Raw genomic sequence first — 144,179 nt, forward strand, 5'->3', positions numbered from 1 at the left:
GGACCAAGGTGCCGTGGAGTCGGGAATGAATTCGCCCGGTACCCGCAGCGGTTGTCTGAAGACCAGCTCCGCCTAGGACGCGCGCAGGTCGTCCTTGGGCGCCGTCCTGAGGCCCAGCAGGTCCCAGGGGAGCCTGTCGGCCCAGCTGCCATCGCGGAGGCTGGCCCGGGGCGCGGCCTTCATCGAGCGATGGAAGCGCTCGCACAGGCCGTTGGCCTGGGGGTGGTAGGCCTTGGTGCGGTGCAGCTTGATGCCGAGCCCTTGCGCCACCGCTCCCCAGAGCTCCGAGGTGAACTGGGGGCCGCGGTCGGACGAGATGTCTGAGGGGGCGCCGAACCGGGCAACCCAAGTGGCGATGAAAGCTTGCGCGACGTCAGCCGCATCCGTCGCCGCCAATGGCACGGCCTCCAGCCACCGGGGGTGCGGTCCACCATGGTGAGGAGGTGGGTGAAACCCCGCGAGGGGGGCAGAGGTCCCACCAAGTCGACGTGTACATGGTCGAACCGACGTTCGGGCACCGTAAACGGGGCCAACGAGGCCTGGTTGTGGCGGTGGACCTTCCCGCGCTGGCACGTGAGGCACGTTCTGGCCCAGTCGCGGACGTTCTTCCGGAGGCCATGCCAGACGAACTTTGCCACGACAAGCTCCTGGGAGGCCTTCGTGCCCGGGTGGGACAGGCCGTGGATGGCGTCAAAAACCGGGTGCTGCCAGCCAGCGGGCATGATGGGGAGAGGCCGGCCGAGGGAGACGTCGCACAAGAGGGCAGTGCCCGTGACGTCGAACGGTACCTCGGTGACACGGAGGCCCGTGACGGCGGTCCGAAAGGCCTGGACGTCGGGGTCGGCGGTCTGGTCCGCCGCCATCCGGGCATAGTCGATCCCGAGGTGGACCGCGTGCGCGACGGACCGGGAAAGGCAATACGCCACCGGGTTGTCCTTACCTGCGACGTGTCGGATGTCCGTCATGTATTCGGACACGGCAGAGAGGTGACGCTGCTGCCGGGCCGACCACGGCTCGGTGACCTTGGCCATCGCGAAAACAAGGGGCTTGTGATCGACGAAGGCCGTGAACGGGCGGCCTTCGAGAAGATGGCGGAAGTGTCGGACCGCCAGGTGGAGCCCGAGAAGCTCGCGGTCGAAGGTGCTGTACCGGCGTTCGTGCGGGCGGAGCTGCCGGCTAAAAAACGCCAGCGGCTGCCAAGCACCATTCACCCACTGTTCGTGCACCGCGCCCACCGCGTAGTCCGACGCGTCGGTGGTGAGGGCGATTGGTGCATCGGGCGCCGGGTGCGCCAGCATGGTGGCGTTGGCCAAGGCCAGCTTCGCGCCCGCAAACGCCATGTCCATCTGCTCCATCCAGGCGATATCACCTTTGCCCGGCTTCCCCCGGAGGGCCTCGTGCAGGGGGCGCAGGAGCTGGGCGACGCGGGGCACGAAGCGGTGATAAAAATTCACCATGCCCAGGAATTCCTGGAGCCCCTTGATCGTGCGGGGGCGCGAGAAACTCCTGACCACCTCCACCTTGGCCGGTAAAGGGATGGCCCCGTGCCTGGTGATGCGGTGCCCCAGGAAGTCGATGGCGGTGACGCCGAACCGGCACTTCGCGGGGTTGATTATCAGGCCATGCTGGCCCAGGCGTTCGAAGAGCGTGCGGAGATGGAGCAGGTGCTCCTCCCGGGACGTGCTCGCGACTAGGATGTCGTCCAGGTAGACGTAGACGAAGGACAAGTCGCGCAAGACGCTGTCCATGAGCCGCTGGAACGCCTGGGCCGCATTTTTCAACCCAAAAGGCATCCGCAAGAACTCGAAGAGGCCGAAAGGTGTTATAACGGCCGTCTTCGGTACATCTTCCGGTTTTACGGGGACCTGGTGGTAGCCCCGGATGAGGTCCACCTTGGAAAAAATGGTCGTTTTCGCCAACCGGGCGGAAAAGTCCTGAATGTGCGGGACCGGGTAGCGGTCGGGGGTGGTGGTGTCGTTGAGCCGGTGGTAGTCACCGCACGGCCGCCATCCGCCACCGGGCTTGGGCACAATGTGAAGCGGTGAGGCCCATGCGCTGTTGGAGCGCCGGACGATGCCCAGCCGCTCCAGCGTGGCGAATGCCGCTTTCGCAACGGCGAGCTTCGTTGGGTCGAGGCGGCGCGCTCGGGCATAGACCGGTGGTCCGACGGTGGGAATATGGTGTTCCACCCCGTGTTTGACGGCCACCGCTGAATAGGTGGGCCGCGTGAGTGCCGGGAAACTGGCGAGGAGGCGGGTAAACTCGTCCGCTGCCGGAAGCGTACAGACCAACCTCGCCGGGATGCAACCGCTCAGCAAGCCACTTGGTAAGCCGCTCGGTGAGCCGCTCAGCGAGCTGCTCAACGAGACGCTCAGCGTACAATCGAGCGAGCTGAAGGTTTCGGCCTGGACGAGGCATCTGCGCTTAACGTCCACCAACAGCCCATGCGCACAAAGGAAATCCGCACCGAGCAGGGCCATTGGCACGCTGGCGGTGACGAAAGACCATTGGAAGCGCTGTCCCCCGAACCGCAGCGAGAGACAACGCTTCCCAAATGTGCGGATGGGAGTTCCGTTGGCGGCGAGCAAGGCGGGGCCCCGGCCCGTGGCTTGCTTGTCGGACGCGGAGGCAGGGAGGACGCTTACCTGCGCTCCAGTGTCGCACAGAAATCGACGACCAGACGAGGTGTCTGTGATGAAAAGGAGGCTGCCGGAATGGCCGACGCTCATGGCCGCAAGTGAGCGCCGGCCCGCTCGTTTCCCGACCCGTCGAAAGAGCACGGCGGGCGGCACGCCCTGGCCTTGCGGCCGAACCTGGCATGATAATAGCCCCCGGTTTGCCCCGGTGGTGGCTGCCGCATCGGTCGTGACGGCGGTGGTGGACGGGGTGTAGTAGCGGCCACGAGGGGATCAGGGGGCGCTGAAGCCTCTGCACCGGGATCCATTACGGCAGCGCTATACGTCGGCCACGTGTCGCAGGCCGCAAAAAATTTGTCTGCCTCTCTGGCCAGGGCGCGGGGTTCCGTTATGGCCGAACCGGCCAGCACGAGCCGCACCTGCGCAGGTAGCTGGCGGAGGAAAAGCGCTCGGAAAAGGAAATCCGGGTGTTTGTCTCCAAGAAGGGACAACATATAGTCCATCCGAATGGACGGTCGTGTGTCGCCGAGGGCGGGAAGGTCAAGGAGGCGGTCGGCGCGGTCGGCCTCCGTGAGCCCGAACGTGGTGATGAGAAGTCGTTTGAGCGACGCGTACTTGTGGGCGCCCGGCGGGTGACGAAGGAAGGACACGACGTGGGCGGCAGTGCCGGGCCCGAGGGCGGCGACCACGTGAAAGTACATGGTGTCGTCCGCTGTGATGCCCCGGAGCTGGAATTGGGCCTTGGCCTGCACAAACCAAACGTCGGCCTGTGCTTCCCAGAACTCCGGGAGTTTGATGGCGACAGCGTTGGTAGCCATGGCGCGTTCAGGGGTCAGCTACGGCTGAACCAGTCGAGGTCACCAGTGTGGTGCTATGCACACACAACTCATTTGTCAAGAAGGTAGGCCACCACGCGTTGAACAAAACCAAACACTTTATTCTATGCTCGCACGTAAGCACTGGGCGGGCTCGACTTTCGAGCCCGCGTATATATCCCGAGGCCACGCCTTCGGGCGTGGCCGGTCGGCCGAAAGGCGAGGCATGTATTACAGTTCAACCCTGAGCCACGCCCTCGGGCGTGGCCGGTCGGCCGAAAGGCGAGGCATGTATTACAGTTCAACCCTGAGCCACATGACTCCTTTGCTCGGGCGTGGCCCGAGCCTTGCTTCCACGTCCGGTCGCTCGCGTCACCCACTGGTGCGTGGAATTTTGACCCGCTGGCATTGTGTCCGCCACAAACTCACAGTTTATTTAAAAACCTGCTCATCTGTGATGGTTTGTCCAGGTTGTTTACTATAGAACTGTTGGGCGGTGGGACGCACAATATGGCAGCCGCATGGCGCCATCAGCATTCGCCATCTCGTTGATCGGTACCGGTAGACGGTAGTTCCTCTAGTTCGCATAAGCTCAGTGGGCACTACTCCTAGTATAGAGTCTAGTGGCCGCAGTTGACAATATATTTTAATGCTGCTTTTTTTGCTCTTATGTACAAAATGTGAATTTTTATCTATATTCCCCACTTGTATGAAAGTGGCTTTCTGATTTTCCTTTTTTTCTGATTATCTTTTTTGTTTACTTAATTTGCATTTATAAATACCTCATTTTTGTTTCCCCAAGTGGGAAAGGTGGAATGGCAGCAAAAATAGTTTGGGGCGCTGTATAAGTGCAACATCGTTGTTTAATAAGCTGGCATTTAGCTTGAGAGAAAACACATTACGCTTATTTGTAAGTTATGATATATGAACTGTATTATATACCTCTTGCGCATATGCAGAATGCTATTTCGTTGTCTGAATTTACTTCATACCTCGTCAAAAATATGAAGAGAATTCGGGTACTTCCTGCTTCGAGAGCGGTAAAATTGAATTTGTTGCTTTGGTTGGCCTGTTCTCCGGTGGGAAACATCTGATACGGCGCGTCGATTTTCCTGACGAGATTTGTTTTAAAAAATCGAGTGAGTTTGACATTCATATGCATCTGTAAATAATAAGTCGTTTACTTTTTAAAAGTTATATTCTCATTGTACGTTTTGAGTTCCTCATCGGACGAGCGATTATGAGATTGTGCACCTCATGGAGGATAATTAATATATTATATTGTCAAATGCAGCACGGATACGTAGTGTTGCGAACTAAGCCTAAGGGGGAACCAATGAGTGCGATGAACCAGGAACCTTTTGCGTAGCAAGAAGCGCAGCTTGGTCATAATGGGCAATTCTTTATGTGTTTATGAAAATTATATGAATAGTGCCTTGTTTGGTGTCATTCTTTAGCAATTATAAGACCAAATAAATAAGATACCAGATGACTGGATTTTTTTTTTTTTTTTTTGTATTAAGGGAAGGGCCCTTTTTATTTATTTATTTTTTTATTTCTTTTTCAGAATGGCTGCCATGTACATGGCATGCCATTCTTTAACCTCTTCCTCCCAACCCTCCCAAAATACGCCACAAATCATGTACCCGACACATCCGTTTTCTTACCTCCCCATTCCCCCCCAAAAATGACACGAGTCACGTACTAGACATGTCAGTTTTCTACCCTCAAACAAATATCATGACGTGGGTCATATACCTGACACGTCACCAACACATTCACTAGGCTTATTCAAAAATACACAGTTCTAATTGTATGGCAATACACAAAAAACTACATTACTCGTGCAATTTGCTGGTTTTAAAACCAATTTTTCGTATTTCGTATTTCGTACAGTCGTATTTTGCATCATTTTAAACGGAAGCGTTCACTGATTTTTTTCTGCTGCGGCTGCGATGTACACAGATCAGTATTGCTCGCTTATGAATGAATTAATATGAATGATCGTTTTTTAAGGCCATTTCCCCCGCTAGAGCGGGGGTTAGCCTTGCGGGCCCCATGACAATCGTGGTTCCCTGTTTTGAGGCAATGTTTTTATGGCCGGATGCCCTTCCTGACGCCAACCCGTGGTCGCCTCTTACGATGCGCAGGGATACCGTGCACCTATTCTAAATCGGGGTACACACCGTGATCATTCATCCCAGCAAGCTGGTACTCAATTTGCCGACTTCGGAAGGATGACAGGCTGAGTCAACCCCCCTGGCGTTACTTCAGCGATCGATCGGGATTCGAACCCAGGATCCTAGGATCCCAAGCCGGCACACTAACAGCTAAGCCAACACCAGGCTTAGCGGTTAGTATCAGGGAAACAGTGCAGGGAAAGTGTGCAGGGAAACAGGGAAACAAAAAGTGGCAGTGAACCAAAAGCGGCATTGCGGCTCTCGGCACTGCGGCTCGGTAGAAGCTATAAAAACTCGGTATCGACATCGGGAAAATGATTGATTCAAAGAATGGTGCAATAGTCGTACACCAATATACGGATTTTTGGGGGATGTTTGACAAATTAATAAACAAGAAATATGTCGTGCATAGCACAATACTTGCGAAATCCCTAAAATAAGTTGTTGGCCGATGATGACCTCAAAAATAATTGGTGATTAAATTCAGTGTCAATTTGCAAATCCTTTTAAAATTTCAAGTCAATCTGATGAATGTTGAGGATTTTAGAAATTTGGCCTATGTTGACCTTTTGGCCTTTGTTGACCTCAAAAATACTTGGTGGATGAATTTAGTGACCAGATGTGCAAATCCTCTTAAAATTTCAAGTCAATCGGTTGAAAATTGAGGATTTTAGAAATTTGACAGTTGGTGACCTTTGGCCTATGTTGACCTATTGACCTTTTGGTCCCAAAAACAATAGGCTTCTTGCTTATGATAAACTCTACTGTTTGAAGATCGGTTGAAAATTGTGACCTGTAGGCGACTGACATACAGACATACAGACAGACAGGCAAACAAATAACGCACAAGACCAACCAATATACTGGAAAAATCTTTAATTTTCACAATTAAAAAAGGAGGCGGCATCAAAAAAAGGAAGTAGGCAGAGACGATCAACTGGTATTCTTTTTCTTCTTCGTCCTAATCTAGTTTATGAATTCATGTGGTTTAATCTTAAAACCTGCACATGAGGAGTGGAAAAGACAAATCCTTCAATTAACCCATTCCACTCAACGAGAAAAACGCTAATTTTGAAGGAAGGACTTCTCTTGCAGTAAAATCTATATTTTATCAAAGCAGATCCATCAAAGTATCAGATGTTGTTGATAATGACCTTATTTAGTGCACATAATAATAATAATAAATTATAATACAAATAAAATCTGATTTGTACTTTTTTGAAATCAAGGTCAACGTTTAAAACTAGGTATGCCATTTATCAGTCCGTTACCAATCAAACGCATTATGTTTTCCCACACGACGAGTTGTGACAAAACAATTTTATGAATGATGCTCTGCGTCTGCAGCAGGCATACTCCTAACATGGCAGTATAATCCAGTTTCTATTCTTCTCAGAGGAGCAAGGGTATGGTAACGGACTAACAAGCTTGGTAACGGACTGACCAACAGATACTTTATGACTAGCAGGCTGATGACTGCATGCTTGGCAAATGCTCTCATTGCCTAAAAGTTGATTCCTTGATTCCAAATGATGAAATTGCTGGTGAAAAAATGTGTCTGGGATAAGTTTGTGATGAGAGGGGTTGCTAAGAAAGTGGAGGTGGAAGGAACTGTTCTTGACTGCTTCAATGAACTGAAATATGTAACCGATTCATTCCTGAACCACTCATTTGTGTAAAGGAAGTAGCAGGGTTTTTTTTTTTTTCAAAAGTTTGATGGAGGGCTCATCGTTGGCTGATGATGAAATACTGATTCAGGTAGACTTTGTTGAAAATGATGCATTGAAGGAACAAGCAAGCATTGGACAAGCAAGCAAAGTGCTGTTTTACAGCGGTGGCTTGGTACAAAAAAGTTTGTTGTTGAGAAAAAGTCATTAAATCTGCTAACAGATTACCTTGGATATGACGAGTATACTTTTTGAAACATAATTCTTGAAAATCTCAAGGAACAAGTGAATTTCAACGAGTTACATTATTTATCCGATGGTGCTGCCAGTCAGTTTAAGCAGAAATACCCATTTTGCAACCTCACCTACCTTAAAAGGGATGGTATCACTGCACACTGGCACTTTTTTGCTACATTACATGGCAAGGTCCATATCCACCTGCACCCCGTCTGGGTGGCGGAGTTGTGCTGTTCATCAAAAACACCATTTCACACTCTCTGTGCACTGGTCTTACACCTCTCAAACCCCAGGAGTACATCTCGCTGCGACTTCCTCTCTGCTCACGCCTCATGTTTATCTGTGTGTTGTGAACTTCACCTTGTGTTTCCATGCTATCTCTCCAGCTTTGGCGTAGTGCTTGGTCGAAAACGCACTCTAGTGTTGAGCTCAAGGGACTGCATGATGCTGAGTGATTGATTCAGCACTTCATTATATATATATATATAAATAACCACCATTAGAGGCCATTTTTCCCCGCAAAGCGGGGGTTGGCCTTTTTCGGGCACCGTGGTTGTTTTTTTTTTTGTTTGTTTGTTTTTTTTTGGTCCCCTTTTTGAAGCAATGTTTTACGGCCGGATGCCCTTCCTGACGCCAACCCTCTTTGCCGCCTTTAACGACAAACAGGGAATTACCAGTGAACTGGTACTCAATTAGCCGACCTCGGAAGGATGACAGGCTGAGTCAACCCCCCTGGTGTTAATTCAGCGATCGACCGGGATTCGAACCCAGGATCCTAAGCCGGCACCCTAGCCGCTAGCCCAACACCAGGGTCTCATTTCATTGATGGTGGACATCTGATCTGTGGTGCAGGAGCGTTGATTGTGGGCATGTAGCCTACACTGTCCTGGACCACTGCAATTTCATTTTGGATGAGGTTGTTGTAGCTAGTCCAGCTATAAATTGCTTGAGCATCTGGGGTCGACATGCGAGAAAGTAGCCAGACAAGGTTCTTCTCCTTTGATTGTTGTATGGCAGCTGTAGTGTCAGCCTCTGCAGTTTGAATTGATGGTGGACCGACACGCTCTCCAGCATTGTAGATGGGCAGCATCACTGGTTCAGTGCTGATACTTCTCTTCTGTGTTTTCTCAACAGGCGGTATGGGTCTCGTTGGCTGGAGATCAGTGGCTTTGGCCTGGATTGCAATTCCGTTGACCCTGTGGGACGTCTCCTCACCACTGACTGTTTCTTCTAGTCAATCAATATTTTCCCCAGGCTAGTGTTGTGAACACTCCTGAATATATGTTCTGTCTTACTGCAACACCACCTTCTGACATTGTCAGCTTCTGCATGCACAGGCCTGTATCAATTTCCTCAACCTGAGAGTATGACACACTATGGCCTAGCCATTTGAGTATCTGTACCAACTCCACATTCCCTGTCAGCAACTTCAGCAAATGTCAACAACAGCAAAGGGCAAAACGATGTGCTTCGCTGGCACTTGTAAAAGACATGTATAATTAAAACATGTATGTATCAAAATTCACTGGTTGCAAAAGTATTCAGCCCCCTAGGTTAGTACTTTGTGGAATCACCTTTTGCAGTAATGACTGCTAAAAGTTTTTTTGGCTCAGACTCTACCAGCTTTGCACAGTGAGATGGTGAAATTTTTTACGTGAAAATTGTTCTCGTTCTGCCAAGTTAGATGGGAATTGTCGATGGACTGCAGACTTCAAGTCTTGTCATAAATGTTCAATTGGGTTCAATTCAGGACCTTGACTGGACCACGCAAGGATATCTTTTTCTTCTTCTTCATCCACTGTAGTGTGGCTTTTGCTTTGTGCTTTGGATCATTGTCCTGCTGAAATGTGAATCTCCTTACCCAGTTTCAGATTCATGGCCGACTCGAGCAGGTTTTCATCAAGGATTCTCCTGTACTTTGCTCCGTCCATTGTCCTTTCTATCCTGACAAGCTTGCCAATCCCTACTGATGAAAAACAGCCCAATAACATGATGCTGCCACCACCACACTTGACAGAAGGGATGTGCAGTGTTAGGCTAGCTCCAGATGTAATGCTTTGAATTTAAACCAAAAAGTTCATTTTTTGTCTCGTCTGACCACAAAACTCTTCACCACATGCCTGCAATATCATTAAGATTCTCTTTCACGAACTCCATATGAGCTTATAGATCCGTCTTTTTCAGTAATGGCTTCTTTCTTGCCACCTGTCCATAGAGGCCAGCTTTGAGAAGGTAACGGGATATTGTTGAGTGATGAGCACTGACCCCCATCTCGGACATAGAGCTTTGCAGATCTTTCAAAGCCATTGTTGGATTTACGGTGATATCCCGATCCAGTTTCCTGCTTGCCCGGCTGCTGAGTTTGTATGGGCGACCTGATTTACGTAGAGTCTGAGTGGTATGGATACGTCTTCCACCTTTTAATGATGGGTTCCACTGTTCCGGTACTCAAAGTTAACCTAACTTATTCTCATTTTATCTGAATGTTTTAGTTTTATAACTTTGGAGTAGTTTATGAAGATGTTAACTTTGATTTGAAAGCATCATGAAATAAGCTCAGGTGACATCAAAACGTGAAAACTTTGGAGGGGGTGAATACTTTTGCAGGCCATTGTATTTTGATTTGGAGTTAGTAGATGTGTGGAATGGTCTTTCAGAATATAATGTGTCTGCAACTTGGTTAATATCTTTAAAAATAGTTGGATAAATATTGGGCGATCAACAAAGATTAATTTTTGAATAAGCACGGCTGAGGAGTGATGTGTGGGAGGGAGAGGAGACGGTGACAAATAAACATTTGAGGTGCACTATAAGTCAATATCAGACTGCTGAAATCAGAGGTACTCAGGGAGCATATGCTGTGGAGTAGCCAGTTTGCTATTTAATATAATTTTCCGACAAATTTCCCCCATTTATTTACTTACTTTTACAAAAACCACTCATCCTCTCTTTTGTCACACCCATGCTACCTCATTTTCCTTTCTTTGTTTCGATCTGTGCTATTTCTGGTATTTTCTGTGCTATTTCTGGTCTTCATCAATGATCTCTCCGACTCTCTGGAAAATCCTCTCTATCTCTTTGCTGATGACTCCACTCTCTGCCGCTCCATTCCTCATCCCTCAGATCGGCAGTCTGCAGCCTTCCCACTCTCTGCAGACCTGGACAAAATCAGTCTGGTCAAACAAGTGGAACATGTCTTTCAATCCTGACAAATCTCACACTCTTACTATGTCTCTCCGAAAAGACCGACTGGAAAACCCTCCCATCCACTTTCTCAACAATCCTCTCCAAGAAGTTCTGTCGCTCAAGCTTTTGGGTCTCACTATCTGCCATGATCTTTCTTGGGAAAACCGCATTTCCAAGCTGGCCTCCAAAGCCAGTCGCCGACTGGGCATCCTCCGTCGTGCGAAGTCCTTCCTTGGCACACCTGAGCTCCTCACCACATACAAGGCTTTCATCCTCAGCTCAATGGAATACTGTTCCCCCCTCTGGGCCGGTGCTCCTGCCTCACACCTAGCTCGGCTTCATGCTGTTGAAACCAAAGCTTTTTTTCTTCTTTTTTTTGTATACTGAATCGAGGCTCGTGAAAGAGCTAACATTTACTTCACAAACAAATCAACCAGACAAACAAAACACACAAAAAGCGGGAGCGGAAAACAAGATGGGGAGAGAAGGTGAAGCACACAAACACAACATTTGAGAGCAGGGAGATGTGTGGAAGGGAGAGGGCTTGGGGGGAGGAGGCATGGGAAGGGGGGGGGGGGGGTGGAGGGAGAAGTATAAAACACAAGGACACCAATGACTTCCAGGTCAGAAGTTGGTATTTCAAAAAAGTGGAATTGGGGTGAAATTAGCGGGGGTAGAAAAGATCAAGGTTTTGGATGGGGGAAGATAAGAGATGGTGGTGAACAGCTGTTTTAAAGACCTGGAGGGTGGAGTGGGATTGAAGAGAGTGAGGGAGTTTGTTCCAGAGGCGGGAGAAAAGAGGAATGAAGGAGTGAAGGTGAGCAGAGAGTCTTGATTTTGGCAGTTTGACCATAAGAGGGTTGCAGGCAGATCTTGTGCGACCTGTAGGAATATTTGCGGGACAGAGCCCAGAGAGAGCTGGGGGGGCAAGGCCAGAGAGGAGTCGGTAGAAGATGGAAAGACCACCAACCTGCCTGCGGTGAGTGAGTGAGAGGCCCTTGGAGTTAGCTTCATCGCGGGAGATTCCAATGATTCTGAATGCTTTGGTTTCAACAGCGTGAAGACAAGCTAGGTGTGAGGCAGGAGCACCAGCCCAGAGGGGAGAGCAGTATTCCATTGAGCTGCGGATGAAAGCCTTGTATGTGGTGAGGAGCTCAGGTGTGCCAAGGAAGGACTTCGCACGACGGAGGATGCCCAGTCGGCGACTGGCTTTGGAGGCCAGATTTGAAATGTGGTTTTCCCAGGAAAGATCATGGCAGATAGAGAGACCCAAAAGCTTGAGTGACAGAACTTCTTGGAGAGGATTATTCAGAAAGTGGATGGGAGGGTTGTCCAGTCGGTCTTTTCGGAGAGACATCGTAAGAGTGAGATTTGTCAGGATTGAAAGACATGTTCCACTTGTTTGCCCAGTCTGTGATTTTGTCCAGGTCTGCAGAGAGTGAGGAGGCAGCAGACTGCCGATCTGAGGGATGAAGAATGGAGCGACAGAGAGTAGAGTCATCAGCAAAGAGATACAGAGGATTTTCAAGAGAGTCAGAGAGATCATTGATGAAGACCAGAAAAAGCACAGGGCCTAGAACACTGCCTTGGGGAACTCCAGCCTGAACAGGAAGAGGAGATGAGAGAAACCCATTCAGGGCCACACGTTGACTACGACTCGAGAGGAAGTCTGCCAGCCATGCGTGGAGATTTCCATGGATACCAAAAGAGGAGAGTTTGGTGAGCAGAGCGGGGTGCCAGACCGTATCGAAGGCACGTGATATGTCAAGGGAGACTGCTCTAATTTCCTGTCTGGCATTGAGGACCTCCATCCATTGTTGACAAAGCAGAAGCAGCATGTCCAGAGTAGAGTGTCCAGGTCTGAAACCAAATTGATGATCAGAGATCAAGCCATTGGAGAGGAGGAAAGATTTCATATCTGAAGCAATGATGGATTCCATGACTTTGCTGATAATTGGGAGAAGGCTGATTGGTCTGTAGTTGCTGGGATCTGTTTTTGCACCTTTTTTGTGCAAAGCGGTGATGTTGGCAGATTTCCAAGCAGATGGAAGATGACCTTGAGCAAAAGAGAGGGTGAAGAGAACAGAGAGAGGGAGTGAAAGAGCGGAAGAACAGGATTTTAGGACCCGTGGGCTGATGCCGTCAGGTCCAGTTGCAGAATCCGAGTCGAGGGTTGACAGAAACTTTTCCACCTTGTCAGGAGGAAAGGACACAGAGTCCAGGAGCAGCTGGGTACGACTGGGTACGGTGGGTACAGAGAGGGATGGGTTTGGGACACAAGATTTAGAGGCAAACACAGAGTTGAGGCATTCAGCTTTTTCACGTGCGGAGTCAGCCGTGTGGCCATTTGAGGTGAGGGAGGGGATGGAGGGGGAACAAACACCAGAAACAGATTTGACCAGATGCCACCAGGATTTGGAAGAGGGAGACAGATAAGAGAGTTCAGTCCTGAGAATGGAGAGATATTGTTTCCTGGCTCTCCTGAGGGTGGACACACACTTGTTTCGGGCTTTGTGAAAGGAAATGAGATTTCCTTCCGTTGGATTTGCTTTCCAGGAGACGAAAGCAAGTTGTTTCTGGGCAATAGCCTCACCACAAGATTCCGTGTACCATGGACGGGAGGAAGGGTATGACAACAGAAGATGAGATGGGATAAATCTGTGCATGAGAGAGAGCAGTTTGCTTTGGAAGAATTCCCAGGAAGAATTTATGTCAGAGGCAGTAGAGATGGGAGACCAGTCCAGATGATTGATGGCTGCTTGAAGACCGTGCCAGTTGGCCTGAGTGAAATGCAAGTGAAAGTTGGCCAGCTTTCAGAATCATTGGAATCTCCTGCGATGAAGCTAACTCCGAGGGCCTTTCACTCACTCACCGCAGGCAGGTTGGTGGTCTTTCTGTCTTCTACCGACTCCTCTCCGGCCTTGCTCCCCCAGCTCTGTCTGTGCTCTGTCCCCCAAATATTCCTGCAGGTCGCACAAGATCTGCCAGCAACCCTCTTATGGTTAAACTGCCAAAATCTAGGCTCTCTGCTCACCTTCACTCTTTCATTCCCCTTTTCTCCCGCCTCTGGAACAAACTCCCTCACTCCCTTCAATCCCACTCCTCCCTCCAGATCTTTAAAACAGCTGTTCACCACCATCTCTTATCTTCCCCCATCCAAAACCTTGATCATTTCTACCCCCGCTAATTTTCACCCCAGATACACTTTTTTGAAATTCCAACTTCTTTCCTGGAAGTCCTTGCAGTGTCCATATGTTTTATCCCTCTACCACCTCCCCCCAAGCCCTATCCCTCACACAGTTCTCTCGATGTCCTTGCTCTCAAATGTTGTGTTTGTGTCCTTCCCCCTCTCTCCCCATCTTGTCTACCGCTCCCCTTATTTTGTGTTTTGTGTGTCGGTTTGACTTTTTGTGTGATTAATGTTCGCTCTTTCACGAGCCTCCATCTTGTATACAAAAAAAACAAAAAATCTCTTCTCAACATCCTTTCCCTTCACTTCTCATCCTCTTTCTCCCATATTCCCTTATTTTCTTTTCTATGTATGCACTGCCCTTTTTTTTCTCAATTTTAATTTCCTTAATTAACACCTCCACCCCACCCAATCCATGCATATTTTATTTTAAAAAATTCGTTCATGTGAATGTTGGACTGGGATTCAGTTATGAATTTGGCTTGCAGGTTCTCCATTCTTTCAGGGCATTTGTTGTGTTGCTGATGCAGTGCCCCTTGTAGATTGCACTTGTAGGTTAGGGCAGGAATGTATTTGTTCCTGGTTCCGACAATAACTAGCCTACTCTGTCGAAAAGCGCCACGAGATATCTTTAACGTCTTCCAACTAAGCAGTGGTTCCCAACCTTTTCTATGCCCCACACCCCTACGAAATAGATTGATTAATGTTCGCATCCCCTACAAAAGTAATATCACATTTGAAGATGAAGAAGTCAAATTTTTGAACCACAAATTGAACCACATACAATACTGTGGGTGAACAAATTGAACTAAAAAATAAGATTTTAACTCGGTGCATGAAATGTAAATATATATTGAGCAATTAGATTCTAATTTATTCAGAAAAAAAAGAAACTAAAATCAATCCCAATGGTGGACATAAAATTCAATGACTTCTATATTTTTGAACCACAAATTGAACCACATACAATACTGTGGGTGAACAAATTGAACTAAAAAATAAGATTTTAACTCAGTGCATGAAATGCAAATATAAATTGAGCAATTAGATTCTAATTTATTCAGAAAAAATTGAAACAGTGAAATCAATCCCAATTGTGAACATAAAATTCAATGACTTCTTTGTTCCTGCTTCTCTTTCATGATTTTGTCAAAACGTGGAACTTTCTTGCTGACTGCGATCCGCAGGTCTGCCTGTGGATTCAGGCGATTCCTATATTTTGTCTTGATTGACAAAAGAGAACTGAATCCAGATTCACACAAGTATGTCGTTGCAAATGGAATGAGGACACGGTGCGCTTTTCCACCAAGTCTTGGGAACATATCCAGTGCTGCACACCAAAACTCCTCCAAAGTCTTGCTTTCAAATTGCATTTCAAGAGCTCGATTTGTCCACAAATCAATAAGATCTTCCTTCAATTCTTCATCATTTGACATTTTCTCCATATTGTAGGAATATGGATTCATGATCCATTCTTCTGAAATCTTCAGGTCTCCAGCAGCAAAATATCCATCAAATGATTCTGACAGCATTTCCAAATGAGCCACAATTTCTTCACGCATAGGAGGAGTTATGGATCCAGCATCATCAACCATCTCTTCAAGTGAAGAAAAATTTGAGAGATTGCCTCTTTCCATCCTTTGACGCCAAAGACGTAACTTTTCTTTGAAGGCATTCAACTTTTCACAAGTCTGCAATATGTTTATCCCTTTTCCTTGAAGTGAAACACTCAGGTCATTCATCCGAGTGAAAATGTCAGCTAAGTAAGCCAGCATTTGGGCGAATTGCTGTGATTCCAATGCCCCAACCAGATCACATTCACGCTCTTCCAGAAAAACTTTGATTTCTTCCCGCAGTTCAAAGAAGCGGGTTAAAGCTTGTCCTCGTGACAACCAACGGACTTCTGTGTGGAAAAGCAAAACTGAATGCTCACTTCCCAGATCTTCACAAAATGATTTGAAGATGCGATGGTTCAAAGATCGCCCCCTGATCCAGTTGATGATCTTCACACAAGTATCAAGGACTTTCTTCAAATTTGGAGGCAATGTTTTTGATGCCAAAGCATGCTGATGAAGAAAACAATGGGTGACTTGCAAGTCTGGAATCTCCTTTTTCATCAATGCAGAAAAGCCAGATTTATTTCCAAGCATTGCAGGTGCCCCGTCAGTGCACACAGAACCAATGACTTTGATATCTAAATCATGTTTGGCAAAGAAGTCTTTCACCAGCTGCATCACATCCTTTGCAGTTGTGCTTGTTTTCAAATCTTCACAAAACGAGGAAATCGTCCTTCACAGCACCACCATTGACATACCTCACTAATGTTATGAGTTGACAACAACTGGAGACATCAGTTGACTCATCCAACTGAATAGAGATTTTAAGAGGACTGGCTCTGATATCTGAGATGACTTGGTCCAAAATATCTTCACTCAAATCACTGATTCGGTTGTGAATGACATTATTTGATAGGGGCACCTGTTCAAATTTTTTTCTTGCTTCTTTGCCCAGGATAGTTGTTGCCATTTCCAGTGCACATGGCTTGATGAGATGTTCTGCAATTGTATGGGGCTTCTTGGATTTGGCTACTGCATATGCCCCTTGGTATGAAGCAAGAAGTAGTGGTTTTTCAACAGAAACGAAACCCAACTTTGGAAGAGTTCCTACAGAATCAAAACGAGCTCTTTTGATTTTCAATGACCCAACATCATGTCCTTCAACATCAGCTCCGCCATGCTTGTTCTTGCAGTGCTCTTGAAGCTTGGATGGTTTCAGATTTGAGTTGGAAAACACAACGCTACAAAGAGTGCACTGGGGTTTTTGCAAGCCATCATTTCCCATTATGCAAGTGAAACCAAAGCGCACATGGTCATCATTCCATTTCCTTCTTTTTGACATGATGAAGGGTTAATCTGCAAAACAGAAAGAGAAAAATATGAGCTAATATGAGAAAAAATATAAAAATATGTAAAAAGTATACAATGGTGTATACAGGTTACAACAAGTTGCTACACGATAAGAGTTTGTGCTGAAAAAAGACCAAAAAATGAATAAAGTATACGGAGTGGAACATGTTGTTTGACTATTGGTTTGAGACGTCGTTTGCAGTGGCGTGCGGTGATTTTTCGTCATGGGGAAGCAATTTAAGCTACACATAAAAAATTATATAAATACACTAGACGACCCGTGAACCCGTTGGGTTCCCGTTGTGACAGTGGTTGATGAAAAAAAAATACACAATTTAAATATTATTGAGTGGTCAAACTTTAATTTGAAGAAAATTTGAGCATTTACCTCATGCGTCACCGTTCAATGAAGCACGTGTTTAATGACAACATTCTTGGTTGATCTCCCATCCTTCTTTTCTTTTTCTTTTTTTCTTGTAGTGTAAAAGATGAGAGAGAGACAGAGACAGAGAGACAGAGACTTACTTAAAAGTTTTATGTCATGTTCAAAAGGCACACTGGCATATGGCTGAGTGATGACTCGTGACACAACACAATTCCTGTGACGCACCAATCTGACAGTTTTATAGTTGGGTCGGGAATGGAACCCAGGCAAGATGGCTCAAATCTAAGTTAGCTGCCTCAGCACCATCCTGTTGTACACATAATGAATCGATTTCCCCTTAATGGTTTTGAACTAAATCTCGTAATCGATCAGGCTTTGTAAAAATCTGTGCATAAAAATTGGCAAGAGTAATAAACAATTGATATGAGTTTTATATTGGTGTACTATTCGCATACTTTTTTATGCAAATGAATGATTAACTTGATCCAATGCTGCACCCGTTTGCTTACTAAAATGATTTCAGGATAGAAGATGGACACAACAGCTCCAGAATCAAAGGAACACTTACCCATGTTATTCGGCAGTGAGTTTGCTGCCACTATTCAAGTGGAGGTCTGTCAGAAAAGAACAAGGTTGGTATCTTGATCCAGGCATTTGAACTGTTTGTTGCTTTGAGATGAAAGTAGTAATGTGTTTGGATCACAAAAAAATTATATTCTGCATGAGAGTGGAATTACTTTGCCTCCTTGTATTTTGCTTTTCTTTCTTGACCATTATTCATTGTTGGGATACTCTGAAATTATGCTTTTTGGAGATCACATTTGACCTTATTCATAAAGATGCAAAAATAAGTGTATTAACCCACTATGACCTGTATTTTGGCAAAGTCATTGGTTTTAAACTTGGTTTGTGGTTTGGATGCAAAAGTCCTGATAAAATGCTAAAATCCCAAACCTGATAAAAGCAGCGAGGGGGACAGAGCAGATTCCCGGAACCAGTGATGTACCAAAGTTTGTTCACGGCATTAGAAAAATCGGCGTCTAAGGGGGTCTATGGAGGGTAGTGGGGAGAGGTTGCCCATAAAATTAGGTATTTTTTTTTGTTTAAAGTATTATGATTATGGTAGTACGATTCTATATGCTCCTTGTCTCCTAGCAACCATTGAAATAATTTTACAATACTTATTTATTTTATATTTAATACTTATTTTATTTATTTACAATACTTATTGTAAATATTTACAATATTTATACAATACTTATTTTACTAATTATTTTACAACGTGATACTGTTTAAAATACCTTTATTTGGTGTAGTGTGCTGCTTTATTCCACCAGGTGAGCGCACAGGGTTATTGCCCCTATTTTTTTTTTTTACTAGCTGAATGCACCCGGCGTTGCCCGGGTTCTTTTTGAATGAATTTAATCTTCTGTATGTAGGTCTTACTACTATAATTCAGCTTTCACTCGCGGCCGTAGAAGATTGACTTCTATAATTCAGCTCGGCTTTTAATTGCGAAATGGGCCCAGCCCGGCCGAGGCGGCCTCGACCGGCTTCGCCACCTAGCCTATAACCTTCCCGGGGCCCATCCCGACATTTTTTGTTTCAGAGGTTTCCTCATATCTTCAACCGTTCAGGAGATTAGCGCGTGCAGACAAACAAACAAACAAACAAAAACTTTCTTTTATATATATAGAAGATATAGATATGGACATATTAAGGACATTTCCATGAAACAGAATTATAAAGAACCACAAAGCTTTTTGTTGTGCTCTAAGGTGATATTCTCACTCTGGCAATTCCTGGAACATCTTGGCTGATTTGGAAAAGGCTTCGTATTGGACAAATTGACCTTCGGGACTCAGCACAATTAAAATTAAATGAGGTGTCAGAGATGGCCGATTGGGAAAGGGGAGGTTATGGATTATTGTCGTCTATATTTTGATGGGGCTTCCAAGTAAATTGTACACTGGACCACTTCTGCATGGTTTAATGTGACCTTGTAAAAAAAATTAAAAAAAAGTTTTTTTTTCTTCTTTTTCATCAAACCACAGTGCAGTAATCTTCATCCTGATGAAGCAGCACTTACACTTTCATGAAGTCTAATATGAAAACTTGCTGGGTAAAAAGCGCAGCCTCCGACACCTAAGTAAGTACATCTATCTATGAAGGGTATGGAATTATTCTGGTCTAATGGATGGACAATGTAGACAGAAAAATCACATGCATTTGGGATTGTGTAGTGTGAGTGACATGTCTGTCTTTCCTCCAATACTATGTGTTACTAGTGCGGCACGTGCTGAGGATGTGAAGATGCACGTGATGAATCTACTACAACGACACCCAGTCATTTATGGAGACTATACATGGTCTAAATTTGACAACGAGTTTTTGCAGAAGCACGTGAACTCTGTTGCTGTCGTGGACACAGAGATGCATTTGGTTGACAGCAAGGTCTGTTTTGCAGACTTTAATTTCATAATGTAGGTGTCAGGGTCGAAGGTGGTGGATGGGTTTTACTTGGGATTGGTGTGAGTGACAGTTGGAAGGGGGTCGATGCCTAGATCAGGTGGGCGACTGGGTCGGGGGGGGGGGGGGGGGGGTTGGGTCGGTATCGAATAGGAGGGTGGTGGTGTGAGGTCGGAAGGGCCTGGGGCCAGAGGGGGTAAGATCCAGCTGGTGTTGGAGTCTGAGGTGGGTGTATCGGGATATGAGGGGTGGATGTCGTCGTCAGAGTGGGGTTGGATTGCAGTTGAGGTTGGAGGCTGTAGGACAAGGGGGGGGGGGGAGGAATGGGTGTTGGGGTTTGAGGAAGGGGTGGGGTGGTAGCAGAGCAAGGTGGGGTGGGTGTCATGGTTGGCCTCTGAGTAGGTGAGGGCGGGAGGGGGGTGGGTGTGATATGTGTCAGGGTCACCTGAGTCAGAAATGGGGGGTATGTTTTGGGGTCACCTGAATCGGTGAGTGGATGGGATGGTGGGTGTTGGAAGTCATCTGAGGATGAGGGGAGGGGGGGGGGGGGTTGGGTGAGGTTTTGGAGTTGTTGGAGTTGCCTGAAAGGGCCGTGGGGTTTTGGAGACCCCAGATTCAGAGGGTATGGGTGGTCTGTCGGCGTCTGGAGTTGGAGCCCTGAGGTGGGACTGGGTCACTGTCGTTGGAGGGGGTCGGTTTGCAGGAAAAGAGGAGAGTGGTGGGAAGGGTGTTGCTGGAGACGGGGTGGCTTGGTCATGGGCAGGGGTGGGGGAGTGTGGCAGCGGTGTGATCAGAAGGGGTTAGGGTGGCGTTTGGTTGCTGTAGTCAGAGGGGTGGGTTGTGGTTGAGGGGTGGTGGGGGTGTGGTCGTGATCACTGGATTTGGAGCTGCGGCGGGGTGGGTCCGTGGTAGGTGGTGTGGTCGAAAGGTGGGGATGTTGGTTAGTGGTTCAGGGAGTGGGTGGGGGGACATGGAGTTTTCTTAGTCTGAGAGAGGGGGTTGGAGAGAAATAATTGTTTTTTATCCTCGTATCTCTGCCCTCCTTGGCCATCCTCAATTTTTTCACCTTATCTCTGCCTTCTTTATCAGATCCTGACCCCAAAACCCACCCATCTCTGACTCGGGTAACCCTGACAATATCACCCCTCTCGCCCCACCCCCCTCCCCACTCTGAGCCTGACCATGACACCCACCCCACCTTGCTCTGCTACGACCCTACCCCATCCTCAAACCCTGACACACACGCCTCCCTCAGAACCCGACACCCATTCCTCCCCCTACAACACTCACCCCCACCCCATTTTGACCCTGACACACTCCCAATGCCTGTCAACAGACTGCACCCCACTTCCCTTCCCCATGCTCAGTATGCTTCACTTAACCACGCTGTTTCCCAATGCTTTGATTTGTGTCATTGATAGTTTATTTTTTTTCAAAAGGGTTGCTCTTTGTACCGTGTCCTTGTGGTCCATCGGATAATCTAGCCATTCCATGAACCTTTATGAAAAGGTGAATTTGCTGGCCTTGCTATGTGTTTGCATGCAGGCAGTGGACTTGTTGAATTCACAGCTTCAGCTGCACGTTTTCCAGCTTTGGGAGGATGGACCTGCCACAGAGGAGCTTGAACAGGACAACGAAGCTCTTTCCGCAGCATCACATTGGCTACTTCCTGCAGGTCTCCGATGCATTTATTTAGCTTGCTAATTGCATTAGGTAGCTCATGCGCAGGTGTTGGTAACGAGTATTGTTGTTTAGACATTCAACGGTTCCAACTATTTTGACAATTCCAGAGCATTTTTGAAACTCCTGATTAAATTTTTTTTCAACAAAATTGAATTTGTTAAAATGCAACTTGTTACCTCCGCCACCGAAGATGTCTGTCTATTTGTGAACAGGATATCTCAAAAAGTTATGAATGGATTGGACCCAATTTAGTGAACAGGTTGGGTGTGTGACAGGGACCAATTGATTCGATTTTCATGAAGATCGGGATGTGGATACGAAAAAAAAAAATTCATTCAAAATTGATGCCTTACCATTGAATTGATATATGAGGCCAAAACGATATATAGCATGATATTTCAAAAATGTATGGACAGATTGTGACAAAATTTGCTGGATATGTTGGATATATGACAAGATTAAGCCGATTACATTTGGATTCAGGTCCGAATTCAGATCGGGCCCATCAGTGGGATACAAAACGTAAACTGTTCCGCCTGGCCAAGGTATGCTCTCTACCGAGTGCCATTCTTGTTTTTTTGTTGAAAGAGATAAGTTTTTCTGATCATGTTATTTGAATTGCATCAAACAATTGTATCTAGATTTTGTTCAACAGGATTTTAACACACCACTGGCTTATACACATCATATTTTGCAGAAAATAATCGAAGTGGTTTTAAAAAATGCACATTGCTGAAATACAATTACAATACAGTAGTTCAAAACGGTCTCCTTTGCTTCCTGACAATTGTTTTCTGTTTCAGCTGAATTCCAGGGCCTGTGGGAAAACTTGGTGTATGATAATGAAATCAAATCTAATGTGAGTTTGGTTTTGGCAGATTGGACCCCAATGTTTGTATAGCCAGCATGAATACAATTCATTTGCTGACTGTTTTCATGAGTTTGCCTATCCCTCTCTTCTTTGAGAAAAGTGAGAATAATGATGTTCTCCCTCTCCCTCTCCCTCTCCCCCTTCACTCGCTCTCCATTATTTGTTTCCCTCGCTCTCATATGCATGAAAGCTTCTGCAGTACATAACCACAACAATCCTCTTCTCGGATATGAATGTGGATTCAAATGTCATTTCATGGAACAGAGTCGTGCTGCTTCATGGTAAGTATAAAATCTGGTCTGTTCCGCTATATGCATGTCCATATAGTTGCAAGGACAGTCATATGATCTAACAAGAGTAAGAAAGGATAGATATTTCATTAATAAACGAAACGTACATTAATAAATGTAAGATAACATAATAAACGTTCTTTCAGTCTTGTCTTCCTCTATCTGTCTCCCATTTGTGAGTGTGTGGGCCTTAAAGGTATCGCGTCAGCTGATGGGATTATTCATGGGCATCAGGGTTATAGTTTGGAAAGGAAGTCTCCCTCATTGTAACATTGCTTATTTGTCCTTCTGACCCTCTTCTTTAATAAACACTATTTTTCACTATTGAAGCGTGGTTTAGTGCGCGGTTATGGAATTGGAACGGTGAACTGTGGCACGAGTAAAGCTGCGGTCATTGGGAATTGGCATGGAAACACCTTGTTAAAACAGGCATTTTTATGATTAAATGGGCATGAATGTTTGTTTCAAGTAAAACTATTATTAGCTTTCCAACCTAGTAAATGGATTATTAGCTTTCCAACAGTACAATTTTTATTATTCTACGACAGCAGGAACCCTTCAGAATAAAGCATGATGGACACACACATGAACATACACACGACTGAACCTCCGGACACGGAGGGGAAACGGAGCACAAACGAGGATAAGGCTTGGTCCATGTGTCGTGTTTCCTTGCTGGGGTGAGGATGAGTACTTCAAGACCAGGGAAGGCTCCATACAGTCTTGGGACCCGCATGTGCAGATGATGATGGGTGGCGGCAGACGACGACGACGGACGGACGGACAAACAGACAGACACTAATACTAATACTAATACTTTGAGACCTGAAAAGGCACCATTTCAACTTCTGAAACCCGCATATGCAGATATCAACCAACAACACACCCACACTGAGACGCTTCTCTTTTTAGTAATACTAGCAAATACCACCTGTGGCTACATTGACGGTGGTATTAAAAGGGGGAGGGGGGTGGTACAGAGAAGGAGGGGGAGGGACAGGGAGATTGGGGGAGAAAGAGGGGTTGGAGAGAGAGATGGAGGAAGTGGGGAGTGGGGGGGGGGGGGGGGGGGGGGGGGAGAGAAAAGAGAAAGAGAAGGGGGTTGTAAGTTGGCGTTTTGCAGTTTTGCCACATGTGTCTATACACAAACCTTATTTGTTATATTTTTTTGCATCACAAACTTTCCTGGGAGTTCCTGAATCTACTGTCGTTGGTGTCATTGAAATGTGTTGCTGTTCTCACGTTATAGCACGACAAAAAAAAATACAGACACAGCTTCTTTTATAATATAGATACCGTACTTTGATATCTGATAATAAATAAAACATTCATTTTCTGTTGTGGTCTTGTTTTTTTGGGGGAATTGGGGGGGTTTTAGGTCCACCTGGCACTGGAAAGACATCCTTATGCAAAGCACTGGCACAGAAACTCAGCATCCGTCTATCGGGAAGGTGAGGGACCATGTAATGTTTGCAAAATGGCCTTTTGCTCTTTAAGAGGGTGGGTGAGTCAGAGATATAGTTAAGGTTTTAGTAGTGTTCCATTTATGGTTAGGATTAAGGATCATTTTCTGCATGCACTCTATTAATGTTTGGAGTGTTGTTGTTTATCGTACTACCACTGGGGGACAGTGCTGTTTAAATTTAATGGTTAGAGAGGGTGAAGCTGTCTCATTCCCCGAGGACATCTTCACGAGGAATATTTTCAAAACCTGCCTCTCACCAAAGCGCTTGGTCCATCAACCTTCCTTCCGTACCTACAGCACCACATTTATCCGTTGCTTCAACAAAATTCCTTTCACCCACCCAATTATCTTTGTCTCCATATGTCCAATTTGGGAATCTTGAGAAGTCCAGTTTGCAGACGTTATGGTGTCGAACCCTTTTACGGAATTTTACGGTGGAAAACTCCTCCTTGTCAGTACCCTCCCCCACATCTACAAGCCCCCGTCCTTCCAATTACACCCGTTCTATGTGTTCCGCACTTCAGCATCCCTCCACTTAATTTCCCTTCTTTCTGCATCCTCCGTTACCCCACCCCTCAAAGTTTCATGGCTCATCTTTCTGTATTTCCCCCTCACTCCAACCCTTAAAACTTCCCATGCACTCCACCAACCTCAACGCTTCCCCCCACATCCCACCTCCTCAAAGCTTCCCTCACACCGCACCACCTCAAAACTTCCTCCTCAACCCAGCCCATCAAAGCTTCCCCCTACTCCATCACATCAAAGCTTCCTCCTCACCCTGCCTCACAAAGCTTCCTCCACACCCTTCCCTTCAAAGCTTTCTCTCAAAGCTACCCTTCACCCTGCCCTCACTCTGCCCCTCACCCTGTCCTCACTCTGCCCCTCACCCTGCTCCTCAAGGCTTCTCCCTGACGCTGCCTCACAAAGGTTCCTCTCACCCTATCCCCATCAAAACTTTCCCTCATCATGCTCCCCCCTTGTCCTGCCTCCTCAAAACTTCCACCTCATCCCACCTCCTCAAAGCTTCCCCTCATCCTGCTTCCTCAAACCTTCCTCCTCTCTCTGACTACGTGAGTCTCCCTGGCGATTATCTCCTCAAATTTGATAGGCCTGAACTCCGTTCTGGTGGCAGAGTTGCACTTTCCATTAATCACTCAATTTATCATAGTCTGTGTACTAATCTTACACCTCCAAACCCCAGGAGTACCTTTGATGTGACTTCCTCTCCGCTTCCACTTCTTGTTTGTCTGTGCCTTGTACCATCCTCCAAACAATAACAACTCGATCTACATCTCTCAGACAACATGGACCAACTTTTAACCACTCATCCCAACTCTCTTTCTCATATGTGGTGGTTTCAATTCCCACCATGGAAATTGGCTGGGTGTTGGTCCATGGTGGTCTCATGGCCCTCTCACCAGCAATGGCACTTCAGCAAAGGACCCCACCTCAAACAGTGTTGGGACTGACTCAATTTGTGAATCTTCTGACCTGGATTTCTCCCAAAGGCAAATCCTCCTTTCTGGACTTTGTGTTTACAAACATCCCTGCAAATGTCTCCTGCTATCCCTCTGCTACAATTGGTTCATCTGATCATAAGCTTGTGATGGTCAACATCTCTCTGGCTATTCTCAGCGAGGCACCTTAGTGCCGGCACATTTGGCAGCTCACTCAATAAGATTAGCAGAAACTGCAAGCTGCAATCTCACTTCAGGACTGGTCTCCTATATTTACTGCCCTTGATATTAACTCAACCCGGTAATTATTCCACGGAAACCTTCTCTCTATGCACAGATCCATCCCATCTTGTCTTCAGTTATCCTGCTCTTCTACCCACCCATGGCACATTGAATCTTGTGGTGAGGCAGTTGCTCTGAAAGAACTTGCATTCTCTTCCTGGAAAAAAACCTGACTGAAAGCAATCTCAGATCATTCCACAAAGCCCTCAACAAGTGTGTGTCCACTCCAAGGAGAGAGCGAGAAAACAACATCTGTTCAACCTCAAGATTGAACTTTCCAATTTGTGTCCCCCCTCTAAAACCTGGTGGCCAGCATACATGGCCTTTTCTGTAGCTTAATTGGATACTGTTCTGTCGTATGAGTGAGAGCTCCAGCCTCACATCTCTGTATTTCTCTCTGTCTCTGTCTCTTTCTCTCTCTCTCTCTCTCTCTCTCTCTCTCTCTCTCTCTCTCTCTCTCTCTCTCTCTCTCTCCTGCATTATGTCAAATCTAAAGGTGTCAACATTATTGGCATCTCTCACAATGAGACCAAAGCACAAAGCATGTTCCTCTCACATTGCAGACAAGTCAATGTCCTCTCTGTTTTTGTTGTTGTTGTTGTTGTTTTAAACACCTCTTCCCCGGTCTCACTCCCTTTGCCGTTTCAGCCCTCTAAACCTACCCCCACCAATACACCAGGTATGCAGCGTTCTTCCAGTAACCTCCTGCTGGTTATACTCCTCAAATCCAGTCATACTGCTCGTCTCCACTCTTTTGTTCCTCTTTTCCCCCATTTGTTGAACTGCCTTACAAAGGCGGTTCATTTGCACTCTTCCCTCCAGGAATTCAAGCAAGCGGTGCACCACCACCCCATGTCATCCCCCATTCGTATCTGTAATCTTGTTCGTATCTGTAATAGTATCCCCTTAATCCCACCCAATCCAACCTTATCTTATCTACCCCCGAACCTAACCCTACTACCTAACCCAACTTCTTCTTGCAAATTTCTGTTTCCTCTCCTCTTCTTTCTCTCTCTCTCTCTCTCACTCTCACACTCTCTCACACTCTCTCTCACTCTCACTCTCACTCTCACTCACTCTCACCTCACTCTCACTCTCTCTTGTCCACCTCTTATTCTTATTCTTCATCCTGTTGTGTGCCTCCTCCCCCATCAGTTTATTGCCATTTTACCGTCTGTCTCCTCACTTCTTCCTTGGGCCTTGACTTTGTTTTCAAAAAAAATTCTTCATGCGGTGACATTTTATTAGCAAAAAAATGTTTTATGAACGTGTTTGCAGTTAATATATCTGCCAATAAAATATATTTACATAGAAGTGTTATTTTTATTTTTCTGGCATTTAATGTTGCTCTTATCTAGAATTTTGTATTGTACACCACTCCTTTCCTATGCCATCTCCAGGCGCTGCATGACGTCAATGCCGGGCACCGAAGGGGGCCCGGCAATGACGCGCACTGAAAGGGAGTACTCGTTTTTCACTCAGTTTTTTTTCTTTCTTGTTTTCTTGTTGTACACCGCACCTTTCCTATGCCATCTCCAGGTATTGCAAATCGTCATTGCTGGGCACCGAAGAGGGCTCGGCAATGACGCACGCTGAAAGGGAGTACTCAGTTTTCACTCTTTGTTTGTTTGTTTGTTTGTTTGTCCGGGCGATATCTCAGCCATCCTTTGAGCTAGGAAGCTGAAATTTCGGCACAGTAGTGAGCAAGTCCTTTGTCAAAAACGGTATTTTTTGTTTTTTGAATAATCATTTAATTAAGGAGTTATTTAATTATTAGCGATTAATTAAGTACTTATTTAATTAATTAAATTTCATTTCTCTTCTGACCATTCTCGGGCACCTTTTGAGTTCGGAAGCTGATATTTGGACATGTCAATGACCAGGTTATTTGGCTGCAAAGGCTATTTTTGATTTATTAATTAATCAATTAATGGATTAATTATTTAATTATTCGATTAATGACTAAAAATTTTTTTTTTTTAAGTTACAGATTCTGATGAAATGGTGGTGGTTTATGTGTTCTCTGACCGAATTGATTAATAATTTAATTTTTTATGATTATTATTTATTTATTTTCATTATTAATCATTTATTTATTTTCTTTCTCATTTGGCCAATATCTCAGGCACCTTTTGAGCTGGGAAGCTAATATTTGGACATGACAGTGACCAAGTGATGTGGCTATCAAGGATATTTTTGATTTATTGATTAATCATTTAATCGATTAATTATTGATTGATTGATTGATTAATTATTTATTGATTAATCAAGTAATTATTTAATTTTTAATTGATGACTTATTTAATTAAATTTCTAAAAGATACATCTTTCGATGAAGCACTTGTCGTTTAGTTATGCTATTAGCCAATTGATTAAGAAAATATTTTCTGATAATCTTTTATTGATTTTAATCATACAATTAATCAATCAATTAGCGTACACCTCTCCCTCCCAATGCAGCCTCTATGAGCTGCACTGCGGTATTGCCGGGCGCCGGAGGCGCACCGACAATGCCGCGCTGTAGGATATTTAATTATTTGGCATGGGGGCGGTGTACTTTGAATGTATGTGCACTTGTTTGTTTTCTTGTTTTCTTATTTGTTTGTTTGTTTGTCCAGGTGATCTCAGCCATTCTTTGAGCTAGGAAGCTGAAATTTAGGCACAATAGTGAGTCAGTGCTTTGGCAAAACGGTATTTTTTGTTCTTTGATTAGTCAATTAATTGATTATTTACTTAATTATTATCGATTAATTAAGTGCTTATTTTTTTTCCTTTATCTTCTGGGCAATATCTGAGGCACCTTTTGAGCAAGGAAGCTTATGTTTGGATACAATGACCAAGCAATTTGGCTGTAAAGGCTATTTTTGATTAATCAATTAATTATTTAATCATTACATTGATGACTTAGTTGATTTTTTTTTTTTCAAGTTACAGATTCAGATGAAACAGTGGTTGTTCAGGTATTCTGTTAGCCAATTGATTAATTATTTAATTATTTTATGGTTATTATTTATTTATTTTCATTACAACAACACAACATGCATTTTAAGGCCATTTTCCCTGCTAGAGCAGGGGTTAGCCTTGCGGTCCCCATGACGATCTTCTCCATCTTGCCCTATTTTCTGCATCTCCTTGTTAACACCTTGCCCGCATTTCTTCTTCCACCATCTTTAGCCAAGTCTTTCTCGGTCTTCCCCGTCCTCTACTTCCTTCTACATTCATTTCCATCACTCTTCTCAACCAGTCACTTTCATCCTCCCTCAACACATGACAAAACCATCTCAACCTGTTCCTCTTCACAGCATCAATCACAGGCTCTATTCCCATCACCTTTCGCAATTCATCATTTGTCTTCCTCTCTCTCAACGATATGCCTCACATCCATCGAACCATTCGCATTTCCACCCTTTCCAACCTTTGTTGCTGCTCTACGTTCATTACCCATGTCTCGCTCCCATAAATCATAACACTTCTCACATGCAGCATACACCTTTCCCTTCAGCTTCAACGACATTCCCCTCCTCATCAGCATGCCACTCAGTTCCCGAAACTTCTTCCATGCACATCTCACTCTAGCAACCGTTGCCGATTCTGATCCACCTTCTCCATTCAGCATGTCTCCGAGGTAGCAAAATGTTTTCACACCTTCCAGCTTCACGCCGTCTCCAAGATCCAACCCAACATTTCCTCCATCTGCAGCTCTCTCTGTGCACACCTTACATTTGAATGTAGCTGCCACACTGGTTAATGACCCTCTCAGACCACTACATTTTTGATGAACCCACTCGGCGCACATTGTACATTGAATGGAGTTCACTCCGACACCCTTCCTTCACACAGCACAGGGCCACTTTCCAGTTCTTTCCACCTCACCACATGCTTTACCACTTGCCATCACCTTCGTCTTTCCGATATTCACCTTCAGACCTTTTGTCTCCATACATTCCTTCCACTTGTTCATCTTTTCCTTCAGTCCATCCATACTTTCCGCAATCAACACCAGATCATCTGCAAACGACAACCCCCACGGTAAACCCTCCTTTACGTTCTGAGCCAGCACCTCCATCACAGCTACAAATAGTAGTGGACTTAGTACCGACCCCTGATGCACTCCCACCTTCATCTCAAACTCACCACTGTTCCCGTCCTTCATCCTTACAGCTGTGCGCGCTCTTTTGTACATTGCCATCACTACTCTGATAAACCATTCCTCCACTCCTAACTTCCTCAATGCCCATGTCAATACTTTGCGTGGAACCCTATTGAATGCTTTCTCCAGATCAACAAACCCAAGAAACAACTTCTTCCTCTTCTCCATGTACTTCTCCTGCAACTGCCTCACAATAAAGAGCGCGTCTGTCGTTCCTCTTCCTGGCATAAATCCAAACTGCATTTCGTCGATCTTCACTTTCATCCTTATCCTCCTCTCCAACACCCTTTCCAATACCTTCATTCCATGTTCCAATAACTTTATCGCTCGGTACGAGCCACACTCCAGAGGGTCACCTTTCCCCTTGTATAGAGGGACGAGGGTACTCAGTTCCCAAGCCACTGGAATGCGGCCTTCTTTCACCACCAGATTACAGATCTCTGTCATTCTCTTCACACCCCAACTTCCTGCTGCCTTCAACATATCTCCCACAACTCCCGTCGGCCCTCCCGCTTTTCTACTCTTCATTGCTTTTATCGCTTCCTCAACTTCCTTCTCAGTTATCTTCTCTGCCGGTCCTAAAACTGGGTTACTCTCTATGTTGCCATCCCATTTATTCTCTGTATTGATTTATTTGAGTTTTATTTATTTTCATTATCATTTAATATTTTCTTTCTCGTCTGGGTAATATCTCGGGCACCTTTTGAGCTAGGAAGCTGATATTTGGACACGACAGTGACCAAGTGATGCGGCTATAAAGGATATTTTTGATTTATTGATTAATCAATGAATCGATAACTATTAAATTATTCGATTAATGACTTAATTTTTTTAAAGCTACAGATTCGGATGAAACGGTGGTGGTTTAGGTATTCTATTAGCCAAGTGATCAATTATTTAATTATGTTTTCACTATTATTTGTTTATTTTCATTATTAATAATTTATTTATTTTCTTTGTTATCTGGGAAAAGACTTCCGGTCCCTCGGGCGACGAGGCTTGCTTCGAGCTCTCCACGGCATCGAAGTTTGAATGTTTTCCCATTCGTGTCTTTGTCGGGTTTCCGCTGGTTGTTTTGTTGTGTGTGTGTTGTGTTTCTGTTTAGTTTTGGTTTTGTGGTTGTTGCAGATTTGTGTGTGATTGGTCGTTTCTTATTCGCGCGTCGTGCGCGGCCGAGTCTTTCCGGGCTCCCTTCCCCCCGTCAGTGTTTTGTGAGTGTAAGTTCTTTCCTTCATAGTATTTGCTTGTTTCTTTGATTTTCGTTTCTCCCCCTGCCTCTCGCAGGCATCTTACCCTTTGTCCGGCGTTTGTAAAAACAGGACAAACGGATAGACAAAGAATTCTATATTGATTCTTTCTCTCCTCCCGGACACGTGCTTGTTCGCTCTCCTCCTCGTCTCGACTTGTGCCCCGCCCCCTGTATCTCGTTTTTCTTCCGCCTCTGCTTCTTCTTTCTCAAATCCACGTTCTTGCTTGGAGACTTTTCCCAGATTGTTTTTCATGGTTTGCATGGTTCTGTTTGGATATTGTTGGAATATGTTTAATCCGCAGCCGTGATGCTGACGCCGCCCCAGAATTTCCATGTTTTAAACGTTTCCCAGTGTGTACCCTGGTCAGAATAGGTACACCGTATCCCTGCGTGTCGTAAGAGACGACTAAGAGGGTTGGCATCAGGAAGGGCATCCGGCCATAAAAACATTGCCTCAAAAAGAGAACCATGACAATTACAACTACATATGGGCAGGGTGCAGCCCGAAGTGGAGATCGGTTTCTGAGGTTTGGGACATGGAATGTAGGGACAATGACAGGGAGATCAGGAGAAGTGGTGGAAGTATTGGTCAGAAGAAGAGTGGAGATATGTTGTGTGCAAGAGACGAGATTGAAGGGAAGTGGTGTGAGAATGGTGAAGGGTCGGCAGGGACAGAAATACAAGTTTGTGTGGCAAGGGTGCCCGGAGGGCGTGAATGGTGTTGGTGTCCTGTTTTCTGAGGAGTTTGTAGACAGTGTGGTGAGTGTGACTAGAGTGAGTGATAGGTTGATGATGGTGAAAATGATGATTGGAAAGCTCTTGGTGAACGTCATCTCAGGATATGCTCCGCAGGTTGGTCGAAGCGATGAAGAGAAGGACAAGTTCTGGTGTGCGATAGAGAAGCTGATGGAAAACGTGAAAGATGAGGAAGTTATTGTGGTGGGAGGAGACCTGAATGGACATGTGGGAAGGAGTATGGATGGTTTTGAGGGACTTCATGGGGGTTACGGATATGGTGTGAGAAATGGAGAAGGTGAAAGGATTTTGGAGTTTGCTGATGGAGCTGATTTGTTGATTTGTAATACTCAGTTCCAGAAAGAGGATAATAAGCTTGTTACATACATGTCAGGTGGGTCGACGACAACCGATGACTACCTGATGGTGCATCGGCGAGATAGGGGGCACCTCCGGGACACAAAGGTGATCCCGGTGGAGGAGGCTGTTTCACAGCACCACTTGGTTGTCTACGACATAAGGGTGAAAGGTGCGAGGAGAGCTCGGCGGGTGAAGTACCAACCGAGAATGAAGGTGTGGAGGGTGAAAGAAGTGACAGTAAGGGAGGCATTAAAAGAGAGGCTGAGTAGGGTAGAGGATGATGTGGTTGAGCTTGAAAGTGGTTGGATGTCAATGAAAGCTAGTCTGTTGGGAGCCGTTGGTGATGTATGTGGATGGACAAAAGGACCACCGAGGCACTCGGAAACATGGTGGTGGGATGATGAAGTTGGAAAGAGGATTGACGAGAAGAGGAAGAAGTTCAAGGAGTGGCAGAAGGCCAAGGGTACGGGATCAGAAACGGCAGAGCATGAAAGTTATAAGGCAGCAGCCAGGAAGGCTGTAAAGAAAGAGGTAGCAAAGGCGCAGGAGGCATGTAGGAAAATGTTCGGAGAACACTTGGATTCAGAAGAGGGTCAGAAAGCAGTATTCAGGATTGCAAAGCACATAGCGAAAGAGAGGTGTGATGTGATGGGGGTGAGTTGCTTGAAGGATGAAGTGGGACAAATCGTTGTCGACCCAGATGGAATTAAAGGAAGATGGAAAAGATATATGGAAATGCTGTTGAATACAGAGAATGAATGGGATGGCAACATAGAGAGTAACCCAGTTTTAGGACCGGCAGAGAAGATAACTGAGAAGGAAGTTGAGGAAGCGATAAAAGCAATGAACAGTGGAAAAGCGGGAGGGCCGACGGGAGTTGTGGGAGATATGTTGAAGGCAGCAGGAAGTTGGGGTGTGAAGAGAATGACAGAGATCTGTAATCTGGTGGTGAAAGAAGGCCGCATTCCAGTGGTTGGGAACTGAGTACCCTCGTCCCTCTATACAAGGGGAAAGGTGACCCTCTGGAGTGTGGCTCATACCGAGCGATAAAGTTATTGGAGCATGGAAAAGGAAAGGGTGTTGGAGAGTAGGACAAGGAAGAAAGTGAAGATCGACGAAATGCAGTTTGGATTTATGCCAGGAAGAGGAATGACAGACGCGCTTTACATTGTGAGGCAGTTGCAGGAGAAGTACATGGAGAAGAGGAAGAAGTTGTTTTTTGGGTTTGTTGATCTGGAGAAAGCATTCGATAGAGTTCCACGCAAAGTATTGACATGGGCATTGAGGAAGTTAGGCGTGGAGGAATGGTTGATCAGAGTAGTGATGGCAATGTACAAAAGAGCGCGCACAGCTGTAAGGACGAAGGACGGGAACAATGGTGAGTTTGAGGTGAAGGTGGGAGTGCATCAGGGGTCGGTACTAAGTCCACTACTATTTGTAGCTGTGATGGAGGTGCTGGCTCAGAACGTAAAGGAGGGTTTACCATGGGAGTTGTTGTATGCAGATGATCTGGTGTTTATTGCGGAAAGTATGGATGGACTGAAGGAAAAGATGAACAAGTGGAAGGAATGTATGGAGACAAAAGGTCTGAAGGTGAATATCGGAAAGACAAAGGTGATGGCAAGTGGTAAAGCATGTGGTGAGGTGGAAAGAACTGGGAAGTGGCCGTGTGCTGTGTGCAGGAACGGTGTCGGAGTGAACTCCATTCAATGTACAATGTGCGTTGAGTGGGTTCATCAAAAATGTAGTGGTCTGAGAGGGTCATTTACCAGTGTGGCAGCTACATTCAAATGTAAGGTGTGCACAGAGGGAGCTGCAGATGGAGGAAATGTTGAGTTGGATCTTGGAGACGGCGTGAAGCTGGAAGGTGTGAAAACATTTTGCTACCTCGGAGACACGCAGAATGGAGAAGGTGGATCAGACTCGGCAACGGTTGATCGAGTGAGATGTGCATGGAAGAAGTTTCGGGAACTGAGTGGCGTGCTGATGAGGAGGAGAGTGTCGCTGAAGCTGAAGGGAAAGGTGTATGCTGCATGTGTGAGAAGTGTTATGATTTATGGGAGCGAGACATGGGTAATGAACGTAGAGCAGCAACGAAGGCTGGAAAGGGTGGAAATGCGAATGGTTCGATCGATGTGCGGAGTATCGTTGAGAGAGAGGAAGACAAATGATGAATTGCGAAAGATGATGGGAATATTGCCTGTGATTGATGCTGTGAAGAGGAACAGGTTGAGATGGTTTGGTCATATGTTGAGGAAGGATGAAAGTGACTGGTTAGGAAGAGTGATGGAAATTAATGTAGAAGGAAGTAGAGGACGGGGAAGACCGAGAAAGACTTGGCTAAAGATGGTGGAAGAAGAAATGCGGGCAAGGGGGTTAACAAGGAGAGATGCAGAAAATAGGGCAAAATGGAGAAGATTGTCATGGGGACCGCAAGGCTAACCCCCGCTCTAGCAGGGAAAATGGCCTTAAAATGCATGTTGTTGTTGTTGTATCTGGGCAATATCTCAGGCATCTTTTGAGCTAGGAAGCTGATATTTGGACACGACAGTGACCAAGTGATGCGGCTATAAAGGATATTTTTAATTTATTTCTTAATCAATTAATCGATTAATGTTATTAGTTGATTAATCAATTACTTTTTTTTCCCCGATTAATGAGTTATTTATTTTTTCAAAAAGTTACAGCTTCGGATGAAGCACTAGTGGTTTAGGTATGCTATGAGCCAATTCATTAAGGAAATGTTTTTTGATTATTTTTTATTGATTTTAATAATGCAAATAATTAATCAATCAATTCTTGTACACCCCTCCCTCCCAATACAGTCTATAAGTGCTAGAGGATGTTCTTAATTTATTTGGCATGGGGGCGGTGTACTTTGAATGTGTCTGTACTTATTAGGGTTTTATGTTTCTCAAATCTAATGAAATCACAAAATTTAACAGGATGCTAATGATGTTTGTTGTTTTTCTCCCTCACTTCCAACACCCCTAGATACAAGTTTGGCCAACTCATTGAGATAAACAGTCACAGTCTTTTTTCAAAGTGGTTTTCAGAGGTAGGTTTTTGGAATGAAATCCTTGGATAATTTCCAAATTTCTTGCTTTTTGATAAGTAAAAATCAACAAAATAAAATGAATGCCAACTCATTTGTGCAGGTCTGTCTAAAAATCTATATTAATAAAAGAGAATGTATTTGTGTGCCATAACTCCAAAACTATGAAACCTAGCGGGCCAAAACTTTGCATGCATGCTTATCGAACTCCTAAGGAGTGCAGGAAACTGGGTGTTTGGGTGTGTTTAAACACCATTTTGAAGATGATTTAGTGGATGCTCATCACTTAAAAAAAAAAAAAAAAAGCCTTACTAAAATGGCGGTGCACCATTTTGGGTAGCCCTCTGTCACATCGCTGGGTTCTCAAGCTGCCTTTTGTTTCAGCCTAGTCAAACGTGCCTTGACTTGCAAACACGATCTTCTCTCATGGACTAATTAAACTATATAATTGAAATCTGGATTGAGATGTGAAGTGTTACGTGCTCCTCCCCAAACCCCGGTCACGGTGTACCTCCGAGCCCCGAGAGGTGTCACGGCAGAAAGATGTTATTCTGTATGTCAAAGATCAATGGTGAAACCACACCAATTGTTACCAACAAACAAGTATTGTATTAAGTTCACACAAGAATAACAGTACATCAACAATAGTAATCAATTGTACAACCAATATATATTTCCTATGATGGTACCATCAGGTTCGTACAATATAGCTCACTGTGCTCCAAGTGAGTGAAAAGAAGAACATTCCCCAATGTCTCTATTCCGGCATCAAGCCAAAGTCGATCCGCTCCAGTGATCGTCAGAACGATGTTCAATCGAGACCAGAATCCCGTTCGGATGACAGTCAGTCACGCTGCCAAAGCTACGCAAAGGCGCCCTCAAGAATATGAATGAATGAATGATCGTTTTTTAAGGCCATTTTCCCCACTAGAGCGGGGGTTAGCCTTGCGGGCCCCATGACAATCATGGTTCCCTGTTTGAGGCAATGTTTTTATGGCCGGATGCCCTTCCTGACGCCAACCCTTGGTCGCCTCTTACGATGCGCAGGGATACGGTGTACCTATTCTAGGTCGGGGTACACACCGTGATCATTCATCCCAGCAAGCTGGTACTCAATTTGCCGACTTCGGAAGGATGACAGGCTGAGTCAACCCCCCACATTGTGCGGACAAACCAAGTCAAGGGCCACGTGGTCAGGAGAACCTCGTCCCTTCCGGTCACACTGTGCCTATCGGCCGGCCTCGAAGACCGAAATTGTGACTATGTCACCCTAAGCCCTCAAGGCGACCGGGAAATCACACCCTTGGGTATGGATGTTCCACGGCTCCCAATCGGCGAACCGCAGATTTCCCACTCAAAAGCCACGTTACACACACACACACACCAGATTAACGTCTGAATGCGGTGAAAATGGTTGAAGCGAAGTGAAAAACCTTGAGCGAAGCGCAAATCCTGCGCGAGGTAAAAATGGCCGACGGCCCGTTCTCGAGGCGTAACGGCACACCGATGATTCTCTTCGGAATCAACTGCAAAACCTGTCACGCAGGTTTATCTGTCAAAGCGATAACAACTCTGTCGCAGGAATCCCTTTCCCAGGAAACCCAAAGTTCACTCCTGACCCTCGTTCGTCAACGTTTGCTCCAGACCTCAAAGCAGCTTGGCTTTCTTGTCGAACTCCCTCGCTCCGCCTTCTCTTCCTCCTCTTCCTCTTCGTCGTCGTCGTCCGGTTCTGGTTTCATTTAAAACATTAACTTTTTTACCTTTTGAAAATAGTAATCTCTATTTCCCTTAAACGACAACAATAATAGTACAAAATGAATATGAATGATCGTTTTAAGGCCATTTTCCCCGCTAGAGCAGGGGTTAACCTTGCGGGCCCCATGACAATCATGGTTCCCTGTTTGAGGCAATGTTTTTATGGCCGGATGCCCTTCCTGACGCCAACCCTGAATTGCCTCTTACGATGCGCAGGGATACGGTGTACCTATTCTAAACCGGGGTACACACCGGGATACAACAATAATAGTACATGGAATCAAAAATGTTTACAGTGGATGAAAACCACAACAACGGAAGTGACGAATCCGTAACAGAAGATCTGATCCCATACATCAAATAAGTATCAAAATGTAGAGTGAAATCTCAAAAAAAAAATTTAAGACATTAGCAATTCTTTTAATTAAGTGTATATCTTTTACTAAGCTTTCAGCAAGGCTGTCCTTCCTCCTCCATATTGCCAAAGCATTAAAGTCGGTAAAGTCCAAAGCATTCTGCTGTTCCAACAATCAATTATATCGAGTGAAGAAAAGATGAAGGAATGTGCCCAAAAGTGTAATTTATTGAGTCCAATGAAAATGATCAGTGATAATTGAGTGCAATGAAAATAATTATTCAGTGGTAATTGAGTGCAATGAAAATAATTAACCAGCAGGATCGACAATGAGGCTTCCGCAATAGCGCCTTCTGCAGTAGCGCCGCCGCTACTTTGTTTTGTGTATGTGATCATTAAGTGTAACATGCCACTCTTTTTGATAACTCCTCCCTTCACCTTTCTCTCTTTTTTTTTCTCCCCCCTCTCTTTGCCCCACTCCTCTCGGTTTCTCCCCCACCCCTCTCTCTTCCACCCCTCTTTCTCTCCCCTATCCCTCAATCCCTCTCTCTCTCTCCCCCCCCCCCCCACTCCTCTGTCTCTCCCCCACCCCTCTGTCTCTTCCCCACCCCTCTGTCTCTCCCCCACCCCTCTGTCTCTCCCCCACCCCTCTGTCTCTCCCCCACCCCTCTGTCTCTCCCCCACCCCTCTGTCTCTCCCCCACCCCTCTGTCTCTCCCCCACCCCTCTGTCTCTCCCCCACCCCTCTGTCTCTCCCCCACCCCTCTGTCTCTCCCCCACCCCTCTGTCTCTCTCCCCCACCCCTCTGTCTCTCCCCCACCCCTCTGTCTCACCCCTCTGTCTCTCCCCCACCCCTCTGTCTCTCCCCCACCCCTCTGTCTCTCCCCCACCCCTCTGTCTCTCCCCCACCCCTCTGTCTCTCCCCCACCCCTCTGTCTCTCCCCCACCCCTCTGTCTCTCCCCCACCCCTCTGTCTCTCCCCCACCCCTCTGTCTCTCCCCCACCCCTCTGTCTCTCCCCCACCCCTCTGTCTCTCCCCCACCCCTCTGTCTCTCCCCCACCCCTCTGTCTTTCCCCCACCCCTCTGTCTCTCCCCCACTCCTCTGTCTCTCCTCCACCCCCCTGTCTCTCCCCCACCCCCTGTCTCTCCCCCACCCCTCTGTCTCTCCCCCACCCCTCTGTCTCTCCCCCACCCCTCTGTCTCTCCCCACCCCCCCTGTCTCTCCCCCACCCCTCTGTCTCTCACCCACCCCTCTGTCTCTCCCCCACCCCTCTGTCTCTCCCCCACCCCTCTGTCTCTCCCCCACCCCTCTGTCTCTCCCCCACCCCTCTGTCTCTCCCCCACCCCTCTGTCTCTCCCCCACCCCTCTGTCTCTCCCCCACCCCTCTGTCTCTCCCCCACCCCTCTGTCTCTCCCCCACCCCTCTGTCTCTCCCCCACCCCTCTGTCTCTCCCCCACCCCTCTGTCTCTCCCCCCACCCCTCTGTCTCTCCCCCACCCCTCTGTCTCTCCCCCACCCCTCTGTCTCTCCCCCACCCCTCTGTCTCTCCCCCACCCCTCTGTCTCTCCCCCACCCCTCTGTCTCTCTCCCCCACCCCTCTGTCTCTCCCCCACCCCTCTGTCTCTCCCCCACCCCTCTGTCTCTCCCCCACCCCTCTGTCTCTCCCCCACCCCTCTGTCTCTCCCCCACCCCTCTGTCTCTCCCCCACCCCTCTGTCTCTCCCCCACCCCTCTGTCTCTCAGCCACCCCTCTGTCTCTCAGCCACCCCTCTGTCTCTCAGCCACCCCTCTGTCTCTCCCCCACCCCTCTGTCTCTCCCCCACCCCTCTGTCTCTCCCCCACCCCTCTGTCTCTCCCCCACCCCTCTGTCTCTCCCCCACCCCTCTGTCTCTCCCCCACCCCTCTGTCTCTCCCCCACCCCTCTGTCTCTCCCCCACCCCTCTGTCTCTCCCCCACCCCTCTGTCTCTCCCCCACCCCTCTGTCTCTCCCCCACCCCTCTGTCTCTCCCCCACCCCTCTGTCTCTCCCCCACCGCTCTGTCTCTCCCCCACCCCTCTGTCTCTCCCCCACCCCTCTGTCTCTCCCCCACCCCTCTGTCTCTCCCCCACCCCTCTGTCTCTCCCCCACCCCTCTGTCTCTCCCCCACCCCTCTGTCTCTCCCCCACCCCTCTGTCTCTCCCCCACCCCTCTGTCTCTCCCCCACCCCTCTGTCTCTCCCCCACCCCTCTGTCTCTCCCCCACCCCTCTGTCTCTCCCCCACCCCTCTGTCTCTCCCCCACCCCTCTGTCTCTCCCCCACCCCTCTGTCTCTCCCCCACCCCTCTGTCTCTCCCCCACCCCTCTGTCTCTCCCCCACCCCTCTGTCTCTCCCCCACCCCTCTGTCTCTCCCCCACCCCTCTGTCTCTCCCCCACCCCTCTGTCTCTCCCCCACCCCTCTGTCTCTCCCCCACCCCCCTGTCTCTCCCCCACCCCTCTGTCTCTCCGCCACCCCTCTCCCTCCCCTCTCTCTTCCCCTCCCCTCTCTCTCCTCTACTCCTGTCTCCTCCCCCCTCCCCTTTTCCCTTCTCCTCACCCTCCGTTTTCCCCTCCCTTCTTCCCTTCCCTCTCCATTCTCACCTCCCCTTCCCCTCTCTCCCACCATTGCCTTCCTCCCCCTCCCCACCACTCTCTCTCCCCCTCCACTCCTTCTCTGCTCCCCCTCTTTCTCCCCCTCCCCTCTCTTAATATTCCTGTCACGAAGCAATATGTATGGCAATGCCGGGTACCTTTGCTAGTAGATAATAAAAATCGCTGTCTGCATGCAGAGTGGGAAGCTGGTTATGAAGATGTTTCAGAAGATCCAGGATCTGATTGATGACAAAGAATCCCTCATTTGTGTGTTGATCGATGAGGTCAGGTTATGATGCATCATGTAATGGTTTATTAAAAAAATTACCAGCTCGAAGCGAGACTTTTATTTTATTTTTCTTAACTACATTGTTTTGACTTTTTCCCTTCAATGCAGGTAGAAAGTCTTACAGCTTCTCGTTCGTCATCGCTTGCTGGCACAGAACCTTCTGATGCAATCCGTGTGGTGAACGCTCTGCTCACACAAATAGACCAAATCAAACGGTGAGAATATTTTATCATCAGTCAGCATGGTCTCTCGCTATCAAGAAGATTAAGTTTCTTCCCAGTTGAATACATGATGTACAAGAGTATGACATGTATGGTGTAAATTTTAAGGCCTACATATATACAACATATAGTCGTGGCCAAAAATATTGGCACCCTTGCACTTTCTTTTCACAAAACTCACAATATTCTCAAAAAATAAGACTAGTTGAAATTGACAAAAGTATTTGGTCTCCACAATTCTTTATTTCACTGTTAATATTGCAGAACCTTCGTTTTTGATTCAGAACTTAATATATCCTTTCAAATCAGAAAATAAAAAGAAATGGCATTGACAAATTTATTGACACCCAAGACTTAATATTTGGTAGCACATCCTTTGGACAAATCAACTGCATTCAAGCGCTTCCTTTCGCCATGAATGAGCTTCCTACACCTCTCTACTGGCAGTTTGGCCCACTCTTCTTGTGCAAACTGCTCCAGTTCTCCCAGATTTGAAGGGTGCCTTCTCCCAACTGCTGTTTTCAAATCTCCCCACAAGTGTTCAATGGGATTTCGATCTGGACTCATTGCTGGCTACTTCAGAACAGTCCAGCGTTTTGTCTTGAACCATTCCTGGGTGTTTTTGAAGTGTGTTTGGTGTCATTGTCCTGCTGCAAGACCCATGACCTTTGTCTGAGACCCAGCTTTCTGACACTGGGTTGAACATTGCGCTCCAAAATGCCTTGGTAATCTCCTGAATTAATGATGCCATGCACACATTCAAGGCACCCAGTGCCAGAGGCAGCACAGCAACCCCAAAACATCACTGAACCTCCTCCATGTTTGACTGTAGTGAAGGTGTTCTTTTCTTTGAAGGCATCATTTTGTTTTCTGTAAATATAGAGATGATGTGCTTTACCAAAAAGCTCTAATTTGGTTTCATCTGTGCACAGGACATTGTCCCAGAAGGATTTTGGCTTGTTCAGATGTGTTTTCACCCCTCAGCCCAAATTGGGCTGAGGGGTATTGTCGTCACGGGCGTCGTCACAGGCGTCGTCCGGGCGGGCATCCGGGCGTCCGTCAACTTTTGGTTTCCGTCAATTTCAAGGAGAACGGCTTGGCCGATTAAATCCATTTTTGCAGTGTATGTTGGGGTTGAGTAGAGGAAGGGGTCCTTTCGAAAATGTGTGCGCTGCGATTTGCAATATGGCCGCCACGGCAGCCATCCGGGCGTCCGTCAACTTTTGGTTTCCGTCAATTTCGAGCAGAACGGCTTGTCCGATTAAATCCATGTTTGCAGTGTGTGTTGGGGTTGAGTAGAGGAAGGTGCCTTTCAAAAATGGGCGCGCTGCGATTTTCAATATGGCCGCCAGGGCAGCCATTTTGAAATTGGTTTCCGTCAATTTCGAGCATAACGGCTTGTCCGATTAAATCCATTTTTGCAGTGTGTGTTGGGGTTGAGTAGAGGAAGGTTCATGGGCACGCTGCGATTTTCAATATGGCCGCCACGGCAGCCATCTTGAAATTGGTTTCCGCAATTTCGAGCAGAACGGCTTGTCCGATTAAATCCATTTTTGCCGTATGTGTTGGGGTTGAGTTGAGGAAGGTTCCTTTCGAAAATGGGCGCGCTGCGATTTTCAATGTGGCCGCCACGGCAGCCATCTTGAAATTGGTTTCCACCATGCATGGGCTGAGGGGTTACGCCCGCTTTGCGGTGCTATTTGTTGAAAACTACAGTCGGGCTTTATGTCTCTCTCTGAGCAGTGGGGTCCTCCTGGGTCTCCTACCATATATTGAGTTGGCGATGGATGGTGCGAGTTGAAATTGTCGTACCTTGTGTCTGAAGGTCAGCTTGAATCTGTTTGGCAGTTGATCGAGGTGCTTTCTCCACCATTCGAACAATCCTTCGCTGCAATCTTTGATCAAGTTTTCTTTTGCAGCCATGTCCAGGGAGGTTGGCTCCAGTGCCATGAGCCTTAAACTTCCTGATAACATTGCGTACGGTGGACACAGGAACATCATTGAGATTTGAGATTGTCCATGCTTGGCTACAATCTTGTGTCTGACCTCCTCAGACAATTCTCTGGTTTTCTTTCATTTCTCCATGCTCATTGCAGTACACACAGTGACACAAAAAAGCAGAATGACTCATTTTCTCTATTCAAACTGGTTGAATGATCGTTTTAAGGCCATTTTCCCCACTAGAGCGGGGGTTAGCCTTGCGGGTCCCATGACAATCATGGTTCCCTGTTTGTTACATTGTTTTTATGGCCGGATGCCCTTCCTGACGCCAATTTCAAACTGGTTGAATGAGTGATTTTTATATTGCAGGCACCTGCAACTCACCACAGGTGAGTTCAATTCTAATGTAAAGGAGAATCACCTGCTTGAAATCTAATTATTTCTAACAACTTCTAAAAGCTGCCAATAATATTGTCCAGGCCATTTTAGGATTTCTGTGTGGAATAAGCTAAGATATAGTAATTTGTTCAGCTTTTTTTGTTTTGTTCCACTGCAAACCAAAGAAATACATATGTGGATACCAAAAGATTTTTTAATTTCAACAATATTCTGGAAGAAATGGTGCATTATTTGAAACAAGAGAAAAATGACCACAGTGTGGTCATCAGCTGCGACGTGTCGAATCATGAGGATATCCGTTGGAATATGCGCTACCAAATCCGACCAGTCATTAAATTATACGCATGCACAAGCGTCTTTTTGTCTTTCAGCTAAATTTATTCTGGTTTCTTCAAACAAATCGCGATTTTAGTCCGCGATGTTCTTACCTCATACCAACGCACGTCCGAGTGTATGCGCATGCGCTATTCAAAAAGGCACCCCAACAACAAGAACAACAACGCGGTCCTCTCATAGAGCTGCTCGTCGCCGCTAAAAAGTGCAAGGGTGCCAATATTTTTGGCCACAACTGTGTATGTACATGTGGTTTTAAAAAATCTTTCAATAGATTCTGGTGAATCTTTCAAAATTCCTGCAATACACATCATATTAGGGACTGACAGGATGGTCTGTCGGTATGCATACTCGCCTTTAAGCTTGAATGCTGAACCTTGTGTTTCTTGTGTTTGAATCCTGAACCACTTACAAACTGTCATCATGGTGTTAGTCAAGAAGGGCGATTCATCAAGGTGCCGTCCCTTGGATGGATGTTTAACGGGCATCCCGTCTGCCGGCATTAGTTGGTGGACGTTAAAGATCCCACTACCTCCTTTGTAAAGAATAGGTGAGCTATCTATCAGCATCGTCAACAAATTACAGATCCCTCCTGTAAATACTGCTGGGAAGGCATCAGCAAACCACCCAGTTTAGCCCCTACCAAGAAACTGCTTTGACAGTACTTGACCTGCCTTTGGGGAGAATACGAATACATCATATTATTTTGCGCATCATGTATTGTAAAAAATATACAACAAAGTAATCGAGCTGGGCTGATTTTTTTGCCTCCGCTGATGAAGCCACCGGAGGCATAATGTTTTTTGGTTGTCTGTCCGGCTATCTGTCCGTCCATGTGTCCGTAATAGGTTTTCGTTGCTACAATAACTTAAGAACGGCTGAAGGGATCAAAGTCAAACTTGGTACAAGTATGTATAATGATTTAAAGATAAACTGATTTGATTACAGGGATTACAGAGGTCCCGTTAGGTAAAAATTCTGTTGCCGTGCTAACCTGTGAACCAGTTATGGGATTTTGACCAAACTTGATGTACGTATATGCAGTATTATGATGCAAAGATGAACTGATTATATTTTAACATCGAGAGGTCAATGGTACATGTAGTACATGTACCATGATACATATGTTCATGATACATATGTACAGATTAGATATTGAGTTCAAATGGTCTTTAGATTTTAGGTCAAAGTTAGAGTTAGCAAAGACTGTGTTGACGGAGGCATATCGGTTGATGTCATGACATCTAATTATGTCTCGTTTATTTTTCACTTTTTGAAACCCTTCAGTTTCCAATGTATTCAAATAGGATTGAGAATGCCTGACTTGTCATTTAAAAAATGTATTGGAACTTGGAAGCATTTCTTTTAGTTGACTTTATTTCTTTCATCATTCAAATTATTCAATACGTACTTTCATTAATTGGAAGAAAGGTGCCTTTGTATTTGAAATTACACTTTTAACCTGTAAAACCTTGATATTCTCCAGTAAATTTATGAATCCGAGTTGGTGATCAAAATAAAATCCTACAGCGAAAATCCAGATTGATTTTAAAGTTGGAAATTTTTATTGACATAGATGCACAGATGCACAGCTTTATACAAGAGTAGTTCTTGACTTGGACCTTTTACTCTCCAAAATCAAAACGTACATACAATCAAAACGTTGATGGAATTTCACCTGTTTCTCAAGGTCTATCCAGACTCGGTGGTATAATGGTTAGATCATCTGCTTTGGGTCTGGGAGATCGGCGGTTCAAACCCCCGGCCGAGTCACAGCATAGACTTTCAAAATGGTATGTGCTGCTTTAAAAAGCCTGACGCTAAGCATTTTAAAAGGATAGAGCATGGACGAGCAACTATAGGTTGGTAATAATAGCGCATGCTTTGATGGGCCTAATGGCCTCCTGCAATGAAGTTTCTTGGCTGAACCCTTCTCTTTTTACCCCAACTCACCTGTGACATGTCTGCACTTGTCCCATCGATGTGGTAAAATCTGGAGATAATCTGCATAGATATCTTTGGGATCATTCTGCAGCCATTTAAACACACGTGCTTGATATATTTATCATTCGTAAACTTGATGGCACCCAGATGTTCTTTTGTGTAAAGATATGTAAGTCACCAGGTGACAGGTCTATGGATGATTAGCAACTTTCCAAATTTTGGAGCTTTGTTCCCAAAAATCACACAAGTTGCCTTTTGATCCAATGCGTGGTCCTTTGCATCCACCTTGCACTTAGCTTGATTGAATTTCGAGTTGGAATGAATAAATAAATTGTTTCCACACTTCCAACACTGACATCCAATTCTTCTGCATTTTCAAGTGGAGTAAGTAATCATGGGGCTTTTCGTAATTTGCAGTTGAATTAGCATCTGATGTTGTCTCTCCTCTCTTCTACATCAGTCTCTCTCTCTCTCCCCCTCTCTCTCTCTCCCTCTCTCTCTCCCTCTCTCTCTCTCCTCTCTCTCCCTCTCTCTCCCTCTCTCTCCCTCTCTCTCCCTCTCTCCCCCTCTCTCCCCCTCTCTCCCTCTCTCTCCCTCTCTCTCCCTCTCTCTCCCTCTCTCTCCCTCTCTCTCCCTCTCTCTCCCGCTCTCTCCCGCTCTCTCCCGCTCTCTCCCGCTCTCTCCCTCTCTCTCCCTCTCTCTCCCTCTCTCTCTCTCTCCCTCTCTCTCCCTCTCTCTCTCTCCCTCTCTCTCTCTCTCCCTCTCTCTCCCTCTCTCTCCCTCCCTCTCCCTCCCTCTCTCTCCCTCTCTCTCCCTCTCTCTCCCTCTCTCTCCCTCTCTCTCCCTCTCTCTCCCTCTCTCTCCCTCTCTCTCCCTCTCTCTCCCTCTCTCTCCCTCTCTCTGCCTTTTCTCCCCTTTTCTCCCCTTTTCTCCCTCCCTCTCTTCAGGGACGTTTTATTTTTCATGTGACCTTTAATTGAGTTCAAACACAACAGTAGGTTGACAACTAATGTGGGTGAAGGCAAATCCATTGACGCTTTCACATCAAATTCTACTTTCTAGTTTTCCATCTATAATAATTCATTGTAATGTTTGACTTTTTGCAGCAAGAAAAGGGATATGTATGATGGAGGGAAAGTGAGGAGAAGAAGATAATGCATCAGTTGTAAGACTCACGTGCATGTGATCTAACTGAGCCAAACACAATCTCGAAATTGATCAACAGACCAAGTGTATATGGCTAAGAAGACATGAGAGGGGATTCCCAGTACAATCAACAGCATCGGGAACAAACGACAGTGGTTAGACAAAAACAAATAGAAACGATGTTTCTTGCTTTTGAAAAGGTCCAGTGTTTCTTTCTTTTGAAAAAGTGTTCATGTAACTGAGGAAACCATCTGCACTTGTGTAGAAACAACAGAACCAGAGGTTTGTGGTGCAAATGAGCATGAACTTTCTCTGGGTGTTAAAAAAATATTTTCTATTCTGCATTCCTTTACCTGGTGTTGGCTTAGCGGTTAGGGTGCCGGCTTGGGATCCTAGGATCCTGGGTTCGAATCCCGGTGGATCGCTGAATTAACACCAGGGGGGTTGACTCAGCCTGTCATCCTTCCGAGGTCGGCAAATTGAGGACCAGTTCACTGGTAATTCCCTGTGTGTCGCAAGAGGTGACTAACAGGGTTGGCGGCAGGAAGGGCATTCGGCCATAAAACATTGCTTCAAAAAGGGGACCACGGTGCCCAAAAAAAGGCCAACCTCTGCTCTGCGGGGAAAAATGGCCTCTAAAGGTGGTTATTATTCCTTTACCCACAGTTTTGACTGAAATGTAGCAACTAACATTGTCACAGGAAATGTTTTGTAAGCTTTGAAACCTCCTTATTAATATCAGACGTGCTCTTGTTACCTTCCATGGAGTGCAGGTTCCACTTTGATAAAAGATGTAAAGCCAGATGACTCCCTATGGTGGTAATGAGGCCATGGCCCCTTGGTTGTTAAGTGGAGGCAGGTGTTAGCTGGGGGTTGGAGCGTCTCCGCAAGCCAGAAGCCGCCTCGTTGCTAAAAGTGCTCTTCAAAGGGGGCAGTATATTCGAGTGCAAATCATGGCAAAGTCTGGTTAAAATTATGATTCGTCCCCGTTTTCCTTTCATTGCTACTCATTGATGTGAATAAAACGCATTTTCCCTATTGTTGAACTGTGTTTTACCAATTCTGGACTCCACAACCCCCGCTTTCTGTTTATCTGCTACCAATTTTTTTACAAAAATGACTTTTTTCTTCCTTCAGTTGTGATGGGTTGAATCAAAAACCTCTGCTACGCCACTCGCCAGTCCCATGTAGTTACCATGACTAGGCCCTTGCTTAGTCATGGTGACTCTGCTGGTTTTCCAGCATTTGTTCTGCCCTATAATTGCTTGTGTTGATTAAAAATATAAAATAAGCATTGATTAAAATTGCAATCATCTGGGTTAAATGAGAAATGCCGGCTGAGATTGCCTGGACATTTGTTGCGGATGGGGGAAGAGAGAATGGCACAAAGAGTGGATAGGTTGAGGGAACAAGGAAGGAGGAAAAGAGGTAGACCACGGTTGAGATGGGAGGATTGTGTGAAAAGGGATATCAGAAAGGTGGGGTTGGTTGGAGAGGAGAGAGAGTTGGCGGAAGACAGAGCGGAGTGGCTGAGTATTGTGGTCAAGGCAGGAGAGGAGCTTGGTACTGATGCACCTCCCCCCTTATAAAGGGAAAATGAGAGAACAACATAATGAGTTCGTTACATGAGATGGGATCTCCTTAACTGCTGAATATTTTGTCATATCTGCTCCTATTTTAGTCCGCCCCTCGCTCCCTATTCCATCTCCAGACGCTGCACGACGTCATTGGAGGGCTTCAAAGGGGCCCAGGCATTGCCCGGCAATGACGCTCGGCGAAAGGGAGTACTCAATTTTCACGCCGTCTGTTTGTTTTCTTTCTTTCTTGTTTTCTTCTTTCTTCCTTGTTTGTCCGTCCGGGGCGATATCTCAGCTATCCTTTAAACTATGAAGCTGAAATTTGGGCAGAATAGTGAACAAGTGCTTTGGCAAAAATTATATATTTTATTTTTTGATTAATTGCTGTACTTAATTATTAATCGATTTATTCAGTAATTATTTATTTTCTTTCTCATCTGGGCAATATCTCAGGAACCTTTTGAACTAGGAAGCTGATATTTGGACACAATAGTGACCAAGTGGTTTGGCTGTAAAGGGTGTTTTTGATTTATTGATTAATAATTAATTAATCAATTAATTATTTAATTTCTTAATTAATTACTTAATTTTAAGAAGTTGCAGATTCAGATGAAACAGTGGTGGTTCAGGTATGCTATTAGCCAAAGGTGGGCACAGTTAATCAAAAAGTTAACCGTTAATCAGTTAATTCGTTTAAAATGTAACGAAAGTTATCGATAAACCGTTAACGTTAATTTTTACTATACCAAAAAAACAAAACCAGTTTTTTGCTCTAAAACCACCTAAAAAAGTGCCAAAACTATAAAATAAGCCCTTTTTGGGTCTTTTTAAGGGCTTTAGAACATGGGCCGGCCTTACATGTTAAGGGGCCCGATTTCAAAAAAAATTGCGGGGCCCACATACCACACTATAGCACAGCACAGTACAGAGCAGCACATTACAGCACACTATAGCACAGCACAGCACAGTACAGAACAGCACATTACAGCACACAATAGCACAGTACAGCACAGTACAGGACAGCACATTACAGCACACTAGCACAGTACAGAACAGCACAGTACAGCACACTATGGCACAGTACAGCACAGTACAGCACAGTACAGCACACTATAGCACAGCACAGCACACTATAGCACAGCACAGTACAGAGGCGCGTTCATTACCATTCAGATTGATATCGCTCGCCAAGCCGATCGTTCCGAATCAAACTGTAATGTATGTTTGAAGTCCCTGCACCTGCAATTGAGAAGCAACTACATGGTTGTTGTTGTTGGTTGTCCCGAGGGACCCAGAAAAATAAACGGAGTCCCGGCGCGGATCGGAGACGCTGCCCGTGCTTAGATCCCTCCCACAAGCCGATCCCTCCCACAAGCCGATCCCTCCCACAAGCTGATCCCTCCCACAAGCTGATCCCTCCCACAAGCCGATCCCTCCCACCACCCGGGAAGACCATGACATTTTTGGGTTAGCGGACTTGAGTTAACGGAAGTTTAATGTAATGGAAGTTACTTCGTCCGATAATGATTTTCAAAGTTAACTTAAAAGTTAAATCGTTAACGAAAAAGTTAACTTCGTTAATTAACGGATTACCGGCTTGGTGCTCAGCTTTGCTATGAGCCAATTTATTAAGTAATTAATTATTTTATGATTATTATTTACTTATTTTAATTACACAATAAATCAATCAAGTATTTATTGTCTTTCTAGTCTGGGCAATATTTCAGGCACCTTTTGAGCTAGGAGGCTGATATTTGGAAACAACAGCGACCAAGTGATTTGTCTATAAAGGGTATTTTTGATTTATTGATAAATCATTTAAATAATTGATTATTTAATTTTTTGATTAATTACCTACTTTTCAAAAAGATTGATTAATGGTGTCCCAGTGTGTACCCTGGTTTAGAATAGGTACACCGTATCCCTGCGTGTCATAAGAGGCGACTAAGAGGGTTGGCATCAGGAAGGGCATCCGGCCATAAAAACATTGCCTCAAAAAGAGAACCATGACAATTACAACTACAAATGGGCATGGTACAGCCCGAAATGGAGATCGGTTTCTGAGGTTTGGGACATGGAATGGAGGGACAATGACAGGGAGATCAGGAGAAGTGGTGGAAGTATTGGTCAGAAGAAGAGTGGACATATGTTGTGTGCAAGAGACGAGATGGAAGGGAAGTGGTGTGAGAATGGTGAAGGGTAGGCAGGGACAGAAATACAAGTTTGTGTGGCAAGGGTGCCCAGAGGGCGTGAATGGTGTTGGTGTCCTGTTTTCTGAGGAGTTTGTGGACAGTGTGGTGAGTATGACGAGAGTGAGTGATAGGTTGATGATGGTGAAAATGATGATTGGAAAGCTCTTGGTGAACGTCATCTCGGGATATGCTCCGCAGGTTGGTCGGAGCGATGAAGAGAAGGGCAAGTTCTGGTGTGCGATAGAGAAGCTGATGGAAAACGTGAAAGATGAGGAAGTTGTGTGGTAGGAGGAGACCGAAATGGCCATGTGGGAAGGAGTATGGACGGTTTTGAGGGAGTTCATGGGGGTTACGGATATGGTGTGAGAAATGGAGAAGGTGAAAGGATTTTGGAGTTTGCTGATGGAGCTGATTTGTTGATTTGTAATACTCAGTTCCAGAAAGGGGATAATAAGCTTGTTACATACATGTCAGGTGGGTCGACGACAACCGTTGACTACCTGCAGGTGTGTAGGCGAGATAGGGGGCACCTCCGGGACACAAAGGTGATCCTGATCCCGGGGGAGGAGGCTGTTTCACAGCACAACTTGGTTGTCTGCGACATAAGGGTGAAAGGTGCGAGGAGACCTCGGCGGGTGAAGTACCAACCGAGAATGAAGGTGTGGAGGTTGAAAGAGGTGACAGTAAGGGAGGCATTAAAAGAGAGGCTGAGTAGGGTAGAGGATATGTGGTTGAGCTTGAAAGTGGTTGGATGTCAATGAAAGATAGTCTGTTGGGAGCCATTGGTGAGGTATGTGGATGGACAAAAGGACCACCGAGGCACTCGGAAACATGGTGGTGGGATGATGAAGTTGGAAAGAGGATTGACGAGAAGAAGTTCAAGGAGTGGCAGAAGGCGAAGGGCATGGGAGCAGAAAAAGCAGAGCATGAAAGTTATAAGGCAGCCAAGAAGGCTGCAAAGAAAGAGGTAGCAAAGGCGCAGGAGGCATGTAGGAAAATGTTCGGAGAACGCTTGGATTCGGAAGAGGGTCAGAGAGCGGTATTCAGGATTGCAACGCAGATAGCGAAAGAGAAGTGTGATGTGATGGGGGTGAGTTGCTTGAAGGATGAAGTGAGACAAATAGTTGTGGACCGAGATGGAATTAAAGGAAGATGGAAGAGATATATGGAAATGCTGTTGAATACAGAGAATGTATGGGATGGCAACATAGAGAGTAACCCAGTTTTAGGACCGGCAGAGAAGATAACTGAGAAGGAAGTTGAGGAAGCGATAAAAGCAATGAAGAAAAGCGGGAGGGCTGATGGGAGTTGTGGGAGATATGTTGAAGGCAGCAGGAAGTTGGGGGTGTGAAGAGAATGACAGATCTGTAAGCTGGTGGTGAAAGAAGGCCGCATTCCAGTGGATTGGGAACTGAGTACCCTCGCCCCTCTATACAAGAGGAAAGGTGACCCTCTGGAGTGTGACTCGTACTGAGCGATAAAGTTATTGGAGCATGGAATGAAGGTATTTGAAAGGGTGTTGCAGAGGAGGGAGGATAAGGAAGAAGGTGAAGATCGACGAAATGCAGTTTGGATTTATGCCAGGAAGAGGAACGACAGACGTGCTCTTTATTGTGAGGCAGTTGCAGGAGAAGTACATGGAGAAGGACTGGAACAGTGGTGAGTTTGAGGTGAAGGTGGGAGTGCATCAGGGGTCGGTACTAAGTCCACTACTATTTGTAGCTGTGATGGAGGTGCTGGCTCAGAACGTAAAGGAGGTTTTACCATGGGAGTTGTATGCAGATGATCTGGTGTTTATTGCGGAAAGTATGTATGGACTGAAGGAGAAGATGAACAAGTGGAAGGAATGTATGGAGACGAAAGGTCTGAAGGTGAATATCGGAAAGACGAAGGTGATGGCAAGTGGTAAAGGATGTGGTGACGTGGAAAGAACTGGGAAGTGGCCATGTGCTGTGTGCAAGAAGGGTGTCGGAGTGAACTCCATTCAATGAACAATGTGCGCTGAGTGGGTTCATAAAAAATGTAGTGGTCTGAGAGGGTCATTTACCAGTGTGGCAGCTACATTCAAATGTAAGGTGTGCACAGAGGGAGCTGCAGATGGAGGAAATTTTGAGTTGGATCTTGGAGACGGCGTGAAGCTGGAAGGTGTGAAAACATTTTGCTACCTCGGAGACATGCTGAATGGAGAAGGTGGATCAGACTCGGCAATGGTTGCTCGAGTGAGATGTGCATGGAAGATGTTTTGGGAACTGTGTGGCGTGCTGATGAGGAGGGGAGTGTCGTTGAAGCTGAAGGGAAAGGTGTATGCTGCATGTGTGAGAAGTGTTATGATTTATGGGAGCGAGACATGGGTAATGAACGTAGAGCAGCAATGAAGGCTGGAAAAGGTGGAAATGCGAATGGTTCGGTGGATGTGTGGAGTATCGCTGAGAGAGAGGAAGACCAATTATGAATTGCGAAAGATGATGGGAATAGAGCCTGTGATGGATGCTGTGAAGAGAAACAGGTTGAGATGGTTTGGTCATGTGTTGAGGAAGGATGAAAGTGACTGGTTGAGAAGAGTGATGGAAATGAATGTAGAAGGAAGTAGAGGACGGGGAAGACCGAGAAAGACTTGGCTAAAGCTGGTGGAAGAAGAAATGTGGGCAAGGGGGTTAACAAGGAGAAAAAAAAAAAACAAGCACCTTTAGAGGCCATTTTTCCCCGCAAGCAGGGGTTGGCCTTTTTCGGGGACCGTGGTTGTTGTTGTTTTTTGGTCCCCTTTTTGAAGCAATGTTTTACGGCCGGATGCCCTTCCTGCCGCCAACACTTTTTGTCGCCTTTTTACGAGTACTTTTACCCTTTTACGAACTTTACGGTTAACAAGGAGAGATGCAGAAAATAAGGCAAAATTGAGAAGATTGCCATGGGGACCGTAAGGCTAACCCCTGCTCTAGCAGGGAAAATGGCCTTAAAATGCATGTTGTTGTTTTCAAAAAGTTACAGATTCGGATGAAAAAGTGGTGGTTTGGGTATCCGATTAGCCAATTGATTAAGAAATTATTTTATTTTATTATTTTACTATTATTCTTTTTTTATTTTAATTACACAATTAACCAATTAAACAGTCAATTATTGTACACCACTCCCTCCCAATTCCATCTCACTGTGCTGCAAAGCGGCATCGCCGAAGGCGCCTCGGCAATGTCGCTTGCTGGAGGATATGTTATTTATTTATTTGGCATGTTGGCGGTGTACTTTGAATGTAGCTCTACTTGTACACAGCTCCTTTCCTTTTCCATCTCCAGGCGCAGCATTTCATAATCACCGGGTGCTGAAGGGGGCCCGGCGATGACACGTGCCGAAAGGGAGTACTCAGTCTTCACTCTTTGTTACTCCCGCCAGGGAGTAATGCATTCGATCGTGTGTGTTTGTGTGTTTGTGAACAAGATATCTGGAAAAGTTCTGAACGGATTTGGATGAAAGTTGGTGGGATGATTGCCCTTGGGATAAGGAAGAATTGATTAGTTTTTGCTGAAGTTCAGGATATTATTCCGGATCCAGGAATTTTTTGAAGGATTTTTTACCATTGGAAGATAGGGCTCTTTTTTTTTTAAACATTATCTTCTATATATTCTATATTTAACATTGTGATATGAAAATAGTTTTCATATTTGTTGTAAATGTAGTTTAAACTCGTGGTTATGCGTTCGAGCGGTGTATTTTGTTAGCAGCGTCGTCTTCAAGGTTCTTTTTTTTTTTTTCTTCTAATAAAGACATATTCTGTCATTTTAAAACCACCAAAGTGTGTATTCAGTTTCCCCGTTTCATAAAATGTATCGTTTGATACGTATAATGCATGCTTTAAAACTTTTTTTTCTTCTTTTTTAAAAAATTACCTCAGAAGATATCAACATTTACCTCAGCGAATGTCAATTGCGGTGTCAGTATTTGATGAACTTATAAAGACTTAGGTGAGTTATAAGTGTGACAAGCATGTGCACGTGATTCTTCCCAGAAGAATGAGTGGTCGCATTAGCTTGTACTACTTAAAATGAGCGAGTTTTGTTTTGACGTTTGGGCCAGTTTTCCATGTTGTATCCCTAAGGAATGAAACGAACGTTTTCCTGGCTTCCAATTTTATTTGAAGTCACACATGCCTCAAAATACACTCACTTATATAGAATTGAATGCTGAATCTGAAAATGTAAGTGAAATTGCCTTGTTTTTTTAAACATTATCTTCTATATATTCTAAATATATATCTGTGCAGTATCTGTCTTGTGTTGTCTTGTCTTGTGTTGTCACTGAACTACTCCCTCAAACTTTTGTGAAATCGTATTATTCCAACTTGACCCACGGCGGGAGTATGCACTCTACTGAGTGGCGTTCGAGTTTGTTTGTTTTCTTTCTTCCTTGTTTGTTTGTCGGGGCAATATCTCAGCTATCCTTTGAGCTAGGAAGCTGATATTTGGGCACAATAGTGAACAAGTGCTTTGGCAAAAACGATATATTTATTTTTTGATTAATCATGCAATTGGTTAATTACTTAATTATTATCGATTTATGAAGGAAGTACTGTACTTATTCTTTCTTTTCTTTCTCATCTGGGCAATATCTTAGGCACCTTTTGAGCTAAGAAGCTGATATTTGGATACGACAGTGACCAAGTGATTTGGCTATACAGGGTATTTCTGATTTATTGATTAATCAATAAATCGATTAATTTTTTAATTTTACAGTTAATTATTAAATAAATTTAAATAACGTTACCGATTCAGATGAAACGGTGGCGGTTTTGGTATGCTATTAGCCAATTTATTAAGATATTAATTATTTTACGATTACTATTTATTTATTTTTAATGACACAATCAATAATTATTGTACACCACTCCCTCCCAATTCCGTCTCCATGTGCTGCACGGCGGCATCGTCGGGCGCCTAAGGCGCCCTGTCAATGTTACACACTGGAGAATATGTTATTTATTTATTTGACATCGGGGCAGTGTATTTTGAATGTAGCTGTACTTGTCCTGTTTTTATTTACTTATTCTCTACTCACCCTGGATTTCATTCAATGTGGTTGAATCATTGATTAATATCTAGCTTTTTGCTAACTTTGCTATTTTTATGGTCACCTTTTCATGTCTTCACCACGTCCCTATCCCTGCCATTGTATTCATTATCCTTATTACCTCTGCCACCGATGGTGGACGCAGGTTATGTTTTCATGTCTGTCTGTTTGCCTGTGGGCAGGATATCTCAAAAGCTTATGGACAGATTCGGTCAAAACTTGGTGGACAGGTTGGGTGTATGACGAGGAGTAATTGATTGAATTTTGGTGAAGATCCGGATGCTGACACTATATATATATTTTAAGTGATTCTTTATAATTGAGAGACGGGGTCAAAAATATATGTCGCACGATATCACAAAACGTTGTGGACGGATTCGGGCGGAACTTGGTGGACGAGTTCTGTAGGTTACAAGAACAAACCGATTAGATTGTGGTTCAGGTACAGATGCATATCCGGCCTATCGGTGAGATACAAAGCATAAACTGTTCAGCCTTGTGGAGGTATGTGCTCTATTGAGTGCTGTGCTAGTTACTCTTGCCAGAGGAGATGATACTGCATTTGGGTCTGTCTGTTTGTCTGCACAGAACGTGACTATGCGTATTAATTACATTAGATCCTTTAGAAACCAAAGACACTTAAGTTTAGACACTTTACAACCCTAACACCATAAAATCCCTCGAGAACCCCCAGACTCTTTGATAACCTACCCCCCGCCCCCCAGACAAATTTTTCGAACCCCCCCCCCCCCCAGACCCTTTGATAAACCCCCCCGCCTCCCCCCAGGGTTTGCTCTTTGAGAACCCCAAGACCCATTGAGAACCCCAAGACCCTTTGCGATTCCCAGGACCCTTTGAGATCCCCAGGACCATTTGAGATCCCCAGGATCCTTTGAGATGCCCAGTACCCTTTGAGATGCCCAGTACCCTTTGAGATGCCCAGTACCCTTTGAGATGCCCAGTACCCTTTGAGATGCCCAGGACCTTTTGAGATGCCCAGGACCTTTTGAGATGCCCAGGACCCTTTGAGATGCCCAGGACCCTTTGAGATGCCCAGGACCCTTTGAGATGCCCAGGACCCTTTGAGATGCCCAGGACCCTTTGAGATGCCCAGGACCCTTTGAGATGCCCAGGACCCTTTGAGATGCCCAGGACCCTTTGAGATGCCCAGGACCCTTTGAGATGCCCAGGACCCTTTGAGATGCCCAGGACCCTTTGAGATGCCCAGGACCCTTTGAGATGCCCAGGACCCTTTGAGATGCCCAGGACCCTTTGAGATGCCCAGGACCCTTTGAGATGCCCAGGACCCTTTGAGATGCCCAGGACCCTTTGAGATGCCCAGGACCCTTTGAGATCCCTAAGACCCTGAGAACACCAACACCCTTTAAGACCCTAAAGATCCTTTAGGATCCCGAAGACCGTTAGACCCTTAAGACCTGTTACACCCTGAAATACCTGTATACAGTTTAGACCCATAACACTCCTTAACTCTTTGAGTACGGATGACGTGCAGTGCCGCAACCCGCGAAAAAGTTTTGTGTCCGGTTGACGTTACTGCATGTCATCGACTATACCTATAAATAGATCGTCAGTACGTGGTTGCATTCCCGTAATGCCAAATGAATCCCGTACCGGGGGTATTTTTATCCAAAAAAAAATCCTGTACTCAAAGGGTTATTACCTTTAGACCCATACGAACCTTTAGATCCTTACGAACCTTTAGACCCCTAAGACCCTGCCAGACCCTGTCAGATCCCCTAAGACCCTGTCAGATCCCCTAAGACCCTGTCAGATCCCCTAAGACCCTGTCAGATCCCCTAAGACCCTGTCAGATCCCCTAAGACCCTGTCAGATCCCCTAAGACCCTGTCAGATCCCCTAAGACCCTGTCAGATCCCCTAAGACCCTGTCAGATCCCCTAAGACCCTGTCAGATCCCCTAAGACCCTGTCAGATCCCCTAAGACCCTGTCAGATCCCCTAAGACCCTGTCAGATCCCCTAAGACCCTTTCAGATCCCCTTAAACCTCTAATACCCTACCAGACCCTTAAGACCATTCCAGACTCCTAAGATGCTTCTATACTCGAAAGACCTTTTCAGATATTTCGACCTTCAGACCATTTGACCTTTACAACTTTTCAGACATTTGACCTTTACACCTTTACAACTAGACCATTTAGACCTTTCATTTGTAATCAACAACGTTTCATTTCGTCCTTCTGAGTATTTGCCACACAAAATACACCATACAAAACAAATCCTGGCGAGGGTCTGCAATCTCTGATTGCTCTTTATTGTTTCATTTGTGATCACCAAAGGTTAGAAAGTCCCTATTTTTATAGTTATAGATTATTTGAAAATGTTATTGTTAATGCTGCATTGTAACAAATGTATGCCAATTGGGAAAAAGATCATGAATAAAGTGTGTCATGCAGATTAATATTCCTTTTTCTTATAGGTATCCTAATGTCATCATCCTGACAACATCCAATCTAACAGGAAAGATTGACATGGCATTTGTTGACCGTGCTGATATCAAGCAGTACATTGGCCCACCATCTGCTGCTGCTATCTTCAAGATATATTTATCAGGCTTGGAGGAGCTCATGAAGGTATTTTGCACATGATAAATGTAGGGAAGGTAAGGGGATCAATTTATAATGGAGATTGAATTGCAATTATTCAGGATAAATTAGAGAGATTTCTCTTTAAATTACAAAACTACATTGTAATGCAGTTTTGAATATCAATGGACGTTCCTTTTATTGGCATTGCTTGGAAAACAAGGCTTTGAAAGTTTGTTTTCTTTTTCCTCCCATTTCCAAGGCTCATTAAGAAGTTGTACATTTTGGCATAGAGGGGGAGAAATTACCGCTTGATGTGTGCATGAAGCTTAATAATATATGGGGTTGTACAATGATTCATGGATTTAAGAGAAACGTTATTTAATTTTTTTTGTTGCTCTCTCTTGAACATGTGAATGATTTGTCCCATATCTCTAATTTTCCTCCTTGGAGTTATCTGCTTTCCAGCAATTATCATAAAAGTTGTAAACCAGCAGTAGCAACATTCACATTATAAATGTGCCACATGCAGATTGCACTCATTTTGTGCGAACTTTGATTTTGGAGGAGGGTGTTCTCATTTTCCATCCACTCGAGGGAATATGACACTTTCAAAATGTCTCGGGAATGCAAACGATGCATTCACTTTCATTGACTCACTTCACTCACTCCCGCGAATTGGGGCACTTTGAGCCTGCCGTTGCTAGGGTGAAATCAAATAATATTTTTTAACACAGTTGGCAGAATTCAAACAAAATCGTCAAACTGACGGCAATTCCAAAATGGTTCACCATAATTGGTGTGCCCCTGCTTGCAAATGGGACTCACGGAAGTATAGGAAATATGAGAAATATCTGTGGACGAGAGTCATCGCATTCCCACCATTTCCTGCTAATACCAGCCAATGGCTGCAGTGTATAAGGAGAGTGTGATGGCCCGATGACTGGTGGTCTACCGCCAACTCGAGGGTGTGTACCCATCACTTTGTTGTGCTAGACACTTATGGAAGTGGAAAGAAAACTGTGTCTTGGAAGCACTAAAATCCTGAACGATTCCCATGGAATAATTGGAATTTCGTAGATATAAAGCCACTGCAACTTAAACGTACTCCAAATAAACGTAAAGGCAACGAACAACAGTGCAAATATCTTGTCTACTTGCTGAAGAACTAGTCAACTTCCACAATACTGTGCCGACAACTGAGCCAATCAACGCCAGTGGTGGATCACTCATGGTATGGTGATGGGGAGGGATCGTTGTTGTATTTCCATGACTTGCCAGGGGCTGAAGGAGAAGTTGATTTGGAACAGCCCACAAATCCTCAGAGGGTGAGGTTTGAAAGTTAGCCATAATATTTTTATCATTAAATGTGGTAGCTTTCATCTACAGTCGGACCCCGCTACTTGCGGTTCCGCTATTCGCGGGTTCCGCATATTCGCGGGTGATAAATTCCGACCTGCTTCTCTATTCGCGGCCATGTGCCCTACGAATTTGTGGTTTTCACCATGTATCCCGTGAATTTGCGGTCTTTCGAAGGGCACAATTTTATTTTTTTTCACGAATTGCAAGCTTGACACAGTTGGAACACCCAACTTTCACCAGCCACGCACAAAGCAGCTGGACATACGGGAAAAAAAACATTTTCTAAGTGCCTCAAGCATGACCTGCTTCTACATTCACGGCCATGTGCTTCGCATTTTCATGGCTTTCACCGCCGCATATTTTAGCCGCATTATAAGCAAGCTTCGCAGGATCTCCCACCAGCTGCGTAACACGTCATCCCCCGTGAGTTACTGCACGGTATGAAAACACTTCGTCGTATCTACCACATGACCTGCGTCGACATTCACGGCCGTGTGCTTTGTGTTTTCATAGCTTTCTTAGCCGCAAATTTTAGCCGCACTATAAGCGAGAGCTTCGTGGGATATTCCACCAGCTGCGTAAACAAGTCAGCCCCACGAGTTATACGAGGTGTGTTCAAAAAGTATGCGACCTTAATTTGTCGTGCGTAAACAAATGAAGCTAGGGAGGCTTTGATTGGTGCACGTATGTAGGCGATCCTAATGCGCACGCGTGAATTTTTTCCCACCTGCAGAAGCTGTCATTCGACGGCAGACCGCCGATGAGTGAGGAAGTGTAAGTGAGCGCCATCGGATTTTCGTTTTTGACAAAATGATGGAAAAACTTGAACAACGCTACTGCATCAAATTTTGTGTAAAGCTTGGCGATTCGCAAGTGGAAACGATCCGCAAGATTCAACACCGTTCATTCCATTATGAAGGAGGATTTGGGCTTCAGGAGAATCTCAGCGAAGTTCGTACCAAAGCTGCTAACGATTGAGCAGAAGCAACTCCGTTTGGAGATCGCACAGGACATGCTGGAGACTGTGAACAGCGATCCCAGCTTCCTCAACACAGTGATCACTGGCGATGAGTCCTGGGTTTATGGGTACGACCCAGAAACCAAGTTGCAGTCATCACAATGGAAGCATCCAACATCCCCGAGGCCAAAAAAAGCAAGGCAGATCCGCGGGAATGTCAAAGTCATGCTGACCGTCTTCGACTCCAGTGGCGTGGTTCATCACGAGTACGCACCACACGGCACAACCATCACCAAGGAGTATTACCAAGAGGTTCTGTCGCCTTCGTGACGCTGTGCGACGCAAACGGCCGGACCTGTGGGCAGCGGGCAATTGGCAGCTCCATCACGATAACGCACCCGCCCATTCTTCACATTTGATAGAGTTTCTTGGCCAAACACAACACACCTGTGCTTCGTCAGGCTCCCTACTCTCCCGACATGGCTCCGTGTGACTTCTGGCTTTTCTCCAAGCTGAAAATGCCCCTGAAAGGGACCAGATTTCAGTCCAGAGAAGACATCATGCGGAATGCGACGGACCAGCTGCGCGCCATCCCAAAAGAGGCGTTCCAGCGCTGCTTCCGACAGTGGCAGAACCGTTGGGAGAAGTGTGTGGCAGCCCAAGGGGACTACTTTGAAGGAGATTAGTATAAGTTTGTTGTATCTGGATGCGAGTATTTTTTATGAACAAAGGTCGGATACTTTTTGAACACACCTCGTAGAATGAAAACGCTTCATTAAATCTATTATTGTAATTAGCGGTACAGCATCATCCAATATGTTACACAATGAAAACACTTCGGGGGATGTCCCACCAGCTGCGTAATCAAGTCATCCCCACGAGTTATTGAATGAAAACGCTTCATTAAATCTATTATTGTATTAATTGGCGAATGCTCAATATGGTATCATCCGATAACATCCCCCACAAACAATGTGCAGACTACTCACCCGTCCCACAGATACCCACAATGCCTGCATTCGTACATATACCAACTGTGTCCTGCATCTCAATCATTCTTCTCGTCCCATTGCTTTGACCTGCGTTTTTGCTTCGCTATGCTCATTGTTCAATCATGGCTCCCAAGCGCAAGACCAGTGCCGGAGATGCATCGACTACCAAGAGGCAGAAAAAAGTTATGACCCTGAGCAACAAATTGGAGCTGCTTGACCAGCTTTTGAGAGGAGAGAGAGTGCAGCCTCTTTGGGCAGGCATTATGCTGTCGACGAATCCACTGTTCGCTACATACGGAAGAACGAGAAGGCAATTCGTGAAAGTGTTGCAGCGAGCACTGCATCATGTACGAAGGTGGTCACCCATGTCCGGGATGTCCACGTAGAAAGGATGGAGAAGGCTCTCGGCATATGGATCGAGGACAACTCACAGAAGAGTATGCCTTTGAGTGGACCTCTCATTCGTGGGTGAAAATTGGCGGTTTTACACAACCTTGAACTTTGAACTTTTGATCTAAAAAAAAAAACAATCAGCTCTAGCTTTTTATTGGTGAACCAATTCAGTGACCCAATATGCAAATTCTTAAAATTTCAGGTCAATCGGATAAAATTGACGATTTTATGTGACGCTGACCTTTTGACTTTTTGACTAAATTATTAAATTGCCTTGTCCATATTCTCATACTAAAGCTTTGTTGAAAATTTGATGACAAAACTCAAATGGAAAATTTAAAATTCAGGTCAATTGGATGAAAATTGATGATTTTATGTGACGCTGACCTTTAACCTTTTGACACCATTATTAATTTGCCTTATCGTATTATGATAATCGTATTATCAGAATAGAGCTTTGGTGAAAATTCAAAAAGACAATAGCTCAAATGGTAAAAAAGTTACGGCCCAGACAGACACACAAACAGACTCATAGATAGACAGAAACACAGACAGACACACACACAGAAGTGATTACAAAACCCTTTCTCCTGCTGTGCAGGGGATGGGCTAAATATTGAACTTGCCAAATATTGTAAAAAACTAAAAACTCATTTAGTCCGTGGGCTGAGTAGGGTTTACATGCACCCCCCCCCCCCCCCCACAACTTAACTTCCCGGGTATGTCCATGTACCCCCCACCCTAGGGGTTAGGAAAAACCATGTTAACAGAAAAAAAACTCATTCCCAAGGTACCTCCCACGCATATTTTGATGTTACCCCCCCTGTGTCAGTGATTTCTGAAAATTAGGGGTAGGCGAAATTCAAATGGCCATAACTTTTTACCTCGTCATCCTATGGTTGCATATGACCCCTCAAAATGTTTGTCCTGGGACACTCTTTACAATATGTGTTATATGCAAATGAGGTCACTAATGAGGTCACCAGAGGTCAAACTATGAGGGAATGAGTTTTTTTTTCTGTTAACATGGTTTTTCCTAACCCCTAGGGTGGGGGGTACATGGACATACCCGGGAAGTTAAGTTGTGGGGGTGGTGCATGTAAACCCTACTCAGCCCACGGACTAATTATGTGGTTATTTGTATGAGAGATGAATTTAAAAATACAAAGAATGTTATTGTGAATTTAGAAGATAATAATCAGAACTGTTCTCATTGGGGTTATATTCATAATAGTCAAGGCAAATTTTATTTTTATAATTATGGTTGTAGTAATGAAATTCTTACAGAATGGTGTTTATCAAACATTTAAAGTCCAAGAGTTGAAAATGTTGTGGTCAATTATGTTTATATGTATTATTTCAACTCAACAACCCAGTATTTTTATGATGGCATTTTTAATCTAATGTAAATGTCTTTTGTTGGAAAAGATGGTTCTATCTTTGGAGTATCCCAAGAGTTGGATATTGATTTATCAAATTATTACACAAAGGCACAGGCTGAATGACAGAAATATAATATCACAAAAAATATTCATTTGAAAAATACTTATAAATTAATCATTTATCCAAGCCCTACTGATGCGACTGACTTACAGTGCATTCAGAAAGTATTCAGACCCCTTCACTTTTTTCACATTTTGTTATGTTGCAGCCTTATGCTGAAATCGTTTAAATTCATTTTTTCCCTCATCAATCTGCACTCAATACCCCATAATGACAAAGAGAAAACAGGATTTTAGAAAGTTTTGCAGATTTATTAAAAAGAAAAAACTGAAATATCACATTGACATAAGTATTCATACCCTTTGCTATGACGCTTGAAATTTTGCTCAGGTGCCTCCCATTTCTCTTGATCATCTTTGAGATGTTTCTACACCTTGATTTGAGTCCACTAGTGGTAAATTCAATTGATTGGACATGATTTGGAAAGGCACACACCTGTCTATATAAGGTCTCACAGCTGACGATGCATATCAGAGCAAAAACCAAGCCATGAGGTCGAAGGAACTGCCTGCAGAGCTCAGAGACAGGATTGTGTCGAGGCACAGATCTGGGGAAGCCAACAAAAAAAATCTCTACTGCATTGAAGGTTCCCTAGGGGGAAGGAAGGGCAAAAAACAACAACTACCACGGTCCCCGAAAAGGCCAACCCCCGCTTTGCGGGGAAAAATGGCCTCTAAACGGTGGTTTTTATTGAAGGTTCCCAAGAGCACAGTGGCCTCCATAATTCTTAAATGCAAGAAGTTTGGAACAACCAGGACTCTTCCTCGAGCTGGCCGCCCGGCCAAACTGAGCAATCGGGGGAGAAGGGCCATGGTAAGAGAGGTGACCAAGAACCCGATGGTCACTCTGGCTGAGCTCCAGAGATCCTGCGTGGAGAAGAGAGAAACTTCCAGAAGGACAACCATCACTGCAACACTCCACCGATCTGGGCTTTATGGCAGAGTGGCCAGACGGTTTTTGGTCACATTCCTCCTGACACTCAAAGTCCTCACTTGATCCCAATTGAACATTTATGGTGAGACTTGAAGATTGCAGTCCATCGACAGTCCCCATCAAACTTGGCAAAACTAGAGCAATTTTCACATGAAGAATGGCCAAAGATTTCACCGTCTCACTGTACAAAGCTGGTAGAGACATACCCAAAAAGACTCGTAGCAGTCATTGCTGTAAAAGGTGCTTCCACCCATCAAATACTGACCTAAGGGGCTGAATACTTTTGCAACCAGTGAATTTTGATTTGTAAATGTATTTTCCAGGGATTCCTTACATGCAACCTCCTTCAAGTATAACAGTGTGAAGTTTGATCTCTTCAGTTGTGAATAACAAAAAGTTCATTTGGAAAAATTGTTTCTATATAATTTGTAATTCATCTAAATGTGGCATTATTGGAAGGGGTGAATACCTTTTCAGGCCACTACCATGAAAAGATTGCCATGATTGACAAAGGAAGATCCTGACACTATTAAGAAGAGCAAGGGGAGCAAAGGCCTAAAGCTGTGTCCATCATTTGACGCTGGATATTGTGACCATTTTGGATCTGAAACCTTGTCTTTTCAACATTTGTAAATAGTATTGAAACTACAAGATTGGATGCATTAAAAGGAGGGGGTTTAGGGTTCTTTTGTTATTTTCCTGGCTCCCACTCCAGATCTGTTTTATTGACCACTGGTTGACACATTCTGTTCGTCAATATGCATTTGGCAATGGCTGGTGTGGCAAGTGGTTGCTGGTGCCATAAACAATGAAGTGGTTTATATTTGAAATCGACTGGATGCTTACAACAGATTTCTCTGTGGTTGAATGTGATACATCATTGTGTACTGGATTATTGGATTTTGAGACGTAAAGCATAGCTTATGTGCCCCTCATCACAGTGTCTTTAACATCTCTGTTCTTCAGAGAGAAGCCGCTTATGCTGTGAATGTATGAGTAAGTTAGACCTCGTAAACTGTGTTGTAGTCATGTTGATTTGATTTAGCAAGAACAAAGTCGTAGTTGCTTCTATATTGTGCCTATTTCTTGTCTTAAATTACTTTGATGAAAGTAATTAGAATCACCTTATTATCAGCAGATTGTGAGAAGCGCTGCATCTAGGATGGTCTTGTGTCGGTGTCACCCTTCCAAAAATGGTTGGGGTGGTGTTGTACTGGAGGCTGACATTGCCACAGAGACTTCTGAAGCCTAAACGTTGCCTTCATGCAGAAGCTGACACTGCATGTAGTATATTTCATAGACTGAAAATGAGTTGGAAGTTGCACTTTTGACTTTTTCTTCTTTCAAGGCTACAATTTATAAACTGCATAATAAATGCTAATAGCAGGGTGGATGCATGGAAGGTGCTTCTTGGTGGTCATGACCTTCACAGCAAGTGCTTGTGTGGCACATGGGTTAGTAGTTCCCAACAGTTGAGTGGTCATTTTGGATACTGATGGGTTGGTGTAGAGGTGGCACACCTTGAGCTGTCTCCTCCAAGTTTGATTCTTGGCCTGACTATAAACTATAAAATTAGTGCTTTGCAGAATCGCAGGCAACATGCTGTCCCTTTGATAGATGGTAAGCTAGGTTTCCTGTCTGCTATCATTAGCTCATGGACTGGTGCTAGCATCCCACTGTGTATTTTGTAAAAATGTGGGGCATTGCCAGCACCATGGCCATATTCGAAATTCCTGCCCGAACCAGCTCCAAACGGATGTTGGACCTGGTCAGCCAGTAATGAAAGAGTTTGGCTCATCTCCTCTTTTGATCGACTGCACAACAACAACAACACAACAACAACTGCACAATAAGGTGTTATTCATTTGAGCCATAAAACATAAAAGTAGCAGTAACAGAAGAGAATGGCATCATTTTGGGGATTACATTGAGTGACATGAACGATTGAATTATTAGTGTAAACTTTCAACAATATTTGACAAAGATATTTAAACTTCCCGACCTCGTTATTTGGTTGCTATATTGCACATTTGTCTTGCTTTGAACAGGTGATGCTGTAAACTATGAAACATATACCCTTAGAAGTGATCTCTGCAAACACTAATACAATCTTTTTTCCCCACCAATTATTCAGGGGTGATAATGGCAAACCAGAATTGCCTTTGTTTCTCATTCAGTTCTTGTGCCCTCAATCACTGTTGCCGAATGATAATGGGAAATGTAAAAATCAAATACTTCTTATCCCGAACAGCACAACTCTGACAGTCAACAACAGTGCAAATCAGGGGCATTGGTAATGAACAAAAGAGTTTGAATATACTCTCTGCTCTGCCCATTTACAGGTACTAGTTAACTACTATTGTGACTGTTGTACAGCACAATGGGTGGTATGTGGTTCTTTGTAGCAAAATGTGGAGTAACCTGCAAAAATGAAGACGGTGTTCCAGTGCAACACAGAGGTTACTTATGCATCTGAAGACCAAGCCTGGACTCAAGATGCTGCATTGGTGCATTATCGGGTTAATTTGATAGCAACTTGATTGCATGAGTGTATGGTTAGAAAGCCAGTTGTGATGGCTGCCTTCTATGTCACAGTCAGTGAAACTTAAACAGAACCAGACACCAGGATGTTAACCCAATATATAACCAGGGAGACACCGTGACCACCTATGTGGGACTTAGAGCCTCTGATGATTGCCGAGAGAGAAGCAACAGCATGTCGATAATTGAGTGACTGGGAGGGAATCCAAACCAATAGTCGGAGATCAGGCTGTTTGAAAAGAGAAACGACTTCTGCAGCGATTATGGATTTCATGACCATTTATAATTGGAAGGTTACTGGCATGTCATTGAGAGGACCAGGTTTTTATTTTTTGTTATCTTACATGACCTGATGTTAAATATTATCGTGTCCAGCGCTGATTAACATCGGCAACTAGACAGATGGACCGAAACTGGCTTTAGTCCCTTGGACACATTTGATTAATGGTGGATTCGCACACTCGGGAACACAAGAAGCGCATGAGGTTCTTAGTTCTGATGTTAACGGGGTTTATTTCTAGACACAAATTCCAGGGGAAAATTGAATCTGATAGAAGGTACGATGGCAGGATGAGGAAGGGAAGGAGGAACCACCGATCCAATGGATAAATAATTATTCACTGCAAGAGGAAATAAATAACTCAAAAGGCACCACACACCAGACCCAAGTGCAGATCGGGGAGGGAGCAAAGCATGAGGTGAGGCCTTCTGTTGAGGTGTCGATGCAGGTGGTGCCAAAGCATCCATGAACCAAATGACGAAGCAGACACATTGGCAGGAGAGACAAAACAGGCGAGCAGGCAATGAGACAGGCGACGGATATGGACGAGGATGAACGATGACCAGGCACGACAAACCAAGGATGACAAAACTTCTCAGGTGAGGTAAACTTTTTCCACTTCCCGTGCCGAAAAAACTCGGTTCTCTCACTCTGAGGCGATCCCCAACTATCTCTCCTCAGATGCAATTCACCAACTGTCCAGCCCAGGATCAACCCCGCCCCTCACGAGACAATCTCAAACTACACGCCCAGAGAGACTTCGACAAAACTCCTCTCCTCTCTTTTCTTCCATCAATTCCCCCTTTCAAAGCCCCTCCTCTCTCTTTCTTGGATATTATCATGCAATATTTTACGATGGTGCTTAGCACCACCTTTTGCAAGACCTTTTCCTCTTTCCTGAACGTTGCCAAGCCTCCTCCCTTTCCCCCCTCGGCACCTCACTCGGGGATTACAGAAGGTTGCACAGATGATTTCTTAAACTTAAACCCTGACTATTTATTACAATGTATCACCCTTTTAATGATGCACATTTAGCCAGGATAATCCTTCAGCTAACATTTCCCTTCTTGTTACATTGAGATTGCTAACTACCCGAACACAGACCATAATAACCTATAAATTTCTAACTGTACTTAAGTAATATCTACCCACCCCCCTACAAACATAACAATGTTATCTGACTCAAAGGAATGATGTTACCTGACTTTGAAACCAATAGAAGGGTGGCCAAAGGAGTTGGACAGGCTGAAGAGGAACAAGATTATCAGAACAGAATTTGAGAACATGCGCACTGATGCCATTGGGTCCTAAGCTGATGCAGAGTAATTTTACAATTGCAAAATGTGTTGCTTTCAGGGAAATGTTACTTGCTTTGAGTATTTTACAAAAGTAATTTTTAGGTACAAAAACTGGAATTACCATCTTGTCTATTTGGCAAAGTAAACTTTTGTTCATGCATTTATTTACTAATGCAGGATATTTTATAATGGAATTGTCATGCTCTCCTACTCTTCTACCACACACAGTGCCATATAATCCATCCCCGGCAGCAGCTCCTAAATTTGCGCCAACTGGAGCGAATGAACTTTGTGAAAAGCAAAGTTTCGGATCTGAGCCTGCAGTTGAGAGACATTGCCAGGTGAGCCTTTGATCTTTTTGCTTCTTTTGGCACAGCTGTCTCTACTGAAAGCATCTGTGGGCTCATTGTACCATCACTGCCATCTTGCATGTCGATAATAGGTTGTACCTGACAATTACTTGATTGGGTTTGAGCTCATGACCCTTCATTTGTCAGTCTGTATAACAGGGAACAATATTGATGGGTAGAATAATTGAGTTTTGACTCTAGTACTTTTTAAAATGTATTTTCTACTGTGAGCATTTATCTACATATAGATTTAGGCTAAACATTGAGAGGCATTAGTTTTTTTGATATTTGAATTTCATATACAATACAATGTTGTTATAAAATAAGCTTTCAAAAATTTCCTGACAAAAATTTCCATAGTTGGCCTAACCACAACTTTTTCCTCAGAAACATTGATGTAATAGAAATTCACCGCATCGATAGCATGGTCTTGTATATCTCCATTCAGCGGCGTGTATTTTAACAAAATATTTTTGAGATGTATATATTATAACGGTTTTGCCTGCTGGGTCAAGAGTGACTTCTTGAACCCGCTTCCTTATCTTTGACCCTGAAGCCGACGAGCCGTGGATAATTGTGTGTCACGACGGGTTGCTAGGCAACCATGGATGCCGTCTGAGATGGATTAATTTAGGTAGTGTCCTCGCGTCCAAATCCCGCATTGCCTTCCTGGCAAATTAATCCCCCCAAATAGGGAACCGTGCTCTTGATGACCTACTCCTATAAATCCAGAACGGCTGAGCTGAACTAAGTGGGACGTCGGCTTGTCTAAGACCGGAGTGAAACTGCGGGGCAAAACTCCCATCCACAATTTACACACAAATGTCTAACCAATAGAGAAAGAGACAATCGGGCAGGTTGGAAACTAATGGTCATGTTAACAAATAAGCACATACACATATACACAAGTAATGCAGTCACAAAATAAAGTCTTACCCTTTCATACACAATCTCCTTAGACAGTCAACTTATTATGAAACTACAAAGGGAATTCACTCCAGGAAATTAGACATGTATGTAAGAGTGATAGGCATGGAGATAAAGAAGGTGGGGCTAGTTGGCGATCCCTCGCTCACATGACGTAAGCCTGCGGGCTTATGTTGGTCCCAACATGAAAAGGGGAGAGGGTGGGGGGTTGGGAAAGAAGAGATGGTGATGGTGTGATGCACCTTTTGGGGAGAGATGCGGGTGTATGCTTCATAAATCAATAGAGGAAATTGTGAATGCGAGTCAGTAACCCAGCTCTGAACCAGTTGAGGCTGATAATTGGGAGCAGGCTGATTGGTCTCTAGTTGCAAGGATCTGTTTTTGCACCTTTTTGTGTAAAACGGTCATGTTGGCTGATGGCAGATGACCTTGAGCAAAAGAGAGGGCGAAGAGAACAGAGAGAGGGTGTGAAAGAGTGGCAGAGCAGGATTTTAGGACCCGTGGGCTGATGCCGTCTGGTCCAGTTGCACAATCAGGCTTCAGAATCTTCATTCTTCTTCAGAATGTTCAGAATCTTCATTTTCTTTGAAGGCTTCATTTTGTTTTCTGTAAACATAGAGATGATGTGCTTTAACAAAAAGCTCTAATTTGGTCTCATCTGTCCACAGGACATTCTCCCAGAAGAATTTTGGCTTGTTCAGGTGTGTTTTGGAAAACTCCAGTCAGGCTTTATGTCTCTCTCTCAGCAGTGGGGTCCTCTTGGGTCTCCTACCATATAACCCCCTTTCACTGTCGTACCTTGTGTCTGAAGGTCAGCTTGAATCTGTTTGGTAGTTGATCGAGGTGCTTTCTCCACTATTCGAACAATCCTTCGCTGCAATCTTCACTCAAGTTTTCTCTTGTGGCCACGTCCAGGGAGTTTGGCTGCAGTGCCATAGGCCTTAAACTTCTTGATAACATTGCGTATGGTGGACACAGGAACATCAAGGTCTCTGGAGATGGACTTGTAGCCTTGAGATTGTCCATGCTTGGCTACAATCTTGTGTCTGACCTCCTCAGACAATTATCTGGTTTTCTTTCTTTTCACCATGCTCATTGTGGTACACACAATGACACAAAACAGCAGAATGACTCCTTTTCTCGATTCAGACTGGTTGAATGAGTGATTTTTATATTGCAGGCACTTGCAACTCACCACAGGTGAGTTCAATTCCAAAGTAAAGGAGAATCACCTTCTTGAAATCTAATTATTTCTAACAACTTCTAAAAGGTGCCAATAATATTGTCCGGGCCATTTTAGGATTTCTGTGCGGAATGAACTAAGATATTGTAATTTGTTCAGCTTTTTTTGTTTTGTTCCACTGCAAACCAAAGAAATACATATGTGGCTACTAAAAGATTTTTAAATTTCATTAATTTTCTGAAAGAAATGGTGCATTATTTGAAAAAGGTCGAAGGGTGCCAATATTTTTGGCCACGACTGTATAAAAAGTATCAAAACTACAAGAGTGGATGCATTAAAGGGACGAGTGTTTGGGCTTCTTTTGTTATTGTCCTGGCTACCACTCCAGATTTGTTGATAAACCATGGGCAGGCATTTTGTTGGTCAAGATCCATTCGGCAGTAGCTGGTGTGGCATGTGGTTCCTGGTCCCATAAACGGTGAAGTGGTTTCTATGGTGGCTACCATAAGTGGCTAAATATCCTTGGATTTAGAATATGAAGTGAAAGAAACCTTATATTCCGACTTGGATACCGCTTTAGTAGCTATGCCATTACAGTCAAAGATTAGACTTGGTGACTTCAACGCCAGGGTGAGTAACAACTACGCTCTTTGGTCGAAATGCTGATCTCTCAGGTGCATGCCCTATTTGTGACGATCTGGCTATACTCCCACCTCTTGCCGATGACCGATTTGGAGTGGGTGTGAATGCAACTTCGATATGCCCTGCCCCGTCCCAATTGGCCGTGACAGCATCGTTGAAATGTGCCTCAAGGGCAGCCACCAAACTACCATTAGTGCATCCCTAGGTTGGGAGAACCTTCCCTCAGAAGATTTTCGAGAGTTGCAGAGTGTCAGGGAGTGATGATCCAGTTCAAAAGTATACGAAGCCTGGGAAGCACCAGCACAAAACAAATACCCATTGGTGTGTCGGGTTGTTGGACATACCCCACCTTCACAGCTCACACTGCTTTCCAACACCTTAACCTTTTTATGTCACCAATAACAAGCAGCCACACCTCCAAGAAAGGACACAAAAATGAATGGTTTACACTTTTGGCAATACAGAAAGCATTAATGTTGGTCATTGTTGCATGACATGACAGTACACATCGGTAGAAAGAAGTAGAGGACGGCGAAGACCGAGAAAGACTTGGCTAAAGGTGGTGAAAGAAGAAATGCAGGCAAGGGGGTTAACAAGGGGAGATGCAGAAAATAGGGCAAAATGGAGAAGATTGTCATGAAGCTCGCAAGGCTAACCCCCGCTCTCGCAGGGAAAATGGCCTTAAAATGCCTGTTGTTGTTGTATTGTTGCATGACTAAAACTCATGCATAACACTGCCCTTCCTTCAAGCTTTGCTGCCCCGATGAAGTGTTTCGTCATCCCTATTTCATCAGTGCCGAAAGCAGTTTCTCGGGGAAGCTTTTGGCTTGTTTGAAATTGTCACTTCAGAAATATGCTGTTAACAATGCATGCAATCTCTACTTGATCCAGTTTCTCAATCGTTGTTATTGATGCTTGCCTTGACATGGTAACCTAAGAAGGGGATACTTGGAAGCAAAGACATTCTTACCTTAGCTCATGGGTCAAAGATAACCGCTCTGGAGTCCTCTCCATATAGCCTAACATTTAAAATTCAATGTTGTAATTGCATTAAAAAAATAGCTGATTACTTATTTTAATAATCTGTTCTTGCCAATCACCACACCCTTGCACCTCACTCAGCCTTGATTCCCTGGAGCAGCTTCCCTGTTCCTGTACTGTAGTGCTCATGTTTTTGACTCAATAAAAACACACTGCCTTGGTAGGGGCTAATTCAAATACAATGAACTAGTCTTGGACCATGCATACGTACCACTCGTGGAAAAGGCAAAGTGCTATTTTCACTCACATCTATTCCCTCTTCGCACAACTATCTTTACAACCTCTCCAACCTCTAGGTTTATGGCTTTATACTCACATTGAGCAATCGTTCTGTTGTCTCCCAAATTTGCACACTCACTTAGGTGTGATCCCACCACCTTTGGCTTTTATGATTCCACAAGACCATTAGGTTTGTGCACTAATGCACTAATGTGCCTTTTGCTCATTGTTCCCTCTTGGTCAACTTGGAGCTAGGCAGTACTGTGACAGCTGGGAATCTCCAACACATGCAGCTTCACCTCAATAACACCCACTTCCTCTTGTGGAAGCTCTTCCATTCCAATCCTCATGAAATTCTTATCGAAATCAATTTAGTAGTCATTGTCTGCAAGAAAATCTGCTAATCTAACAAGTCTGCATACCTGAGCCATTCACATTAATATCACGTAATGCCAAATTGTAACCCAAGAGAGCCATTACCTAACATTGTGGCTGTTGATTCATTAGGCAGTTGTAACAACCTATTATCTTTACAATTTTGTATCGCTTCTCCCAACTAGTTGTACTTTTACCGGAACCACAAGGCCTACAATAGTGGTTAATCACACCTGTGTCCACAAGTTCCTAATTCAAACCATAATACAAAATAGAACCACAGATCCTGAAGCTCATCTGGATCAGGAACAACAGTCACTAGGATCCCCTCAGACCTTGATAGTTTTAATGCCGTGAACAAACTTTGGTACATCACGGGCGATGAAGGTTGTGATCAAGTTTCGTTGAAATTGTGTGTGTAATTTTGGAGAAGAGAGCAAATACCTATATTGGGAAGGGGGAAGTCAAGCCCCCACCCCCTGTAGATCCCCTTAATAAGCGCAGTTTTTGATGCGGTCAATACACCTTCTTTAGGCATCAGATATGAAGCTTGTGGCAAAGTCTCATCAAAATCCTGTGTTTTGTTCAAGCAATAATGACTGAAGTGTGAACGGACTCACTGACTCACTCACTCACTCACTGACCTATGGACACTGCTCAATTGTATAATACCACCGGACTAAAGTCCAGGTGAGCTAAAAATGGTTGAAAGTTTTATTATCTCCTCTACTACCCCTCTCCAACCTTTCCAAAATGGAAAGTACTTTTGTCCAAAAGTTTGATTGCCCTCACTGAACCACTGCATTTACTTTTACTACAGTATACGGAGCAAAACGTCTGCATATTCTTTGGGTTGAGTATTTTTTTTTTAATGTTGAAGGCTCCAGTCACGGACTTTATTTTATAGTCCTCATCGAGGCCAGGCCTTAAATAAATGAACAAAAAATTGTGTGATGAAAAGTGCATGATGTTTGTTTGTAAGAAAAAGAGATTGAAGCTAGCCCGGTAGCTGTAATTTGAGTGAGACAGAAAGTAAGACCAGCAATCCTGACACGGAGAGTGTAAGATGGTTCTGGCACCACTTTAATGCTCTTAAGTCTGAACGGTAGTACTACCCTGGGCGGTTGCTGTCTACAACCTACTACCTAAAAGTTATAAAAGGAGTGTGTGTTAAGAAAACTTTTCTTACAATGCTTCTGTTTTAATATTGTAAATCTTGTGAATTTATTAATGACACAAAGTATAAATTTCCTTCTTCCCTCCCCCATTCCCATTCCAATTCTTACCCCATTTCCATGTGAAACCTGCAGCAAAAGCCAAGGATTAAGTGGTCGAACTCTCAGAAAGATTCCATTCCTGGCTCATGCACTGTATGTGCAGGTAGGTTTTTATTTGGATACATTTCTTCTATTCGTGGCACATGCATTAATACACTGCACAGTACCACGAGGACACACTTCACTCAAGTTTGTTCACCTATTTGATTGCAGTAAGGATGCACAATCAGACACCACACACCTCTGATTAAATGTAGTGGGGAAAAGCTGTGGGAGATAAAATTTTCTACCTACTGCATCACTTTATCACATACTATAGGTGAGGGGTAGTGGGTTCGCGGTGGGGAGAAAGAAAGTGATTTCTTACAATTGTTTTTTTTTTCTTTTCTCAAGGAATCACCAGTATCGCTCGAGCGCTTCCTGGAATGTTTGTCCAAAACTGTGGATCGGCAGTTTTGTGAAAATGACATCTTCATTTCTCCACACTGAAGGGTTCTTTTCAAAGTCCTGCATTCTTGAATTGGTATGAATTTTCTTTTCTCCAGAGTGTGCACGTGCATATTATTTGTATTCTATAGAAAGCAAGATAAAATGGACCAAAATGTTTTTAGAAGATCATTCGGAATTAACTTGACACAGGTTTTAAAGTGAACAATGTGCTTAGGTGAATCCAAGGGAGAAATCACCTGTTCCGTTGGTGCATCACCTAAGAGTCACCTCAGGTTTATCTCATAATGCAGCGTACGTGGGATTCAATTAATCCTTGAAAACGTGTTTCTTCAAACTCTCAAAATTGTTGCCGAGCAGAACTTGCTCTACTCTCGATTTTCCGAAATGTTGACTTAACATCTATCTGTTTCTCATGATAACCAAAGATGTCAAGGTGTTTTTAACTTACCTGACACAAGTGCATGCGAGTCAGGCCAATTATATGCTCATTTTGCGATGAACATCGGTTTGGTGAGTTGGCACAAAAAATCTTCAGAGATTCACATGGCGAAGTTGCCTCAGTGATTGGCTGGCTTAAGAGAGTTAAATAGCAAATAAAATGTTGGTTAGCTTTTTGAAGAGAAACCATGCAATGGCTCTGTGAACGTTTACATTTCTTGTAAATATGCTCAATATAGATTTTGTCGGTTTTTGAAAACTTTCATTTTGCATTAATTTGTGTATTAGACATGATTAGTTTATCATTCTTTATTATGTATTTAATATTGCAGTGTAATATCACACTTGCATTTTGTTGTATCCAACCGTGGTTCCACTGACCCAGTTTATTGCCATTTTACCCTTTGTGACCTCACCCCTCCATGAGCCTCGATCTTTTATATAAAGAAAATGCATTTATTCATCAGAGAATTGCCTACCAAAGAATTGGATTATTCATGTTTAATGCTATCATATGTCATTTTAAAAATTGTTTTGTCGGACTAGTTCATCCTAATTTTTGGCATTCTTCCATGGAGGTTGTTTACATCAGATTTGGTTATTTTTAAATGTTGAATAAAGTGTTCATATTGAAATGAATGATCCTTTTAAACGTCATTATTACTTGCAGAATCGAAGATTTTTCAAGTATATTGGTCGGTTGCGTTAGTGGTTCTGTCTGTTTGTTTGTCACCGGCCTACAGGTCACAATTCGAAACCGATCGTCACGAAACTTCAAGTTGTATAGGTCGTCCCAATTGAGAAGCCTATTGTTTTTGGGGTCAAAAGGTCAACATAGGCCAAAGGTCACCAACTTTGCCAAATTTCTAAAATCCTCAATTTTCATCCGATTGACTTGAAATTTGAAGAGGACTTGCATATCTGGTCACTGAATTCAACCACCAAGTATATTTGAGGTCATCATAGGCCAAAAGGTCAACATAGGCCAAACTTTCTAAAATCCTCAATTTTCATCCGATTGACTTGAAATCTGAAGATAACTTGCATATCTGGTCACTGAATTCAACCACCAAGTATTTTTGAGGTTAGCGTAGGCCAACATAGGTCAACATAGACCAAAAGGTCAACATAGGCCAAATTTCTAAAATCACCAATTTTCATTTGATTGACTTGAAATTCTAAGAGGATTTACATATATGGTCACTGAATTCAACCACCAACTATTTTTGAGGTCAACCTAGGCCAAAAGGTCAACATAGGCCAAGTTTTTAAAATCCTCAATTTTCATCCGATTGACTTGAAAATTGAACAGCATTTGCATATTGAGTCACTAAATAGGGAAACAAACTATTTTTAAGGTCAAAGGTTTTTTAAAGGTTTTAAGGCCTTTCACTCACTCACCGCAGGCAGGTAGGTGGTCTTTCTGTCTTCTACCGACTCCTCTCCGGCCTTGCTCCCCCAGCTCTCTCTGTGCTCTGTCCCCCAAATATTCCTACAGGTCGCACAAGATCTGCCAGCAACCCTCTGATGGTTAAACTGCCGAAATCTCGGCTCTCTGCTCACCTTCACTCTTTCATTCCTCTTTTCTCCCGCCTCTGGAACAAACTCCCACACTCCCTTCAATCCCTCTCCTCCCTCCAGGTCTTTAAAACAGCTGTTCACCACCATCTCTTATCTTCCCCCATCCAAAACCTTGATCTTTTCTACCCCCACTAATTCACCCCAGATCCACCTTGTTTGAAATTCCAACTTCTTTCCTGGAAATCCTGGCAGTGTCCATATGTTTATACCTCTCCCACCCCCCCCCCCCCCTTCACATGCCTCCCTCCCAAAGCCCTCTCCCTCCCACAGATCTCTCGATGTCTCCATGTCTCTCGGTCCCTGCTCTCAAATGTTGTGTTTGTGTCTTTCCCCCTCTCTCCCCATCTTGTCTACTGCTCCCGATGTTATTTGTTTTATGTGTCTGTTTGTCTTTCTGTGTGATTAATGTTCGCTCTTTCACGAGCCTCGATCTTGTATACAAAAAAAAAAAAAAAAAAAAAAAAAGGTCAACTCAAGGTCAACCTTCCAAAATCATCATTTTTCATCTGAAAAATCGTCACTTTTCTTCCTGTTGACCCAAGCTTTGATCAAGAATGTCAATTTTAATATTGATGAAATGGGCAATTTGCTGTATCAATGGAATTTTTTTTTCTTGGGGTGGGGGCAGATTTTGCAAGTATCGTGCTCCGCATGATGTCTTCTTCTTTATTTATTTACATAAATCTAAAGCTCATAGTGGAGGTTGCACATAAATCCTATGATATTCAGGGCATCGTTCGATTTTGCATAAATTTACAACAACATTAGTGGAAAATAGACGAATCAACTTCAGTCGCTGGATTTCAACCTCAATTCCCAGACTCCTGAATGAGGCACAGATTCAAATGACAGCAGGTCAACACAAATCGGTTTTGATTTATTTCATTGTTGGTTAGCGTGTAGGTTTAAGCTGTCTGGCTGTACGAGGAGAACATCTGTTTAAATGCAGATTCCTTCAATTACAAAAAGTTTGTAGCAGCTTTGGAAATAAGCCTCCTGCTACGAAGCAACTATTACTAAAACAATCTACAGATTATATTTTACCACAAGCTCAAACTGCATGGAATATAAAACCTCGATAATATGCCCATGTCACACTCCTATCCAAGACCTTTCTAATGAAGTTTGGATCATCCGTGTACTTCAAAGCAGTTATTGCATTTTTTACACGGCTGACAGACATTTCAACTGTATATATGCACAGTAAAACCTCCACCTAACGAGCTCTCCCTTAATAAAAACCTCCATTTATCGAAGTGTTACGTTGGTTCCGGCGATATATACATTTGTATAGGCTTTTTACCTCTGGATAATAAAGTTTCTCCAACTTAACGAAACCCTGATACAGGGTGTGGCATTAATGTCTGACATATATTTCTGTTAGTCTGGGATCCGAGCCCTCAAAATTTGATTTTGAAGTGACACCCCTGCTATAAAATGTTTGACCCCTAGATCATGTCTGTGGGGGTGTTAGCCACCAGAAAAGTGACTTTAGCAAGGTAGTTTGGATTGCGCGAATTCTGTAGGGACGTTTTTTAACTTGGGGCGTCAACTGTAAAAAAGCAAGAAATTTAGGGGTAGGGGAAATTCAATTGACCATATATCCCATTATACAGGGGTGAGTGCAACAAATTACCACTCATTCTTTTTGTTATAAAGTTGGCTTTTATATGAAACATGATTCAACGTGATTGGACCATCCATGAGGTCAGCAGAGGTCAAAAGGTCACGGGAAGTGGGTTAAGCTAAAAGTTTAGCTCCTTTAGTAAATAAAATCACATATTTCCTACTTCAAGCTCAATATAGCCAAACTTTTACACCCAAAATATGTTGTTTGTACCCCTCTGATGTTTTTGGGAAAGAAATGCCCCGACTGAACTTAACTTACTGGCATGTATGTCACTTTAGATTTGCATAACTTTAAAGAAAATCACCAAAATCGGGCATTCACACTATATATTTGCACGGTACTCTTCAACATGTTTTAAAACGACAAGTCATACCACATACTGTCTGGAAAAGTGTCATTACCTCTATTTACTCATCATCATCACCGTCATCAGTCAGAAGCCGTCCACATTTTTCTCTGTCGCCATTGCAGGCACATGCAATGATGCATGGTACTCCAGCTTTCGCACAAGGGCAATTCCTCAGGCAGTTCGGTTTCTTCTTACATTTGCAGTACTTCAACTTCGCAGCAGAAGGCTTTGATGGCTTGCTCTTCATGACAGGAATTAACCTGTCACCATCCACACTCCTGCCATACTCTTCAGGTGGAAGAAGCACTGGATTGCTGAGTGAAGCTTGCTTGTATAAGCTGATCTGACAAAGGCTCCTGAGAACGTGGAAGTGAAAAGCATCTTCTGTTGGAGGAAGGGAGCGCAGATCTAGTTTGCTAGATGCAAACAAGTGGGCGCGGAGCTTATCCAGGGATGAATACCCTGGCTTGCCGTAGAGATCACAAAAGAAGCTTCATGCTTCAGTTATCACCTGATCATGTGCAGAAGGTCCGGATTCATGTCGGATGAAATTGGACAACGCTGGCTGTTTGTGAACATGCTGGAGTGCGACTTTCACTGCTCTCTTCTTACCCCGTTTGAAAGGCTAGCTCACCGAATCACAACCTGACAGAATGTAGGAGATGAGCAGTGTGTCTGTGAGTGCCAATACGTCCTTTCCAACTGCTTTGGCCAACTCATTCACCAAGTCATGGATGGGGAGGAACAGATCATCCTTTTCCACCCATAACTCAACAACGTTTGTCAACCGAGGGAAATGATACATTGACAAGACGATGATATCTGTATCTGTAGCCTGAATGACAACTACGCTGTTGTCACAGCTAGCAATGTGAGCAAAGATTCTGGTGTCCGCCTCCTCGTGGTTAGGGCAGTACAGCTCATCAACATTGGTATGTTCCGTCTGCGTCACACGAGTTGAGTTGCCTGGGCGTTGACCCCAAGGACCAGGCAGAAGCCATCAGGCCAGGATGACTCCTGGGACCAACGTGAAGCAAGATACGACAGCAGATTGGTCTTGTGACAAGGGTTTGACAGGAATGTGTTCCAATCAGGGATTTTCATGATGTCCGTTGGAACAAACTCTGGCAAGTTGGTATTTGACTCCCGTCTCTGGCGTTCATCCCCTTTTAGACTCTTTAACCCAAAATCATATTGATCGCCCACGAAATGCACTTCAGTGCAATGTCTGGGTTTCATGTTCAAGAGTTTGTTCCTGTACCTTTCCTGAAGTTGGTCAAATGTACTCGAACCAAGTGTGTTGAACCGCTGGATGAATGCCATTGCATCGACTACATAAACTGCATCAGATGCAGAAGGAGGCAACTCTTTTAACGGTTCCCATGACTCGGCAACCTCTGCCTGTAGAGTGGATAGATAGTTGGATTTGCAACCTTTCCGCATGGAAAATCCATTCTTCTCTGGCTCAAACAACGAGGGAGGGTACTCAAGCCATTCGTAACTAAATGCCTCAGTCCGTGCCTCATCACTCAGGTCCTGTGCGAAACAAAGTTGCCCTTGTCACTGCACTCTCCTCTCTGATGACTTCTTTCACAGTGTCCATCTTTTTCTTACTTTTCTTCAGATGCGTGGCGAATGTTTCTATCTTTGGTTGGACAATCTTGTCTGCATTCGTCGTCGTGGCAGCATCCATTGCCTCCAAGCCTAGACGTTTGGCATCTACCAGGGTAGTTACTGCAAGAATCTGACCTGTGGATATGTTCATTAGTTTATCTGTCGCAAGTGAAGGATCGAATGGGTTTTTCATCTTCTCTTCCACGGTCCGTTTGATCTGCAACACGGCTTCCATGTCGTCTTTCCTCAGCTTCTCGTGGTGGTCAGATTGCGGCGAGGCCATGTGTGCCATCTGTTTTACACTTTCAGAGACAGAGGTCATGAACGGTAGAGCCTTGATGTACTTTTCTCGTGCTGATTCAGACTGTGTTATACCCTTAAAGAGGCTTGTTTTGCCTTCCCTATTGTAGGTCTGTTCAAGGGCAAGGTCTGTCCACACATCATTAAAGTCTCCTGCAGTCTGGTGAACTGTGAATTTGCCAGCTGCAAACTCCTCGTGCACTTCTGGTGCTGTTTCTGGAAGCTTTTGCATCTCACTGAGATAGATCGGAAGGCAGGACATGTACTTACTATGGCCGGAAGCAATGGTATAGGGTAGCATATTCTGTACCTCTTGTAAGTGCTGTTGCCACAGCCCAGCTCTCAGCATGGATGTAACGCCTTAGGATAAGCCCTATGTCTATGTACATGCTCCAAAGATGGGCTGTCACTCCTAATCCCTTCTCAAAATCTCCCCAGAGCGACTCCAGTGACTCTAGGCATTTCATGACTTCCTTCATGAGTGCAGCAAATTCGTCCTTCTCTTTCCTGTCAAAGGCATTTCTAAGACTTTCAAGCAGAGACGAAAGCAAAGAAAGTGTCTCCTCATTCTTCTCGAACAACCGCCATTTCTCAAATGCCTCCGACTTCAGCATGAACAATGCCTCACTCAACCATGAATGATAACGGACCATCTTATAATCATCTTTTCCTGCCATGACTTTATTGGCTGTACCTCGACCACAGATATCACTAGAAACCAGAATGTCCTCTATGCCACTCTCCATTATGAAAAATCCAATAGATCCCAAGAAGTTCTGGGCAATATGGAATCCTCCAAGTCGAACAATAACATCTTTGTACTTTTCCAATTCCTTCCTAAACAACCCCTTTACTATGTCATATATCGCCTGGTCACAAGTCACCACCGTCTTAGCCTGACCCATCTTAAGACTCAAGGAGACAAAGTAGTCCAATGAGGTCTGGACTACATCTGCGTTGGTTGGGTTTTGTGGAAGCAATGGTCCACAACCAATCTTTGTTTTCTCTGCATGTTGCCCAGAACTGTATTCAAAGAAGCTGCTCCATGTCAGGCTACCAGTGTCCTTGTCGTTTTCACCCGTCATCAACTGTGTTGGATACATCCTCAGTAGGAACCAAACGATGTTCTTGTCAGCTAGAAAGCAGGCTTCCCCCTTGTCATCATGAGGAAGTTCAATATCACGTAATGACCTAGCCTGTCTTCTGTCCTTCAGTGTCAGTTTACTACTTACTGGAACGAATTTGTCTGGTTCACTGATAGTCAGTTTCCTGGTTTTCTTAAGGGGCACTGCCCCCACTACCTCCCCACTTCCTTCTCCCTCAAATGTGTACTGATAAATTATATTTGTTGTAGCATCAAAACTACCACCATCTTGTGTCTCTGAATGGAAGTTTAAGGCTGAAGATCGATGGTAATCATAAAGATCAGCAAGAGTGAAGCAAGTTGCTGAAACAAATGTAGCATAATAATCCCTAGCACCACACAAAAGATGAAAAGCATCAACCACCACAGTAAACCATCACTATTACGATCAATATAGGCCAGAAACAGTAGAGGGATGCAAGGAACATATTGTGACATATACATATGTGAATTATTTGATAAAGGAGCTAAATTTCCAGCTTAACCCACTTTCCGTGACCTTTTGACCTCTGCTGACCTCATGGATGGTCCAATCACGTTGAATCATGTTTCATATAAAAGCCACATTTATAACAAAAAGAATGAGTGGTAATTTGATGCACTCACCCCTGTATTATGGAATATATGGTCAATTGAATTTCCCCTACCCCTAAATTTCTTGCTTTTTTACAGTTGACGCCCCAAGTTAAAAAACGTCCTTACAGAATTCGCGCAATCCAAACTACCTTGCTAAAGTCACTTTTCTGGTGGATAACACCCCCACAGACATGATCTAGGGGTCAAACATTTTATAGCAGGGGTGTCACTTCAAAATCACTTTTTTACACATTTCCAGGCCTCGGATCCCAGACTATGTAATCAAACGAGACCAAACAAAGTAAATCATGTTTTATACAAGAGCTCCGCATGGTTATTGTTGTTGTTCTTGTTGGGGGTCGATTTTTGAAATGTGCTCCCATTGGTCGGACAGTTGCCGAACCACACCCACATCGGTCACTTGATTCCACCAACCAAAGCACCAAGAAGACATGATATGGCCGCCATCTTGATTTTCTGGTGGGCCTAACACTTTAGGCCTGCAGGCCTTTGCTGATTATACACTGTGGCGGGCACAAGGGGCAATAATTCCGCGCACCAGTGGGTGGCGCGAGCGTCCAGGCGGGGAACGAAAGCACATGCCGCCCCACCTTTCGACCGATCGGCCACGCCCGGGGACTAAGCGTGGCCTCGGGACATATATGCGGGCTCTAAGCTCGAGCCCGCCCAGTGCTGAAGTACGAGCTTTGAATAAAGACTCTTTGTTATACCAACGCGTTGTGGCCGACCTCTCTGGCAATCGAGTCGTGTGTGCACAGCACCACACTGGTGACCCTGATTGGTTCAGCCGTTGCTGACCACCGAACGCGCCATGGCTACCAACGCCGTCGCAGTCAAACTCCCGGAGTTTTGGGAAGCGCAAGCCGACGTTTGGTTTTTGCAAGCCATAGCTCAATTCCAACTCCGAGGCAGAACGGCGGACGAGACCCGGTACTACCACGTGGTCGCCGCCCTCGGGCCCGGCACTGCCGCCCGAGTCGTGTCCATCCTACGGCGCCCGCCGGGCGACAACAAGTACGAGGCGCTCAAACGTCTCCTCATCGCCACGTTTGGGCTCACGGCGATCGAACGGGCCGACCGCCTCCTGGACCTTCCCGCCCTCGGCGACACGACCATCCGTCCGGATGGATGCCATGCTGTCCCTGCTTGGAGACCAGCCCCCGGATTTCTTATTCCGGGCGCTTTTCCTACGCCAGCTACCTGCACAGGTACGCCTCGCGCTGGCCGGTTCCAAAATAAAGGAACCCGCGCCCTGGGGTTCCTTTGTCGGCCAACAAGAGGCCGACAAGTATTTCGCGGCCTGCGACACGCTGTCGGTGTACGGTGCTGCCGTAGTGGATCCCGGTGCGGAGGCTCCAGCGCCCCTGGTTTCCCTCGTGGCCGGCTGGCCGCTGCTACGCCCCGTCCACTACCACCGCCGCCACCACCACCGCCGCCGGCATGGCCGCCGCGGCCGTTACCGCCGCAAACCTGGTGCTACTACCATGCCAGGTTCGGCCGCCAGGCTAAAACGTGTCGCCCGCCGTGCTCTTTTGACGGGTCGGGAAACGACCGGCGCTCACTTGCGGCCATGAGCGTCGGCCATTCCGGCAGCCTCCTTTTCATCACGGACACCTTGTCCGGGTGCCGTTGCCTTTGCGACACAGGAGCGCAGGTAAGCGTCCACCCCCCTATGCGTCCGACAAGCAAACCGCGGGCCGGGGCCCCGCTTTGCTTGCCGCCAACGGTACACCCATCCGCACATTCGGGAAGCATTGCCTCTCACTGCGGTTCGGAGGGCAGCGCTTTCAATGGTCGTTCATGACCGCCAGCGTGCCAATGGCCCTGCTGGGCGCGGACTTCCTATGTGTGAATGGGCTGTTGGTCGACGTGAAGCGCAGACGGCTCGTCCAGGCCGAAACCTCAAGCTCGCTCGCTTGTTTGCTGAGCGGCTCGTTCAGCGGCTCACCAAGCGGCTTGCCAAGCGGCTTGCTGGAAGGTTCCGTCCCGGCGAGTTTAGTTTGCACGCTTCCGGCAGCGGACGACTTTACCCGCCTCCTAGCCAGTTTCCCGGCCCTCACGCGACCCACCTTCTCAGCGGTAGCCGTTAAACACGGGGTGGAGCACCACATACCCACGGTCGGGCCGCCGGTCTATGCCCGGGCACGCCGACTCGAACCCACGAAGCTCGCCATGGCGAAAGCGGAGTTCGCCATGCTGGAGCGGCTGGGGATCGTACGGCTCTCCAACAGCGCTTGGGCTTCTCCTCTGCACATTGTGCCGAAGCCCGGTGGAGGATGGCGGCCGTGCGGGGACTACCGCCGGCTCAATGATGCCACCACCCCTGACCGCTACCCGGTCCCGCATATCCAGGACTTTTCCGCCCGGTTGGCAAACACGACCGTGTTTTCCAAGGTGGACCTCATCCGGGGCTACCACCAGGTCCCCGTCCAACCGGATGATGTCCCGAAGATGGCCGTCATCACCCCTTTCGGCCTCTTCGAGTTCCTGAGAATGCCTTTCGGGTTGAAGAATGCGGCCCAGGTGTTCCAACGGCTTATGGACAGCGTCTTGCGCGACTTACCTTTCCTTTTTGTCTACATGGACGACATCCTAGTCGCGAGCGCGTCCCGGGAGGAGCACCTGCTCCACCTCCGCACGCTTTTCGAACGCCTAGGCCAGCATGGCCTAATCATCAACCCCGCCAAGTGACGTTTCGGCGTCGCCACCATCGACTTCTTGGGGCACCGCATCACCAGGCACGGGGCCGTCCCTTTACCAGCCAAGGTGGAGGCGGTCAGGGATTTCCCACGGCCCTGCACGATCAAGGGGCTCCAGGAGTTCCTGGGCATGGTAAATTTTTACCACCGCTTCGTGCCCCACGTAGCCCAGCTCCTCCGCCGCTTGCACGAGGCCCTCCGGGGCAAGCCGGGCAAAGGTGACATCGCCTGGTCGGAGCCGATGGCCGCGGCGTTTGCGGGCGCAAAGCTGGCCCTGGCCGACGCCACCATGCTGGCGCACCCGGCGCCCGATGCACCGATCGCCCTCACCACCGACGCGTCGGACTACGCGGTGGGCGCGGTGCACGAGCAGTGGGTGCGTGGTGCTTGGCAACCACTGGCGTTTTTTAGCCGGCAGCTTCGCCCGCACGAATGCCGCTATAGCACCTTCGACCGCGAGCTGCTCGGGCTCCACCTGGCGGTCCGACACTTCCGCTATCTGCTGGAGGGCCGCCCGTTCACGGCTTTCGTCGACCACAAGCCCCTTGTGTTCGTGATGGCCAAGGTCGCCGAGCCATGGTCGGCACGGCAGCAGCGTCACCTCTCTGCCGTGTCAGAGTACACGACGGACATCCGTCACGTGGCGGATAAAGACAACCCGGTGGCGGATTGCCTTTCCCGATCCGTCGTGCACGCGGTCCACCTCGGGGTCGACTATACCCGGATGGCGGAGGACCAGACCGCCGACCCCGGCATCCAGGCCTTGCGGACCGCCATCACGGGCCTCCGCGTCACCGAGGTGCCGTTCGACGCCGCGGGCGCGGCCCTCCTACGCGACGTCTCCCTCGGCCGGCCTCGCCCCATCGTGCCCGCTGGCTGGCGGCGCCCAGTTTTCGACGCCATCCACGGCCTGTCCCACCCGGGCACGAAGGCCTCCCAGGAGCTTGTTGCGGCAAAGTTCATCTGGCATGGCCTCCGGAAGAACGTCCGCGACTGGGCCAGAACATGCCTCGCGTGCCAGCGCGCGAGGGTCCACCGCCACAACCAGGCCTCGTTGGCCCCGTTTACGGTGCCCGAACGTCGGTTCGACCATGTACACGTCGACTTGGTGGGACCTCTGCCCCCCTCGCGGGGTTTCACCCACCTCCTCACCATGGTGGACCGCACCAAACGGTGGCCGGAGGCCGTCCCATTGGCGGCGACGTCTGCGGCTGATGTGGCGCAAGCCTTCATCGCCACTTGGGTTGCCCGGTTTTGTGCCCCCTCGGACATCTCGTCCGACCGCAGCCCCCAGTTCACCTCGGAGCTCTGGGCCACGGTGGCGCAAGGGCTCGGGGTGAAACTACACCGCACCACGGCCTACCACCCCCAGGCCAATGGCCTGTGCGAGCGCTTTCATCGCTCAATGAAGGCCGCGCTCCGGGCCAGCCTCCTCGACGGCGGCTGGGTCGACAGACTCCCCTGGGTCCTGCTGGGCCTCAGGACGGCGCCCAAGGACGACCTGCGCGCGTCCTCGGCGGAGCTGGTCTTCGGGCAACCACTGTGGGTACCGGGTGAATTTATCCCCGACTCCACGGCTCCTTGGTCCGCGGCGCAACAGCGCTCGGCCCTTCAGGAGACCGCCCAGAGGTTCGCCCCGGTGCCGACGGCACACCACGGTTGCCCGCCTTCCCACGTCGCCCCGGAGCTTCGCACGGCGAAGTACGTCTTCGTCCGGCACGACGCCCACCGGGCACCGCTACGGCCCCCGTACGACGGGCCCTTCTGCGTGTTGGAGACCGGGGACAAATATTTCACCATCGACATCGGCGGTGCCCCGGATCGCATCTCCAATGGACTGCCTCAAGCCGGCCCACCTCGATCCGGACCACCCCCCGCAAGCAGCTCTGCCTCCGCGTTGAGGCCGCCCCCCGGCGGTCGTACACCCAGCCCCGCCGTCCCGCTACCCCCCAGACCTGCACCCATCGCCAGGGGGCGTTTCGGCCGGATCATCCGGCTTCCCCGCAAACTCACCCTTCAGGTGCACGGGAATTCTGGGGGGGCGCGTGTGGCGGGCACAAGGGGCAATGATTCCGCGCACCAGTGGGTGGCGCGAGCGTCCAGGCGGGGAACGAAAGCACATGCCCCGCCTTTCGACCGATCGGCCACGCCAGGGGACTAGGCGTGGCCTCGGGACATATATGCGGGCTCTAAGCTCGAGCCCGCCCAGTGCTGAAGTACGAGCTTTGAATAAAGACTCTTTGTTATACCAACGCGTTGTGGCCTACCTCTCTGGCAATCGAGTCGTGTGTGCACAGCACCACAACACTGCCCAGATTTGTTGCGTCAGATTTCCACTTGCTTTGTTTGGGTGTAATTCATGATGTGGGACCCTGAAAAATCAAATCACATGACGATTAACACTAAGGTTTAATCAAGCCCATCAGAACGTACGATAATCAAGCATTACATTACGTAATCAAGCGTTACATTACGCAGATTATTAAAACCATTGGCTTTGTTTGGGTTGAGTGTTATTCAAGATGAGGAACCCAAAAAATTATAATCACATGTTGAATAAGAATAATAGTAAGGTTTAATCAAACCCCATGGTAATCGAGCATATTTCTATGTAATCAGGCGTTGACGTTATGCAAATCCCCCAAAAATATGGCGTTACATAATTTTTGAACAGCCCCATACAGGTGTAAAACAATCCGTGACCGTGTGACGAATCAGCTTATTCTGATATAACCATTGCGGAAGCTGTTATGGATGAGAGGCGTCGAGTTAATCTTTTAATAGCGCATTTCCCAATCGGCCCATAACCGTATTTTGTCGCAGGTTGTTACCACAGTGCAGTCATTCTTGTTAACCATGGCTGCCAAGAGGAAAGCTGTTGCTTGTGGTGAACAAAGTGCAAAATAAAGTTGAGGAAAGTGATGCCTTTGACTCAGAAAGTGGAGGTGTTGGATAATCCTGGATGAGGCGAGCGTGTGTTTATTTTATTTATTTGCTGGTTTTGGAGCAGCAGACACAATATTACGATTTATGAAAGAAACACATCACCATCTATCTATAATTCCAGTAATCTCTGTACGTTTGTACGTTTGTACGTTTGTCTGTCTGTGACCGCTGTTTCTCGACAACCACGGGTCCGATATACTTTTAACTTGCCAGGTATATTGCTGGGGACCCGAGGATGTGCCTTTTCAAGGTTTCATATTAATCGGACAATTACTTACCGAGCTATGTCCAAAAAACGATTCAACCAATCAGAGAGCAGCGAACGATCGCGTGTGCCGAACGTGGCGGACACACTCTGCCTCGGATGGCACATTTGAGAGCGTATTCATTTATTTCACGTTTGCAAACTATGTTGGCGCTATGTTGGCGTTAAACGATGTTTTAAAACTAATAAAAACGAATTTGCGATTCATTCGCTTTCCTGCGCGTTTGTGTACGCGATGGCGATTTCTTTACCAAACTCCGGAAGCCGTTCGCTTTGGACCGAACCATTTCATGTAAATAGAGGGGGGGGATTGTCACCACTCGCAAGCCGTTCGCTTTGGACCAAACCATTTCATGTAAATAGAGGGGGGGGGATATAATTTTAGATATATATATATAGTACGGGCATGCCCTAGTATTACAAAGGGGAACAATTTAAGAGATTGCAGTAATAGGGGAGAAATGTAATAAAACAATTCCAAACTTAAACAAGTACTAAGACTAAACAAAATAAAACAATTTTTTTTTTTTAATTGTATACAACATCGAGGCTCATGTAAGAGATAACATTAATGACAAAAACAAACAAACAGACACATACGACATAATAAAGGGAGCGGGAGACAAGATGGGGAGAGAGGGGGAAGCACACATGTGCAACCTTTGAGAGCAGGGACGTCGGGAGATCTGTGGGGGGGGGGGGGAGGGGGATGGGGGTTGGAAGAGGTATAAAACACATGGATACAGCTAGGACTTCCAGGAAAGAAGTCGGTATTTCAGAAAAGTGGATCTGGGGTGAATTAACGGGGGTAGAAAAGATCAAGGTTTTGGATGGGGGGAAGATAAGAGATTGTGGTGAACAGCTGTTTTAAAGACCTGGAGGGAGGAGTGGGATTGAAGGGAGTGGGTGAGTTTGTTCCAGAGGCGGAAGAAAAGAGGAATGAAATTGTGAAGGTGAGCAGAGAGCCTAGATTTTGGCAGTTTAACCATTAGAGGGTTGCTGGCAGATCTTGTGCGACCTGAAGGAATATTTGCGGGACAGAGCACAGAGAGATCTGGGGTAGCAAGGCCGGAGAGGAGTCGGTAGAAGACAGAAAGACCACCAACCTGCCTGTGGTGAGTGAGTGAAAGGCCCTCGGAGTTAGCTTCATCGCAGGAGATTCCAATGATTCTGAAAGCTTTGGTTTCAACAGCGTCAAGACGAGCTAGGTGTGATGCAGGAGCACCAGCCCATAGGGGAGAGCAGTATTCCATTGAGCTGCGGATGAAAGCCTTGTATGTGGTGAGGAGGTCAGGTGTGCCAAGGAAGGACTTCGCACGACGGAAGATGCCCAGTCAGCGACTGGCTTTGGAGGCCAGCTTGGAAATGTGGTTTTCCCAGAAAAGATCATGGCAGACAGTGAGACCCAAAAGCTTGAGATTGAGACTTAAAACGTCTTCTCCGAAACCGCTGATGGGATTGTGACCAAATTAGGTGCAAATGATATCTGTTGTGTTGTGACTAAAGTTTGTTCACGGCATTTTAAAAAATCATGGTTTAAGGGGTTTACCGGGGGTCAAAGTGGATCCAGGTTTGACCCCCCAAAATAGATATTTGCTTTTTCCTCTGAAACTACACACACTATTTTGATGAAACTTGACCACAACCTTTATCACCCATGATGTACCAAAGTTTGTTCACGGCACTAAGAAAATCAAAGTCTAAGGGGGTCTATGGGCGGTCAAAGTGGGTCCAGGTTAGACGTCCCAAAATAGGTATTTGCTTTCTTCTCTGAAAACTACACACACGATTTCGATGAAACTTGACCACAACCTTCACCACCCATGCTGTACCAAAGTTTGTTCATGGCATTAAAAAAAAAATCTGCCCCTTTGGGGTATAGGGGGGGTTGCCCCCCAAAATATCTATTTGCTTTTTTCCCAGAAACTACACACGCAATCTCGATGAAACTTCTTTCGATGATTTCATATGAGTCTCCGAATTGAACATTCGCCATGGTTCAGCAAACCATATCATTCACAACGTGCTGGGGTTCCACAAAATGTCTGCAAGGTGGGTGCCTAGACAACTCACACCCGAACTGAAAGAACGGCAAGGGGACGCATTGGAAGAACTTCTGCGACGTTACGAAACAGAAGGCAACGCTTTCTTACAGTGCAAAGTGACTGGGGATGAAATCTGGGTCCACTACTTTCCTCCAGAAACGAAGAGGGCAAGCAAAGAGTGGCGCCATTCAACTTCACCCAAGCCCAAAAATTCCGCACACAGCCGTCTGCTGGAAAAGTGATGCTGACGCTCTTCTGGGATAGATGAGGTCCACTTGTAGAGCATTACATGCCCAGAGGGACCACAGTCACCAGTACATCATACTGCGACCTCCTTAAAAATCATCTGAAACCAGCAATCAGATCAAAACGTCGTGGACTACTCACTACTGGTGTTTTGCTGCAGCATGACAATGCTCGGCCCCATACTGCCCGCGCTACAGCTGCAACCATCAAGGACCTGCATTTTGAGTGTCTTCCTGATCAACCCTACTCGCCAGACCTCGCCCCTTCGGATTACCACATCTTTGGGCCACTTAAAGAGGCGCTTGGTGGAACCAACCACTTTCCGATCCGACGAAGAGGTCCAAGAGGCGGTGCAAGAATGGCTACACAAGCAGCCCAAATATTTTTCTGGAGGAATCCAGGCCTTAGTAAAGCACTGGAAAAAATGCATTGAACGAAAATGGAGATTATGTTGAAAAATAACAGTTGTTACACACGTACATGCAATAAAGAAGTTGTGAAAAATATTTTCAGGTTATTTATTGACTGCCCCTCGTATAAAGTTCAGACATAAATGAATACAGAGAATTGCCGACTTAGTGTGATCTTATGAGAGTTCTGAAAACTTAAATGGTTACAGTCACTACAAATATAAGTCCTTAACTAATTGCACTGAATGTAAAAAAAAAAAAAAAAAAAACCCCACCTTTAGAGGCCATTTTTCCCCACAAAGTGGGGGTTGGCCTTTTTCGGGCACCGTGGTTGTTTTTTTTTGTTGTTGTTGTTGGTCCCCTTTTTTGAAGCAATGTTTTACGGCCCGATGCCCTTCCTGCCGCCAACCCTTTTTGTCGCCTTTTTACGACAAACAGGGAATTACCAGTGAACTGGTACTCAATTAGCCGACCTCGGAAGGAATGACAGGCTGAGTCAACCCCCCTGGCGTTAATTCAGCGATCGACCGGGATTCGAACCCAGGATCCTAGGATCCTAAGCTGGCACCCTAGCCGCTAGCCCAACACCAGGATTCTAACTGAATGTTACTACGACATTAATTCATATCGTTAATAAACAAATATTAAAGCTTGATTATTTTATTTTCACAAGGATTAAAAAAATATGCTGAATAAGTTTTTGAAGAACTTCTTTATAACATACATAATTATATAATATGGAACTTTTGAAATGATGTATGAATCCTTACGAGAGCTTTCGCATATGAGCTGTAGATGTGTTTTCAGTGACTGTTCTGCTAGCATGGGCACTTTTAACCTGCTGTTACCTGCCAGCTCAAAATTACCTGCTGTTACCTTTTAATTTTAACCTGCTGTTACCTTTTAACCTGCCAGTGCAAAATGTGGAATTCAAATAGTCTTAATATGCAGACCCAACTGCCCGAGTTAGTTTATCTGCCAATTCTCTATACTTTGTGGAGTTCCCGTTTCCCGATGACCACAGGTTCTCATTAACAAAGGAGATTTATTACAGGAAAATGTGGGTGGGGAAGAAGAACATATGACTGCAAGTGGTGAAAGAAAGAAATACTGTACTAAAAGATCTGATTGCTGGTTTCAGATGATTTTTAAGGAGGTCGCAGTATGATGCACTGTGACTGTGGTCCCTCTGGGCATGTAATGCTCTACAAGTGGGCCTCAGCTATCCCAGAAGAGCATCAGCATCACTTTTCCAGCGGATGGCTGTGTGCGGAATTTTTTGGGCTTCGGTAAAGTTGAATGGCGCCACTCTTTACTTGCCCTCTTCGTTTCTGGCTGAAAGAAATACTGTCTTTGACAGTTTAAATAAATAACAACTTCTTATTTGGATTTGGCATGACGAGATGGACAGAGAGAAGACAAGATAGGGAGAAAATGAAACCTGTCCTGCGTAGCAATGCTCACGTGGTGGGACTGATTTGCCCATGCAGTGCGCTGTGGTGTCTCCTCTAGATGTCCGCCGCACACCAACAAACTGCAAAGAATCAGGTGCAGCAGGGAGGTCAACAGGTGATAGGTTGAAGTAGGCTTCAGGAGAGGAATGGTGGCCCCCTCTCAATGGCAGGGAAGCTGGTGATTCATGGTCTTTATGTGTGACTGAGTCTCCCAACTCGGCCATGTCCACAGAATGTCACGCTCTTTCACAGTGTCCCTTGGGGGTGGTTTTGCAAGTGAAACGCTCGTGGAGATTTACACATGGACAGATGCATGATGGGGAATGTAGGGGGGAAATGGTGGGCTTTAGACACAAACACTTGGGCAGTGAAGATGAGAGCTTCCTACACTTCATTTGACACTACCTCTTTAACTACAAAAATTACTGCAACTAACATGCACTAGAAAATAGGTATTTTCGTTTACCTCCTCAACCTAAACCAGATCCATAACAGTATAAAAATGTGGACACAGACTTTCCAGATATGTGCTGCAGGGAGGACTATACAAATCGGAACAACACTAAACCCAGAGCTTTGTAGCAGCAAGATGGTGGCATTCACCAAGCGAAACGGATAGATTTTGTCTTTTAAAAAGCCACAAAAATCAAGTTAGGGAAACTTAAAGACTGTCTGGAAAAAGCAAGACCCCATGAAGCTTGTGAGACCAGAGAATAGAGTGGAGACAGCAATGCACCAAATGAGATAGGCACATCAAGTGGACCCCTTCCTGGATTGTAATATATGGCAGACACGGATTAAGGACAGGTGGTGTTGGGTGGTTCGTGTGCAGCCACCTGGCTGCTGGTTGCATCATTTATTCTTTGGGCACATCTGCTGCTGATGCAATCCCTCTCTATAACCAGTTACCTGGTACTCATTTTGTCGACCTCAGAAGGATGAACAGGCTGAGTCAACCCCACCTGGCGTTAATTCAGTGGGATTTGAACTCGGGACAGGCTAAAATCCAAAGTTTAAACTGCCAGGCAAAATTTAAACTGCCAAAATCTAGGCTCTCTGCTCACCTTCACTCTTTCATTCCCCTTTTCTACCGCCTCTGGAACAAACTCCCCCACTCCCTTCAATCCCACTCATGCCTCCAGGTCTTTAAAACAGCTGTTCACCACCATCTCTTATCTTCCCCCATCCAAAACCTTGATCTTTTCTACCCCCGCTAATTTTCACCCCAGATACACTTTTTTTTTTGAAATTCCATCTTCTTTCCTGGAAGTCCTTGCAGTGTTGATATGTTTGAAACCTCTACCACCTCCCCCCAAGCCCTCCCCCCTCCCACATTTCTCTCAGTGTCTTGCTCTCAAATGTTGTGTTTGTGTCCTTCCCCCTCTCTCCCCATCTTATGTTTTCAGTCCCCTTATTTTGTGTTTTATGTGTCGGTTGACTTTTTGTGTGATTAATGTTAGCTCTTTCACGAGCCTCGATCTTGTATACAAAAAAAATAAAAAAAGGACCTTAGGATCTCAAGCCCGCAGCCCTAACCATTAGGCCAACACCAGGTGATAGGACAACAGCACGTGACAAAAGTTTACTTTCGACAGCTGAACAGAATAAATGGAGTTGGGTAGCTTTAGATTCCATACAAATAATTGTGAGGTTAATTGTGCCAACAAAGTTTGGTGACAATGTGTGAAGCTGTGCAAGAAGAGACGGAAAACATGGCAGACAAAATAGACATACCCCAGAAGGAAAAGGGCAGGATCGTATGGAACCTGAACAACAGCTGAACTTCGGATCACCAAGATGACTGTTTGAGATCCGAAAAGACATGTTTTACCGAGGAAATTTTGAATAGTTGATATTGAAAACAATACTCCATGGAGCCGATGAGATTACAGAAGGGAGTGGGGACAGCAGCGTGCTACAGCAGATCAGCAGAAGTCGACTCCTTAGTGCCGTGGTTCTTAACCTGGGTTCGACCGAACCCCAGGGGTTCAGCGAGCCAGTCTCAGGGGTTTGGCGGAGGTCCTCCAAAACGCATTGCAATTTGTTTTTTTAGTTTTGTATCAATTTTGAATCTATGTGTAATTACGCTTATTATTAATACTAGGGCGTGCCCGTACGTGGGTGCAAAAAAACATGCGTGCAAACAACAACAACAAAAAAAAACTTTGAAACCACGTGGCAGTAACGACCACAGAACCCCCCCCCCCCCCCCCCTCTATTTACATGAAATGGTTTGGTCCATTCGCAAAGCCAAAGCGAACGGCTTGCGAGTACGGTAGAACCCCCCCCTCTATTTACATGAAATGGTTTGGTTCATTCGCAAAGCCAAAGCGAACGGCTTGCGAGTACGGTGACCATACCTTGGGAACCACTTGTCCGATTAATTTCAAACCTTGAAAAGGCACATCCTCGGGTCCCCAGCAATATACCTGGCAAGTTTCAAGTATATCGGACCCGTGGTTGTCGAGAAACAGCGGTCACAGACATACAAACATACAAACATACAAACATACACACAGAGATTACTGGAATTATAGATAGATTATTATTATTTTGCTATGTATGTTACGAACGAATGGAAATGTTATTTGTAATTGTATTCCCATCCCATTCATGGTTTCTCTGGTCTGTGTTTAAGATAAGTTGTTTCACACTGACTGGAGTAAGTTGAATCGATGAGCAACTTGCTAATTATTCTGTTGATGGTGCTTACTTGCTTACTTACTTACTGGATTTTGGACTTTGCAGGTGTTCGGAAATTCCAGTGAATAGCCTCGATTAGCTTGCCGTGTGCCGTGCGTCATTGGTCGCGCCTTACTTTGGAGTTACTGATTAATTGAAAAGTAAGTTGGAAATGTTTGTGGATATGCAGGGTGGGTTCAGAGTTATATTAAAGTCAAAAGTGGATGGTGATTATAAAATATGATTGAATTACTCAGAAAATTCGGTGGAGGTGATATAACTCCTTTGGTCGCAATTCAAAACTAACAATTCGCAGTTTTCTATGTAATATTATAATGGGATTTGAGGTGACAAATAGAGTTGAGTAGATAATAAATCTCGTCATCATAACTATAAGTTATGTTTTCTTCGTTAAAATTTCTCAGTTTTCAGAGGGGTACTGATTATATTTAAGCATGTTCCTTTTTTAATTTTTGTCATACAATTATTTGCCCGAACTCAATTAAGATCAGTTTGTTACTTTTTTAAAACTTTTTTTTTGCAGTATGTCGAGCAAAAAAAGGAAGTGGTCGGAGGATTACGTACGGTACGGGTTCACGTGTTTGACGGAACGGGACGGACGTCAGCGTCATCAATGCATGCTTTGCTATGTCAAGTTGAGCAACTCCAGCCTAGCACCAGCAAAACTACGGGAACACTTCAAAAAACTGCACGGCAAGGGGCAGTACAAAGACGCAACGCTGAATGAAATGAATGAATGATCGTTTTAAGGCCATTTTCCCCGCTCTAGCGGGGGTTAGCCTTGCGGGCCCCATGACAATCATGGTTCCCTGTTTGAGGCAATGTTTTTATGGCCGGATGCCCTTCCTGACGCCAACCCTCAGTCGCCTCTTACGATGCACAGGGATATGGTGTACCTATTCTAAACAGGGGTACACACCAGGATCATTCATCCCAGCAAGCTGGTACTCAATTTGCCGACCTCGGAAGGATGACAGGCTGAGTCAACCCCCCTGGTGTTAAATTAGCGATCGACCGGGATTCGAACCCAGGATCCTAGGATACCAAGCCAGCATCCTAACCACTAAGCCAACACCAGGCTTGATGAATAAAGACGCAACGCTGGATGAATTCAAATTGAAGAGAGTCCGATTCGATGCAAGTGCTACCTTGCCCACTCTCGGCTTCGTTCCAATTGACAAACCGATCCTCACCGCGTCGTATGAAGATGCCTACCTGATCGCAAAGCAGGGCAAACCGCACACCGTTGGCGAGACACTCATCAAACCGGCCGCGTTGAAGATGGCAAACATTATGCTGGGAAAAGCTGCTGAAAACAAGTTGTCTCTCGTTCCACTCTCGAATGACACCATCAGATGCAGAATCGACGACATGAGCGACGACATCCTCGCCCATGTAGTTGCAGATTTAGTCGCGAGCCCGACGAAATTCAGCCTTCAACTCGACGAGACCACAAACGTTTCGAATTTGAGCCAGCTCATCTTATTTGTGCGTTATGTCAAAGGAGACGAGATCAAGGAAGACTTTCTGTTCTGCAAGCCTCACAACAACGACGAAGGCAGCTGACGTGAAGAAGCTTGTGGACGATTTCTTCAGAAGCAATGGCCTCTCGTGGAACATGGTGTCTGCAGTTTTCTCGGACGGAGCTCCAGCCATGCTTGGATGCAACTCCGGTTTTGGAGCGATGGTGAGGGCCGATGCACCACACATCATCGTCACGCACTGCGTCCTGCACAGATACGCGCTGGCATCAAAAACCCTGCCTCCAAAACTGGCCAATGTTCTGAAAATCGTCGTTGAAACTGTGAATTACATGCGAAGCCGTGCTCTGAATCATCGCATCTTCAAAGAGCTGTGCAATGAAATCGGCTCTGAATTCAAAGTCCTTCTCTACCACTCTAACGTTCGATGGTTATCACGAGGGAAGGTAGTGAGCCGTGTTTTTGCCTTGCGTGTAGAATTAGCCCTGTTTTTGCGAGAACACCAGCATTGCCATGCAACGCACTTCCAAGAGTCAGAGTTCATCCTCGCCTTGGCGTACTTGGCTGACATCTTCGACGCACTCAATCATCTCAATTGCCAGATGCAGGGCGGTGGAGTGAATGTCATCGAATCTGAAGAAAAGCTGAGCGCTTTCCGAAAGAAGTTATCGTTGTGTAGGCGGCGAACAGGGAACGACAACTTCGCGAACTTTTCGCTACTGGACGAGTGCGTGAGCGGGATCGAAGATGAGTCTGAAGTTAGAGGCACTGCTGTACCAGGGGAGCTGAAGCAAGCAATTGCCACGCACTTGGATGAGCTGGGAAAGTCATTCGACGGCTACTTCCCTTACCAAGAGCAATACCCAGCATGGGTGCGGCAGCCGTTTACTTTCGACGTTGCAACAGCAGATGTCAACGATCAATACCTCGACTACCTCATCGAACTTCAGCAGAGCCAGACTCAACAACAACTCTTCGGCACAACAACGCTCTCAACGTTTTGGTGCCGCCAAATGGAAGGGTATCCTCACATCGCTAAAATTGCCCTTGAGATCCTCACGCCGTTCGTTACAACGTATCTCTGTGAGCATGCATTTTCGAAACTGGTGGACATTAAAACAAAGAAAAGGAGCAGGCTTGCATGCGAAAATGATTTGAGGGTGGCCCTTGCCAAAACAAAACCACGCATTTCCCAGATAGCCTCCCAAAAAAAAGAACAGAAAACGCATTAAGATGCAATTCTTCTTAATTTTTTTGTCAAATTTGAGGGGTTCCGCGAGTGTTCGGTGGGTTTCATTAGGGTTTCGCGCCTTTAAAAAGGTTAAGAACCACTGCCTTAGTGTATTATCATGTACATTAGCTGTTGTCACTACGTTGGTTGATATCTGCTGTTTAATATTCTGTTGTACTCAAGATTGATTCAGACTTCTTTGTGTGTTGCAGCTCTGGAGTTTTCCAAGAGTAGCAGGAGTACCCGGCATTGCCCCATGATGTTCTAATCCTGTTGGAATTTTGAAGAAATCAAGTTTTTTTGAAGTTTTTTTTTCCTATTTTTTGGTCTGTGCCTAAAACACTCCCCTACCTACACCCAATAAGGAAAATTTATATTTAGTATGATATTACACATGCACACACACTAATCGGGATTAATTTCAAATTACCTTTCATATGACGACAAAGGCTCAGGCACTACCAAGCAATTATTAATTTTATTTGGTGAACATCCGGATTCGGATCCAGCTACTATAATTTTTAATTGATTCTTCACCATTGGGAGATAGAGCCAAAAACTATACATAGCAGGATATCTCAAAAAGTTGTGGACGTATTTGGACGAAACTTGGTGGACCGGTTGTGTGTGTGACAAGGAAGAATCTATTCAATTTTGGTGAAGATCCGGATCCGGATCTGGATCCAGCTAGTATAATTTTTTCAGGGATTCTTCACTATTGAGTGATATGGCCAACCAGGTGGAGGTGTGCTCTCTACTGAGTGCCGTTCTAGTTTATGATTTATTTGGCATGTATGCAGTCGGTTGTACGATGATCTCAATTTCGATTACTGTACAGCATTATAAAGTTATAAAAGTCATTTGTTTATCAACTTTTCGGTGAACTAACACACGAGAGATGAAGGGAGTAAGATAGCAGATGGAGGTGAGGGATTGAAAGTTTGATGGGAGAAGGTAATGGGGGAGGAGGTTTGGAGATTTGAGTAAAGGAGCACGTTTGTGGTGTGGGAGGCAGGGTCAAAAGTTCTTCTATTTTTGCGTAAATAAAAGATCGATGGACCCAGGAAAAGATTGAAAGGATTAATCTTTCACTTTAGTGGAATCTGCAAATTTCGTTAAAAACACCAATGATGTATGTTTTTAAATGCTGCAATGTGGGTCTGCAAGCCTCGCCCTAGGTTATGATCACAAAGGGGGAATGAGGAAGCCCTGACGTGCTCGGCCCTACATTCCTCTCTTCCAAAAGGGCTGTTTTGTTTTGCTGCTACCCATGACCCCGTGTTGTTTTATGTTTCTATAAGCTAAAGGTAAAACAAACAAAAGCCTGTCCCATCATCAAGACACAATAACAGAAGCTTATATATAATTACTTACTCTTTTAGAATAGTCTTAAATATGTATTCTTGTATCTCAAATTTCCTTGGGGATTGCTATAGGAATTGGTCATATCACACCCATGGTCTAAAATGTTTTTCGTTTCCAACTCTGCCACCAACTGTAAAGAAGGTGTTCGAGGCTGACTGCTTGGATTCTAATGCATCTCCCCTGCCGCTCACCTCCCCTAACCCCCCTCAATTTCCTTCTTTGGGAGTTTTGACCACCCACCTGGTAGCCAGACTATTACAGACCACTTAGGTGGCCCTTTCAATAGAAATGGTCTTTACTTCATTTTCCTCTGATGAAATTCCTTTTACTGTACTTCAGTGAGTCCAGTGGCGAAATGGTTTCAATAAGTACAATAGTACATCTTCTAAAATTAAGCGTCAAACACATGTATTAAATTGGAAGTCCCTGCACAACAATGTCATTTCTAATACTCGGCATAGTACTTCCCAAACTTCTGTGAATCATAAGGTGATGTCTTTTCAGGAATTGCTCAGGAAGTTAGTGCATAGCTTTAGAAACCGTGTTATTCTCGTTCACAACATGCTCGTGAAATCATTCATTGTTGTTGGCCTCAGTACTTCATAACTTGTGCAGAGGTGGAACAACCTCCTTGATGTGTGATACTAATACTGTACAGCGATGATTGATGTATGGACTTTGTGTCTGAAATAAAGGATTATTATTATTGTTTCGAAAACATTCATCATATGGAGTATGAGAAGAAGAGTAAAATTTTATTTTTATAATTAATGTGAGAAGTGCTAATTATTTTTACTCAGGGATAGTTTGAAACAAACGACAGAGCTCATACCAAACTTTATTTTATTTCTCAGTCTATAATTATATACCATAAATCATAAAAAGGTTGTTGTTGACAAAAAAAAAAAACACTAGCAACGGTACCCACCCTGCGGTGGGGCTTCAATTGGGAGGCTCAAATGAAAAGGCAAAACATCAGAAATTGAAGGCTTTTTAAATTTTTAAACGATTTATATAAACATCCGTTAAATCATATCACACGCAACTCTTCAAAATCTAAACAGTATTTGTAGAATTTCAATAAAAGCCCCATCACTGTTCATATTGGTAAATATTATTCCATCATGTTTGGAAAATTGGGAAAACAATATAGCCTATTTTACTCCAGGGGGTCCCAGGATTATCCACCCAAAATTTCGTTGCGATCGGTTCAGCTGTTTTTGCGGTACCTGGGAACAGACAGACAGACATTTGGTGAATTATAGTAAGATGGTTGTTGTTGTGGTTCTTGTTGGGGTGGGGGGGCCCATTGGTTGGACAGCTGCGAGACCCCACCTACATTTGTCGCCTGACTCCACCCACCATGGCACCCACACAAAATAATATGGCCAACCTCTTGGTTTTCTGATGGACCGAACACATGAGGCCAGCAGGCATCTGCTGATTATACACTACCTGGGTTTGTTGCGTCAGGTTTCCATTGACTTTGTTTGGGTCGAGTGTTACTCACTATGAGGGACCAATAAAAATCTAATCATATGTTGAATAACATTATTAGTAAGGTTTAATCAAGCCATCAGCACTCATGGTACACACCTCCCTAAAAATAGCGTTACGTAATTTTTGAACGGCCCCATATTGGGGTTAAACAATTCGTGACAGTGTGATGAACCAGCTCGTTCTGATAAAACCGTGGCGGAGGGGTGACATGGATGACAGGTGTATAGTTAATCTTTTAATTGCGTATTAAATGCGCGTTTCCCAATCACCCCGTTACCGGATTTTGTTGTACGCTGTGACCACAGTGCGTTCATTCTTGTTATATATAATATATGCCTCATCATACTTTTGTGCATCTTGGTCTGTTTGTATAACTTTTGCAACGCTCCACATACCAGAAACTGTAGTTTTACGGTCAACAACCGTTGTTTTTCTTCTCTCTCTTTGCATCAATTGATCTTCGCCAAACTTTCTCTGATGTTCATCAAAATTACATCTATTCGTCCTTGTCATACACCAAACCTGTCCACTGAGTTTCGGCCGAATCAGTCAATATCCTTTTGAGACATTTTGTTATATATCGTTTTTGGCAAGGAGAAGCTAAACCAAAATGCAGGTGGGGAGCTGAGGGTCTTCCCATGCCTGCAAAGGCCATGCGATGCACCAATACCATCCATTAGTTGTACCTATAAAGGAAATTTGAACTCTTAAAGCTATGGCCATTGAAAACCTTTTTGGAAATATTTTTGATGCCCAATTTCCCTGACGCAGTTAGAGCATCTGCTTGGAGTCTGGGAGGTCGGCAGTTCGAACCCCGGCCGAGTCATACCAAAGATTTTTTAAACGGTACGTGTTGCTTCCTTGCTTGACACTGAGCATTAGAAATGATAGAGCAAGGATAAACAACCATAAGTTGGGAATAATAGTGCAGGCTTTGATGGGCCTAATGGTCGAAGTTCCTTGTAAGGGAACTCGTATTATAACAATAAACTATTCTCTCAGCTTTCAAGGTGTCTTCAGAAAAAGAAAAAAATTTTTAAGGCACGCCTTAGTTAAAGGGTATGCAATTTAACCTACTCTTGACATTGGCTTCCTTGACTAAGTCATTGGCTTAAGAACTGATCATTTAACACAAATGTCAAAATCAGATTGCAAAATTGCAAAAACAGAAAATGTTTTATTTTGTTAAAAACAGAAATGTTAATTAACAAAAACAAAACAGTTTTAAAACAAAAACAACACAAAAAACAAAAAGAAAAACAGAAAGAAAAAAAACCAGAAAATGTTAAAAACAGAAGAAACAAAAACAGCAAAAAAAGATTGCAAAAAAAACAGAAAATGTGCAATTTTGTACATGACATATTTACAAGGTAAAGTATATTTACAGGAGAAATGTCAAAAGCTGCAATAGAAGAGGAATGAACAAAGAATAGGAAGTAAAGCATATTTTAAAGGAAGAGGTTGGGAAAATGTTGAGGCAGAGAAGATGATACTGTACCAGCATTCTACCTCTGCTTTCATTCCCCCAGAGAACTCCAGAGCAACTGACTGGAGGGCTTTGAGCTGCAGCACTTTTTTGTTGGCACTTTCTACTGGATCCCAAGGGAATTTCAGCACCCCCAGCAACTCTGCTATTTTGCATCATCCCAACCAAAAGAGGTCATGCTAATGTGAGGTGTGCTTGTTACTTCCGCCACCAAAGGTGGATGGAAGTTATGTTTTCACACCTATCTGTCTGTCGTGGTATGGGCGCAAGGTGTTTGTTTGTGAACAAGATATCTCAAATAGTTGTGGACGGATTCGGACGAAATTTGGTAGAGATGTAGCGTATGTGACAAGGACGAAAGGATTAGATTTTGGTGAAGATCCAGATTCGGATCCGGCTACTAGAATTTTTAGGTGATTCTTCACCATTGGGAGATAGGGACAAAAACGATACAGAGCAGGATATCTCAAAAAGTTGTGGACGGATTTGGACGAAACTTGTTGGATCGGTTGGGTGTCTGACAAGGACGATTCGATTCGATTTTGGTGAAGATCTGAATATGGATTCGGATATGAGAATTATTAAATTTTTTAAGTGATTCTTGACCATTGGGAGATGGAGCCAACAACGATACATAGCAGGATATCTCAAAAATTTATGGTTGGATTTGGACTAAACATGTTGGACAGGTTGTGTGTGTGTGTGACGAGGAATAATCTATTCAATTTTGGTGAAGATCCGGATCGAGCTAGTAAAAATTTTAAAGTCATTCTTCACCATTGGGAGATAGGCCTAAAAACTACATATAGCAGGATATTTCTAAAAATTGTGGACGTGATTCTGTATTAATAATTTCTATTAAATGTGATTCTGTTTTATGATTTTCTGGTCTACTCTGGGATACAAAACCTAAACTGTTCAGTGTTCACCTGGCGGAGGTATGCTCTTTACTGATTTTTGGAAGTAACTATGTGATTGACAGCGAAATGTATTGCTCGTTGATTGTTTAAACCACAAATAAAGTTCAGTATAATCCGTATTATAAAAGGAGTTGTGTTTGTCTGTTTGTCGTGCCATAACTTGAGAATGGATTAACGGATTTCAATGAAACCAACGACGGTAGATTTAGGAAACTCGCATGCAGGTTTGTGATGCAAAAAGAACAAGCGTTACGCCGAGGTCCCCCGTCGGTGAAGTGATGAGTTGGCAAAGTGGAAGACGCAAGGCGGCCATCTTGGATTTTGACGTGGCGACCCAATTTTCAATAGCGTTCTTCCTCATGCCTAGATACACCCACACACCAGATTAGAAGTTGGTACTTCGCTTATTTTTCAAGATATTCCACTCACATGGCATCAGACATACATGGCGGTGGCCATCTTGGATTTTGACGTGGGTTACACCTACACACCAAATTAGAATTCGGTCCTTCGCTTACGCACGGACACACGCACGGACGGGCGCACACACGGACGGAGGGGAAAACCATAGTCCCCCTTTCGCTCCGCGGTGCGACGGGGGACAAGAAAGTGAAGGTATGTCTCTGGGTACATGGGCACACGTGGCGAAACTGCAAATTTTCGAAGCTGGTTAACCCCGCACGGAGGGCCGGGTCTCCCAGGAATCCCTTTTTTTGTTCTTGCCCCATAGATTTGCCATCACAGCAAAGATTGGTATTCTCATCAGTGAAGCGACGGGTCTTACATGCTCATTATGATAGTGTATGGGGATACATAATGGAACACCTTTTTCTGTTAATTTGAGTGGAGTGGAAAAAAAAAAAATTAATCTGAAAGAAGCAATATCAACTACAGCGTTAAATAGTCAGGTTCAGTATGTCCAGATTTAGTTGTTTCGTTGGATTTTTGGGGGGATTTGGAAAACTATATATTTTTGGAAACTATATTGTATAGTCAGTCAGAAAACCAATGTTGCTATTTGCACAGACTCCTGTATGGCGGCCATCTTGGATTTTCAAAATTGCCGCCGTAGAACAAATTTTTCTTAATATCTCAGCTTCTAAATAACATAGAGCTTTGATTCTAACGGCTAAACATACATTTTCAAGGGCCCCGAATCCAATGGTAACAAGTTCGATAAGCTAGACATGACCATAGAGCTCCTATGTGGCGGCCATCTTGGATTTTTCAAACTGGCCGCCGTAAAATTGATGTTTCTCAGGATCTCATCTTCTAAATAAGACGGAGCTTTGATTTTTCTAAATCCCAAAAACAATCCAACGAAATCTAAAATCTGGACATGCTGAACCTGACTGTGTTGACTGTAATGAGAAATACTATTCTACTGCGAGTGTTTTGCCCTTTGTGGGCCTTTGTGGCATACTGCCAAATAACACTCTGGACTGATTGGCATCTCTAACAATGCCAATGCTAGACAGAGATTCTTCATGGTTACACCAGAATTATCACGCCTGTCAAAAGACTTCAAGAGTCAGTTTGGCCTGGAAGGTGACAAGATCACAGAACATCATGACCTTGGTCCAAGTGCAGTCAAGAGGGAGCATGAAGCAATCAACAAGATCAAGGCTGCGATACTGAGTCACGGGAATCCATTTGACACTGAAGGTGACAAGCTGCACAATGTGATAACGAATGCTTACATCCCAGACGAGTATGTACCACAGATCTTGAACATTGATGTCACTGGTCAGAAGTTGTATGAAGACTACGTGTCGGAGCGTATCAATGGAGATGTTAGCCTCTGGGCACCAGTCAAGAAGGAGAACAACAAGATGTTCACGTCTGGGAACAAGAGAACCACAGTGAAACTCAGAGACAGGACTGTGGATCTGAAGGAGACTAAGGAACTGTACGGAAGGCTCATGGTCCTTGCCAAGTCAAACAGAGACGTCAACCAGAAATATGCCATCGGAAATTACGAGTTCACTGTGACACCAAGAGCACTGTTCGCCCCAGATGGGACAATTCTTCCATGCACTGACAAGTCGAAGTTAATTCATCTCCTCGACAAGTTAGCAAGAGCAGAAATTCACCCCGAAGATCAGCAGCAGACACCAGCTGCAAGTGTTCTACAAGAAGATCCAATGGACCCAAGAACTATGGCATCCACATCTCGTAAACCTACAAGTCGGAAGATTGCACTGGTGGATGGGATGGTACTTGTGCATAAGCTGACAAAGAAACCAGCCACTGTAGTGAAAGTCAACGATCTGGGTGAATGCTTCAATGACAGACTCATGACTCTAACAAAAGATTGTGATGAGATCATACTGGTCTTTGACACGTACAAAAACGATTCTCTGAAGAGTGCTAGCAGGGCTAAAAGAAGGCAAGGAAAGGATGCAGTACAGTATCAAGTCAGAGATGACACCAACATCAAACACATCCCAATGAGCAGATTCCTTTCTCATGACAAAACAAAGGCTGATCTGACTGACTATCTGGCAGCGAAAACTCTAGAATACAACAGTCACTCATCCAAGTTGATCATCACGTCTGCTTCAGGGCGTACTAGGAGCAACAGTGACCTGCTCTTCGAGGACAACAACCATGAAGAAGCTGACACCCTGTTGATCCACCAGGCCGTGCTGGCATCCCAGCGAAACCCACATGATGCGCAGTTGGTGTTCTTCTCTCCCGACACAGATGTCCTGGTACTAGTCATAGCAAACTATGACCTACTGCTGAGGAATACATCCATTTCCATGGCCTTTGGAATACTTCAAATAGAGCCACTGTGGACAGCTCTAGGGGTCGAAAGAGCAACGGCGTTGCCAGCCTTTCATGCTTTCACAGGGGCAGACAACACTGGGAGGTTCTCTCAAATAGGCAAAGCAACCTAGCTGCATGTCTACCTCAAAGCAAGTGAAGATGTCATAGACACCGTGCGAATGCTTTCAGATGCAACTGAAGTGACGGAGGACATGTTGTCCACACTAGCTAACTTTGTATGCGCTGCTTACTCTCCAAATGGCATCCACATCGACAGCATCCCCGAACTACGATGGTATCTCTTTTGCAAACACATGGCAGAAAGTGACAGGCTTCCTCCTACTCTTGGAGCTCTCAAGCAGCACATCCTTAGAGTCCATATCCAAGCCAGAGTGTGGGGTCAGGCAAGCATTGCTCAACAGGATCCTCAGCTGAATCCCCTGCAAAACGGCTTTTACAAAGACACGGATGGACAAGTGAAACCAACCACAACTGAGGAGCCTCCAGCCCCCAAGGCCATCATTCAAATGGTTAGATGTCAGTGCAAAACAGACTGTTCTTCATCTAGATGTTCCTGCAGAACAAACAACTTGGCTTGTACAGACCTTTGTCAGTGTGACATCCAGTGCCAAAATGATCAGGACTCTCAAGATGTGATGAACAAAAGCGATGATGAGGATGATGATGACTTTACTCAATGATGAATCAAAGCTCTGTGCTCTTTAGAAGGTGAGTTACATCAGTTTTACGGCGGCCAGTTTGAAAAATCCAAGATGGCCGCCACATAGGAGCTCTATGGTCATGTCTAGCTTATCGAACTTGTTACCATTGGATTCGGGGCCCTTGAAAATTAATGTTTAGCCGTTAGAATCAAAGCTTTATGTTGTTTAGAAGCTGAGATATTGAGAAACATCAAGTTTACGGCGGCCAGTTTGAAAAATCCAAGATGGCCGCCACATAGGAGCTCTATGGTCATGTCTAGCTTATCGAACTTGTTACCATTGGATTCGGGGCCCTTGAAAATGTATGTTTAGCCGTTAGAATCAAAGCTCTATGTTATTTAGAAGCTGAGATATTGAGAAAAATTAGTTCTACGGCGGCAATTTTGGAAATCCAAGATGGCCGCCATACAGGAGTCTGTGCAAATAGCAACATTGGTTTTCTGACTGACTATACAATATAGTTTCCAAAAATATATAGTTTTCCAAATCCCCCAAAAATTCCAACGAAATTACATAGTGAACCTGACTAAAAGTGCAAACACATTCAAAATGGTGAAATAACGGATAGTATTTACAATAACTAGAACGGCATTAGTATAACGCATAATCTCACCTCGCGTGTTCATTCTGAAGACAAATACCATCGTTAATCGAACATTCTACAATTATGGTCCGTATACCCGTATCATCCATGCACCCATTTATGTCACATACACTGCTATTTTCTGTACCTTTTGTTGATTTATTGATTGATTACTAGGATATTTAACGACCACTTTGTGCATATTAAGGCTAAATTGCGTCAATTGACATGAATATAAAACTAGAGATTGTACGTCAAATTGGATAGGACATTTCTGAAAGTTAATTTGACAAGGAACATTTTTGCACCGGTTTGAAATCTCTACGATTAATCTCTTCAAAAGTTATGGCTACAAATGTTTTTTCACATTTGCAATGACCGTAACCTTGACCTTTGACCTAATGATACCAAAAACAACGAGAAGCATGCTTTACATCTGCGGGCAGTTATGACTGGGGCCCAAGCCACCCCACTTTGATACAACCCTGCTTGGATCCGACATAGTGATTTAAAGTTTCACACCCATCGGTTCAGCGGTTTCAGAGAATACTTTTAAAGGTTTTTTGCTTCAATCCAATATGGCTGCCACACGATTTCACAGATGATGTCATCATTACCAAACTCTATTCGACATGGGTAGTCAATCATATATATATATATATATATATATATATATATATATATATATATTGTTACGGACGCGGTTAAAGATGTTATATTTGCCGAGCGGAGGCTCCGCAACCGAACAGTTATTCCCCGACTAACCCGATTCAACCCCAAACGTTGGCCGTATCGCACCGCAGCTGCTCAATATGGAAAACTCTAAAGCGACCGAATGCAAAGAGGAAGAAGACGTACAGAAGAGTAACTGGGTTTATTATTTACACATATAAGCAAGAAGAAAGCAGTCACGTTTATTTACAGGGACATGAGACGCAGGTGACACAGTGAAATCTTTAGCTTATACAAGCTTAATTACCTACCCAGGACAGAACAAACAAAGACGACTCACACGGGGAATGATGACAGGAATTGGCTGGAAGGAGAGGAAAGTCCACTGGGTCCGGCAGCACGATCCGCACGTTGGGCAGCCGCCGTTCCTTCGCGGCCCTGCTCCGAACTGCCGTCCAGGCCCCTAAGCGGCTGGCGAGCGTTGTTGCTGCTGCTGCTGTAGACGCTGCCGCTCGCGAGCAAGGTGACGAATAGCAGGCTTGGTGCTTCCTTGGATGATCTCTGCTTGTTGGACCTCACAACTCAGCTCTTTCTTGGACCCTCTCTCTTCTCAGCTCATCTGCCTTGGACCTTTTTGCGACTCTCTTAAAAGCTCCTCTCCTTTCTCAGCCCATCTCATGTCTCTCCCTCCTTGTCTCAACGGCTTGGACTCCCTCTCGTCTGCACTTGGGAACGCCCCGCCGGCGGGTTATATAGGCCCCGCCCCTCAACCTTTTCGAACCTCCCCAAAACGTTCTCTCTCCGCCCTCTCAAGCCAAACCCCTTGTTCATGGTTGGTCGAGTGGGGCTGGCTCACTCCTCCCCTCCCTGACGAGGTGGGGACCCGCCTTTCTTCACCAACCCTGCCTCGTGGTCAATGGCGGCAATTGGAGGGGATGTAATTGGCAATGGCGATCGAGGCCTGGCAATGACGAAAGGGGAAATGGAGGTTTTGGGAATGGGAATGAAGGGAATCTATCTCTTTCACTGGTGCAATGGAGTATTTCAATTAATGGGAGACACAGCCTTACCCTAAAACACATAATAAGATATAACTATTGAACAGGGGTATTCTATGATTGGCTGACGTGTATGCTTTTGGACTAATTATGGGACGCCCTTTGACCTTTACACAACTACGGAGGCAGGAGGCGCAGAATAAACAATAATAATAATAAAGCACACAATAAAAAAAATACAGTCCTCATATCCGCAACAATATATATATATATATATATATATATATATATATATATATATATATATATATATATATATATATATATATATATATATATATATATATATATATAAAGGAGACCGATGGGGAAGAGGTGTTGTTTGTCAAAAAGGGCCAAGTGGTAAGAGGAGGACGTGGAAGCAAGAGGGCTGTCAGATGCTTGTAATTGGCAGGTGGTGGCAGACCTAAAGCCACAATTGGTATTACCAGAGGAGATCTGTGTGACAAGGTTGCTGCCTGACATTGTCATCTGGTCAGGTGCAACAATACAGATCATCTTAGGGGAATTATCTATACCTTGGAAAGAGAACATGGAGGAGATGCACGAGCGGAAGAGAAGAAAGTACAGTGAGCTGGAAGCAGAGTGTCGGGAGAAGGGTTGGGGAGTTTCTTGCCGGTCATTTGAGGTGGGGTGCAGAGGGTATATTGGCAATTCCTTTTCTGCATTTCTTGCTCGGCTTGGAGTGTGTGGGAAAGAAAGAAGGAGGATGTGTGACAAAGATGCCCGGGTTGCCGTGAAAGGCTCACTTTGGATGTGGAGGAAGTTTATGGAGGCACGTCGAACTGTGTAGGTTGAGGTTGTGGGTGGTGGTTCATTTCAGTCTAAAGGGGTAGTGACTGAGCATGGAAGAGAAATGGAGGTGTGTGTGTGTGTGTGTGTGTGTGTGTGTGTGTGTGTGTGTGTGTGTGTGTGTGTGTGTGTGTGTGTGCGTGACCGTGTGTGTGTGTGTTGCAGGAGCGGGTGTGGTTTTGCATGAATGTGTTTTTGTTTAAGTGGTGCATGTTGTAAGGGTGGTGGTCGGTTTATTAATTTTTTTGGTGTGTGAGTGGGTGAGGGGCTGTGGATTCTGGGAGTGGAGGTGGTTTTGTTCTTGTAGTCTGTGTTTTGACTGGCTGGGGGTGGGGGTTTGTACGCATCCGGGTGCAGCTGCTGCATGTGGAGGCATATGTGCCCCTGCTGGCCCACCTTAGCTGATTGTATCGAGGTTGAAGGGTCGAAACAGGATGATTCTGAGGACGTTGACTGAGGACCCGGTCAGTGAGGCATACTTGTGACCAGGTGTGAAAATATATATATATATACAGTCACATGAAAAAGTAAGTACACCCCATGTAAAGTTTTGACTTTTTCAACATATTTCAACATACAGCGATTTGATCTTCATTTCAACAATATTGATAGATAAAGGTGATATAATATAACAAATATCATGAAACATTTACATTTTGTAGTCCATTGTATAATTTAAATAAACATAAATGCAAATTTCGCATGTGGAAAAAGTAAGTACACCCCTACATTTATCACTACTTCAAATACCTAAAATTAGAATCAGGTGCACCAGCTCAGGTGCAAATGATTAGAACATCGTTAGAGAGGACCTTGGAGGAACCTGTCTTATTTAAACCTCAGACATTTCGTTTGGTTTGCTCTTTGTAGTTGAAGTGTGCGGCGTCACCATGCCGAGATCAAAAGAGCTCTCTGAGGCCTTCAGAAAGAAGGTTACAGATGCCTACGAGTCTGGGAAGGGATTTAAAAAGATCTCCAAACAATTTGAAATCAATCATTCGACTGTCCAAAGATCATCTACAAGTGGAGAAGATTCCAAACAACTGCCAACTTGTTCAGGCCAGGCCGCGCCAGCAAGTTCAGCCCGAGAGAAGACCGCAAGATACTGAAAGAAGTCTCTAAGAACCCCAGAATGTCATCAAGGGACCTACAGGGAGCTCTTGCCACTGTTGATGTCAAAGTGCACGAGTCTACCATTAGACAGAGGCTGCACAAATTTGATCGACATGGGAGGTGTGCCAGCAGGAAAACTTTGCTGTCCAGAAAGAACATCAGGGCAAGACTAAAGTTTGCCAATGAGCACCTGGGTAAAGACCAGCACTTCTGGAACAATGTGCTCTGGACAGGTGAGTCAAGGGTAGAGCTATATGGCCACAGTACATGAAGACATGTTTGGCGAAAACCAAAGACAGCATTTGACCACAAGAATCTGATACCAACTGTAAAGCATGGTGGTGGAAATATTATGGTTTGGGGCAGCTTTGCTGCATCAGGGCCTGGGCAGCTCACCATCATAGAATCCACTATGAATTCTTCATTGTACCAGAGGGTGCTTGAGGATAATGTGAGGCCATCTGTCGGAGAGTTGAAGCTCAAGCGAAGGTGGACCTTGCAACATGACAATGACCATAAACATACCAGTAAATCCACCAAGGAATGGCTGAAAAGAAAGAAATGGAGGGTTCTGGAATTGTCAAGTCAAAGCCCGGATGTAAATCCCATCGACATGTTGTGGGGGGATTTGAAACGAGCTGTGCATGCAAGAAACCCCTCAAACATCGCACAGCTGAAAGAATTCTGCATGGAGGAGTGGGCAAAATTTTCTCTCAGTCGATATCAGAGACTGGTAGACAGTTATAAGAAACGCCTACTTGAGGTTGTTTCTGCCAAAGGGGGCAATACCACTTATTAGAGCCAAGGGTGTACTTACTTTTTCCACATGCGAAATTTGCATTTATGTTTATTTAAATTATACAATGGACTACAAAATGTAAATGTTTCATGATATTTGTTATATTATATCACCTTTATCTATCAATATTGTTGAAATGAAGATCAAATAGTAGTATGTTCAAATATGTTGAAAAAGTCAAAACTTTACATGGGGTGTACTTACTTTTTCACGTCACTGTATATATATTGTTGCGGTTTTTAGAACCTTCACTTTGTCAATTTAGTAGTAAATTTCCTTATAAATAACCCCTGTGTACATTTCCCCTTAATTGGCTGTTAATTGAAATAAGTGCACCTTAGTTAGTCCACATTGCAACACGTACCAAATCATAGGACCTCTCCATAGTGATATCGTTATTCTGTGTTTCAGGTAAGGCTATGTTTCCAATCGTTGAATCTGCGTTGCATCAATCAAATAAGAATCGGCCCATGTTCTTTTTCAAAAAGGGTGCGAGTGGTTTTCTATTCCTGCAAGCCGCCATTGCCATGTGCTCATCTCGGAGAAGAAGGGGGAGGAGCTACCACCTCACAGGCGTGGCCCCACCTCGTCACCAAAAGGTGGAGTCAGAGCCCTTAACCAACCAGGGCTCGGTGGTTTTGGCTTGAGAGGGCGGAGAGAGAAACATCTAGCAGGTTCGAGAGGGTTCAACTGGGCTGGCCATATAACCCGTGCGCGAAGCCCCTACCACGGTTCTGTGGAGGGAGGCGCTTGAGAGAGGTACGAGAGAGAGGAGAGAGCTTCAGAGACGCGTGCGCAGATGAGAAAAGATATACGTCCCGCCACGCAACAGATTGGCAAGCAGCTTTTGAGGCAGACGGAAGGGAGAGTCGGTACGAGGCAGACGAGTAAGGAGAGACCTGCTGCTGCAGAAAGCCCTGCCGTGTGGAGCCGCCGGCTGTTCGCTTCCGAACTGTGAACCTGGAGCGGATCTCTCTGCTGCGCATTTTGCCCGGACCTTCCTGCCCTGTGTCCCACCTGAAACTTCTCCTTCCAGCCATTCATTCCTGCCTGCCATTCCCCATTAGAGTATGTGAGTTTGTCTTATGTTGTCTTGTCCCTGGGGTATAAGTTAAGCCTGTATAGTTAAGCATTGCACTGTGTATCTTCTTCTTCTTCGTCCTGTAAATTACCTTCGTTTCTTCCTTGGTTTTGGTTTTTGTGTAAATCTATATATATAAAACACAGTTTGTGTGTGTGTAATGTTACCGATAGACTCCTAAACGGAGAGGCTCACGTGCTTGATATTTGGCATTGACATGGCCATTGAGCCTGGAAAGAACATGGCCGACCTAAAAAAAAAAATTTCATAATATTTTTTTACCATATTTTTACCTCAGCGCATTTCAGCGAGGAATATTATACACGGAATCTGACCGGTGGCAGAGCAGCGCGCTGATTCGCTCAGAGCGATCACGTGATGTTCCTTGCCGCCATAAACACAGTTACGCGTTCGCACGTAATTCTGAGCGAAAAGCGATTGCGTTTTTTCACATTTCAGCGAGGAACATTTCCATTCACACCACATAGGTTTTTCTTTCTTTCATCTTTAGATCCATATTTTTTTTCAGCGAGGAATATTATACACGGAATCTGAATCGGTGGCAGAGCAGCGCGCTGATTCGCTCAGCGATCACGTGATGTTCCTTGCCGCCATAAACTCACAGCAAGTAGCATAGATTTTAGCATGATTAGCATTTAGCATGATTTAGCATGATTTAGCATAGATAGTAGCATGTTTCACATAGATTTTTTTTCAGCGAGGAATATTATACACGGAATCTGAACCAGTGGCAGAGCAGCGCGCTGATTCGCTCATTCGCGCTCATTGATGACGATCACGATCACGTGATCACGAATGATGTTCGTGACGCGATCACGTGATGTTCCTTGCCGCCATAAACTCACAGCAAGTAGCATAGATTTTAGCATGATTAGCATTTAGCATGATTTAGCATGATTTAGCATAGATAGTAGCATGTTTCACATAGATTTTTTTTCAGCGAGGAATATTATACATGGATTCTGACCGGTAGCAGAGCAGCGCGCTGATTCGCTCAGAGCGATGACGTGATGTTCCATCCCCGCCGCCAGTTGGCTTCACTTTTCACGGAGTATGAGCGTTCTATATCTATCTATAATTCCAGTAATCTCTGTCTGTCTGTCTGTACGTTTGTTTGTCTGTGACCGCTGTTTCTCGGCAACCACGGGTCCGATATACTTTTAACTTGCCAGGTATATTGCTGGGGACCCGAGGATGTGCCTTTTCAAGGTTTCATATTAATCGGACAATTACTTACCGAGCTATGTCCAAAAAACGATTCAACCAATCAGAGAGCAGCGAACGATCGCGTGTGCCGAACGTGGCGGGCACACTCTGCCTCGGATGGCACATTTGAGAGCGTATTCATTTATTTCACGTTTGCAAACTATGTTGGCGTTAAACTATGTTTTACAACTAATAAAAACGAATTTGCGATTCATTCGCTTTCCTGCGCGTTTGTGCACGCGATGGCGATTTCTTTACCAAACTCCGGAAGCCGTTCGCTTTGGACCAAACCATTGCATGTAAATAGAGGGGGGGGGGTTCTGTGGTCGTTGCGAATGGACCAAACCATTCATGTAAATAGAGGGGGGGGATTGTCACTGTACTCGCAAGCCGTTCGCCGTTCGCTTTGGCGTTGCGAATGGACCAAACCATTTCATGTAAATAGAGGGGGGGGATATAATTTTAGATAGATATATAGTACGGGCATATATATAGTACGGGCATGCCCTAGTATTTTCAATTCAGTGCGCCCGACTCGCTCACCTACTTGATTTGTGGCATAGACATGGCCATTGGGCCTTCACGGTGTAATTTGTGCGAGGCTTTTGTCCGAGTGAGCTTGAGTCGAGAAGGCGAATGTACGGGTTGGGAATGTACGGGTCTCCCTTCCCCCAGCCGGCAACGCCGGTTCTGGAGGGCGTCACAGGATCGGTGAGTCTCCAAAATCCGCTTCGTGCTGTTGCGAAGATTCAGGACGATGTCGCGATTGTTGTGCTGCTCTCCGACCATGAGAACTGCAACGTCATTGTTGACTGGTCCTCCCCTTCCCTCCCCCTTCCCCCTCCCCCCTCCGTTGTCCCCTTCCCCCTCCCTTCCCCCTCCACCCTACCCCCTCCCCTTCTCCCCTCCCCCTCCCCCACCCTTTCCCCCCTCCCCCTCCCTTTCCCCCTCCCCCTCCATTTTCCCCCTCCCCCTCCCTTTTCCCCCTCCCTTTTCCCCCTCCCTTTTCCCCCTCCCCCTTCCCCTCCCCCCTACCCCTTCCCCACTCCCCCTCCCCCTCCCCTACCCCCCTCCCCCCTCCCACCCCTCTCCTCTCCCATCCCTCCCCCTCCCTTTTCCCCCTCCCCCTCCCTTTTCCCCCTCCCTTTTCCCCCTCCCTTTTCCCCCTCCCCCTTCCCCTCCCCCCTACCCCTTCCCCACTCCCCCTCCCCCCTCCCCCTCCCCTACCCCCCTCCCCCCTCCCACCCCTCTCCTCTCCCATCCCTCCCCCTCCCCCTCCCCCTCCCCCTCCCCCCTCTTCTCCCTCACGTTTATACACGGAATGCCGGGTACTTCCCCCCCCCCTCTTCTCCCCTCCCCCCCTCTCCTCCCCTCCCCCCCATTCCCCTCCCCTCCTCTTCCCCCTCCCCTCCCCTCCCCCGCCCGGCAATGCCGGGTACTTCTGCTAGTAATTAATAAATCCCTGTTATTCCTTACCCATTTGGTTTCCTTCTCGTCCGATCGCTTTAGTGATTTCCCCATTGAGTTCCTGTGGCACGATTTTGGCAGAACCGCTTACAATCGGGTTAGTCAATTGCTAACAGCTCGGATTCCGGATTGCTAAACCGCTTGGCAAATACCATCTTGTCCGGGATTCGAGCGGGGCCACCCACCTGCTTTGTGGAGGGATTGGCGGAGGTGTCCGGGAATCCCTTGACCAATCACCTTGGCCAATCCTATCCCACAAAGGAGCGGGGTGGGTCCAGGAACGGAGATGGCCAGCTTAACGACGAGGGGATTAAACCCCCCCTCGGTAAGGGGAGTGCCGTTGTCCGATTCCGCAACAATTGGTGTCTGGGAGTGGGATTTGGACCCAAACCAAATTTTTGAAACATCTTAAAAAAAAAAATTGGTCAAAATTTGGAGCGGCCGAAATTTTATTTAATGTCCTAAATTAAAGTCGTGCCATGGATGATCAAGGCGGTCGGATGCCGGTGGGGGTAGAAGAGGGTTTGGAGGTAACCCAGGACCACAGGGAGGAATTGGGAGTAATGGAGGAGGAAGGCAATGAGGATGTGGTGGAGGGGGTGTCAGGCGCACAAGATGGCGGCCTCACGCACGAGGTTAGAGGGGCACAAGATGGCGCCGCGCACATGGTTGCGGCAGCCGCGCCCGCAGCACCGGCAGCACCGGAAAAATGACTTGGGTAACCAAATTGGGAAGTTAGAAAATCAAATTGGGGAATTGGACATGGACAAATTGGACAAATTGGACATGGACATGGACAATTGGACAATTGGACATGGGAAGCCAAATAGGGGGCTAGAAGGTAAATTGGGGGGGCCAACTGGAGGACGTGGGTAACCAAATCGGGGAAATGAAGGATGGGTTAACGGGGTTGGAAAATAGAATGGCCGCCCAGGAGAACCAGATGGAAGGGGTGAAGAATGGGTTAACGGGGTTAGAAAACAATATGGAAGGCAAATGAGGGAAATAGGGGAGCAATCCGCCGGGAAATTAAACAGATGGGGAATCAGATAGAGGAGGTAAAAGTCGGGCGAGAAACCAAATTGGACACCCACAAGGGGGATTTGGAACAGATGAGGGTGGCATCTACCAAAGAGATGGGAGAAATGGGGGAGGATATAAGGCGAGGTGTGAGCGAGGAGGTCGCGGGGGTACGCGAGGAGGTAAAGCGGGGTGAGGATCGCATGGAGAAAGAGGTGAGGAATAGTACGGCTAGGTTACAGGGGGGCATAGAAGACCTGACGCGGGGAGTAGAGCAGCTGACTGTGGGACAAAAAGAGTTGGGGGAGCAAGTGGAAAAGAACACGGCGGTGATAGGAGGGTTGAAAGCGACACAAAAAGAGATTTAAAAAAAGAACTGATAGCGACGAAGAAGGAATGTCAGATGGTACACGAGGGGTTGACAAAGAGGTTGGACGAGGTGACAGAGGCAATGGAGACAAAAGAACGGGAAGTCAGAACGCACATAGAAACGACCAAGGTGGCCTTAGAGGGAGAAATTGAAGGGGCGCACCGGGAAATAAAAGAGGTGAGACAAAAATTAGAGGAAGTGGAAGAGGGGGTAAGTGAAATTAAGAAGAGACGGAGGGAGACTAAGAAGGAGATAAAGGAGGAGGTAATGGAATTGGTGCAAGGTCTGTGCTCACAGCATGATGATGTGCTTACTGACCAAATAAAGAGTTTGCAGGTGGCGGAGGAGGAGCGAAAGAGAAGAGGTGCCAAGGTGAGTGGCGATATGCTCGGGAATGTATATGGTGTGAGGGGAGATTCAGTGAGCTTGGGTGTTGGGCTAGACCCGGGCGTTCGTGAAAGGCCGCTGGTGAGGTGTGCGACAGCAGCAGAGTGTGTGCAAAGAGGAGGTGTGTGAGGAGGTCCGACTGTGAAAAGTGTGAGGAATATTGGTGAGCAAGGGTGTGTGGTGATGATTGGGTGTGCAGAAGAGTGCACACCTGTGGTGAGTGTTACGGAGGACGTAACGGGAGAGGGTGTGCATGAGAAAGGTGTGGAACGGAGGTGTGTGTGAGGAAAAAGTGTGTGCCGAGTGAGTGTGCTATCGAGAGTGAGGGTAAATGCACGACAGAGTGTGGTGGTGAGAGTGACACGGAGTATGAGTTGGTTGTGGCAGGTGAGAAAGAATGCACACCTGGAATGGTTGAGCGCGTGTGGGAATGTACACCTGAGTTGGTGGTGGCGCGGGTGCGAGAGGGCACATTGAAGCGCGTAATTGGGTGTGCAGCAGAGTGCACACCCATGGTTGTCACAGAGGATGTGACCGAGGAGTGGGCGCGAGGAGGTGTGTTGTTGAAGTGTGCGAACGACAAGTGTGTGCCAAGGTGTGCGGTGGTCAGGTGTGTAACGAAGTCTGTGAGCGTTATGAGTAGACCGGAGTATGGAGTGAAAGAGAACGCACAAGCAAGTACGGTGGTGGAATTGACAAAATGTGTGGGATGTATGAGCAACAAAAGGAACGAGTGGTGTGAGTATGTACGGGGAGCATCGACGCTAAACGGGATAGCGGTTAGGCTGATGTTTAGCCGACGCGAGCACTTGGTGCGCGGTGCGCTTTGGTTGTTGCGGGAGCCGGCGGGGATCGATGCAGCGTCGCTTCTCTTCGGAGCGTCGTGCACGATCCGGGCCGGGGCCCGCCCCGCACAGTCGAGTCCGGGCTTGGCCGGACAAGGCGACCGGCCCGGTTCGAGGGAAGGTAGGAAGGGCCGGCACGGCGCCCCCTTGTGGTTGCGGCGTTCCGGCCAGGCAAGGTTGGACCATCGGGCGGGAGACCGCAAGGCTCCGTGCCGAGTTGGACCATGGGATCTCGGCCCGAGCAAACCCCCTCCCCTGAACCGAGTGCCGGACAGATCCAACTGCAGGAAACAAACCACCCGCGTTCATTGCTCAGCTTTGCGAAGCCGAGCTTTGAAAATGTAACGACGCACCGAGGCTCAGAATAATGGACGATGGTAGGGGTAGTGAAATTTGATTGGCAAAATTGATGAGCAAAAGTTGATTGGCAGATGATTGGCAAATTTGATGGGCAGAATTGGAATTTGATGGCAAAATTGATAGTGGGAGATGCCCGATGTGCAAGGATGGTAAATCCACCATCCCTCGCATCCCCGGGCACATGAGCATTAGTTATGGGGTTTTGGCAGTGTAAGCTCGCCGAAGGAGGGTTTGGATAATGGATTAGGGATCTAGAGAAATGACAATAGGTAACGGTAGGGTTAAGTAGCGACATTGTACCTGTAGAGGGGACGTAGAATAGATTAGGTGGATTATAACGACGAGGGAGCGCAATAGTATAAGGGGCGACTGGGAAGCATGAGTTTCAGAAGGGTACCAGGTCCAGGTAGTTTAGATGATGCAGTTGTGCGTGCTGGTGAGAGTATTGAATTGAGGAATTGAGGGGCAATGCTCGGGAAAGATGTGTGTATGAGCGTGGGAAAATCTGAGTGCCTGAGGCAATGGTTTGGAGAAGTGAAAGTGTATGGAGCAGCGTATTGTGAAAAGTGTGAGGTGATTGTGAGTTGTATTGAGCGTGAAAGTGTATGGAGCAGTGTATGAGTGAATAATTGTGATTGTGCATTGTATTGAGTGAATGAAGAAGCCTGGGAGGAAAGGAGGGTGCAAGAGCCACCAGGTGTGTGTGAGCACAGGTGTGCAAGTGAAGCACAGGTGTGCAGAGAATGGTTGAATGAAATGAATGGTCTGGGATACATGGAGTATGGAATGTATGGTGTGGAGTGAGTATGGTGGAAGACGTGGAGTGGAGTGGTTGGTGCGAAGGGAGTGGATGGGGACGATGGACCCCCATCACGAATACCTGGGGAGGGTAGTTTAAGAGTTAGGTAGAGGGTATAGGTAAATTGTGGTTGGATATTGGCATCTGTGGTGCGTGTGGAAGAATGGTGTTTGGATGGGTGCATTAGTGACGTGGAAATGGCTGGGCGTGTGGCCTGTTAGAGGTATGGTTGGTTGAGCGCTCCGCCACTGTTAGTCCGTCGGCCAGGTGAGGCCGCAGGTAGGCTCTGGGAGCCAGTTAGAGTTCAATGGGGCCCGAGGATCCAGAGGAAGGACCCGGGTAGCCCAGTGCCAGAGAGGGCACCGAGGGGGTAAGGGCCAGGGAGGGCCTTCCCCAGGTAGGTTAGTGAGGAGCAGGTAAGCTCGGGTGTTAACTTCAGTGGCGGAGGCGCACAGGTAGGTAGACCTGTTAGGGGAGCCACACGACTCAGCCCAGAAATTGTGCGAAGGCACAGGGAGTTGAATCGGGGGAGTGAGACCCCAAATTGAGGAGCACCACAGTTTGGTCAATGGGAGTTTGGTTTTTAGAACCGCATAGAGTAAGATGGCCAATGGTTTGGCAGGGAAAGACCCCGGGTAGTGTAAAATGTGTTAATGTCATTTAGAAGTAGTTAGGATTAAGAACCTCCTCACACCATCTACATCCACTCACCTGAGGTGATGACGTAACTCCACACCATGCCATGTTTTGTTATTTTATATTTGTTGCAAATGTTTTTGGGAATGTGAGACGCATCATGACGTGGGTGTGACATTGTGCTGGTTGTTCCATCTCTTCCTCCTTATGAGGAATTGATGAGGAATTTGAGTGATGGCAAATTTGGTTTAGAGGGATTGTAACGAATTTGGTATTAGGGGAGATATGGGGAAGACGTGACGATAGTGACGAATTGGTAAATGTGTAGATTTTGTAAATATGGGGTAAGGGCAAGGGTAGAGTAGGTGACAGGGGGGGTGGCGTACATTAGGGACGAGCTTTCTCCGCCCGCTCTCCGTGCGCACCTCGCTCTCCATTACCTTGATTGATGTGTACCCTTGATTCTGCTTGCCCTCGCTGATTCTGCTTTGTCTTCCTCCCCCCCCCCCCCGCACCCCCCCCCGCACCCCCCCCCCATGGACCGTGCTCTCTGGGCACTGAGGGAGAGCGTGCGGGAGCCGCAATTGTGTGCCCGAGCCCCCACTGCCAGCTGCCTGAATCGATGCACCACTTATGGACCGCACGTCTTGCGGCCATGCACCACCATATGGACCACGGTTCTGTGGCCGAGCACCACACTGATGGACCCCACGTTTTGGGGCATGACCCCTCTGCTGGGACCGGCCATTGCGGCCAAAAATCTTGCTTGCGGACCACGGAGAGGTGGCCCCTTTTGCCCTACAGGTGGACCACCCATAGCTGGCCCCTGTGGGCCATAAATAAAATGGACACGTTTGTGCTTTTTATTATTGTTATTATTGCAAATAGGCAGCAAGCCACAAGAGAGAACATCTGGAAGAGACAACGGCCAGCAGAGGGAGCAGCAGCAAGGAACATCAAGACCATCAGTTGCTTTTATTGGTGCTTTTATTGGTGCTTTTATTGGTGCTTTGACTTTTGCTTATGATTGGTGCTCTGGTGCTTGCATGCTCGGGGATGCATTACAATAAAATGCCGCATCCCTGGGCATGTGAGGTGGTGTATCGATGCAGTGCATGCTTTCTCCTCCCTCCCACAGGATTCTTTTGTTTCCTCAGAAAAAAAGGACAGGTCCTGGGTTGCGTTTGTAAATAATGTAATAATGTCACTTGTAAATAATGCTCCCCACCGGCTAAATGTATAGTTTGAGAATTAATTCCGCAATTCGGTTAATTGTGGGCGTGAATCTGTTAGGTAGGATGCAACGTAGCAAGGGGACATATTTAATTGTGTTTTAAAACTGTCGCACTCAGGGTCAGGTTAATAGTAGAGGGTATTACACCTGCGTGTCACATTAAGTTAAAGTTTTTCAGCCCGAGACGTGCCGTAAGGAATGAGGGTGCTGTGTTGCGGTTTTTAGAACCTTCACTTTGTCAATTTAGTAGCAAATTTCCTTATAAATAACCCCTGGGTACATTTCCCCTTAATTGGCTGTTAATTGAAATAAGTGCACCTTAGTTAGTCCACATTGCAACACGTAGCAAGTCATAGGCCCTTTCGTAGTTATATCGTTATTATGTGTTTCAGGTAAGGCCATGTTTCCCATAGTTGAATCTGCGTTGCATCAATCAAATAAGATAGATCCCTTTCGTTCTTTTCAATTTGGGTGCGAGTGCTTTTCCATTCTTGCAAGCCGCCATTGCCATGTGCTCATCTCGGAGAAGAAGGGCGTGGCCCCACCTCATCGTCAAGGGTGGAGCCAGAGAGCCCTCGTCATCGAAGGTGGAGTCAGAGCCCTTAACCAACCAGGGCTCGGTGGGTTTGGCTTGAGAGGGCGGAGAGAGAAACATCTAGCAGGTTCGAGAGGGTTCAACGGGGCTGGCCACATAACCCATGCGCGAAGCCCCCACCGCAGTTCTGTGGAGGGAGGCGCTTGAGAGAGGAGAGAGCTTCAGAGACGCGCGCGCAGATGAGAAAAGATATACGTCCCGCCACGCAACAGATTGGAAAGCAGCTTTTGAGGCAGACGGAAGGGAGAGTTGGTACGAGGCAGACGAGTAAGGAGAGACCTGCTGCTGCAGAAAACCCTGCCGTGTGGAGCCGCCGGCTGTTCGCTTCCGAACTGTGAACCTGGAGCGGACCCCTCTGCTGCGCATTTTGCCCGGAACTTCCTGCCCTGTGTCCCACCTGAACCTTCTCCTTCCGCCATTCATTCCTGCCTGCAATTCCCCATTAGTGTACGTGAGTTTGTCTTGTTTTGTCTTGTCCCTGGGAAAAAGTTAAGCCTGTATAGTTAAGCATTGCACTGGGTATCTTCTTCTTCTTCGTCCTGTAAATTACCTTCGTTTCTTCCTTGGTTTTGGTTTTTGTGTAAATAATTAATAAATCCCTGTTATTTCTTACCCGTTTGGTTTCCTTCTCGTCTGATCGCTTTAGTGATTTCCCCATTGAGTTCCTGTGGCGCGATTTTGGCCGAACCGCTTATGAATCGGGTTAGTCCTTTGCTAACGGCTCGGATTCTGGATTGCTAAACCGCTCGGCAATTACCATCTTGTCCGGGATTCGAGCGGGGCCGGGCCACCCATCTGCTTTGTGGAGGGATTGGCGGAGGTGTCCGGGAATCCCTTGACCAATCACCTTGGCCAATCCTATCCCACAGATGAGCGGGGTGGGTCCAGGAACGGAGACGGCCAGCTTAACGACGAGGGGATTAAACCCCCCTCGGTAAGGGGAGTGCCGTACTCCGATTCTGTAACAATTGGTGTCAGGAGTGGGATTCGAACCCACGCCTCCAAAGGACATATGGGGAATAGATATTAGTCAGGTTCACTATGTTTTTTCGTTCAAAATCATGGTAGATTAGCAAACCTATACATTTTTGGAAACGTTATTACATGGAAAATCTGAAAATCAATGTTTACATTTGCCAATTCCGACCAATTCGATTCGACCAATTCGACCGATCGACCAATTCCATTCGACCAATTCGACCAATCGCTTCGATCGTCCATTCGACCAATTCGATCGATTCGATTCGATTCATCGAATTCGATTCGATCGACCATTCGACCAATTCGATTTGCCAATCAATTTGACCGACCTTTGCTTGTGTGGAACGGACTGTGAAAACGATGCGGACTATATTGTCGGATATGACACACAGGACAGTGATGACGAACTCTAAATGGCATATTCTGTAATCGTGTATGTTTGATGCCATTGACTGCCTGTGTATATTTTGTCATTGACTGCCTGTGTAGATGTGAAGTTATACTGACTGCATGTGTATATATGATTTTGCTGACTGCCTGTGTATGTTTGGTGATATGAATTATTGTGACACATTTTGATGTTATTAACTGCCTGTACAAAATGATAACATGTATTTGATTATGCAACTTATCGCGAATATAAAGACAGTATTTTGCAATTCAAAACCTTTGATTCGTGTCTTACCATTCCCCATAGCACTAATTTGATACTTTCATTGGATTCCTTGTCCCTGAAAATCTAGGTTTAATATATTTTTAAAAGTTTTTAGGGTAATTAGAGGCAGAAATAGAACAAAATATGTATTTTACAGTGGCCATTTTGAAAATCCAAAATGGCCGCCATACAGGTATCTCTCCAAATGTAAACATTGATTTTTAGTTTCCTTATGCTATAACCTTTCCAAAAATGTATAGGTTTGCTAATCTACCATGATTTTGAACGAAATATAATTTATTGACATAGTGAACCTGACTATATGGGAGATATTGGAATTAGGGGAGATATGGGGAAAACGTGACGTAGAGACGAATTGTAAATTGTTTTGTAAATACGGGGTAAGGGGCCAGGGTAGAGTAGGTGACAGGTGGGGTGGCGTACGTTAGGGACGAGCTTTCTCCGCCCGCTCTCCGTGCGCACCTCACTCTGCATTACCTGTGTTGATGTGTACCCTTGCGCCCTTGCCCTCGCTGATTCTGCTTTGTCTTCCTTCCCCTCCCCCCATGGATCGTGCTCTCTGCGCACTGAGGGAGAGCGTGCAGGAGCCGCAATTGTGTGCCCGAGCCCCCGCTGCCAGCTGCCTGAATCGATGCACCACTTATGGGCCGCACGTCTTGCGGCCATGCACCACATTATGGACCATGGTACTGTGGCCGAGCACCACTTATGGACCCCACGTTTTGGGGCATGACCCCTCTGCTGGGACCGGCCACGATGGCCCAGGAAGGTTTGCTTGCGGACCACGGAGAGGTGGCCCCCTTTTTGCCCTACAGGTGGACCACCCATAGCTGGCCCCTGTGGGCTATAAATAAAAAATGGACACGCTTTGTGCTTTTTTATTTATTATTGTGCAAATAGGCAGAAAGCCACCAAGAACGACAACATCTGGAAGAGACATCGGACCAGCAGAGCAGGAGCAGACACCAGCGGAGACAAGACCACCAGTTGTGTTTTTCTTTATTGGATGTGCAATGTAGCACCAGATGGTGCTTGACTGGTGCTTATTATTGGTGCTTTGATTGGTGCTTTGGTGCTTGCATGCTCAGGGATGCATTGCAGTAAAATCCTGCATCCCTGGGCATGTGACGTGGTGTATCGATGCAGTGCATGCTCTCTCCTCCCTCCCACAGGGTTCTTTTTCTTTTTGTTTCCTCAGAAAAATGACAGGTCCTGGGTTGCGTTTTGTAAATAATGTAATAATGTCACTTGTAAATAATGCTCCCCACCGGCTAAATGTATAGTTTGAGAATTAATTCCGCAATTCGGTTAATTGTGGGTGTGAATCTGTTAAGTAGGATGCAACTTAGGAGGGGGACATATTTAATTGTGTTTTAAAACTGTCGCACTCAGGATCAGGTTAATAGTAGAGGGTATTACACCTGCATGTCACAATAAGTTAAAGTTTTTCGGCCCGAGAAGTGCCGTGAGGAATGAGGGTGCTGTGTTGCGGTTTTTTAACACCTTCACTTTGTCAATTTAGTAGTAAATTTCCTTATAAATAACCCCTGTGTACATTTCCCCTTAATTGGCTGTTAATTGAAATAAGTGCACCTTAGTTAGTCCACATTGCAACACGTAGCAAATCATAGGACCTCTCTATAGTTATATCGTTATTCTGTGTTTCAGGTAAGGCTATGTTTCCAATAATTAAATCTGCGTTGCATCAATCAAATAAGAGTAGGCCCATGTTCTTTTTCAAAAAGGGTGCGAGTGGTTTACTATTCCTGCAAGCCGCCATTGCCATGTGCTCATCTCGGAGAAGAAGGGGGAGGAGCTACCACCTCACAGGCATGGCCCCACCTCGTCACCAAAAGGTGGAGTCAGAGCCCTTAACCAACCAGGGCTCGGTGGGTTTGGCTTGAGAGGGCGGAGAGAGAAACATCTAGCAGGTTCGAGAGGGTTCAACGGGGCTGGCCATATAACCCGTGCGCGAAGCCCCCACCGCGGTTCTGTGGAGGGAGGCACTTGAGAGAGGTACGAGATAGAGGAGAGAGCTTCAAAGACGCGTGCGCAGATGAGAAAAGATATACATCCCGCCACGCAACAGCTTGGCAAGCAGCTTTTGAGGCAGATGGAAGGGAGAGTCGGTGCGAGGCAGACGAGTAAGGAGAGACCTGCTGCTGCAGAAAGCCCTGCCGTTTGGAGCCGCCGGCTGTTCGCTTCCGAAATGTGAACCTGGAGCGGACCTCTCTGCTGCGCATTTTGCCCGGACCTTCCTGCCCTGTGTCCCACCTGAACCTTCTCCTTCCAGCCATTCATTCCTGCCTGCAATTCCCCATTAGTGTACGTGAGTTTGTCTTGTGTTGTCTTGTCCCTGGGGTATAAGTTAAGCCTCTATAGTTAAGCATTGCACTGTGTCTCTTCTTCTTCTTCGTCCTGTAAATTACCTTCGTTTCTTCCTTGGTTTTGGTTTTTGTGTAAATAATTAATAAATCCCTGTTATTTCTTACCTGTTTGGTTTCCTTCTCATCCGATCGCTTTAGTGATTTCCCCATTGAGTTCCTGTGGCACGATTTTGGCAGAACCGCTTACAATCGGGTTAGTCCTTTGCTAACAGCTCGGATTCCGGATTGCTAAACAGCTCGGCAAATACCATCTTGTCCGGGATTCGAGCGGGGCCACCCACCTGCTTTGTGGAGGGATTGGCGGAGGTGTCCGGGAATTCCTTGACCAATCACCTTGGCCAATTCTATCCCACAAAGGAGCGGGGTGGGTCCAGGAACAGAGACGGCCAGCTTAACGACGAGGGGATTAAACCCCCCCTCGGTAATGGGAGTGCCGTCGTCCGATTCCGCAGCAATATATATATATATATATATATATATATATATATATATATATATATATATATATATATATATATATATATATATATATATATATATATATATATACATACATATACATATATATATACATATATATATATATATATATATATATATATATATATATATATTGTTACGGACACGGCTTAAGATGTTATGATGGGCCGAGCGGAATGGCCGCCGTGTTCGCACAGTTTACCCGATTCTTCCCCAACTTACCCGATTCCACCCGACGTTGACCAAATCGCGCTATGCTAAATCAATGAAGGAAAGGACACAACGGCTGGGATAAATGAAACGACACAAGGGGTACAGTTCTCAAGACCTCCGGAGGAGGATATAATTGGTGGTGGAGAAAAGGGGTAGATTACAAGGTATGAGGTAAAGCACAGAAAAGATGGGCACTTAGTTACAGTCTTATCTTATCCCCGACAGACCACAGACAAACGGAACAAGACTGACTTACACAGGGATTGATGGCAAGGAAGGACAGGCAGTCGATACCACAAGGTGCACCTTGGCTCAGGGGCAGAATCAAAACACGGTCCGGTCCAGAGATGCGGGGAGGTATTGCAGCGCTCGGAGGTGGCGTCTTCTCTCTCCCAGCTGAGGGCGCATCTGACGTCAGCTCCCTCTTCCTGCGCATGCTCAGCGGGGAGTGACACGCCCTCGGCTCGTTGGCTCCGCCCCAGATGGGAGCGGTCCGCCGCTTCTATTGGGTGCGGAGGGTTACCGGGCTCCGCCCTTGACGAGGAGCTGACAGCGAGCCCCTACGTGGTAACCCCGTCGAGCACATACTCGATGGCGGCTCGTTGGAAAGGCTTGGTGCCCTTTCAACACCCCCTACCAACCAAGCCGGAGTGAGGACGCACACTCCCCGCGCCGCCGCCGCTGTTGTTGTTGTTGTTGTTGTACCATGAGGAAGAGCTGCGGGGAGGTATTGGGAGGTCCTAAACTTCCTAACGGTGCCATACAATCACATTCTGGTGCAACGAAGAGTCAGAATTAATGGAAACGAGTCCTTAACTGACATAAACTAAGAATAACTAGCAAGATGTCCTATAGTTGTCTACGTGAGATGCGGTGGACCTGGATGCGACATTTAATGGGGGAAATAGGGGAAGGTCGGGTCTACAGAGTGTTGTTTACAGAAAATGGGACTAGGGAATGGGGGATTGGGGATAGTTGGGAAGTATGGAGGAAATAGGGGAATATTTGCAAGCGGATATGGATGGATGCCAACCCACGAGTGCCCTGTGGCCCTACGGCCTTTAATAATGTGCAGAGCACCCCACCCAAGCACCAAAAGCACCACCCCATACACACAGTCAGCACCATCCGGTGCACCAATAAAGTGTTCAATACAAAAAATGCACAATCAATTGTTCATGGTCACCGGTGGTGTCGCAGCCGGCCGATGTTCTGCCGCTGGTCTTGCCTTCCTGGAGTGCACTTGGCCTTCTGGCTTCTTTAAAAATAAAGAAAGGCGCCAACCGCGTCCATTTCTGAATTGTGGCCGTCAGGGGGGGCCAACTATAAGTGGTTCACCTGTATGGCATAGGTGCCACGCTGACCCAAAGGTCCATCAACGGGTGGTGCTTGCCCGCAAAAGACTGCGGTCCATTGTGGGCGGCCACAAAAATTGCGGTCCATATGGTGTATCGATCCAGGCAGCAAGCAGCGAAAGTACAGGCCCACAACTGCGGAGCCAGCACCTCTCTCTCCTCTCTCTCTGCCCCAAAGCCAGATCCTCGGAGGTGGGAGACAAAAGAAACAAGTGAGTAAGGTGGTAAGGGCGCAAAAGTGCACGCAATATTAGGTAATGCACACTAGGGGCACATGGGAACCAGGTGAGACAGGTACGTTCCTACCGTACGCCCCCCCCCCCCCCCCCACCAGGTAACCTACATTGCCCCTCCCTTACCCCTTACTGTATCCACAAAACACAACACTACCCATAAACATCTACTTTACACATCAACAAACGTCCCTACTGTCTTCCCCGTTCCTCCCATAAACCAAATTCGTCTTCTCTCCCTCCTAACCAATCAAATTTGCCATTTCCAACTCTCATCAAAATTTGCCATCTCCAACTCAACATCAAAATTTGCCATCACCAATTCATCATCAGTCCCTCCTAGGGAGGGAGAGATGGAATCACCCCAATGTCTCATCCACGTCGTGATGCGTCTCACAAATCCAACAGCAATTCTCACTTCCTGCAACACAGAACAAAGGAACACAGGTGTGGAGTCATCATCATCACCTCAGGTAAATGGCTGCGTATGGTGCGACAGGTTCATCAATCCTAACTATTTCCTAAATGACTTTAACAACTTTACATTACCCGGGGTCTTTCCCTGCCAATCCATTGGCCAACTTACACTATGGGTTCTAAAAACCAATTCCCATTGACCAAACTGTGGTGCTTCTCAATTTGGGGTCTCACTCCCCCGATTCATCTCCCGGTGCCCTCGCACAATTTCTGGGCTGTGACGTGTAGCTCTCCCAGCAGGTCTACCCACCTGTACACCTCCACCACTGTAGTTGCCACCCGAGCTTACCTGCTCCTCACCCTAACCTAACTACCTGGGGAAGGCCCTCTCGCACTCTCACCCCCTCAGTGCCCTCTCTGGCACGGGCTGCCCGATCCGCACCCGGGATCCTCAGGCACCCACTGACACTAACGGCTCCCAGAGCCCACCTGCGGCCTCACCTGGCCGACATCCTCACAGTGGTGGAGTGCCCAAACCAATTACACACACTAACAGGCTACACGCCCAGCCATTTCCACAACACTAATGCACCCATCCACAATACCATTCTGCAACCGCACCACAAATGCCAATATCCAACCACAATTTACCTATACCCTCTACCTAACACTTACACTACCCGCCCCGGGTACTCGTGAAAGGGGTCCACTCTTCCCCCATCCACACCTTCGCACCATGCACACCACTCCGTACCACTTACTCCATGTATTCCACACACCTGTACTTGCACACCTGTGCTCTCATACTTGGTGCCGCCTGCACCCTTCTCTCCCCCAAGCGCATTCGCGCTGATCCACAACACTCACTACTCATACACTGCTCCACACACCTGTCCAGTTCTCACACAGCATCATCTCATCTAACTACTCCCCTCTGAAACTTGCGCTTCCCAGTCGTCCCTTTAAACTATTGCGTTCCCACGTCATTATCAAACACTAAGCTACTACGTCCCCACTACAGGTATCAGTCACTACCTAACCTTATCGTTACCTAATGTCATCTTCTAGATCCCTACACACAATATCCTAACCCACCCGGGCTAGTTTTCACTGCCATACACCCCATAAACTACAGCGCATTTGCCCCACATGGGAAGGGTGGCAGGGATGCCACCCTTACCCACCGGGCCCATCGCTCATCAATCCCCCAGTCCTCTGGCACTAATAAGCCCCCCTTATTCAGAGGTACTGGGTCCCGCCTCGGCATCGAAAGCCGAGGCAATCCACGGGGGCGCCTGCTTGCCGGTGTAAGGCCTTCTAGTTTCCCGGGGTCTGGCGGGGGGGTGTCTGGGGTCAGCTAACCCGCTCCCCCCTGGGCGGAGTTGAGGACCTCAACCGCCGGGGATCATCCCGGCGCGTGGCTCGACAGTGCCGCGCCAGGTGACCCAGACGGTTGCAAGTATAGCACCTCACCTGATAAGGTGCTTGTCTCCGGAATTCCAAATTTCCCCCCCTGAAGGTCCGAATTGAATTGCCCGCTCGTGGTCCACCGCGGGCCACCTCCGGGGCCGCCTGCCATGGTCCAGGTCCCGCCAGGTGCTGGTCCACCAGCCTCCGGACCATGCCCGCCAGGTCAGGACTCACGTCGGGGGCGGGCCCCCTAAGGGGTCCGCCCTCCATCGGGGGTCCCACCTGGCGGACCGCCATTGCGTGACACTCGCTCCCCCTGGCCAGGGGCCTCGCTGCTTCCCAACGGGCCGCAGCGTCAGCCGCCTGGCTCAGAGTCTGCGGGCGCCACATGGCGAGCTGTTGCCGGAGCTCAATATCCGGGAGGGCCTGGATAAAATGGTCCAGCGCCAGGCTTTCCCGGGAAACCGCTGCCATGCTAGCATGTGCGATCCCCACTGCGCGGCGAATGTCGTGGGCAAGTTCCCCGATGGCTTCCTGGGGCTTGCGTTTTCGCAGCGCGAGCTGAGCTTTAACAAGCTCGCTCTGCTGTTCAATGCCGAATCGATTAATTAGGGCGTCGCGGAGGGCTGGCAGGGTGAGAGCACCCGGTGGTAATGCCGTCAGCACCTCCGCCGCCGCGCCGCGCAATGCGGCCACCAGGTGTACTCCACCTTCGTCCTCACCCCAACCGTTGCCCTTACACACACAGTCAAACTGCGCCAGGTACGCGCGTAGATCACTCTTGCCGTCATACGGCGCGAGTGGGACCTTGTGGGACCACCTCGTATGCGAGTCGTTGCCCGCCTGCCGGACCCCTTGCGTCGCCCCTTGCGGGGTCAGCGCGGGGCCGAACCGGCCGGGCCCCCACAGTACATTACCCCCAAGGGGCTCCCGTGCCTCCCCTGTCCCTCTAAAAACTACCCCTGTTGGTGTCGATGCATGGGTCACACTTCCGCAACCCGCTACCCATTCCATACCACCACAACCTTGCTCACTCACACCTCGCACCTCTCCCATCACCGGACCCTCTCGCTCGCACCCTCGTTCCATACCCTCCGGACCAGCCATACACCTCACTCTTGGCCTCTCACGAACATCCGGGTCTATCTCGACCCCCAAGCTTATTAAATCACCTGGCGCATCATACGCACGACCATATTGGTCACCACTTACACCGGGTCCTCTTTCTCTTCGCTTCTCCTCCATCACCTGCGAATCCCTCATCCGGTTAATGAGCACATCATCACGATCCGAACACAGACTTTGGACCAATTCTTTTACTTCCTCCTTTATCTCTTTCTTATCCTCTCTCCGTCGCTTCTTAATTTCGCTCACCCCTTCTTCCACTTCTTCTAATTTCTGCTTCACCTCCTTCATCTCCTCGTGCGCCCCCTTAAGTTCTTCCTCTAACTCCACCTTATTTTTTTCTATGTGCTCCCGCACCTCCCGCTCTTTAACCTCCATCACCTCTACCACCTTGTTCATTTTCCTCGTCAGGTCCTCATGTACCGTCTGACACTCTTTTTTAATTACCCCAATGTCCTTTTTCATCTCCTTCTGTGTCGATTTTAAACCCTCTATTACCGCTGTGTTCTTCTTTACCTCCCCCAACTCCTTTTGTCCCACTGTCAGTTGTTCTACTCCCAGCGTCAACTCCTCTATACCCCCTTGCAATTTTACAGTCCCCTTTCTCACCTCCTTCTCCATGCGCTCCTTACAGTGCCTCACCTCCTCGCGCACTCCTCCGACCTCCTCACTCACACCTCTTCTGATCTCCTCTCCCATCACTTGCATCTCCTGCCCAGATGCCACCCTCATCTGCTCCATTTCCTCCCTGTGAGCATCCAATTTAGTTTCTACCCCCATTCTGACCCCCTCTATCTGCTGCCCCATTTTTTAAACTTCCCTTTCCGCTTGGTCCCTCATGTCCCTCAATTTGCCTTCCATACTGTTTTCTAACCCCTCTAACCCCTTTTGCATCCCTTCCATTTGATTCTCTTGAGTGGCCATTCTGTTTTCTACCCCCATTAACCCCTCCTGTATTTCCCCTAATCTATTGTCTAATCCCTCTATTCTACTCCCTAACCCTCCGATCTGGGCCCCCATCCTTTATTCTAACCCCTCACCGGTACCCCTCGCTTCGTCCCTCATTACCCCCATTTGGCCCTCCAATCGCTCACCCAATCGCTCACTATCAGCCCTCATTTGCTCACTATTAGCCCTCATATCGTCCTTCTGCAGGTTGAGGGACGCCTGCATTTGTACCATAAATTGCTCCATGAGGGCCTGCATTTGGGCCATCCCTCCCACTTGTGCAGCGGGTGCGGCCGCCGTAGCAATGTGCGAGGCGCCATTTTGCGCGCCCGCTACCTCGTGCGCGAGGACGCCATTTTGCGAACCTGCCGCCCTCACTGCTTCGCTCTCCTCATGTCCCTCAATTTGGTCCTGGATTGACCCTGCCTCACTCTCCTCTACCGGAACCCAGCCGTCTTGATCTGCCATAGCGCGACTTTCAAAATTCGGGTTTTTATTTTACAACAAAACAAATTTCGGTCACTTGTAATTTTGAGCGCGTTAAGCGCGCTTCGGGTCCGATCTCACTCCTCGACACCAATTGTTACGGACATGGCTTAAGATGTTATGATGGGCCGAGCGGAATGGCCGCCGTGTTCGCACAGTTTACCCGATTCTTCCCCAACTTACCCGATTCCACCCGACGTTGACCAAATCGCGCTATGCTAAATCAATGAAGGAAAGGACACAACGGCTGGGATAAATGAAACGACACAAGGGGTACAGTTCTCAAGACCTCCGGAGGAGGATATAATTGGTGGTGGAGAAAAGGGGTAGATTACAAGGTATGAGGTAAAGCACAGAAAAGATGGGCACTTAGTTACAGTCTTATCTTATCCCCGACAGACCACAGACAAACGGAACAAGACTGACTTACACAGGGATTGATGGCAAGGAAGGACAGGCAGTCGATAGCACAAGGTGCACCTTGGCTCAGGGGCAGAATCAAAACACGGTCCGGTCCAGAGATGCGGGGAGGTATTGCAGCGCTCGGAGGTGGCGTCTTCTCTCTCCCAGCTGAGGGCGCATCTGACGTCAGCTCCCTCTTCCTGCGCATGCTCAGCGGGGAGTGACACGCCCTCGGCTCGTTGGCTCCGCCCCAGATGGGAGCGGTCCGCCGCTTCTATTGGGTGCGGGGGGTTACCGGGCTCCGCCCTTGACGAGGAGCTGACAGCGAGCCCCTACGTGGTAACCCCGTCGAGCACATGCTCGATGGCGGCTCGTTGGAAAGGCTTGGTGCCCTTTCAACACCCCCTACCAACCAAGCCGGAGTGAGGACGCACACTCCCCGCGCCGCCGCCGCTGTTGTTGTTGTTGTTGTTGTACCATGAGGAAGAGCTGCGGGGAGGTATTGGGAGGTCCTAAACTTCCTAACGGTGCCATACAATCACATTCTGGTGCAACGAAGAGTCAGAATTAATGGAAACGAGTCCTTAACTGACATAGACTAAGAATAACTAGCAAGATGTCCTATAGTTGTCTACGTGAGATGCGGTGGACCTGGATGCGACATTTAATGGGGGAAATAGGGGAAGGTCGGGTCTACAGAGTGTTGTTTACAGAAAATGGGACTAGGGAATGGGGGATTGGGGATAGTTGGGAAGTATGGAGGAAATAGGGGAATATTTACAAGCGGATATGGATGGATGCCAATCTCATATCCGCAACAATATATATATATATATATATATATATATATATATATATATATATATATATATATATATATATATATATACGAGTATATATATATTGTTACGGTACACGGTTAAGGATGGTATGTTTGCCGAGCGAAGGCTCCGCGACCGAACAGTTGTTCCCCGACTAAACCCGATTCACCCAAACGTTGGCCGTATCGCGCCACAGATATTCAATGGGGAAAAGACTAAGACGACGAATGCAAAGGGGGAGAAGAAGACGAGAAAAGGGTTGAAAATACTACTAAATTTATTTACTATTTACAGGCTCAAAATAACCAAGGAGAAGGAAAGATAAGAAAATAATATACAGAAGCTTTTAGAGACACAGGGAAAATACTAGCTTATACAGACTTAATTACCTACCCAGGACAGAACAAACAAAGACGACTCACACGGGGAATGATGATAGGAATTGGCTGGAAGGAGAGGAAAGTCCAATTTGTTCGGCAGCACGAATCGGCGCGTTCGGCAGCCGCCGTCCCTTCGCGGCCCTGCTCCAAACTGCCGTCCAGGCCCCAAACGGCTGTCGAGTCTTGTTGCTGCTGTAGACGCTGCTGCTGGCGAGCAAGGTGACGAATAGCAGGCTTTGTGCTTCCCTGGATGATCTGCTTTTGGACCTCACGACTCAGCCCTGCTCTGACGACCCAGCTCTTTCCTGTCCACCTCACCACGCAGCTCAGCTCAGCTCAGCTCAGCCTTTCAGCTCATCTCTTGGACTCATCTGCTTGTCTGCTTGGGGAGCGTCCCGCGGTGGGTTATATAGGCCCCGCCCTTCACCCTTTGCGAACCTCCCCCAAGCATTCTCTCTCCGCCCTCTCAAGCCAAACCCCTCGTTCTGGGTTGGATGAGCGGGGCCGACTTACTCCTCCCCTCTATGACGAGGTGGAGACCCGCCTTTCTTCCCCAACCCTGCCTCGTGGTCAATGGCGGCTTTGGAGGGGATGTAATTGCCAAATTGAGGCTTGGCCATTACGAAAGGGGAAATGGAGGTTTTTGGGAATGGGAATGAAGGGAATCTATCTATTTTACTCGGTGCAATGGAGTGTCATTCTAATGGAAGACAAGGCCTTACTCTAAAACACATAATAAGATATAAGCTACTGAACAAGGGTTTTATCGGGTCCTGCAATGTGGTGTTTCATGGAATAACTACCGGGACGCCCTTTTTACCTTTACACAACTCTGGAGGCAGGAGGGGCCATATCCAACCAATGTTCATCACCATTTCGAATATAATACAACACAATCAAAAAAATGCAATCCTCACATCCGCAACACTGCACCCTCCTCCTCTTAGGTACGGCCCGGGCCTACAACTTTTATTTAGTGTGACACGTAGGTGTAGTTCCCTCTACTTTTAACCTGACCCTGAGTGCGACAGTTTTAAAACATAGATAGATGTGTCCCGCTGCTCCATTGCACCCTGCCTAACAGACTCACGCCCACAGTTAACCGAATTGCGGAATGGTCTTCAAACTATACACTGACGGTGGGGAGCATTATTTACAATTGACGCTACTTTATTTACAAAACGCAACCCAGGACCTGTGATTGTTCTTTCTCGGGGGGGAGACAGTCTGCTCTGCATCAATGCACCATGAAAGCACCCAAAAATGCACCAAAGCACCCAAAACGCACCAACACACCCTCAAGCACCAATCGGTGCAGTCATCATTGTTCAATGAAAATAAAAACAACAACCCCTAACCCTGCAGGTGATCTCTTGCTCTTCGGCTCCCTCTGCTGGCTATTATTATTTCTGGTGTTGTCATCTTCCTTTGCTGGCGGCCTATTTGCAATAAAAAATGCACCCAATGTGTCCATGTCTATTTATTTTATTTATGGCCCACAGGGCCGACTAGTGTGGTTCACCTGTGGGGCATCGGTGCCCTGTGGCCAAGGTCCGCCAGCAAGATTTCGGGCCTTCATGGCCGGTTCCAGCAGAGGGGCCATGCCCCAACCCATGGGGTCCATCAGTGGTGCTCAGCCACAGACATGTGGTCCATAATGTGGTGCATCGATGCAGACAGCTGGTTCTGGGAGTTCCGGGCGCACAATGGCGGACTCACGCACGCTCCCCTCGGCGCCCAATGGCGCACAGGTCATGTGGGAGACAAAAGGGGGGAGAGACAGATGAGCGAGGCGTAAGGTCACAAGGGTACACATCAAGCAAGGCAATGCAGGGCGAAATGCGTACGGAGAGCGAAGTGAGAAAGCTCGTCCCTACCGTACGTCACCCCCCCTGTCACCTACACTACCCTTGCCCTTACCCTATATTTACAAAATCTACACATTTACAAATTCGTCGCTACTGTCACGTCTTCCCATATTTCCCTTACACCAAATTCGTCACCACAATCCCTCTAGCCAAAATTTGCCATCACCCAATTCATCATCCATCCTCAAGGAGGAAGAGATGGAACATCAAGCACAATGTCACACCCACGTCATGATGCGTCTCACAATCCAAAACATTTGCACATAAAAAATAATCAAAACAACCTGGCATGGTGTGGAGTACCTGTCACCTCAGGTGAGTGGATGCAGATGGTGCGAGGAGATCCCACAGGATAGGAGATCCTTCATCCTATCTACCCTCTAAATGACTTTAACACTCTTTACTCTACCCGGGGTCTTTCCCTGCCAATCCATTGGCCAACTTACACTACGGGTTCTAAAAACCAATTCCCATTGACCAAACTGTGGTGCTTCTCAATTTGGGGTCTCACTCCCCCGATTCATCTCCCGGTGCCCTTGCACAATTTCTGGGCTGGGGCGTGTAGCTCTCCCAGCAGGTCTACCTACCTGCACACCTCCACCACTGCAGTTGCCACCCGAGCTTACCTAGCTCCTCACCCTAACCTAACTAACTGGGGAAGGCCCCTCCTGGCTCTGTCACCCCTTGGTGCCCTCTGGCACTGGGCTACCCGGGTCCGTCCTCCGGATCCTCGGGCCCCATCCACAACAACTCTACCGGCTCCCAGAGCCCACCTGCGGCCTCACCTGGCCGACATCCTCACAGTGGTGGAGTGCCCAAACCAACTACACACACTAACAGGCTACACGCCCAGCCATTTCCACAACACTAATGCACCCATCCAATCACCATTCTTTCACCCGCACCACAGATGCCAATATCCAACCACAATTTACCTGTACCCTCTACCTAACACTTACACTACCCGCCCCGGGTATTCGTGATGGGGGTCCACTCTTCCCCCATTCACACCTTCGAACCATCCACTCCACTCCACAGTTGCCATCATACTCACTCCACGACCATCCATTCCAATACTCCAGATATTCCACACTACCATTTATTCCACACACCTGTTCCTCATACCTGTTGTTGCACACCTGTGCACTCACACCTGGTGCCACCTGCACCCTCCTCCTCTTCCTGGACCAGTTGGTCAACACAACACACATCACCATCACCATTACTCAAACACTGCTCCATACACCTGTTCAGTTGCACACCTGTGCAATCACACCTGGTCACCATACACTTTTCACAATACACTTCTAGATACACCTCCAACACTCACATGGCATCATCTCATCTAACTACTCCCCTCTGAAACTTGCGCTTCCCAGTCGCCCCTTTAAACTATTGCGCTCCCACGTCATTATCATCCACTCTAAACTACCTGCGTCCCCACTACAGGTGTCAGTCACGACCTAACCTTAACGTTACCTAATGTCATCTTCTAGGTCCCTACACACGATGTATCCTAACCCACCCGGGCTAGTTTTCACTGCCATCAACCCCATAATCTAGTGCTCCTTTGCCCCCCTCTGTGAGGGATGGTGGATTGGCCATCCCCTCACATCGGGGATCTCCCACTATAAATTTTGCTCGTCCAAATTCAACAAATGAAAAATTTGCCAATCCTTTGCCAATCACTGTACCATTACCAATCATCACTGCCAATCCTTTGCCAATCATCAAATTTTGTTTTTCTAATTTCGGGTCCAGACCACTATCCTCATCATTACAGTCTACTTACTAATGCCTATCGGTGCGCCAATTCACTTCCACAGCCCGGCTTCGTAAAGCCGAGCAATGAATGCGGGTTGTTTGGTGCCGGCGGCTGGATGCGTCCGACACTCGGTGCAGGGAAGGACGCTTACCCGGGCCGAGATCCCACGCACCACCTCGGCACGGAGCCATCCAATTGCCCGATCTCGACCTGCCGGAACGTCTCAACAAAAGGGGGTCGCCATGACGACCCTTCCTATCGGGCTGCCAGCTCCGCCTAGTGGAGCACGGACGCGGCCGTTCAAAGCGAGGCACAGCGTGGATCACGTACGGCGGTCCTTTCGAACCCGCCGTAGTTAGGATCCCCGCTGGTCCTCGCGGCACGCGAAGCTGCCCGACGCGCACCGAGGGCCCGATTCGGCTAAATGTCGTTCGAACCGCAAACCCGGTTACCGTCGATGCCTCACCTGCATGCTTACACCCCGCAGCCCGTTCCTTGCTCATACACCCAGCTGTTCCCATGCTCCTCGTCATTGCACCTTCTCTTACACACCCAGGTACACTCATTCCGCTCACAGACTTGGTCACACACCTGACCACCGAACACCTTGGCACACATTCGTCGTTCGCACACCTCACCAACACACCTCTTCGCGCCCCCTTCTCGGTCACCTCCTCTGTGACAACCACAGGTGTGCTCTCACTCGCACACCCAACTACGTGCCTCACCACCAACTCCAGCGTGCATTCCCATACGCGTTCTAACATTCCAGGTGTGCATCCCTCCATTCCAGGTGTACATCCTCGCTCACCTGTCACAACCAACTCACGCTCCGTGTCACTCTCACTACTTTCATTACCACCCTTGACAGCGCACTCACCCTTACTCTCGACAGCGCACTCTTTCCTCATGCACCTGTCCGTTACACACCTTTCTCGCGCACACTCTTGCGCACACTCTCCCGTTACACCCTCTGTAACACTCACCACAGGTGTGCATTCTTCCTTACTTTTGACAGCACACTCTTTCCCCATGCACCCGTCCGTTACACACCTTTCTCGCGCACACTCTCCCGTTACATCCTCTGTAACACTCACCACAGGCGTGCATTCTTCCTTACTTTTGACAGCACACTCTTTCCCCATGCACCCGTCCGTTACACACCTTTCTCGCGCATCCTCTTGCGCACACTCTCTCGTTACTTCCTCCGTAACACTCCTCACTACGCGCTTCCATGTGCTCCCTCGCACACGCGCTACGACCAACTCTCTCGACAACACACTCACTCGGCGCGCTCTTTTTCCTCACACACCCCAGAGTCGGACATTCTCGCACACCTCCTCTTTCGCACACCAGACCTGTCGCACACTTCACCAACGGCCTCTCACGAACACCCGGATCTAAATCAACCCCCAAGCCGACTGAAGCTCCCCTCACATCATGTACATTTTCTCGTATATCGCCACTCACCTTGGCACCTCGTCTCCGCACCTCCTTCGCCACCTGCAAACTCTTTATTTGGTTAGTGAGCACGCCATTATGAGTTGAGCACCGACCTTGTACCAATTCCATTACTTCCTCCTTTATCTCCCTCTTAGTTTCTGTCCGTCCCTTCTTAATTTCACTCACCTCTTCTTCCACTTTCTCTAATTTTTGCTTCACCTCTTTTATTTCCCGGTACGTCTCCTCAAGTTCGTCCTCTAAGGCTATCTTGACCGTCTCTATGTGCGTCCTCACCTGCAGGTCCTTCGTCTCCATTACCTCTGTCACCTCGTCCATCCTCATTGTCAGTCCCTCACGTACCATCTGACATTGCCTCTGTGTCGCTATCAAGTCCTTTTTTATGTCGTTTTGTGTCGCTTTTAAACCTCCTAGTACCGCAGTGTTCCTTTGAACCTGCTCCGTTAGTTCTTTTTGTCCCTCGGTCAGCTGTTCCACCTCCTCCGTCAGGTCCTCTATGCCCCCTTGTAACTTTGCCGTCCCATTTCTCACCTCTTTCTCTATACGCTTTTCACCTCGCTTTACCTCCTCGCGTACCCCCGAGACCTCCTCACTTACACCTCGTCGTATCTCCTCTTTCATCTCCTCCATCTCTTTTGTAGATGCCACCCTCATCTGTCCCAATTCATCCCTCTGAGCATCCAATTTACTTTCTAACCCGATTTTCACCTCCTCTATCTGCTCTCCCATTTGTTTAATTTCTCGGGCGGATTGCTCCCCTATTGCCCGCAATTTGTCTTCCATCCTATTTTCTAGCCCCTCTAACCCATTTTTCACCCCCTCTAACTGATTCTCCTGGGCAGCCATTCTATTTTCCACCCCCTCTAACCCATTTTTCACCCCCTCTAACTGATTCTCCTGGGCAGCCATTCTATTTTCCACTCCCGTTAACCCATTCTTTACCTCTTTTATCCCGTTGTCTAACCCCTCAAATTTGTCGTCTAACTTCCCAAATTTCTTGTCTAATCCCTTAAAATTATTGTCTAACCCCTCCCCGGTACCCCTCGCTTCATCCCTCATTACCCCCAATTGCTCACTCTGAGCCCTCGCTTCGTCCCTCATTACCCCCAATTGCTCACTCTGAGCATCCATCCGGTTCCCCATTTGTCCCATAAGGGCCTCCATCATTCTGTTTTCCATTTTTTCACTATTAGCCCTTGCTTCGTCCCTCATTTTGTCCATAAAGGCCCCCATTTGCAGAAAAAAAGGTTCGAATCCACCAGCGGCGCTGCTACGGTCGCGGGCGCGGTCGCCGTGGCCATGTGCGAGGCGCCATTTTGCGCGCCCGTAACCTCGTGCGCGAGAGCGCCATTTTGTGCGGCTGACACCCCTCAACCACCTCCTCCATATACATTACCCCGAGGTCCTGGGTTACTCCTAACCCCTCCTCTAGCTCACCCACCTGCATCCGATCGCCTTGACCAGCCATGGCGCGATTTCAAAATTCGGGTTTTGCTTTAAAACAACACAAATTTCGGTGGTTCCAAATTTTGGCCAAATTTTTTTCTAGCTGTTTTAAAAATTTGGTACGGGCCTCGTATCTCACTCCCCGACACCAATTGTTACGGTACGCGGTTAAGGATGGTATGTTTGCCGAGCGAAGGCTCCGCGACCGAGCAGTTGTTCCCCGACTAAACCCGATTCACCCAAACGTTGGCCGTATCGTGCCACAGATATTCAATGGGGAAAAGACCAAGACGACGAATGCAAAGAGGAAGAAGAAGACGAGAAAAGGGTTGAAAATACTACTAAATTTATTTACTATTTACAGGCTCAAAATAACCAAGGAGAAGGAAAGATAAGAAAATAATATACAGAAGCTTTTAGAGACACAGGGAAAATACTAGCTTATACAGACTTAATTACCTACCCAGGACAGAACAAACAAAGACGACTCACACGGGGAATGATGATAGGAATTGGCTGGAAGGAGAGGAAAGTCCAATTTGTTCGGCAGCACGAATCGGCGCGTTCGGCAGCCGCCGTCCCTTCGCGGCCCTGCTCCAAACTGCCGTCCAGGCCCCAAACGGCTGTCGAGTCTTGTTGCTGCTGTAGACGCTGCTGCTGGCGAGCAAGGTGACGAATAGCAGGCTTTGTGCTTCCCTGGATGATCTGCTTTTGGACCTCACGACTCAGCCCTGCTCTGACGACCCAGCTCTTTCCTGTCCACCTCACCACGCAGCTCAGCTCAGCTCAGCCTTTCAGCTCATCTCTTGGACTCATCTGCTTGTCTGCTTGGGGAGCGTCCCGCGGTGGGTTATATAGGCCCCGCCCTTCACCCTTTGCGAACCTCCCCCAAGCATTCTCTCTCCGCCCTCTCAAGCCAAACCCCTCGTTCTGGGTTGGATGAGCGGGGCCGACTTACTCCTCCCCTCTATGACGAGGTGGAGACCCGCCTTTCTTCCCCAACCCTGCCTCGTGGTCAATGGCGGCTTTGGAGGGGATGTAATTGCCAAATTGAGGCTTGGCCATTACGAAAGGGGAAATGGAGGTTTTTGGGAATGGGAATGAAGGGAATCTATCTCTTTTACTAGGTGCAATGGAGTGTCATTCTAATGGAAGACAAGGCCTTACTCTAAAACACATAATAAGATATAAGCTACTGAACAAGGGTTTTATCGGGTCCTGCAATGTGGTGTTTCATGGAATAACTACCGGGACGCCCTTTTTACCTTTACACCACTCTGGAGGCAGGAGGGGCCATATCCAACCAATGTTCATCACCATTTCCAATATAATACAACACAATCAAAAAAATGCAATCCTCATATCCACAACAATATATAATAAATACATACATACTAGCAGAAAACCCAGTTCCACTGGGCTGTTCCGAGGGAATTCGTTTCCATTAGAGCGTGGAATATTTAGGGAGTTTGACAGGAATCTCCTTTGGCAGCACATTGGCAGGGACCCGTGGAAATTGGGCATAATGTAAAACATGACTTCAAGTACTCAGTAACCCTTTCTTCTTCAAGCCCTCCTCCAAAACTCCAAATCATCAAGCCCCACTCCGAAACTCCAAGTCCTCGACCTTCCCCGCCAAACCTGAAGGCTTCAGTCCCGCTCATGCCCTCCATACTCAAAGCTTTCAAAACCCCTCCCCACCACAACTGCTTCACCTCCCCCCCCCCGCACCCCCGCAAACAACACCCCAACCGCCCCCTCCCCCTCCCCCCATCAAAAGTCTTCAACCTAGGCTAGTGTTAAGACTGCTAGGAGTTCTCAACAAAGTAAATCGATGGGAAGGTAATTAGATGTTGACAGAATTTTTTTTTTTTTCTCACAAATATTTCTTCCAGTACGGTAGCGAACCAGCCACACCGAGTTTATACACCTCCCGTGAAACTTCGTACTTCCACTCACACAAGGTATTGTCAAAGCGTTCCTCACAAGTGTTGTGTATGCCTCACACATTAATGAAAATATAGTGAAAGCATTCGTAATGGAGTCCCATTTTCCATGTGCAAGATAATTGATTGGTAAATGAAATGGAAATCGTTTTTTTTCCAACAAAAAAGAGAGAAAAACCGACATGGTTGTTTATTACTTCAAGAGGTCTAAGACCTTGACCTTTAATTTGGAGAGGTATAATGTAAATCAAGTGTAAATGTGCCATACTCTAGGGCCGAGGCTATCTGGAGAAGGCAATTTCGTGAAACATGTTAAAATGTATATACGTAATTACCCTGCGCTCACACAGCGAAAAGCAGGCCTAGGCATTCGGTTGCATACCTGGCGTGCGTAGGTGTGGCGTTCGTGTCTGAATTTAAAAAAAAACATTTTCTCGGCAACCGTTGGTCCGATTGACACTGAAGGAGCTGCGCTCCAACGCGAGTCGAAAGAATTGACGTGACCAAAGACGGAATTCGTCCGAGTTGCTTTATTGAAACAAAACAGCTCAGGTATTCTCACAAGCCCGTTTATCGGGCAGCAATATATATACACATTTATGCCGGGGCGTTTGCCCGGGAAAACCGACACCGGGCATGCCCGGGTGTCAAGGGCGAGTCCTGGAAAGGCGAGTCTGGACATGCCCGGGCGTCCTGGACGCGGCCTGGCAAGTCGAGGCTGGGCGTGCCCGAGCGCTCTGGGCGAGCCCTGGAAAGGCGAGTCTGGACATGCCCGGGCGTCCTGGACGTGGCCTGGCAAGTCGAGGCTGGGCGTCTGGGCGAGCCCTGGAAAGGCGAGTCTGGACATGCCCGGGCGGCCTGGACGCGGCCTGGCAAGTCGAGGCTGGGCGTGCCCGGGCGCTCTGGGCGAGCCCGGGAAAGACGAGACCGGGCGTGCCCGGGAGGTTCGGGCGTGCCCGGGAACAGCGAGTCCGGGCATGCCCAGGAGAGGCGCGTCTGGGCCCGTCCGGACGAGCCCGGCATGGCGATCGCGCCCTGGCCGCGTCCTGGCAGGTGCAAGGCGATTGTGTACATTCAGCGGGAACCGCTACAACACAATATTTTACCGCAGGAGCTCCTCCGCCTGTATAATTTTTTATTGATAATTATGATGTCATATGTCACGTGGTACGGATGCCATCTTGAAAAAAGTTACACCTCTATATCTCTGAAACCACGAAATGGAAAATCTTGAAACAAGGCTCGTTGTCAAGTACTCGCCATGGGGAATAAGATATGTTAATGATGATGTCACCTGTGCCTTCATTTTGACGTCATAATTTGACAAGTACAATGCTCGATCCAATCAGTATGAAAAAAAAATTCTCTGCAACTGTTGATCCGATGGACACGAAATATTGACCATAGGAGTGCCTCCTACTGTAGATTTTTTAAATGATAATTATGACGTCATATGTCACATGGTACAGGCGCCATCTTGGAAAAATCGAAAAACGTTGCACCTCTATTTCTCCGAAACCGCTCTATGGAAAAAATTAAAACATGGTGCATGTCGAGTACTCCACATGGGGAATAAGATATGTTAATGATGATGTAATCGGTACCTTAATTATGATGTCATAATTCGACAAGTACAACGCTTGATCGGTATGAATTTTTTTCTCTGCAATTGTTGGTCCGATTGACACGAAATTTTCACCATAGGAGAGCCTACGCCTGTAGAATATTAGTGATAATTATGACGTCATAGGTCACGTGGTATGGGCGCCATCTTGGAAAAACTTCGCACCTCTATTTCTCCAAAACCGCTCCATGGAAAACGTGGCTCATTGTAAATAACATCGCATGGGGAATGTGTGGTTAGCGATGATGTCGTTGGTGCCTTAATTATGACGTCATAATTAGACAGGGACAACACTTAATATGATAGTTTTGAAATTTATTGAGCGTAATCTGCACAGCAATTATATTAGAAAATATAAATTTATGATGTCATCATTCATGTGGTCTGGCAGCCATATTGGATCAAAGAAAAAAATCCTTAAAAAACAGAAGAGTTGGCTCACACCAAGTTGA

At 46.4% G+C, this 144,179-nt stretch overlaps 1 protein-coding gene and 1 pseudogene across 4 annotated transcripts; one reads left to right on the plus strand and one right to left on the minus strand.

Annotated features, from left to right (window-relative positions):
* Positions 1–3,485: 3,485 nt before the first annotated feature.
* Positions 3,486–102,894, plus strand: LOC137434264 (pachytene checkpoint protein 2 homolog). 4 transcript variants are annotated; one of them, XM_078785318.1, is made up of 15 exons: positions 3,486–3,537; positions 17,726–17,834; positions 19,491–19,656; positions 21,217–21,346; positions 22,158–22,213; positions 22,416–22,506; positions 23,894–23,966; positions 35,208–35,271; positions 40,182–40,268; positions 40,382–40,488; positions 57,538–57,691; positions 68,132–68,244; positions 73,951–74,020; positions 74,311–74,440; positions 74,582–75,444. In XM_078785318.1, exons 2-14 carry the CDS (start codon positions 17,734–17,736, stop codon positions 74,404–74,406), a joined length of 1,308 nt encoding a protein of 435 aa, XP_078641444.1. In that variant the 5' UTR covers positions 3,486–3,537; positions 17,726–17,733; the 3' UTR covers positions 74,407–74,440; positions 74,582–75,444. The 4 variants fall into 4 exon arrangements, with proteins under 4 accessions (XP_078641444.1, XP_067983204.2, XP_067983203.2 ...); XM_068127103.2 differs by lacking the exons at positions 3,486–3,537; positions 74,582–75,444 and adding exons at positions 4,463–4,590; positions 101,895–102,894; XM_068127102.2 differs by lacking the exons at positions 3,486–3,537; positions 74,582–75,444 and adding exons at positions 4,463–4,590; positions 97,713–99,579.
* LOC137433640 (protein FAM200C-like) lies at positions 14,996–16,809 on the minus strand (annotated as a pseudogene).
* Positions 102,895–144,179: the final 41,285 nt, after the last annotated feature.

The sequence above is a fragment of the Myxine glutinosa genome, chromosome 10 (genome assembly GCF_964187855.1).
Source record: "Myxine glutinosa chromosome 10, kmMyxGlut1.1, whole genome shotgun sequence".
NCBI classification, from domain to species: domain Eukaryota; kingdom Metazoa; phylum Chordata; class Myxini; order Myxiniformes; family Myxinidae; genus Myxine; species Myxine glutinosa.

What these genes read in the sequence shown, in the direction of transcription:
- LOC137434264 (XM_078785318.1), top strand. Translation starts at nt 17,734, where the DNA reads ATGGACACAACAGCTCCAGAATCAAAGGAACACTTACCCATGTTATTC. An exon ending in ATAATGAAATCAAATCTAAT is followed by an intron (nt 22,214 to 22,415) that starts GTGAGTTTGGTT and finishes TATGCATGAAAG; the next exon opens with CTTCTGCAGTACATAACCAC. An exon ending in CAAATAGACCAAATCAAACG is followed by an intron (nt 40,489 to 57,537) that starts GTGAGAATATTT and finishes TTTTTCTTATAG; the next exon opens with GTATCCTAATGTCATCATCC.